Source organism: Gossypium raimondii, chromosome 9, assembly GCF_025698545.1.
Source record: "Gossypium raimondii isolate GPD5lz chromosome 9, ASM2569854v1, whole genome shotgun sequence".
In the NCBI taxonomy this organism is placed as follows: Eukaryota; Viridiplantae; Streptophyta; class Magnoliopsida; order Malvales; family Malvaceae; genus Gossypium; species Gossypium raimondii.
This window is the reverse complement of record NC_068573.1, coordinates 29,130,065-29,274,243: the sequence shown is the minus strand read 5'-3', so window position 1 is coordinate 29,274,243 and position 144,179 is coordinate 29,130,065. Positions and strand designations below refer to the sequence as shown.

Below are 144,179 nucleotides of genomic sequence, written 5' to 3'. Positions count from 1 at the left end.
TGTGTATGCTGGGTCTACACGATGTCTTCGTGACCACAAAGAAAATAATGTCAATGGATATGTAGGACCAGAAAAGGCTTGTGCTACTGTATCCCCGAGCACAGATATCCAAACTTGCAAGGAGGATATGAATGGTAAGGTGACAATACCGGAGAACCTTGGGAATGAAAGAGAAGTTTTGGATGATCCTGATAATGCTGAGGACCCCTCAAGTCCTAGTGAACATATAAAATATCCTGAATCACCAAAATCGGTCAACAGATCAGCTGAGGATATGCCTATCTCATCTTTTAATCAGAATGGACAGCCTTCTGAGGTAAAAGAGGGCAATATGCCTATTTCAACTAAGTTAAGGTTTTTCTCCAAAAGGACCACAATTGACGATGAAAGTCCTGGGCTGAAAATGAAAATTTCAAGAGGTCATATGAATGGTGGATATGATGCATTAAATGATAGCACCTCAGAGAGGGCAAAAGGCCTAGTTTCAGAGGTACCCTTAGTTGATGGATCCAATGATATCTGTTCAGATAACGAAGGTGATGGGTTGCGAGATTCGGATGCTCAAATTGATAGAATTCCCATGTCAACTCCTCTTGTCTCTGGGGGGTTACAACCAGATTCAAAAAAGATGTATGATGTTGTTTATCGAAGATCAAAGACACAGAGGGATAGGTCCAATTTAGAAAGCGGCTGTGCCATTGTAGAAAGCACTGCAAATGTATCTAACCATAATAGTAGTATGATAGGAGATCTCCATGAAGGTTCAACAAATGGGACTCATAACAAACTATCCAGCAGGTTGAAAGGGCATGTACTTCATTCAGAAGATGTACATAGAAGCACCCAGGATGGTTCTACAAATGGGTCTCAACTTCCTAGCAAGGAATGGGGATCAAGTTCAAGGATGGCAGTTGGATCGAGGTCTACTAGAAACAGGAGAAGTAATTACTATTTCCATGACACTAGTCCAATACGGAAACCCAATCAATCAACAAGAAGAGGATCATGGTTAATGTTGACAACACATGAGGAAGGGTCTCGCTATATTCCCCAACTAGGTGATGAAATTGTATACTTGAGACAGGTAAAGATAAAATACTAATTATTTTTATCCATTCCTGTTATCTAAGTTCTGTACTCCATTTTTGATGGTTGGTATTGGTATATGCAAAATTTTTCTGTTTAGTAGCTTCTATTCTTTCAGGGGCATCAAGAATATGCAGCTCATATTGGCTTGAAGGAAGCAGGACCATGGACTTCATCAAAAGGAGGGAGCATGTTAAGGGCAGTGGAATTTTGTAGAGTTGAAGGGCTTGAATATTCCACTTCTCCAGGGTCTGGGGAGAGTTGCTGCAAAATGACTCTTAAATTTACAGACCCTTCTTCCAGCATGTTCGATAGAGCATTTAACTTGACACTGCCTGATATGACTGGTTTCCCTGACTTCCTTGTAGAAAGAACTCGCTTTGATACTGCTATCGATAGAAATTGGAGCTGCAGGGATAAGTGCAAAGTCTGGTGGAAAGATGCGAGTGGGGACGATGGAAGTTGGTGGGATGGCCGGATTGTGGCTGTGAAGCCCAAATCTTATGAATTTCCCGATAGTCCATGGGAAAGGTACACTGTTCAGTACCGGAGTGAGCCCAAGGAACCACAACTTCACAGTCCATGGGAGCTCTTTGATGCGGATACTCAGTGGGAGCAGCCTCATATTGATAGTAATATCAGAGATAATCTACTTTCAGCCTTTGCCAAATTGGAGAAATCTTCTCACAAAGCTCAGGTATCTGGCAAAATATGAGTCTTAAAATCTTTTTCCTGAACTTTTAGTAATTAATGCGAAGTACGGGATTAGTTTCCAAGCTTGAACTTAATTAGATCTACCAAATTGCTTATCACTCAAGCTTAAGTTCGAGTGACACTGTTGCAGTAGGTTAAATTTATTGGAAGCTTTAGCATTAAATTCTTGTTAATTTTTGCTTTAAATTATTTCAGGATCAATACGCAGTAAATAAATTGAAGCAAGTTTCACAGAAGTCTAATTTTACAAACAGGTAAATAATTTTTAAAGAGTCATGTTTTACATGCTTATATGGATGTTCAATCTGAAGTTTTTAATACGTGTCAGCATTTATATACATCCTGCATTCCTGCTTCATAATTTTACACCATGTTTGGTAGGAAGGAAAATGAATGGAAGGGAAAAAGATGAGGAAAGGGGAAGTTATGTTTCCTTTGTTATGTTTGGTACAAAGGATGAAAAATAGAGAAATGTTAGTGCTAAAGTTGTTAAAAACATTGCTTGTTCAAGTGGAAATTTCCATCCACACACTTTCCTTCCTCATTTCCACCCGCCAAACTCGGTGTTAGTGAGTACTCTCTGGCTTTTGGTTTTAAAACGCGACTGAATGTTGGAAATGACTCTATTTTGGCAGGTACCCTGTGCCATTATCTTTCGATATTATCCAGTCTAGGTTGGAGAACAACTATTATCGAAGTTTAGAAGCAGTGCAGCACGATATCCAGGTAATGTTGTTGAATGCGGAGTCTTACTTCGGGAGAAATGCAGAGCTCTTATCTAAACTCAGACGCCTATCCGACTTTTTTATGCGGACATTGTCGTCTTTGCAGCCGCCGTAGATAGATCTTATAGTGAAGACCCATCTTTGTAGATAAATTAGAATTTTTGCTTTTTCATTTTCAATTTTCTTTTCCATTGTCTCTTAAATCCAGTTTTTGTTATTGATTTATACTTTGAGATTCTTTCGAGAGAGAAAGATATCAGGGAATGGTGGGTGTGTGGAAAATTATCCACCAAAAAGGTTCATTATTGTTTTAGACCATTTTATATTGAGAACAAAATTTGAAAAAGAATATATTCTCAAAATGAAAAACGTATTAGCTAGCTTCCTGTTGGAGAATCTTTTGAGCTCCCTATCTTCTTGATGTTTGCTATTTAAAATGTCAAGGTTTATCAACTTTATGATTCGGTATTTTGAGAAATTATAATAATTTAATGAGTATCAAAATATTAAGATGGTATGCTTAGGTTATAATAAGCCATAGAAAAATTTAGAATTTTTTATTTTTAAATGCTTTTAGATTTCATAATTTAAAGTCAATTGTTAGCATTATCAAATTTGTTTTGGTTCATCTTTTCTGAAATTTGATTGCTTTATCACTTTGTGTAGAAATTTATTTTTTATTAGTATAATAATAAATTTAATATTTTGTTATAACTACATCACAAATCCCAACAAATGTCCTCCAGCAGAGCCAATCCCTCAGCAAACCATGTGTCCCTAGCAAGCTTGACTAAGGGTCAGTTCTTTTGGGCGTTTGAAAAGTATTTTTACATATAAAAGTGTTTTTGGGTGAAAGTAATGAAGAACACACTTCATTTGGTAGTAAATTTCTAACTTTTTTGAAGTACTTTTGGCCAGATGAAAAAGCAGAAATTTTTAGCTTTTTTTGCCAAAAAGTACTTTTGGGCTGCTCTTTTACCTTTTTAGCCTCATCTCTTCTCCCATCGCTGGTTATTTGTTCCTCTGCTGGTGCTGGTTCTTTGTTCCTCTGTTGCTTCTTTGTTCCTCTTCTCCACCACCGGTGAGTTTATCTTTTTTTTCGTCTGGATAACTCCATTTTTTTTTCAGATTTCTTTTACTGTTGGTGATGTCTTGGAAAATTAGTACATCAAATTATCCATTGATTTGCTTCCTTGATCTCTAGGTTTAATTCATAGGATGAGTTTTGTTGCCTGAATTTTTAGCTACCTCTTGAGAAAAGGTAAAGAATGAAAACGTTCAACTAGTCAATTGCAAGACGAAATATTAATTAACCGATATTTTTACAAATTCACTGAAGACAAACATATTCACAAACTTAAAAGAAAAACATATAATGAAAAAGCTGGATTTGAGGGGAAGTTTTAAAAGTCAAATCCACTTCAAGGTCGGCTTATTATAGAGATAAGTTGATAAGTTGGCTTGCTAGGTGGAAAGTTATAAATGGTTTTAAATTGACAATGCATGGATAGAAACAATGTGGCAAGAATCTAAACAAGGTGGTAGTTTGCTGAAAGTATGGCAGTAAGGTTAAGCAAGTCGGTTTATATAGCCTATATACATACACGTTTAGATGTGTGGTGTGTGTAAGCGAGCAAAGAAAAAAGAAGTATAAGTGAGAAATAGATATTGAGTGTTGAGAAGCATAAGAAATATTAGGCGTGAGAGTGAAAACTAGCAGCAGCTAGGAATTGTGAAAATACAAAATATCAGTTTTGGATTAAATAGCGATGTGAAGAGCAACAAGAGATTTTACAACGCATGGAATGTTTTAACCGATTATTTGTTGTTGCATCTTCTTCCGTGCAATTATATTACAAGAAGTACATATTGAGGCAACCATGCATGGATTCAAAACAGTCAGGTGAGACATGGATCCGAAAGATCCTTGAGGGTCACGAATCACGTTGTATGATTAATTTTAGGATGTCTTAAATGGTATTCACAAGTTTGCTGAGAGTTTTGGAGACAAGATACAACTTGCAAACTTCAAGAAACATATCTTCTACTGAAATGTTGGGAATTTTTTTATACATATTGGGCACCGGTGCAAAAGTTTCCCAATGTCGAGAAAGATTTCAAAGGCCTGGATCAACAATAAGTCGATACTTTGCAGTTGTGCTTGAGAAAGTTTCAAAGATGGCCACTGATCTAATTGCACCCGAAGATCCTTTTTTTAGCTCAATACCTGAACAAATACGTAATGATTCTAGATATATGCGGCATTTTAAGGTTAAAATTTAATTTTATATTATTATATTATTATATTTTAATATATTTATCAATACTAAAAATATGCACGAGATTAATATGATTATTTGTTCAGGATTGCATAGGTGCAATTGATGGTACTCACATTGTGGCTATTTTTCCACCAAATGAACAAATTCCCTATATTGGAAGAAAAGGTATCTCGACTCAAAATGTTATGGCAGTATGTGATTTTAATATGTGTTTCACATTTGTCATGACTGGATGGGAAGGATCGGCACATGATACTAGAATATTTCTTGATGCAATTCGAGATCCAAAATACAAATTTCCGCACCCTCCAAATGGTTAGATATTTTATTTATATGTGATTTTTAAATAATAAAGTATAAGTTCTTTAATTGATTATTTTTATTAAAAAAATTCTTGAATTAATTGTTTGTTATATTATGACTTGTAGGAAAATATTATCTTGTTGATTCTGGATATCCTCAAATGAAAGGTTATCTTGGACCATATAGAGGTCAGCGATATCATTTACCTGACTTCCGTAGAGGTAGACCTATATTTGGTAAAGAAGAGATATTCAATCATTCACATTCATCATTACGTAGTGTGATTGAACAAACTTTTGGTGTTTTGAAAAAAAAATGGGCCATTTTAAGGGATATGCCAAGTTATAGTTTTGAAAAGCAAACGATGATCGTTGTTGCTACAATGACGATACACAATTTTATCCGAAAACATGTCATTCGAAATTATACAGATTTTATGGAATACGAAGATATTAACTCGGCATATGAGAATAATATTGATTCAGAAAATGCGCATGGTCGAGAAAGTGATGACGACGACGACGACGATGATAGTGATGATGACGGTGAATCAAACAATTTAAGTGGTTTTGAAATGGAATTAACAAGAGATGTTATAGCTTCTAGTTTAATGAATTCACTTTAAATTGTAAATGCTATTGTAAAATTTGTAGTATTTATATTTGATATATAAATATTATCCCTTTTTAAAACTTCAATCCAAATATATGTAATATTTTAATTTATTAGGTTTATGTTTTAAAATAAAATAATACAAATGTGTTAAAAGCATTAATTAAAAATAAAAATAATTTTATAATAATACAATTGTGTAAATATCTAAGTATAAATATTTAATTATTATATTTAAATATTTGAATATAATTTATATATTCTAATTAAATTTAATAAATAATTAATATTAATTACTTAGAAATATTTAAAATTAATATTATATATTAAAATATTAACAATAAGTTATAATAAATTATTTTTTATATTTTTGCTAAAATATCATAATATTAACTAATTTGAACATTATTTAAATACATATTTGTTACTTTATAATATCATGTCTAAAATGGACATTTTATTCTTCAAAAGCACTTTTTGACAGCAATATCAAACACTCAAAATTTTCAAAAGCACTCTTCAAAAGCAATGAAAAACTGGCCTAGTGTACCTTCCACTTTTAACAAGCAAACTTGAGCTTGACGAAGCTCACACAACATCATACCTTTGTTGAACATATGTGAGATGCATATGGGAAATTTAAAATCATTGATTACCCAATTATCTTAAGACATCATATCTAGAACGTCACAGTTAGGAAATCAGATTAAATCTCAATGTTAGTAATCTCTAAACACATGGATAATCTTGTCTCTCACTTAAAAAGATCCATACAACAGCTCACAAGGCATTACTTCGTACACAAACATCTTCTCCTTTCTTCTTCTTCCTCCTCTTTCTAACTCGACTCCCAGAAGCTACTAACCCACAGTGGCTCCCCGCCTTGCCTACAAGTGAATCACCGATTCAATCACCACTTTCTTTTCTTTATTAATCTGATTGATTAACATCCTTCAATATATACACATTCTATCAATTTGATCTTTGGACTCTAAAAACTTTAACAAATTTACTTTACAAAATGTCAATTTAGTCCTAATTTAAAAAATTTAAAAATAGATAGAATGAATCTTTTTTAAAAAGTCTCAAATTCTATAAAATCCTAAAACGTATAAAAATTTTAAAATAGAAAATTATTTAAAATATGTTTTTATTAAAATTCTAACATCCTTTACAAGTTTAAAAGAATGTAAAAATAAAAGTACAAAAATACTTTTAAAAAACCTTAAAAATAGTACCAAAATCCTAAAAATCTTATTTTAGTTTTGAAAATTTTAAATTTAAAATTAAATTGATAAATATTGTAAATAATGAGGATTATAAAAGAAATAAATTTATTTTTAGGCGGTTAAAAGATATGAAAGTAATTAGGTGGATTTGATTTAAATATAAAATAGGTAGGACATTTTAATTTACAAACAAATATTGAAGAAAAAAACCTCGAGCGTTTTTAATCTGAATTTACTCTTAAAAGAGAAAAGACCCCATCCGCTATTAAGGATTTCGATTTGGATCTTTCCCCAGCGCGAAGAAGTTCTGGTAAGCCTTAATTCTCCCCTCCCTTTCGATTTTAATTATTTTAAAACCCTATCCGCTATTAAGGATTTCGCCCATTATTACTTTCAATTTAGGGTTTATTTGGCCTTTGTATTTGGGAATTACTCTGTTTTTTTTCAATTTCTTTTACGTTTGTGTTTCGTTGTTTTGATGAAAATTTGCTCGTTTACTTATAATTTCTTAGTTTTAACGGGTAGATTTTGCAAATTGTCTTCAGTTTGCCGTCATTGCTTGTTCGTAGTTAAGTTCATAGGTAAACATTGATATTTTTTCTGTCTTTGTCCACTTTTCATTAGTTCTAAAAATCCTATTAGAGTAATGAACTGATCTGATTGAACATTTGATTGCAGCATATACACATACATACATATAAAATGTCAAGTAAGAAAGAAGAGAAAACTCAGGCTGCTGCTGAAAGAATAAAGGCAGCAGCATTGAGTGCTGCAAAAGGCCTAAGTCGAGCTCAGGCTGAAAGGGCAGCTGCGGCTGCTGCCCGAAATGTCAATGCTTATGGGCAAAAAGAAGAGGGGCCTAGCAGATGGCAAGAGAAAAGGGAAGCGAAGAGGCAAATGTATTTGATGAGTACTGAAAAGGCAGTTAGATTAGGCGAAAGGAAAGACAAGATGACCATGACGTCTACGATGGGTGCTTCTCAGTGCCAAAAGTGTTTCCAAGTGGGGCACTGGACATATGAATGTAAGAATGAACGGGTTTATATGTCGCGACCGTCGCGTACTCAGCAGCTTAAGAACCCGAAATTGAGGATGAAGCTTTCTGTCTCTTATGATTTGGATAACCCTGATGTGAAAGATGATGAGAAAGATGATAATAGTAGGTCTAACAAAAGCAAGAGGAAGCACCGGTCAGATTCGGGTTCTAGTAGTGATAGTGAGGCTTCTGTTTTCGAGACTGATAGCGGTGGTGCCTCATCTGTTACGGGATCAGGTTCTTCTTCAGCAGTGAGTAGTACAGATTACAGTTCGTCATCGGAGTCCGAGGAAGAGAGGAAGCGTAGGAGAAAGAAGAATAGGAAGAAGAAGCAGAAGAAGGTGAGACGCAGAAGGTACAGCTCATCTTCTGAGTCTTCCGATTCTGAATCAACATCAGGTTCCAATTCTGATGATAAGAGCAGCCGAAGGGAGAGCCGGAAGCATAACAGAAGGCGCTGAAAGGAACAGGGTTGTCATACACATTTCCTTTTCGATGACGGATTTACTGGTTTTGAGACCGGATAATTTTACCATCTGCTTGCGGTTCTTTATTAGGTTTCCCTTTGGCATATTATATTCCTACAAATGCTGGAAATCAAACACACTGTGATAGGTTGCTAGATGTTTTCATTGCTTTTCCTTCTAGCATCAGATGCTGTTGTTATTTGTTGAGTGTTATATGATTGGAGTTTGAAAAATCTATTTTTTGAGTTATTCACCTTGAATGTGCCATCTGAATTTGTGTTAATTACTGCTGCGTTCCCATTGCTCGGATTTGAGCAAGAGTTTTTATTTTGTTCACTCAATTAAAAAAGGTTTATGATTTGGTGGCCAATGTTTTCAAAGTTCTTTTTGACGAAGAGCCAATTGCTGGATGAGCCAAAGAGCGGTGGTAGCAGCAGTGATGCCCCCACAATGCGGTGGCCTGGATGTTAGCATTTTTGGACGGAGCTTAGGCTTGAGGAACTTGAACATGGCTCCACTATTTTTAGAACTGGATTGGTGGTTGAACCATCAGGTCATCGATTTATCGGTTTTGACTGATTTTATTAAAAACTCATTAAAATTTTAAAAATTAAAAAAAAAATCTGATTTAATCAGTTTTTAATCGATTCAATTAATTCATATAGATTTTTAAGTTAAGTTCTTGATCTGGTTTGATTTAAACATCATTGCATGACCCCTTATCCGGCCATTTACTTGATCCTTTCCACATCCGATTTTAGAATGAAATGGCGAAAGAAATCTCGTACTTTTAAGACATCAGTGGCGCTTACGCACTTTAGAAGATAGAAACACCAAGTTTTTCCGCCGTACTATTAAACACAGGAGCTATAAACAAAATTGATGGTATCAATGACCCCAACAACAATTGGGTGGATGACCTATGACTGTTAAATAGGTCTTTGTCAAATATTTTGAACTTCTTTTTTGCAGCCATGCTAATGTGAGCAAAAAAGCCATTTATAATTGCCTAAGGGCCACCTTTGTTAAGATGATATCTTCTATTTCAACCAGCACTTCACAATAAAAGCCTAGTTTAAGAATATTTCTCAAAAGAGCTTTTGGAAAAAAAAATACTTTTGGGGAAAAGTTAAAATTTTGAACTTTTGATAGAAGTGCTTTTGGGTTAATTTTTAACTTGGGAGAATCACTTTTTTTTTTTCTTTCTAAAAAAGCAACTTGTTTAAAAATATTTTTGTCCCAAAAGTGTTTCTTAGAAACAATATTAAACACACTCGAAGAAGTAAAGGATGTTGTTTTCCTCATTGACAGTCTTAAAGCATCGGGTATGGATAGTAAACTAGGCTTGTTTTACTAGAAATTCTAGGATAGTGTGGGTAATGATATTGTTTCCTCTTTGTCTTTTCTCCACTCGAGTGTCCTGCTAAAAGAACTCAATAAAACTACCATTGCCCTTATTCCCAAAGATGATTCTCAAACCAATTCAATTGACTTTAGACCCATCAACTTTAGTAATGTTGTCTATAAGATCATTTTAAAAATCTTGGTAAGCCACCTCCAAAAAGTTCTTCCCAATCTCATCTCCTATTACCAAGATGCTTTTTATTCCTAGTCGCCTCATCCCTGACAACATTATTCTTGCAAGCAAATTCTCCACACCACCAAAAGGAAAACAAAGGGTAAAGGTTTTCTCATTGCGTTCAAAATTGACATGAGTAAAGTCTTTGATAGTATCACTTGAGATTTTCTTCTTATAGCCTGTGAAGAAATGGGTTTTGACCAAAGATGGATTATATTAATCCACCAGTGTATTTCCATAATTTCTTACCAAGTCATTGTCAATGACTCTCTCGCTAAATGTTCTAACCCATTCAAAGGATCAAGTCAGGGGAATCCTCTCTTCCTATATCTCTTTGTTTTATGCATGAACATCCTCTCTCTTATACTCAAAAAAAGCTAAAACCAATGGATTCATTTGAAGCGTTAAAGTTTCCAAGAATACCCCCTATTAATTATCTTCTCTTTATTGATGACTTATATATATATATATATATTTATAATTCCTCTGTCCAGGTTTACAGACCTTTCAGCACTTTGCTAAAAAAAATTCTGTTATCTATCAGGTCTTCAAATTAATTTTGATAATTTGAACTCTTTTTCAATCCCTCTACTAAACTGCAGCCTAAAAGATGGTTCAGCAGCATCTTGAACGCAAAAGAAGTCGAACAACTTGGTAAATATCTTGGACTAGAACTGGGGAGATTGCACCCGAAAAAAAGATTTTTTTCAAAGTGTCTTTTGTTAGGAAGGAGTGTTGGAGTTTTTGGGAAAAACTTGCTGTGAAAAGAAAACAACGAAGGGAAGAGGAAAGTAGAAGGAATTTTTATTGAAAATGTACATTTAATTGAACTGAAAACTAGTGTTTATATAAGAAAAACAAAATTAACAATCATTGACTAAAAATAGACTATTAAGAATATTCATAATCTCTAAAAATCAGAAAAAAATTCAAAACTTACTAAAATTAACTAGATTATTTTGTTATAGAAACTGGAGCAAATCTTCAACACTCCTCATTGCTTCAGTTGCTACAAATTCCAAGATTCTCTCTAAGAAACTCAAACTTGCTTCTTACTAGCTCTTTTTGAAATAGTAGAGAATGCTTAGAATTCTCTTTGAGTAAGTTGAACTGCTAAAGCTTCCTCTACATCATCCTTTTAAAGATTCTAACGCATCTCTAAGCTTTTTCAAACAGACATGTTTCCCCAATGATGTTGCCTCTTTGATTCTAACCTCTTCAAACAATTTAGCAGTAGTATCTAACCCCTTCTTGTCACGAACAGAGAGACGATTCTGCTACTCCAAAAACAATGCAGTCTCACGTGCAGTAATCTCCTTCATGGACACAACTTTAGGATCTTCTTTGGCATTCGCAATATGATTATTTGCCCCAATTTTGTAATTGAGAAAACGACTCGAAGAAAATATTACATCAGCTGATACAGCTGGAAGTGCTTTCTTTTGTACAGTATTGCTAAAATTTTGACTTACCCTCGTCATTATTTTGAATCTACTTTCATTGAGAGATGGAGTGTTGTGAGGTCCAGCCACATCAGTGTGTATCAATTACAACTTTTCAATAACTCTCCAATTTGATTGCTTGAATGGAAGTCTCAATTGTTTTCATTATTGGCAAGCTCTACAAAATAGAATTTTAGATTCAAGGAAAGGAAGACCTTGAACCAATTCCTTTCTTAGCAAATTCACAATAGTTGCATGATTGAAATGTCCAAGCCTTTTGACCCAAACTTCAGCATGGACATTTTTTTGCAAAGAATGTGACTTGCTCCTCCTCCAATGGATCAAGTGCAAAGCTCTTTCCTTTCATATTTACTTTGAATACATCGTTGTCATTTGCATCTTTGGCTAAACATTGATTTGTTTCAAAGATAAATTTGAAACCTTTTTGAATTAACTGGCCAATACTCAACAAATCTTAACTAATGTTAGGTACAAATAACACATCTTTGATAAATTTTGCACCTGAAATGCTTTTAATTGCAACTGAGCCTTTTCCCTTAGCTGCAATGTACTCTCCATTGTCAATCTTTACTTGGAAAACTATTGAAGTATCCAATTCTTTGAAAAGATCACGATTAAAAGTCTTATGATTGGTGCAACCACTATCAATGAGCCACTTCTCACTTGAACGGTAGATTGTAAATCAAGTAGCCACAAAGAGTTGCTCCTTCTCTTCTTCTTCAGCAACTTGAGCAACATTCTTTTGCTACAAATTCACTTGTACGATCGTCTTTTGCTAAGTATTGTTTTTACAAATTCTTTGATGGTCTCGCTTTCTCCAGCATTTGAAAGGTGGATGACACTTTCTTCCACAGTGTTTACGAGGAGGGAAATTAGATTTAGTTCTTTTATTTGTAATGGAAGAATCAGAACCTAAATTTCCCTTCTTGTTCTTTTCATGTTTCTTTCCCTTTCCTTCTCGACTGTACTGAGCTTCTGCAGCTAATGCACCTTCAACAAATCCTTCAGATCTCATGAGCCTTCTCTGTTATTGTGCTTACAAAGCATTCATCAATTCTACCAAACTAACTTTTGACAGATCTTTAGTGTTTCCCAAAGAGGAAATGGTAGCTTCAAATATTTCAAGAGAAATTACAAGAATTTTTTAACTAATTTGGAATCAAGAAATTTAGATCGAAAAATCTTACTTTGTTTGCGATTCCAAGCAATTTGTCAAAGTACTCATTCACCATTTCGGTCCTTCATCTTTTGGAGTTCAAACTTTCTAATCAGGTTCAACATTTTCATGCCTTTAATCCATTCATCTCCTTCATACTCCTCCAAGAAATTCCAAACATCAAAAGCTAATGTAACAGCCTGATTTTAGGGTTAGTCAGAATAGTGGTTTTGGAACCACAATTCGAGATCAAAATAATTATTTTATTATTTTATTAATGTTTACAGTATGATATAATGTTCGTGTGAAAATTTCGTAAATAAATTTTACCGTTTGTATGGTTAATTCGATAAAAAGGACTAAATCGCGTAAAACGTAAAACTTGTGTTCTATTAGATAAAAGTGTCAAATAGCTATAGAACATTAAATTAAAGATTCTTATGTGATAATTAATCCAATTGTGAGTTAGTGGATGATATTTGGTTTGAAATTTGTGTAAATTTGATTAATTTTAAAGGTTAATTTAGTAAAAAGGTAAATAATGATAATAAATAAAATAAAACCAAATATCATCTTTCTATTCATCATCTTCCACCGAAAATGAGAAATATGAACAGCCATGGAAGCTTCAATGTGCGGCCAAGTTTTCTGCTTTATTTGGTGAGTCATTTTTGCTTGGTTTTTAATAATTTCTACGTTTTTGGTATCGTTGCTTCATAATCTAGCTAGCCCGTACCTCTAATTTTGAAACTGTTAAAGATTTTGATAGTTTCCATTGTTGAATACATGTGTTAATTGATGTTTTATGATGAAATATGAAATTTTGATGATAGTTTTACATGTTTGGTAAAGTGATTTTGAGTAAAAATGTCAATTTTGGACTAAATTGAGAAAATTGATAAATCGTGTGGTAAAAGTGTGAATGAATAAAAAATGTGGGATTTTATGACAATAATAAAAATCCGTCTAGCTTGGGTTTGTGTTTAATTTCATGAAATTGTGATTTTATGTGATAAGGACTAAATTGCAAAAATGTGAAAGTATAGGGGCAAAACTATAAAATTTCCCTAATGTGTAAATTGTGTTAAATTGAGTGAATTAGTGATTAAATAAGTAAATTTTGTTATTATATAGATTGAGAAAAACAAGATTTGGACTTAGAAATAGGAGAAAAACTACGTATTAGATTAGTCGACCTAATTCGTCTTTTCAACGAACGAGGTAAGTTTGAATGTTAAATAATGTTCTTAAATTGTGTTCTAAATGGTCATTTATCATTGAATTGATTTTAATGTTGATTGGTTGAGTACGAGCATGAATCGACAAAGTTACGACGTCTGAAAGTCCCGTACGAATATTAGGAATAGCTTAGGACACTGAGATGTGATTACGTGTAAGACCATGTCTGGGACATTGGCATCGATATGAGATTTGTGTAAGACCATATCTGGGACATTGGCATTGATATGAGATTCGTGTAAGACCATAACTGGCTATTAGCATCGATATATGATAGCATGTAAGACAATATTTGGGATATGACATTGTGCGAGTTATACAAGATTTTTGAGTATCCTTAGCGATTCAGAATGGTTTAACGGGAAAAGTCAAGATGAGAATAAAAGTGCAAACGAAATAAGTGGTACAGGTACATACGATACTCATACGTATATTGAATGAAAGAAGATTGATAAATAGATGTGAGTTCGTGTATATTACATGGAAAGGTTTGAGTTTATGTAAGTGTTGGATTTATATAAATACTTATTAAGGATATTGAATTTCACATGATGAGCAAGTGGATAATTATGAGAAATCCATATGGTTATATTGATTATGAATATGTAATGAATATTGGATTGAATGTGGGATATCTTAAATTGCTTATGCATATGTAAATGTGAATGAATTGGTGAGAATATATTAGATATATATGAACATGGAAATGAATAAGCTTGTGAGACCCTTGGTTAGCTATGTGTATGGATTCACGGTATAACGGTGAAAGTAAATGAGTAACATTGTAATTTGTAAATGCTTAATATGTGTTATTTGATAAGTTGAGTATATTATCATACGAGCTTACTAAGCTGTATAGCTTACTTTGTTTTCTTTCCTATGCTTATAGTGTTTCGAAGGCTCGCTCGGGTTGGAAGTTGTCGGAGATTTCATCACACTATTCAGTTATCGCTTCGGTAAATAAAAGCTTTGAGTTTTTGGTTATGTGACATGTATAGGCTAGTTTTGATACATTTGGTTTGAAATTTGTACGTGTATAGCCACGTGAAAATGGCTTGATCATGATGCTAATGTTGGTTATATAATTCGACAATGAGAAAGGGTAGTAAGATGTATATTCGGCTTATTAGTTAACTCATTTTGGAAGCATGAAAAAGTGGTATAATGTGGCTTGATAATGTGGTAAAATGATGATTATATTTTGGGTATGCTTGATGGTCATTTGAGTAACTATAAGTGATATATTATTTTGATATTAAGTTATGAGATAGCGTATTTAGCTTAAAAGATTGAGTGATGGTAATATGGTTAATGAATCGGTTAGATGATAAGGTTGGTACGTGTTTATTGCTATGTAATGACTATGCTATGCTATGTGAATTTGGCTATTTGGTGTGGCTTATTAATGATCTATGTTTTGAAGTATAAAATGCCTTGTAAATTGATTTGTGAATGATGGAAATTTCTTAGGTCATTTTGTGAGATAAATTATGATATATGATGTATATTTATATTCGACTAATGAGAGGTAAAATAAATTCATACGCCTATGACATGGTTGTTTTGTGGTTCAGTATTTAAAGGTCAAGTTGTTGGTTTAAGACTTGATTTCAAAATGTGTTATAAAAGCGGTTGTATATTCGGTTATAGTATTTGGCTCTTTTGATAAGGTTTTATGTTTGGATGAATATTAGGCCGTATAATATGCTTTGTTTTTTCTTAAAATGCGAATATGCTTAAGTTAATTAAATAGATGTATACAAATGGATATCTTGATATATGTTTAGTATTTGAAATGAAATATGATTGATTATACTTGAGATATTCGAATGCTATGTAATTGATTTGGTATGGTGAAATGCGCATAAGGCTATGATGCTGAAACAATGTTATACTTGACAATTTTGTGAAGTTGTTAATGTTACATATGCTAATGAAAAAAAAGCCATGTGATATGATTTATTTGGTTTAATATGCGCATATATAGAATTATGAAGAAAAATGTTCGATTTTTATTAGGTATTGAAATACCATTAAGGTGATGACCAAATGATTCGAGTTATGTATTTATAGAGCATATATTGAATGGCTTTAAGGCATGTTTATTGGTTGAAAATATGATTATGTGTATGATTTGGATAAGGTATGCATGAAATGGTACAAAATGATGTAGATTAGATATGCATGAGTAGGAGAAGAAATGTGGCTTAATCCAAGCCTAATTTTGTGTTACAAGGCTTGACCACGCAGGCATGTGACCTATGTAACTTCGAAAAATGTTAGATTTTGGTAAAATTTTATATGTGTTCGATTTAGTCCCGACCTCTTCCTAATGCATGTTTAAGGTCTTGTTGACCTAAAAAAGGGACTTTATGATGATGTTTGACTATGAGATGATGATGTATGACTTATGATTGTGAAGTGGTCACGAAATGTTCTGATATGTCCAGAAATACCTCGTAACCCTAGTCCGGCGTCGGATACGGGTTAGGGGTGTTACAGCTAACTTCATTGTCATGATTCTAAGAAAAATTTCAGATGAGACTGCAACAAATAACGTAACTATTGCCTTTGATTTTCTTGATTTCCTCTCCTTGTGATTCTTGATTTGCACCATAATAGGATTGGCAGGTAATGAAGGAACTTTGTAGTCCTCCTCCACAGCTTCCTAACCTAACATCACTTGTAGTAGTTATTTTAGGTCATTTTTGCACTTAACAAGCTTGTTTTCTAGGCATTTTAGTATTTTATATTACATTTTAAGTATTTAGGTCTTAGGATTAAAATTTAATAAAAATAATCATTTTACGCATTTTTTGCTATTTCGATGACTCGTAGGGCCAACTTGGGCCTCGTGAGTGACTAATGAGTTATTTAAGTGTGTAAGATATCCATTGAGGTCCAAGAATACAAGGATGATTAGGCCGTGAGACAATGAGCCCGATAAGCCAAAGAAGCTGCCACTCGACGTCGTGACGAGGAGCTTCCTCTTGTCACGACGACACGATGGAATTAGGAAGATTTTGCACGACATCGGGACGAGAAGAATTCTCATGTCTGACTATGCAACTTGGAGTGGAAGAAAAGAGTTGATTCCCTTGGACAACACTTTTGGGATATTTTCATATTTGAACCCTAGATTTTTGCAGAATATTTTATTTACTAGTATCTAAGTGTATTTTGGGTTGAGTGGTCACCAAATAGGTCGTTGCCTATATAATCAACGTTAGGGTCACAAGGATTGTAAGTAGACCTAGACAGACAGTTTTTCTATTCAGTTTTAGTTTTCTTTTCTTTTCATGTTCGTGTAGTCGGAACTTTTCTATTTTGATGTGAAGACAATCGTGAGGGGAGATTGCTTCAAATCTGTGCCTTAATATAATATCCATGAGTGTTCTCCTATCTCTTCTTTTCTATTATTTTATTTATATTTCGTTAATTTGACCAATCACACATCGTATGAATATTAGAACATATTATTGTGTTTATTTCATATCTTGTATGTTTCGATTAATAACTTAATTTATTTGTTAAATAATTATTTATCTCAAATTGATTATTTATTCAAGGGTATTTAGTATATTAAAGAGTGATGCTCTTGATAGAATATCGAGATAGGTGAGACTGGAAGGATATCCTATCGTGTATAACTTATGCCAAGCAGTGAGACTAGAAGGGTGTGCATAAGCCTAAGAAGAGACTGGAAAGGTTACTTAGGTGGTAATCCTTAGTGAAGATGACTCAGGAGGGTAGTCGTAGCTAAGGGTGATAAATAACTCAATCTAATATAATTAATTATTTAATTAGATGATTAGGATTTAATCGATCATAGGCTAGAGGCTTACATTGTTGACACTAGGAATAGGAAAGTCCGTTAGGTTAATTTAGGTTAGTTAATTTAATTAGTTTAATTAAAATATTAATTTGGATTCGCACTACTAATCCGTGACTCAATTAGATTAGAAATTATTTTCTTTAATTAATTTACAAACCGATTTCTCCATTCTACAATCCCTTGGGTACGATCCTTATAATACTTACCGGTGTTCCCTTGTAATATATACTATATTAAAATTTGACTCTTACGCTTGCTGACACCAACAAATTAATTTAATATATTTTTGGTGCAATATTTAACTATAAACGATAACACATTTATAGACGATCAAGCTATTGGCGTCGTTGCTGGGGATTGCAACGGTGAAATTTTTATTAGATTGATTATTGTAAAATAATATTAATCGAAAGACAAACAAGCTAGATAGTGTTCTAACTTTAATTTAATTTAATTTATTTTAATGTTCAAAAAAATAAAAAAACTATTTTGAATTTTTTAGTTAATTAAATATTTTTATTTTTTTACTTACCTTGTTGATTATCGGATTTAATCATGAATTTGGAATTTTATAAGTCGATGTATGAACAATCCAAATTGAGTTGGTTGTACGGAGCTTCGACAAATCCATGGAGTCTTGATTACAAAGACGAGTAACCCGAGTGTTCGAACAAACTCCCACCTAAACCAAACAAGTATACATCCAAGAGGTATGAAGATTTGACAAACCAATGGGATGACAACGAAGTATACAAGGGAGTATATGAACTATGGGAGATTATGGAAAACCAAAGGTCGCTTATGCTAGAACTTTACCAATGAAGAAACGAAACAATAACATAGTTGGAAGAGATAGATGAGCAACAATTAGGGACATCCGAATATTTATTCAAAATTCCTGATGATTCGTATGACTATATGTCCAAACAAGAAAATTGTGAGCAAGAATTCCAAGCTAAGTTAAAGTGAAATCAACAACAGTTGGATCAATTAGAGGAATTTTTTCGGCAAAAATCCCAAACGAGTGCTCCATTGGAAGAGTTCAGACATGATGTATCCAATTCCGATCCAAGGGACCAATGTATCACCAACAACCATCTAAAATAAATCGCAAAAGTCAACAAGTGTTTGGATCCGGAGATGGGAATGAATTGAATATAACTGAAGACATTTTCGATCCAATTAACATAGATGTAGATGTAGAAGTAAAGATAGAATTAAAAACTAACCTCGAGCTACAACCGTTTCTGAGTGAAAGTGTAGAAGAGCCAATACACTTTCTGGCCATAACTGAGAAGGTACCAAAGAAATCGACGATTTTATCTCATTCTTATTCGATGATGAAGATAAAGCTTGGAAAACCAAAGCTTCTCCCAACATGGAAAGGAGGAAGCTCGAGCCGATAATACCCTAGAAAATAATTTGGGGTTGGATCAAATTCGACACCAAGTGGCTTGTGATGTGGATGTCGCGCCGGTCAAAGATAAGGCAATATCTTTGGAATCGATCGAGTGTGTTGGTCCAAACTTATCGACAGTGGAACAAACAATAGATCAAAGTTTTGAGGACCAACTGAAAGTTCTTCTTCGGGGGTGATACAGATCGTCCCGACTCTGTAAAAGGACTTCTCTTTTAAATTTTCTTTAATTTTAAATTTTATTCATTGTTGTTTATTTTTTTATTGTATTTTAAGTATTTAATTATGTGTTTTAGTTGCTTCTCACAGTAGTTGCAGAGTTCGTGAGGTGGACTAAGGCGATTAAGCACAAACCAAGGAGTCTGACATGCTCCGAAAAGACGAAAAGACAAGTTGGGAGATGTCCAAGTTGTGTCACGCCACGCATCCCATATGGCACGGCACGACATGAAGAACCAACCCAACGAGGGTAGCAACAACTTCCGTTGTTGTGAAGAGGAAGGACGCGTCGTCCTGACGAGCTTCCACATCCCGAAGATCACCATATGCACATTTAGCCGAATAAAGTGTGGCTCTTTCCTCTATATTTTTTATTGCACATTAGGGACAATGTACCAAATAAAGTGTGGAGGGGTGACATAGGAAAATTTTTAAAATTTTCTGTTATTTTGTTTTGTTTTGAGTCATTTTTAAAATTTTTATTTTGTGTTATGTGTGTGCTTGAGCTTGTAGAAATACAAGTGATTGGTTAAAAGCATATACCTAGGTTGTTTGTTTAGATTGTAAATTTAACCTAAAATTAAATAATTTAGGTTGTTTATATTTAGACTAATTAGTTCAGCTTATTAAACTATAAATAGGAAAAAGAGATTAAATATACCAAGTGATAAAGGTAGATACGAATAAAAGTGTCTATGGGCCGGGACGAACCCAACCAAAAATTTAGACCCATTTGCTAGGCTCGACCCAAAAAATGGGCCTAAGATTTTACCCAAGTCCGACCCGGGTAAAAAGTCTAAAACCCAGGCCCGGCTCGCCCGTATTAATTTTTTATATTATTTATTATATAAAATTTTTAAAATATATATAATACATCAAAAATACTAAAAACATTAAAATAAATGTTTCCCAACAAATTGAAAATAAAAAAATATATATATATGTGTACTTAAATAACACTAAGATAGGTGCAATTTAACAAGCAAATGCCTCTAAAATAGTAACAAAATTAACAATAAAACAAGAGTTATACAATATCCAAATAATAACAACAAAATAGCACCAACATAATAGTGAAATGGTAGCAAAATAGTGAAAAAATAACAAGAAAATAGCAACAAAAAAAAAGCGCGAGTGAGAGAGAGTGAAAAACAGCAAGGAAAAGCACAATTTTTTTTGCATATTCAGGCCGAGCCAAAAAAGCCTTACCCGAAGAAATGGGCCTTATTTTTTTGCCCAAGCCCATTTTTCAGGACTATTTTTTACCCGAAGAATCGAAAGTTTTCTATAATTATTTTCAATAAAGAATGCCTACTCCCTTCTCTATCAGTTGGACTCAAATACCCCACCACCCCTTACTCCGCAAAATGCCTGAACTAATTTATAGTGACTTAAACTTCACTTGTAATAAGCCGAAAGTCAGTCGTGACAGAAATTGCGGTGTCAGATCCCTATTTTCGTAAACCATACCCGTAAATGTAATGCCCCAAAATTTTAATTTTGGGTATTGTGAATGTGTGACACAAACATCAGCCAACTTTAGTGGTTATGTGTTCTGGGAGTGTTTGGGAGGTCTCAAGTTCAAGCTAGGACTTGGGAAAATTTTCATATTTTTATGAATAAGCCCTATCTTTGGTCAGTAGGCTTTTAAGTAAAAGTTGGCAAATAATTAATAGAATGGGCCTGTTGGTTTGGTGGATAAGTGGAGTGTTGGTGTGAGGGAGGTCATGAGTTTGAATCTTTGGGACGGCAAAGGTTGTATTTTTGCTCCCAATTTCGGTAAGAGTTGTGCTGAACTGGGTTTCTGAGTGGTGGATGTGCAGTGGGAAGTGAGAGAGTGATTTTATGAGTGAATTAGGAGATTATAGGGGAGAATATCCAAAATCTGATCACTTTTTCTTTTTTCGAAAAAAATAGAGTCGTTTTTCTCTCCACCTTTCTGACGTTTTCTCTCTCCCATCTCTACCGAATTTTGTTCTTCCTCGATTCTTACTCGATTATTTTTTATGTTCTTTCCTCCACTACCAAAATTCCCTTGTTCCCCTAAAACCATTCTTTCCTCTTGATTTTGTAGCGTTAAGCAGCACTTGTGCAAATTCAGTAAGTTGTTGGGTATCATTTTAAGAGATTATTTAGTGTTCAATAGTCTAATTCTGGGGTGTTGGCAGCAGCATTTCACGAGGATTAAGGTTCTCCTCGTGATTTTCGTAAACGTACCGATTTGAAGTTTTTGGGGTAAGTGTTCATCGTTTTATGGGTAAGTATTTTGGTTTTGGGATTTTGGTTAATCATGAGGTAAGAATGATTATGGTGTTATTTGATAAATTATAGGCTTTGGAGTGCTCGTGAACTATTTTAGCATCAAACAAAACTAGGTGTGTACCCGAAACACAAAAAATAAGGGATTCGTTGAAAAGCCGAAATTGCTTGCTGTTTAGACAGCAGCAGTAGGATAACTTTGAAAAATCATCATAAATTGTGAAAATAAAATTAGAGGATGAAAAAAATATGGTAATAAATTTATTTTAGTCTAGTTTCTCATAGTAGAAACGAAGTAAGCAAAATAATTTTATATTATGAGATATTTGAATTTTAGTGAGATAGGGTCAGAATGATTTCAGACTCCTCTGTCTTGAATTTAGAAAATTATTAAAAATTTTATAAAAATAATTATGGGTTAGAATTTATATGTTTAAAATCTTGAATGGGTCTACTTTCAAGAGAAACAAATGGGAACATCATCCAAATTTTGTATGGGAAGATAATTAATTTTTAGTACAGAATGGTTAAAACTGTCAGACAGCAGAATAGGGGAAACTTGAAAGAATAAACTGTACTTATTGGATAAACCAATAATTTTGAAAATTTTATGGTAAGAAGATATGTGAGTCTGCTTTCAGGGAAAATTTACGGATCTTAATTCGGAATTTTGTACCTTAAGATACAATTAATTTAGTAACAGTGACCAAGTAGATAGTTTTGAAGAATCATATAAGTAAATAGTGGAAACACATATGAATAATTAACTAGCACGGGTTACATTAAAATAGATCATGAGGCCAAGGCCAATTTGGGTATTGTGGGCCATACGGGCGAACATCATGGGCTTGTAGGCCCATTTTCACTGTTTGACTGATAAGGTTGCATGGGTCGCCCAAGTCGACTGTGAACCTATTGTAAGGCCGGTAAGTTTACCTAGACCCCTAATTGACTGAAATGACTGTATGACTGATATGATTAAGCTTGAAGATGTCTCACTGATTTGATATCATATACCCTGTTTACATGCATGATATTATGTTATAGCATGTCATATCTGTATATTGCATTACATTGGGTTGGGGGATTATAATGTTTGGAGGAAGTGTACTGAAAGGCCTCGAGCCTAATTTACTGGCAGCTCAGCTACAAACTACTGTCTAGTGCAACATTCGGTACTACTTGGTGTGTAGGGATGAGTGGGTTGATTATATTCCCACATGGAGTGTAGGGTTGGACGGAGATGGTGTGAAGAGGCTGGATGGGTAGGATTTTTGTGACTGCATATATGTTACAGCTACTGGTACTGTGATGGGCTAAAGCCCTACTGCATGACTATTTTTGTATTGAGATGGGATAAAGCCCAAACTGGACTAATACTGATACTGAAAAGGGCTTAAGCCCAGATTGTGATTATTTGTTTACTGTCTGTTCATTTGTATGAGGATTACACAATGAGTTTACGTAAACTCACCCCTTCTATTTAATCTGTACAGGTAATCCCTAAATATAGGCGGATCGGTGCAGCAGAAGACTCAGTGGTGGCCACACAACTTCTTTTACACTGTTTACTACCTAATTATGATTTTACTTTTATTTGGGTGTATTTTGCTATAATTATGGCCTTTACGAATTTTGGTTTAAAAATTTGATTTTATACAGTTTTATGATATAAATCTGCTAGTGTTAGGTAAAACTCGGGTTTTCAATTGAAATTAATGTTTTATCAAAAATACCACGAATAAGTAAACTGTTTAAAAGCTTCTGCAAAATAAATAAATAAATAAATGTTTTGAAATTGAATTATGATTTGTAAATGAATAATATTTTGAAAATGAACGACACAATTTGAAGTTAACATAAGATAATAAAAAAATGGTTAAATAGAAAAGAGGATTTAGCGACGACATATTTTTCAAAAAGCACTACCATGTGACGTCGTCAGATTCGGCCATAATGTCTAGGTCAGGTTTGGGGTGTTACAGTAAAAGCGTAAGGACTAAATCGGTCAGGTAATTTTGTCAAAGTACTGGTTAATTAGGGTGTAGGGGCTAAATCATAAAAGTGTCAAAAGTTCAATTCTTAAGGAATCTTTAATTAGAATTCAAGGGGCTTATATATTAATTATACCCTTAGGTTATATATAATGGGTGGTTAAGGATGTAAAACATGTATGTCTTTATATTATAATACATTAATTAAATAAGATAATAAAAATACCATGAAAATAAATTTTGATTAAACAAAGTGGGTGCGAAAGAAAAATTTTATTCCATCTTTCTTCATGCAACCGAACCAAGGGAGGAATAAGAAGAACTCAATCATGTACTTAAAGTTTTCCACCTTCAAAGCTTCAATTTGTTAGTTCAATTTAGTCATTTTTCTTGTAATTTTTATGTTTTCAGAATCCTGGGAGCTTAAGGTAGCTGACCCAGGTAGTATTTTAGGTACTGGTAAATATTGAGAATGTTACCATTGATGAATAGTTGAAGTTTTAGGTGTTAATTTGATAGATTTTTGGTTTAGAGTTGAAAAAGGACTAAATTGTAATGTCCATTAATGATTTTTTTCAATAGGGACTAAAATGAATTCTTTTTGAAATTTATGATAAAATTGAGAAATAGAAGGTCCAACAAGGACTATAGTGAAAATTTCATTAAAAATTGAGGTTAGAATTTAAATTTATATTAGTCCCGATTTTAGGGACTAAATTGAATAAAATGTAAAAGTTGCATAAATTTTAATTGAATGTGAAATTGTTTGAATATTGATAAAGTATTGTGCTTGTTTTAATCTGTAGCTAGTGTCGACCTGAATTCCTCAAAAAAGAAAGGAAAAGACAAAGTTGTCAACGAATAGCTAAGAGTTTACAATTTGTGTTTCTATAATCCGAACTACTTCGTAATTGTTGCATATTGAATTGTTTATGATTGGCAATAACATAAGGTGAGACACTTTGTTATAATTATTTGTATTGGATTGATTTGAATTGAATAATGTTCATGAGGACTAAATTAAATATATGTGAAAATGTGTATGCTTATGTAAATGTGAAATTGAATACATATTGAGATATTGATTGATAATGAAATGAGTAATGAATACCTTATTAATTTTTCAAGCAAATTCGGATATAGTTGGCATGCCATATGATAGGAAGAGTTCAAGGTTACTTCGACTACTAGTCGATGAGTTATTGGGTGTCAAATTGCTTCGGTTATACCGATGAGACACAGGGTGTCAAACTTATTGATAAGCGTTGGGCGCAACCATTTACTACGAATTTATCTGATAAGGCACTGGGTGTCAAACTGGTGTATAGGTTAGATTCGTTTATCCATTCGAGTTCAAGTCAAGTTAATAGAGAGATAAATGGTAAAATGAAATATTCATAATTGAAATGATGATGATGAATAAGTTCTATTTTGTTCAATTCAGTCAAATTTCTCAATATTTAGTTTCATCAATCACGAATCAAGTAATGAGACAATTAATCATCTTACCTCAATAGCTAATATGCCACAATCATGCATGTATATATATCACTCGAATCATAAAAGTCCAATTTCTCAATATTTAGCCCCTATACTCGAGATATGCATATCTTTCGATATTTAGCATCGGATTAAAATCTAATTTCATATTTTTTTCATTAGGGACCCTATACTTTTTAAACCTAACATAACATTCATGAAAGGTTTTCAATTTAGTCAGTTTGGTCCCTAATTTTATAAAGTTAACTAACAAGTTTATTTAGCTTTACAATTTAGTCATTATCATAATCTAAGCTTAATATCTATCAAATTCAAGCCTAAATCAACAATTTCTCGACAATGAAAACATGTTAAAAACTTAACAATTGAAAAAATCGATATTTGAGCTAGCTAAATCAAGCTTCCATGATTACAAATCTATAAAAATTTGATGAAAAATAACTTAATTACCTAAGAATTTTGGTATGGCCAAATGGGTGAATACTTGAAGCTTTCTCTTCGCTTTTTTTCTTCTTTGGACTTGTAAGAAGATGAGAATTCTCATCTTTCTTCCCATTATATTCCTTTTATACATGGTTTATTATTATTTTAACTTATTTAATTAGTTAATTTAATGTTTTATTATACTTAATTAACCATTAGCTAAACAAAGTGCAAATCTACACCATCACCTACTAAGTCATGGTGGAAAATGATTAAATAACCATTTTGGTCTGTGTAATAATTGCAATTAAAGTCCTCAAGCCTTTTTTAACTAAAACTTAATAGCGATTTACACTTTTGCAATTTAGTCCCTAAGCTTTAATTGACTATTTTATCAGCTAAATTACTTAATCATTGTTTATTATATTCTCATATTAACTCTATAAATATTCCTATTTTGTATTTATGGACTCAGTTTATGAAAATAAGGTTTCAAAATCGTATTTTTTGATACCATTAAATTTCGAGTCATTACAGACTCTTTCGTATATATAAATTTGATGGCACACTTGACAGATATAAAGCAAGACTTGTGGCGAAGGGCTTCACTCAATGACCAGGTCTTAATTACCCTATTATGAAACCCACAACAATCAAATTAGTCTTGGCTATTGCGACTCAAGAGGGGTGGCTTATTCATCAACTTGATGTTAACAGTGTATTCCTTCAAGGCCATCTTATAGAGGATGTGTATATGAGACAACCATCGGGGTTTGAATCCACTCTCCTTTCTGTTGGAAAATCAGGTTTGGAAACAAAGGAAAAAATCAGAGTTTTAAAAAAAAATCAAAAACAAGAACTTGGTTGTGATATCTAAAGTAATAAACACTTAATCAAAATTGTACTTTTTTTATTCGTCTAAGATGAACGCTTCAACCGAGTAGTCTTCTCCGCTATCCTCAAGCTCATGCCTGCTGAGTGTGGGCTCGCTTCGAATCAAAAATTTTTCCACACAATTACGAGTGGGGTAATTTCGTAATTTCTCTAAATTTTGAGGTCAAGTTGTAAATAAAAAATATGTCTAGAAATACTCTAAAAAAATTTCTTCAGAGAATTTTCTCTCTACAACTTTCTCTTGAATTCAAGTCTGTAAAAAATAATGACCCATGGCTCTCTTTATATAGAGAGAGTTTAGAGAGTTCAACTATAATTAAACTTATTAAATTTAATTTAATATTAATATAATCACTTTAATATTAAATTAATAAAATACTATTAAGATAAGTATTAAACTAAATTTAATATTAAATATATAAAAATAATATTATTTTTGGAATAGTTAATTTGAAATCAAATTATCTAGTAATCCCAATAGGAGTGTGATTCCTCCACTGCTCAACCGTCAAAGGACAACCCGCCAGCCACTGTCACCGCCGTCGATACCGTCGTGTCTGATGGTATTATCATAGGTGCGACACCCTCACGGCACACCGAGCCGGTTCGGTCTAGCCACCGGTTGGACCATCGGCTCAGTTTTACTACCAAGCTCGGTTCAACTAGTTTTGGGTCTCGATCTCAATTTTTAGTTCTCGAACCTAATTTTTTTTTTATCTCAAGCCCAATTTTCAAGTTCAATTACCCATTGGGTTAATTGTCTGACTTGAAAATTAATTTCTAAAAAGCATTATATTAATTTTAATTAGTTTAATTTTAATTGATCAAAATTAATTTTCCCAAAAATCACTAAGATTTTCCAAACTAATTTTTCAATAAAATTCTTTAATCAAATTTTTTAGTTGAACAATTCTCAGGCCTAGCTAATTTAATTCCACATTGAATAAATCGACTCAATTAAATTATTTCCAAATTTGTAGAATTTCCTTCTGATTCAAATATAGTTCGATCGAGCTTTTGTTGAGTTAGCGGAGGGACCAATCAGACATATATAATTAGGCTCTGGTAATTACAATTATGTCTAGAAGCATCGTTCCAATAATCCGCAATTACTTAATCATAGAGTCAATCCACAAGAAGTACCATGATTGAAAACTCCTTATTGTATACTTTTTTACGGAAGCAATTCATCCAACTGCTTTGTCTAATGACCTCGCCATGTGTGTGTTACTCTCTCATGGTATCCTTGATGTAACACCCCTCACCCATTCCAGTCGTTAGAACCGAGTAATAGAATGTTACAAATCAATACGATTTAATACAAACAATTTAAAAAATTTATATTTAATTTTAAAATGCTATTAACATACAATTAATAAGTTTATACATAATTCACCAATTTACATAACATTAAAACATGGTAATTTGAAAACAATAAGAACCTATTTGAAATAAATTAGGCATGAAATGGATTTAAAGAGTAAAATTTCAAAGTTCAAAAGTTGGTATCGATAATTTATAGTTGGTATTGATATTGTATCGGTGCCTTTCAAAAATCGATACCAATTTATGATTCATTTACTATCTTAAAACTTAGGTATTGATAATTAATATATGGTATCGATCTTGTATGAAAAAGTATTAATATTCAAATAAAAATCGATACCAATTTAATATTTTGTTTGTTTTAAAATTGTTCATATGGTAAGGTATCGATACCAGACACAAAAATATCGATACCTAATTTAAAATGGTAAAATTTCAACTTTAAAAAGGTTCATTTCATGCCAAATTTACCTATCCAACAAAAGAAAAGAAAATAATCTATTCAAACACTCAATGTCTAACCAGTGTGCCCTCATTGACACCACAATTCAATTATCCTATCAATACCAAACAAAGACTATGCTATAATGACAAGCTAAGCCTATACTAATGTCATGTATTTAAACTCAAGAACAACCATTGACTCTTGTCAAAACTTATCATTCCTTTTCCTATCTAAAACATATTCATCCATACCATAATTCAATCACCACAAAACCATAATAGACTAAGAACTATAATATGATCACTTATAAGCTATCACAACATAAGCATCAATTCAACAATCCAACCAACACCACCTATATACACATAACCAACATATACTAATTTTAACTATTATATATCAAATGTGCCAAAACAAAACACTTCCAACTAGTCACAATTTGACCATTTCTGATACACTTACATATTTAAATACCACAAATGACCACAAGATACAAAATGACCAAAACCAACATTTATAACCTAGGTACATGCCAAAACCAAAAAAAAGACCATTCACCAGATTTTTTAGTACGGGATCATCACTAGATGCCAAGTTGATGATAGATCTACTAGACACCTAACCTGCACATGAGAAAACAAATGTACGCTGAGTATAACTCAATGGTACTTCTATAATTTGAGTAATTAAACAAGGTACAAGTTATTTAATTACACAACTAAAAAAGCAATTCAAGTAATGAAAGAAGGCATGTATTTATATTACTTCATTTCTCTTTTGAAACTTAATAATCAATTCAAACATAAGGAATTTCAAATATCATCACATTCCTATTTTATACATCTAATACAAGTTCTCTAAAATTCACATCCAACTTTATTTCCATTGCCATGTTCAATTTCATTACTTTTTTTTATTTCCCCTATTAACATGACTCAGACTTGGACTCGGATAGCGGATAGCGGATCCAACCAACACACCAAAGTTTGGCTCCTAGAGCCTAACGGAATAATCCTTAAAAATGAATTTCACCTAGCGCTGGCCGGTAAAATCAACAAATAGGGTGCCCAACATTCCCCGACATGTAGCCAAAAAACCCTGAACTCTTCCTATCACATGGCATGCCAATTATACCCAACCCTGCCTAAACAGTTAATAGGGTAACAATGTTCTCAATTAATTCATAATCAATTCATCAAATTTCTTGATGCAAATTCATCAAACCAATAATTCAATCATATGAATATATGCACATAGAAACATCTTTCTTCCCATCACATATTCAATTTCATTTTCATTAATAATATATATGCAATCCAAATATCAAGTAACCAATTCATTCAATTCAAACATATCAAATTAAATCAAGTTTGTAACTTACCTTAACTTACCATATTATGCAAATGCTCAATGCAAAAATTAAATTAGTTTAGATTATAGAAACACACATCGTAATTTTTGTGCTACTCGTCAACAACTTTTCTTTTTCCTTTCTTACTCGAGGATTCCAATTCGACGTTAGCTATGAATTAAATAGATATAATAAATTAACAATATACAACCCAATTCACTCTCAATTTCAATTTTTTCATACAACATTTGGAAAAAAAAACCTTAATTTAGTCCCCAAAACCAAAACAAATAAAATTTCACATAAAATCCCTAACTTCAAACAAATTTCCTAGAGTCCCTATAGAATTTCTTACTTCTCAATTAAACCCCTAATTTTAAATTTCTTTACACTAATTAGTCCTTATTGTACAAAATTGTAATCTAACTTTACAATTTAACCCTATTTCAATTTTATCCTTAAAATCTATCAAAATAACACCAAAAACTTCAATTTCTCAATAATAACAACTACTATTAACCTCAACAATTCTAAAAATTTTAGCATGGGTAAGCTAGCTCTTGATCTAAGGATTCCAAAAAACTAAATACCATGGCCGTAAGCTCCATCGTCTACCTTTCTTTTGTTTCGGTTTTTGCATGCAAGAAATGAGAGGAAATGTTTTGATTTTGTTCCACTTTCAATATTATATTATTAGATTACGTTTTATTTTATTTAATTTTATTTTATAAATATTTACCCACTAATTCTCTAAAGTTTTAACATATATAATAATAGTAATAATATCTATATTTTACAAAGTCGTGCATGACCATTACAAAAACCTAACTATAATGGCATAATTATTGTATAAGTCCCTAAAACAATTCCTATCTTATAATTTAATATCTTTTCGCACTTCTATCACTTAAGCAATTTAGTTCCTGTACCTTAATTAAAAGCTAATTCAGCAATAATTTCTAACTGAAATTTTAATTCACTTCTAAGATAACTCCATAAATATTTAATAAAAATATTTATGAGTCTGGTTTACGAAAACGGGGTCCCAAAACCGCACTTTTCGACAACACTGGTTTTCGAGTCGTTACATTTGATTCCTTGAGTTAAATTCATTAACTCAATACAATCCTATTTTATCTTATTGTCATTATTGTGTCTTCTTAATGATTAATATGATTATTGTCAATAAATGACTGTGATTAATTGCTCATTCAAGAATAAGCAACCCATGACCCGTTCCATATTTATCAATCTACACAATGTCAATGAGAGGATATCGTTAACTTTTTAATCAAGCTATGAATTCCATTGTTGCTAGTAAAGCCATGTCATACATAGGTCATGTACCCAATATATCAGCTATGGGTTCGATTGTCTTTAGAGCATAAGCCTCCACTTATATTAAAGCACATGAATTGCATACGCACGGTCAGTGACTAACTCAAGATTTAGGTAAATCACACCATGAACGTCACAAGTGAATTAATTCACAAACAGATTCAGAATTAATTCATCTTGAATCCAGTCCAATGTATAATTCTTCCAATGGATACATCTATGTCTCTACTTGTGGAGTTAACTGCTCCGACAGCCAAGACTAACCATTTCACCAATTGGAATTGTAAACAACATAACAATCCTTCTAAGTATTTGAATCAAATGCTCACTATGATTCTTTTACGAGATTACAGACTCATTTAGATTATCTACTGAAGTAAGTTGTTTTTCTCGTAATGTAAACATTCTTACATTGCCACTTATCATCAGTTTGAACTTAGACAATCAATGAGCTAATATTTGCTTGCCATAGTTTCGCTATGCATGCAAAACATGAAAAATAAAAACACAAAAGACATATTAGTGAAATGTGAAATGAACTTTATTTATTTATTCATTGTTCAAATACATAGAAAATAATTACATGTTTACTATAAAATGGGCACATTTCCGAACACTTTCTTATGTATGCAAGCAAAAGAAAGCAATTTGCGACCTTAAACAAGCTCCTTAAGTTTGATACATTGAACTTTAGAATTATCTAGTTACTATGGGCTTTTCGACTCCAAGTCTAAATCATCCTTATTTATCCTTCATAATCGTGGATTCATTGTCTATGTGTTAGTTTATGTTAACTATATTATTATCATTAGAAATATTGCAAATGGTGTCAAATCTATTATTGATAGTCTTGTTAGTTGATTCCCTCTCAAAGATCTTAGGTGTCTTTCATATTTTTTTCGAAGTTGACTTAATTTACTCTTCTATTGAGATTATTTTATCACAACAAAAATACATTCAAGATATGCTCATGTAATAGCCCGATTTTCTATAGTGTCAGAAATAGTGGTTTGGGGACCATAATTTCGATTATAGATTCTGTAAATATTATTTAGTAATATTTACGAGTTCATTATTTTGTTTTTATTATTTTTTGAATTGGTAAAATAGGTTAGCGGGTTAGAAATGAAAATGTATGAACTAAACCGTAAGACTTCGTGAATAGCTAGTCAAATAAGTTTAATAAAAATTGTTCAAGGTTCGAAATAGTAAATAACTACTCTTGCATGGTAGTGACAGTTGTGTCAATGCTTAGTAAAGAAACCCGTTAATTTTCATTTAAAGGTGAAATTAAGATGCTAAGTGTTATAGGCTGAAGTGGCTGGAAAGATTGTCTCATTCTCATCTTCCTCCACCAAAAAACATTATTCTCTGTAGAAGAAATTAAAGCTCTAAAGCGTTTAAAGGTAAAATTAAAATGTTGTCGCTAATGCTATAAGTCATAAGTCTTTATTCAGAAAATCCAGGAATTGTAAAAGATGATCCAGAATTGTTAGCTAAGCGAGAACAGATTCAGAATGGTCAGACCACTAGTTTCAATGTTGGTAGTGATGACAATTTGTATTTTTGAAATCAGATATGTGTATCGAATGATTTGAAAATAAAAGAGATATTTTACAGGAAGCTCATACTAGTGTTTATTCAATTCATCTATCTAGGTAGCAAAAAAATGTATAATGACTTGAAACAAAATTATTGGTGGCAAGGAATAAAGTGAGAAATCTCAGAGTTTGTCTCCTAATTTGTGGTATGTTAGCAAGTTAAGGCTGAACATCAAGTTCTGTCTGGTTTGTTTCAACCAATAATGATTTCTAAGTAGAAATAGGAAAGAGTATCAATGGATTTTGTGTCAGGGCTGACTGTGTTTTCGAGGAAGAAAGATGTTATCTTGGTTGTGGTTGATAGATTGACAAAGTCAGCTCATTTTATCTCGATAAGAATTGGTTATTCACTTGAAAAGTTAGTATAATTGTACGTGGATGAGATAGTTAGATTACATGGTGTACCAGCATCTATGATTTCATATCGTGATTTGTGATTTACTTCTAGATTTTGGGATAAGTTACATGAAGCTTTGGGTGCCAAATTGAATTTCAGTACAACATTTCATCCACGAATGGATGGTCAGTCAAAGCATGCAATTTAAAATTTAAAAGATATGTTACGATGTTGTGCTATGCGATTTGAAGGCAGTTGAAACAAATGTTGGATCTGGTGCCCTGAGTGTAGTATTTTCGTTAATATATGCTTGTAATTTTTTTGAACAGATTGGTTAATAAAATAAATTTGTTGATTAAATTAATATACTTTGTATTATTGTCCTCACATAATTTTTGCACGCAAAGAAAAATAGAATCAAATGTTGCTCATTGGTTGTCTAAATGTTTAACAAATACTAAGTGGTATTACATGGTCAGCTCGTAGTACAGAAAGACAACTTGTATTAGTAGACGAACCTAAATATGTCCTTAGACTATTCAGAAATGAGCAAACAAATTGAAAGACTAATATGTCATCTATCAAGTCCAATTAGGGAGATGCCTTGTCTTGGACATTAGAGCAGATGACTCCTAGAAGATAGAAACATAGATGTGGCTGACTGAACTGACAATACATCGGATAGGACCCAAGCAGATCCTGAATCCATTTATGGATTTATTCACTTGTGACGTTCATAGTGTAACATATCTAAATCCTGAGTGGATGACAGACTATGTATGCGTGACTCGTGCACTTTGATGTAAGTAAAAGTTTGAGTTCAAATAAATAAGGAACTGAAAGCTGATGTGTTGGGTGTACAACTTCTGCACTATGTAGCGTCATTCACAAAAATGGAATTCATAGCCCAAAACATAGGTAAATGATATTCTCTCATTGGCATTACATGGTTGATGAAAAGTAAACGTGATCACGGGTCATCCGTCTTTGTGATGGATGACTTGATCACTATTTGATAGTGATTATGACAATCTATTTCCAGTGGTGTCAGAAACAATGGTTTTGGGACCACAGTTTCGACTAGTGTGTTAGTTTTTTTATTAATTATTTATTATTCATAGGGTTATTACAAGTTCGTATTAATATTTGATTAAGAAATTTTAATGTTTAGCAAGTTAATTGAGTAAAAATGACTAAATCGTCAAAGTTGGAAAAGTTAGTTTCTATTAGTTAAATGTGTTAAATGGCTATGAAAATGTAAATTAATGGACTTAAATGTTAAATAAACCATATAGAAAGATAGTGGACAATTATGGACAAAACTTTGTTAATTATTAAGTTAAATTAAAAGAATAAAATGGTAAATAGGTAATTAAAAACAAAAACAAAAGAAAAATCAAGTATCATATTCTTCTTTCATTTTTTCCAACAATCGAATGCACCATTAAAAAGCTTTGAGAGCTTCGGTCAATCCTTGTTATTGCATGTAAGTGATTTTGATCCCATTTTTAATATTTTTATGTTTTTGAGGTCGTTTTAGCTTAATCTAGCTAACCCGGGGGATAATTCATAAAATTGCTAAACATTTTAGATTATTTCATTGATAAGTTAAAGGTGTTTATGAAATTTTATGATAAATTATTAAGTTTGGTTGAGAAATAGGATTATTTTGAAAAGTAGTTTTTAATAATTTTAATGTTTAGGGATTAAATTGTTAAAATGGTGAAATTATATGAAATTCTTGAGAAAAATTGATAATGGTGAGCTTCATAGGGACTATATAGAAATCGACTAGCTTGTATTTTGCTCAAATATGGATAATTCATAAGTTTCGGGTTTAGGGACTAAATTGCATAAAGAGTAAAATATTGGGGGTAATTTTGTAATTTTATATTGAAAAGGGTTATAAGCTTAAGTTAATTATTTGATATGTTTTAATTGAATAATTGAATGAAAATTATTATTTAGATCAAGAAACAAATCAATCAGACTTGAATTGCAGAAAAGCTAAAGTAGCGAAATAGTCGTCAGCATCGTGTTCGTGACTGTTTTTGTCTAGGTAAGTTCATATAATGATTACAATTTTTTTTTTGTTTTGATTGAAATGTTAATTAATGTTTATGTTAGGTATAGTTTTAAATGATTATTGTGTGATATTTGGTAATTGGGATTAAATTGCGATGTTGATCAAATTGATGGTTATGTTTGAAAAATGTGAATTACCTGTATGTGCTTGTGAAATTGTATAATGGAAATGAAGTTAAATGATTCAGATATGTAATGTGTCCCATTTGAACCTCGTGAATACTTAGGATACAAATGACATGTCATTAGGGGTTATTTACAGTTTCGGGTGTTGGTCTTGGATGTCCTATTGATGGCTAAGGTCCTGCATTTGTTACAGATTCTCCACAGCTCGTATGAGCAGCATCGTGTAGCCTAAAATCCTAACCCACAGCTCGTGTGAGAATGCCCATTTAATAACTCGTGTGAGCATATACAGTTATAGTCACAGCTTATGTGAGCATTTTTCCGAGTATCCGATGTTATTTCATATGGTTTAATAGGTAATAAAGGTTTAATCGAGTGAACTTAATTATATGATAAGTTATATGATTTTGATAGATGAAATGGAGAATGTTGGTATAAATTCTTTGAAATGGATGAATAATACATGTTGAAGATGTGTTGCATGAAATGTATATTGATATGTTCCTAATATATATTTCATGTTATGGAAAGATTAAATGTTTTATTGTTGAACTCGCTAACTTGTAGGACTTGTGATGTGTATAGTATTTGAATGAACTTTTGAGCATGTTAATGGAATTATGCATGAATCGTATAAATTGAGTCTATTTGGTAAGTTTTCATTTATGATTTTTACGAGCTAACTAAGCACTAGTTGTTTACGTTAGTTGTTTTCTCTTCTTGTAGATCATCGAAAATCTCGATCGATTGGAATCAAGTCAGAGCACACACACTATTTGTCCCTCATCTCGATAGAAGTTTTGGTCATTTTGGGTGTTGGTTATAAATGGCATGTACTAGGAGCTTTTAAGTTCTTTTGTTATAGTGGTGTTGTTTAAACTTGGTTAAAGCATACTTGTGTATATATCTTTGGTGCTGTCTTGAATATGTCCATTTATGTTTGTGCCTTTGGCTATTTGGTTGGTGTTTCTTGAAAGTGGTTGAATATGTTAGAATTGAATATGAATGGAATGGATAAGTTGATATATTTGGCATGTGTTTAAGGTAAGGACTTGTAACCTTTGAATGTGAATTAGATTGGTGTATGAAATATGGTGTCAATGAGGGCATATTGGTTAGACACTTAGGTTGAATGTTTTGATATGTTTTAAGCTTGTTTCAATGTGTTTTGAAATCATGTTAATTGTTTATTTTGGTTTGGCTTGGCACCTAAAGAATTGGTATTGTTTTATCTTATTTTGGAAGCTATTTTAAGTGCACACGGCCTAGGATACAGGTTGCCACACGGTCATGTGCCACACACGGTCACACCATAAGGCCGTGTGGACTATTTAATTTTGGTGCAGGTTTGTCCCACACAGTCTCAAGTTGTTACATGGCCTGGAGACACGACCATGTGACCTTAATTTTAAACAGTACACGGTTTGGCCTCAAGGCTATGTTCATGAGTCACAGGGCTTGGGCTATGTCACAAAGTTGTGTGACCCCTGCTTTTCAAGTTTTTCTACATTTTTTTGTTTTATTTCAAATAAGTCCCTAATTGTTCCAAAATTGATTTTTAGGTTTCTTAAGCTCGATATAAGGCTCGTAATTGTATATATGTTATGAATGATGATTGGTTTTAAAATTTTGGTATTTAATTTAACAATTGAATGGTTTTATGTTGTCATTTGATTCGATATGTCTCGTAATACTCTGTAACCTTAATCCGACAATGGAGATGGGTTAGGGGTGTTACATTTATTGGCATCAAAACTATGGTTTAGTTGGTTCTCAGACTGAACTTAGTATGTATAGAGTCTAGAAATACATGTCACTTTATAACATGTAATAATGTGATGTCTCTTTCCTCAAATTGATTCTAATTTGCATATAGATAAAAGATGTCGTCTGAATCCAACCAAGATAATTTCGATGAAGTTGAGAGCAATGCTCAAGCCTTAGTACATGGGTTTGTTCATAGTGAGCCAGTTTTTGAGGGCTGAGGAAGTGAGGCACGAGAAGCCTTCTTCCACATGATATCTGAGTGGTTCACTAATTTTGTAAGAACCAATCTGATGGCTCAAAAACCTTTGCCCCCTCCCGTACCCCAATTAATACCCTTTATTCCTTAGGGTTTGAAGCAAGCACGTGTTAATAGACCTCCTATTGATAAAATTCACAAATACGGGGTTGAAGAATTTCGCGGTAAAGTCGATGATGATCCAGAAAAGACTAAATTCTAGTTAGTAAATACTGTGAGATTTTTTGATGAATTGTCGTGTTCTCTCAATGATTGCTTGAAATGTGTAATTTTATTGTTGAAAGACAAAGCATACCAGTGGTGGAATACTCTGACAATGGTTGTACCGAAAGATTAGGTAAGTTGGATATTTTTCCAAACGGAATTCCAAAAGAAATATGTATGGCAACGGTACTTGGACAAAAAGAAAAAAAAAGTTTTTTAGTTGTAACTGGGACACAGAATAGTAGCTGCGATGAAAGAGAATTTGTTCGACTCAGTAAGTATGCCAGAGAGTTAATTCCAACAGAAACTGCTATGTGTACTCGTTTTGAGGAATGATTGAATGAAGAAATTCAGTTGCTCGTTGGCGCACTCAAGTTTAAAGAGTTTGTTGTGTTAGTTGACAAAGCATAAAAAATAGAGGACATTAGCAAAGGAAAGAAAAAGGTAGATTCTGAAGTTCAAGACTCAAGTAAAAGACATTTGGGAAAATCTTTCTCTTCTTCTTCAAAGAGAGTAAAAGAATCTCGCAGTCGTATGCAAGCTCCGTCTAGATTTTCTGGTAGAGATCGAAAGAAGCAAGTTAGCTCGAGACCTCAGGCTACCTCTATAACTAGTCTTGGCAACATTCATAATGTAAATAAGCCAGAGTGCCAACATTACAATAGAGGACATTTTGGTGAGTGACTGTTGAAGAAAGGATCGTGCTTTAAATGTGGTTCATTAGACCATTTTCTCCAAGACTTCCCAGATAAATTTGACAGGGATAAAGCTCAGAATGTGCAATCAGGGAATATGCCTTCTAAAGGTGGACCACCAAAGAATAGTGGAAATACGAGAGTCAGTAGAAGTGGAACAAAAGACACGGCAGTTCAACCTGAGGCTTGAGCACCAATTAGGGCTTATGCAATACGAGCTCATGAGATACTTCAACACCTGATGTGATTGCTAGTATATTCTCTCTCTTTGATGTTACTATTTATGCTTTGATTGACCCAGGGTCAAGCCACTCATATATATCCACTGCATTAGTAACAGATAAGAAAATATCAGTAGAGTCAACTGAATTTATGGTCAAAGTAACTAATCCGATAGGTCAGTATGTGTTAGTTGACAAAGTTTGTAAAATTTGTCCATTAAAAATTAAGGATTGTGACTTTCCGATTGATTTGATGATATTGTCATTTAATGAATTTGATGTTATTCTCGGCATAGATTGGTTGACCTTGCATGATACGGTTGTGAATTGTAGACGAAAACAAATTACTTTAAAATGTCAAAATAGTGAAATAGTCAGAGTTGAATCAGACAGATTAGACAGTGCCACCAATATTATTTCTACTTTGTCAACTCAGAAACTTGTACGACAATGGTATGAAGCGTATTTGGCATATATTTTTGATACCCGACCACAGTTCAAATAGTTTTACAGTCCAAAAACCAAATAAATTTAATTAAAACCCAAGCAAAATAATAAAGTCTGAAGTTCGTCGTATGTCTGCGTGCCATGTACGGTCCTAGTCTTTAGCATTGCCTGAGATTGTTGTAACTATTAGATAAGTTAACTAGCTCAGTGTGAATCAAATCAATAAGAAAATTCAATCATACATGCAAATATCATTTACCACTATTACATTTGTAACACAAAATTATCATAAGTATAATAATTCATAAATGACAGGGACATATCATAATGCATAATGAAATCCTACCTAAACCATCCGCTACACACCACGAGTCCCCCAGAACCCGTCTACCAAACTTCGATCATTGTGAGCAACGCTCGATATGGTTAAACCACCATAATACATAATGCAATTATATTTCCATTTAACATAAAATATGATATAATCATCGTTCTCTTCGTTACTCTCGGTGCAGTATACTGACAATATATATTCGGACTTAATATGTTGCCATTACTCCCTGGAACTTGTAACGCCCCAAAATTTCTAATTTCGTTATTGTGAAAATATGACACAAATATCTGTCAGCTTTAGTTATTATGAGTTCTGGGAGTGTTTGGGAGGTCCCAAGTTCTAGCCTTCGCTTGGGTAAATTTTAGTATTTTGAATGAATTAGGCCTTACTCTTGTTCAGTAGTTTTTATTTGATTGTCGGTAAAAATTTATTAGAATGGGCCTGCTAGTTTGGTGGTTAAGCGGAGTGGCAGTGTGTAAGAGGTACTGTGTTCGAGTCCCTACGCAAGCAGGGGAATTAATTTTTGTTTGAGGCGTGTGGCGTGGTGTAGTTCAAATTAAACTAGACTGCTGAGTAGTTGTGTTTTAGTGGGTTAATGTTTTTAGGAGACAAATGGGGAGAAGTTATCAAAATAAGATTTTCTCCTTATCAATTTTCAATTTTCTTTTTTCCTTTCCCAACAAATTTTCTGACGTTAGACTTTTCTTTCTTTGCCGTGTTTTCTCCCTTCTTGTTCACTTTTGGTTTTTGTTCCCCTTTAGCCGAATCTTATTTCTTCTCTTCCCCCTTTCTTTTCGTTTTTGTATTTTTTTTGCGAGCAATCTCTTTGGGTGCAACTTTCAACTTCATCTGTTTCAGCAAGTGGAAATTTTCCCCTTAGTTATCGTATTTCGATTAGGCAGTTAACAAAGGGTTCGTTTTACTCTCGTTTAGGTGTTGTTCAAAGATTTTAAGCGGATATTCCAGTGTGTGGAGATGACTGGTTATTAGATTCGTCATGGTAAGTTTTTAAATCATTGTTGGTTTAGTTTCTCGAGTTTTATATTAGGGATAGTTGGTTGATTGACGAATCAAGTGATTAATTAAGGGATATATTGGTCAAATATAGGTTTCTAAAGGCTCGGATTACTTTGCATAGTGAATCGATACCAGGTGTGTACCCGAAACGCAGAAAATGGGATTTGGCAAAAACCTGGAATTGCTTGCTGTCAAGAAATAAGAGAAAATTATGCGAAAAATTGTAGAGAAAGGAAATAAGGGTGTTATAAACTTGGAAATCAACATTTTGCACTAAAATAGTTTTGGACAGCAGTAGTAGTCTAAATTTGAAAATTCATCAAAAATAGTGGAAATTGAGTTAGAAGTTGAATAAAATATGAAATTAAGTTTTATTGAGTCTAGTTTTTCATGGAAGAAACGGTGTAAGCAATGAAATTGTAAGTTATGATATATAATGAATTTTGTGAGACAATGTCAGAATGGGTTTGGGTTCCCCTGTCCTGACTTTGAAAAAATCATCGAAAATTGTAAAAAAATAATTAGGCGCTTAAATTTTTATTTTTAAATCCTTAACGAGTATATTTTCAAGAGAAACAAATAGTAAAATCATCCAAATTTTGTACTAAGAGATAAATAATTTTTAGTAAGGAAAGGTTGAAGCTGTTAAATAACAGAATAGGGATAACTTTGAAGACTTCATTGTACTTATTTGATAAGTTATAAATTCTAAAAGTTTTATGGTAGAAAGGTATTTGAGTCTAGTTTCGAAAACATCAAGCGGATCTTAATTTGGAATTCTGTAGCTCAAGATATAAATAATTTAGTGAAAATGACTCAAGTAGACAGCTTTGGATGAACATATAAGTAAATAGTGAAAACATATATGAATATTTAGCTAGCATGGGTTACATTAAAAATGGATCACACGGCCAAGGCCAATTTGGGCCGAGTGGGTCACACGGGCACACACGAACGTGTGGGCCCATTTTTACCGGAATGTTTCTAAGGTTGCACGGGTCGCCCAAGTCAACTGTGAACCTACTATAAGGTCGATAAGTGCTACTTAAACCCCTAGATGTGTGAAATTGATTGAATGATATTTGTACTTAGCATGTTAATATCTAAACCGAATATATGTACTGAAATTTCATAATAGCATATCATCCATTGTATGTTGCATTGCATTGGGTTGGGGGTTGTTATTCGGAGGAAGTGTACTGAAAGGCTTTAAGCCTAATTTACTGGCATCTTAGCTGCAAACTACTATTTTGTGCCGCATTCGGTACTACTTGGAGTGTAGGGATGGGTGAGTTGATTATATCCCCACATGGAGTGTAGGGTTGGACGAAGATGGTGTGTAGAGGCTGGATGGGTAGGTTTTTGCTACTGCATAATTGTTACTGCTACTGATACTGTGATGGGCTAAGGCTCTACTGTATTTTTGACACTGTATTGAGATGGGCCTTAGCCCAAACTGTCACTGATACTAAAAAGGGTTTAAGCCCAAGACGGTTCAACTGTGCACTGTGAATACTGACTGTTCGTTCATTTCTGCGGGATTACACACTGAGTTTACGTAAACTCACCCTTTTTGTTTAGTGTGCACAGGTAATCCCCAAACTTAGACTGATCGGTGCAACGGAGGACTCAACAGTGACCACAGTAATTTTTGGACTTCATAGTTTTCAATTACGATTTATGAATTGATTATTATTGATTATTTGGGTTGTAATTTAAGGACCCTCTGGGACTTTGGTTTTAAATTTTGGGTTTTTATTTATTTATTTTACTTTATGGATTTATATCTACTGGTCGTAGGAAATTCGGTTTTCAAAAAGTTAAAGTAGCTTCTAAACGCATGATCACTTAGACTGTTTTATTAAAGCTTCCGCAACAAGGGATGTTTCAAAACAAATGTTTTAAATGAATAAAGACGACTTCCTAAGTTGTAACAAAGGTTTACTAAAGATAATAACATGGAATGTTTTCAACGTAACAACGAGGTTTCAAAAACACTATCGTGTGACATTTTCAGATACGACCATAACGTCTAGGTTGGGTTTGGGGTGTTACAGAACTCCTCCGTGAACCACAATATCCCACCCCATGTACATGTGATATGTCATACGAATTTCAATCAAATTCATGTTTCATACGTTTTCATTTCAATAGCATTATTTATATGCCCTCATTATAACGTTCACTTATCAAGCATTCAATTTCACCATCAACACGGTGACATCCAATCATACCATAATCCATTATCACTTTAGGAAATTTTCCAGTGCATGTATAGTAGTTTTTCATTCAGTACATTTCATGGCATTTCACCTAAAAAAGATTCCATGCATTTAATATTTATTTCCAATTTAATACACGTTATACATACAACCAATCATACATTACATTAACAAATCATTCATATTAGTATCAATCAAACAACCATTCAGTCAATCATGCAACTTTGCAAACATGCCATTTAGTTAGGGCTCGTAACGTACCTGATTCGGCCACTTTAAAATCATTTACTTAGCCATTTAACTAAGCCCGACCAACAAGCTTAATCAACGTTTATAACATTTTAAAAATTACTAAAGCATTCAAGTTAACAAATTAGGACCCATACCTTATTTTCTAACTACTGCAGCACTACTTGCAAAGCACACAATTTCTCTTTAAAACCTTAAATCGAACCTAAATTAAAAATAGAAATTCATTGAGTTAAGACGCTGTCAAAACCAACCTTAGAACATCCCCATAAGGATTTAACCGAATTGACTTTACCATAGAAATTTTCAGATTCAAAACGACTAGGTTACTTACACTGGTTTGACGCGAAACGTACGCGTGAATGTTTAATGGCTTCATTGTTGGTTCGGGGCATTTAAGTCAACATCTAACACGATAAAATACTAAAAAATCAGTAGCTATTCAACCATTAAAAACCTTAATCTAATCAATTAACAGCTTTGTTAGACAATTCACACGTTAGCGAACATATAACTAATTATAAATAAACACATATGAAATAAAATATAAAAAGAATTATTTATAATTAATTTATCAAATAAGAAAATAAAATAAAATCATAATAAAAAGTTGAAATAAAGAAGAATCGAGATTTTACGAAACATTGAGGCCTGTGAAACACAGTTTCCTTAAGACAGATTCGGCCACTCCTACGATACTTGGAGAAACATTGGTCGAATGTCTTCCAGGATACAACAACAACAACAACATTGATCAAAGTAGTAGCACTTCTACAACGATCAACGAACAAACTTTACCTTTTTCTATCACCAAAATGTTTGAAAAAATACGGAGAGGAAAAGGAAAATTTTTTAGAGTAAAAGAGTTTCAGTGTGAGAGAGTATGAGTTAGTAAATTTCTATAGAATACACGGACTTTTATAGGCATTTAGGATGGTGGAAAATTTGGAAATAACCACAAATTCTGTCATTAAGGAGCCAAAAAATCAATTTTATTGGAATCAGATATTGTCCATATATAAGCAGATTATGTCTGTTGAGGAAAAATAAATTCGTGTTAGGCTTAAAATATTTGTAGGCCCGACCAGTCCGGACATTTCGCGTCGCCCACATCATGCGGGTGCACCCTAAACCCTTCAGGTTTGGACCTGCACCCCTTGCACGCGAGGTAGGGTTACAAGCTTAGTCATTCAATTATCTTTCAAGATGGTTCACATATATAAACACATCTCACACTTTGGTATTTACCCAATGTGGGATCTAAGCATTTACTTTTCCTCAACAATATTTCCAAGCAGCTTACTTTGAGCATCAATTTCTCATTCATCACTCAACAATTTTGAGCATATGATATACCGTTGTAAAGGTATCATTGAGGAGAATATGAAACCATAATTTTATGATTCAACTCGCCACCTTTACCGATTGAGAATATGCTTCAAAGTTCCCATAAAAATGTAATTTTTCCAACAAACTTCCCTAACAGTTGAGTGAAAACTACGCATTAACCCACAACCAATTCCACTTACGCTTCCCGATTTGTCAGATCTGAGTTGTCGAACGATCAAGATCGAATTCTCTAAGTCATATATGATTAAAGGCTGATTAGAAAGGGTTTCAAGAGATCCAAAGCTTGCTGAAATAATAGTAAAAAATATTGAAAATAACAACCCCTTTTTGAGGGACCTAAGAGCGGTGTTCTCTCCAACATAGGCGGCCATTTGGGTGGTTTTAGGCTTCAATAAAATTGAGTTTTAAAAGCTGGAAATTCATCGTTTAAATCCTTAAAAATATTTAAAGTTTCATATATGGAAATATGGGTATTTTATTGAAAGATCCATTAAGAAAACAAAAGAAAAACGACACTTACTCTAACTAGAAAGAAAGGACGGCAATGGTGTCCTTTGGGCAAAAATGGAGACCGATTTTGGGTGTTAATAGTTATAGATTTAAGGTCAAAAAAATATAGAAAAATGTAAGCAAAGGAGAGGAGGGGGATGGTGCAAAAACCTATTGCAAATGGAAGAAAATATAGGTGATGGAGCTTGGTGATTTGGGCGATGACACACAAAGGAAAAGAAGAGAAAAAAAAAAGAGGAAGAGGGAGGGCGGCTAGGGTTGAAAGAATTGACTAAAAGCTGAAAAAAATTATAAGTGATATTTATACCTTGTTTTCCTAGGTATGGGCAGCACAAAAATAAGGAAAAATAAGGGATTCTTGCAAGATGGAATAGACTTGAACTTGAGACCTTGATCTAATTATCCTACTTCCTTATTTTTCTTTTAACCACTAGGCTATTCACTCATCTTTGAAATAATTTCACAAAATTTTAAGCTAAAATTTGGGATGTTACATGAAGTGTTGTCATTAATGAACTGAATGTATTAATGTATAGATCAAGAATCAAATCAACTATTAGATAACAGAGGAAAAGAAAAGATTATAGATTGATCATTGATGTTCAATTTTTGCTATTGTACTAGGTAAATTCATATGGTGTTGCTATGTTTAATTATGAAATATTTGAATAGGAATGTATAAAGAAAATGTTAGTAAACTAGTATGATAAAAGGAGAAAAAGTTTTAAATGGTAAAAGGAAAGTTTAGTTATATGTGTGTTGCCCAAATGAACAAATGATACAATTGGCATGCCAATAGGGGTATTTGTGCGTTGTACGAGATAAATGGATATGTGAAAAGGATGAAGAAAGTTTACTGAAGCTTTCTAGAATTCTACATTTGTTGCATATTTCCAATTTAATCTCTTCGGAGATTCTGGCATGTTATCGGGGGAGAATATTCAGCCTACAAGCTTTACACTATGTGCATCTAGCGTGTTATCGGTTGGAAAGCTCTTATGAGTAATATGAAGTGTTATTGGGGGAGAATAGTCAACCTATGGGCTTTGCACTACGTGTGTATGGCATGCTATCGGTTGGAAAGCTCTTATAAGCAATCTGGCGTGTTATTGGGGGAGAATATTCAGTCTACAAGCTTTGCACTATGTGCATCTGGCATGTTATTGGTTGGAAAGCTCTTATGAACAAACTGGCATGTTATTGAATAGTTACTCGCATATTCCTTTCTGTTCATATTGATTCATCGAGCTGAATGTTTCTGGAATAGAAATTTTGATGGTATGATTTATATGAATTGAAATAAGGTATGAATGAGTAATGAAATGGTTGGGATACATTATATATTGGAATCCGATATTCTCCCCCTGTATATGTGGAATGTGTTGGCAAGATAGAAAATGTAGTTAGGTTATACATATATGGACGAATGTTTTGCGAGGTGAGTTTAATGTTTTAAACCTGTGAACTTACTAAGCATATTTAGTGCTTACCCCGTTTAATTTTTCTCTTCCTATAGAGATTTGGGTAGAACTTGACAGGCGGATTGATCCACAACTCACACTATCCAGCTCTGTTTCGATAGAATTATTTTAACTCTACGCTAGGTCTAGTGGCATGTATATAAGGTCTACTCAGTGAAATTGAATGTGAATTGAATGATGTTGTATTAAATGTTTTGTGTATATATATGTACTCTTTCGTGATGCTTGTTCAATGTTGGCGTAGACAATTAGTACGCTTGAAATGGAAATACATGCATGTGCTAAATAGGTTAACTCATTTAGGCAATTGACGGACTTATAAATGCGGATTGTTTGGGCGGATAATAATAATAATGTAATAAGAGCGTGCGGCGAATAGTCATTTGGTGGATAGGCTTTGGGCGGACATCTTGTAACGGACCACCTTGACGCGTTTTATTTAAAAAAATTGTTTTTTTAGTAGAATTATAAAACACCTAAATCTAAGGATGTTTGTTTAAAACTTGAAGGAGCGTAATAGTACAGGAATTAGTAAAAAAAAATTAAATTTTGAAAAATATTTTGTTAGGATATTTTGTGATTTGATTATTATCTTTTATTATCTTATTTTGAATTCTTATTAGCTAAGTTATGCTAAGAAAAACATGTTTCATATTGTCTTATTTATAATTTCTTTATTCATTTTCATCCCTTAGCTAAAAAAAATTTATAATTTAATCATTAAACTCAACTATAAAAAAATTCCACAACATCGTTTACCCAAAACTAAATCAGCATAAGTTATAAATAATTTTTTGGATTTAAATTGGAGTAATGTAGGAGCAATCAGCAATAGGCTTGGATAACTCTGCTATCCCTCCCACTCCAACAGTCGTACTTATCAAAGCAAAACCACGCCCTTTCCCTTTCCCTTTCCCTCTCCCTGTCTTACTATATCTCTCATTCACACTGTCTCTCCCATTTTCTTGCTTGCCAAACAGAAGACAAGAAAAAAGCAATAAAGCATGCATTCCACTTTATCTTTCTCTCAAGCTACCACTGTTCCTACAACTAATTACGCCTTCCATTCTCAATCTCCCATCAATCTCCGCTTCTGTGGGCTCAGAAGGGAAGCTTTCGGGATTTCTATTTTGACTCGGTCGAGTTCTGGTCGAGTTCGACTCTCGACTCGTGGACGTTCCAAGAGAACCTCTGCTTCAACTGGAAACAATGGAACTCCTCCAAAATCGTTTGATTATGATTTGATTATCATCGGCGCCGGCGTCGGTGGCCATGGAGCTGCATTGCATGCTGTCGAGAAGGTCATTTTTATTTTATTATTTTTTCCACTCAATTTTGACGTTATTTATCTTTATCTTTATCTTTTAACTGAAACTGAAAATCTTTACGTCTTTTTCACTCAATTTTGATGCTATTTAGTTTATCTTTTATCTGAACTGAAAATCTTTATTTTTTTTCCACAAAATTTTGACGCTATTTAGCTTTATCTTTGAGCTGAAAGTCTGAAACTGTAAATCTTAATGTATTTTTAACTAAAATTTGACTCTATTTAGCTTTATCTTTTTAGCTGAAACTGAAAATCGTTTTGTTTTTTCACTTAATTTTTACGCTATTTAGCTTTGCCTTTTAGCTGAAACTGAAAATCATTATGTTTTTTTTCACTCATTTTTTACGCTATTTAGTTTATCTTTTATCTGAAACTGAAAATTTTTATGTTTTTAACTTGGTTTTGATGCTATTCAGCTCTATCTTTTAGCTGAAACTTAATTTCTTTATGTTTTTTCACTCAGTTTGACGCTATATCGCTTTATCTTTTAGCTGAAAGCCTGAAACTTACTTCCTTTCTCTCAGTGGCCTTTTTCCTGGTTGTTTAGCAGAACTTCTTTGGAACTGTAATTATTTATAGACAAACCTCTGTAATTTTTCAGTTGTTTATATTTGTTTTTCCTGCTTTAAGTGAAGATCAATGGTGCATTGATAGTTGATTGCTGTTTTTCCTATTTTTCATGCAATTAATACGTATAATTTGTTTCCTGCTTTAATTTTTCTTGTTATGCTCTGGTAATTGCAGGGTTTGAAAACTGCTATTATTGAAGGCGATGTAGTGGGAGGAACGTGTGTTAACCGAGGTTGTGTTCCTTCGAAAGCTCTCTTGGCTGTTAGTGGTAGGATGCGTGAACTTCAGAGTGAGCATCACATGAAAGCTTTGGGCTTGCAGGTAATAATAAGATTGAATTGTTATGATTGCTTGTTTGAGACTTAAGCTGAGGCACACGACTTCTATGTTAGTGAGTGTTGGACAATGGTATGTGCCCAACAAGGATATGGTCAGATTTTTTCTAAATTTTGTCATGTATTTGGAGGATCCTTGGAGGTGATTTCCCCATATTGTTGTGTTGAGCTCGTGTCAGAAATGAGCACTTCAAGAAAATTGGAGAGTTGGAGCAAGATAGCATGTCATTATTTCAAAATATATCAGTATTTGCATTTAAACTGATATGCATTTATGCTCCTAACTGAAAAAAAATGTTGATACTCTCCTAATTTTAATTTGAGCTTCAATCTATGAGCCAAGTTCAGCATCTGTCATCCTCTGATTATTTCCTTCTGTGCTGTTCGTCATGTTACATATGGTAGGTTTCTGCTGCTGGATATGACAGACAGGGAGTTGCTGACCATGCAAATAATCTTGCTTCAAAAATTCGAAGCAATTTGACTAACTCAATGAAGGCGCTTGGGGTAGACATTTTAACTGGTTTTGGTACTATTGTGGTAAGCCTAACATACTTTATGTAATAAAATCCATATTCTATGGGTTTTATCATCCCAAGTATCCTTAATTTTCTGTATGTGTATTTAGGGTCCCCAAAAAGTGAAATATGGGAAGGTTGGTTTCACTGACAACGTAGTAACTGCGAAAGATATCATCATTGCTACTGGTTCCGTCCCTTTTGTTCCCAAGGGCATTGAAGTTGATGGTATAGTTTTTGTCTTTGAGATCTTGGTTTTCCATTAAATTTGAAGGCAGCATAGGCATTTGATACTATTACCACACTACCCATTATACATCAGATATTGTCTATCTTCGTCCTCTTTTACATTTTAATCACTATCTGGGAAAACATGCATGAGATTTTTGAGTGTTCATATGTTATGTAGCAAGAACACATGCATCAGTTAAACCGAGTGAAATGTGGGAACAAAAGTTTGGATAACAATTTCCTAGTTATTCAAGTGCTGCCGAATCAATGGATATTCTGCATCTGCTACATATAGACGATATGGTCTGAAAACTGGAACTCTAATCCAAGTCTTCCATAGATTTTATGGGAACTGATCACAGGGTTAAATTTTATTAACAAATAATTTATATCTGTCAACTAGCAACCTGGCAGAAATTTGCTTCAGGAGAAACTTGTGGACTTTAACTTTTATGAAGGATGCATGAGTTGCATGGATGTAATATTCTTTGTTGTTATTGTTGTAGTGTTCTTTCCCTTTTTTTCTGTCTCTCTCTCTCATTCTCTAATTATTAATCATAACCTGCAGGGAAGACTGTTATTACTAGTGACCATGCCCTGAAATTGGAGTTTGTTCCTGATTGGATTGCGATCGTAGGAAGTGGTTATATTGGTCTTGAATTTAGTGATGTATACACTGCACTTGGCAGTGAGGTGACACCTCATTCTTTTTTCTTTTTACCTTTGTACATTTTTTATGAAATGAATATAGGAATCTCTTTGAGGATTGAAGGACTGTTACATTTACGTTATGCTTCAGATTTTATGTGTCTTTCACCTGAAATCTATAAGTACTCAAGATGAAGATTGCATTGAAGTTATGCTTCTCTACTCTAGGATTAATCTATGCTGTCATTGAAACTCCAAGCTGGGAGGATCTCTACTCTTTGCTGACTGCTATTGTGTACAAAATGACTGCGAGCTAACTTAGACCGCATAAAGCATTTCCATATATCTATATTGATATATTCTCTTTGATCCAATTCATACATGGAAAAATAACCATTTACCACGGGATTTAGTCACTGAAATCTCTATTTGCCTTTTGTTATTGTTTATCCCTATTAAAAAGTTATAGCATAATTTAAATGCCCCCCAGTCTTATTTTAACACAACAAAGCTTATATAAATGGTGTGTGCAGGTTACTTTTATTGAAGCTCTAGATCAACTTATGCCCGGGTTTGATCCTGAGATTAGTAAGTTGGCCCAAAGGGTGCTGATCAACCCAAGGAAAATTGACTACCATACCGGAGTGTTTGCAACCAAGGCATTCTACTGTTTAAATCTGTGTGCATTCTGGCTGGCTGTTCAATAAATGGTTATTGATTACTTTCTTGCTATTTATAGATCACTCCTGCAAGGGATGGAAAGCCTGTTATTGTTGAGCTTACTGACGCCAAGACCAAGGAACACAAAGACACCTTGGAGGTATGTGCATATGTTCTTTTGTGTGGAATTCTTGGAATATGCCCATTCTGTTTGGTAGTTATGGCAGCATATTTTCTTTCTAGACAATGTTATCATGTACTGAATTTTCTGCCATATGATGCTTTTCCTGATGTCAAATCTATATCCCTGTTATCTTCTATTTGCTTTTCCCATTTGTAAGTTGTGGCTCTGCTTGATTGAGGTCAATGGTATCTGTTTGAGTGACCCTTTTTCTGTCATTTGCTACAGGTAGATGCAGCCTTGATTGCTACTGGAAGGGCTCCATTCACTTATGGTCTCGGCTTGGAGAATGTATGTCTTCATGAATATCATAGGATTATATGAGATTGTTCATTAAAAGGAAATGGATTTAAATTTATGTATTCCTTTTGATCAGATTAACGTAGTGACACAAAGGGGTTTCGTTCCTGTTGATGAGAGAATGCGAGTAATTGATGCAAATGGCAATCTGGTATGTTTGAAAAATATTTCTGACTGTATATTTTCCCTTGTTGACTTTCAACAAACATTAATTTAGAGTTGGAATGCTAGGTTCCTCACCTGTACTGCATTGGTGATGCAAATGGTAAAATGATGCTTGCTCATGCAGCAAGTGCACAAGGAATTTCGGGTAAGTGCCTGCTAACTTATACTTTGCTAATTCGTAGCTGATATTTTCTTTTGGATCCATTTCATCTTTTGCTTAAATATCTTGATGCAGTCGTCGAACAAGTCACTGGAAGAGATCACGTGCTTAATCACCTCAGTGTCCCAGCAGCTTGCTTCACTCACCCTGAAATAAGTATGGTTGGTTTGACAGAGGTGAATACCGACTTGCAAACACCCTCAATTTCTGATTTATTATTAAGTTAAATTGGTTCAGTTTTTCCATTTTAGCATAATATTATTGCCATTGATTAGACCTGACAATGTTGATCATGACATCAACATAGAAAAAATAACTAAAACGGTACATGAAACACATCACAAAAAGGTATACGAACATAACACAAATATATGAACATGTCAAATTCTATATAACAAAAATTATTAACTTGTCAAAATAAAATATCTTAAACAAGATTATGACACGAGAAATTACACACACACTAGATGTTACAAAAGTTGCCAAAGTCGACCATTTATGTTTTTTTCACCATTTCAGTGCTTTGTACTCTTATGCTGTAAAATATCTGAAAATTTGACAATGCTATAACTTCACAGCCTCAAGCAAGAGAGAAAGCTGAGAAGGAAGGGTTTGAAATAAGCGTTGCCAAAACAAGTTTCAAGGCTAATACAAAGGCACTGGCAGAAAACGAAGGCGAGGGACTTGCAAAGGTTATTTCTTGAGACCTTACTTGAACAGTAACTAAATCAATGAACATTTCTAAAGATATTAACAGATGATCAATGGGTTGATTTCATTTCTTTCACATGGTTCTCCATTGTAGAAAATGTTGTTTCCTAATTTTCACAAAATGCCGGAAACAAAAATTTATCAGTTCTAAAAAATAACTAATTGAAACTTATAAGATATATAGGGCTGAATTCTTAAAATAAAAGTATTGAGGAAAGAAGTTTGATTTCTTTGATAGAGCTAGAATCAACAATGGACTATGGTCTCTTTTCATCCTTTTGTTTGCTTTTGTTTTTCTCTTTTGAACTTCATCTCAATCTGTTGGTATAGTTGCTAAATTTTACGTATGTTATTTCCATGCAGTTGATTTACAGACCTGACAATGGAGAGATTCTTGGAGTTCATATTTTTGGCTTGCATGCAGCGGACCTTATCCATGAGGCATCAAATGCCGTAGCTTTAGGAACACGAATCCAGGTGGGTCTTGTGTGTGAAAACCAAAATATTTTGGCTTCACACTTTTCTTTCCTGGAAGCTCGGTTAAGCTTTTAAATTGTAAATACTTATGAGTGTTTGTTTTCACCATTCAGGACATCAGGTTCGCAGTTCACGCACATCCAACATTGTCGGAAGTTCTTGATGAACTATTCAAATCAGCAAAGGTGAGTTTTGGATCCTTCTTACACTGCTCTCAAGAGTTACTGAACTTTTACCTCTTAAGATTTTGTGATTATGTATTGATAAGGCATAAACTGTTACCTGGACTTGAGTCCTGAGTGTTGGATAAGGATGTGTCCAATATGGGTATGTTCAAATATTTTGAAGTTTTTCCATATATTGGAGGATCCTTGGATTATCAAATGCATTGGATACAGGTGTTGGACATGAAAACTTTGAGAAAAATGAAGAGTTAGAGCAGCATAGGGCATAGATATTTGCATTACTCCAAATCAGATGCACAACAAACCTCTCAACATGCAATTTGATTTTATTGGTTGACCAGGTTAACGCCCCTGAATCAACTAGTAGCCCAATAAGTGAACCAGTTGCCGCGTAAGCTTCTCGACGCCTCCGTATATAATTTTTTGAACAACTTTGTATTAGGGAGTATCAAGGAACCTCATTTCCCTCGTTGGCGATAGACATCGACTCAGCAGCCAAAGTGGGAGAGGAAATTTTTCATGTTAATCATGGTTGTGCTTATAGTGTTTTAGCAGCTGTGTCTTTGTTTGTGAAGCTGTTGTGTTGTGATGATGAATTATATGTTGTAAGTTGCTATTCCTTGTCCCTTGTAGGTAGAGAGAGAGGCTTTGGAGGCGTTAAAAGTAGGATAAGGAACATCCTTGTTGTCCTTTTGGAACTAGATAATCACATTGGCATTATAAAAATATTGTATAAAGGATAAGAAAGTCTGTTGGAGAACAATGGATCTATTTCTGTCTTAAAACATTTAAGTAGGAACTGTCATTGGCCGTTATGGTTAACCTATTCTTTCTATGCTGAATTAATACAATTATAGAAAAATTATAAAATTCAAAATATTAAACACTGTAACCATTCAAAATATTATTCAAATGTTAAAAAGAAGAAAGTATTAAATATATATATTATAAAACTATAAAAAATAATGAAATTTTAAAAAAAAAAAGAAAAAAAAAGGTGAATCTCATTTTTCCATCTGTGCTAGACAATGCTGTAATGAAGTATTTTTTTTAAATCTTGATTTTTTTTAATTTTTTTTAAAAATATTTTTTATGGTAAATGTAAACTGTTTGATTTTTCTGGGGAAGAAAATAAAAATGGACAGGCAAGTCGCTGAATAAAAAAGGCCAAATGCCAAATCTGGGTTCAGTGAATCCAAACCAAACTAGAACCGTTAAATTCTTATTTAGATTAAATAATAATGTTATAAAATTTTTTTAAAAAAAACAAATTACGTGGATTTAAAATATAAAAATTAAAGTACAACAATTAAATTTTGATGAGATTAAATTTGCCTAAATTGTTCGACGTGTAAGTGATACTTTGACAAAAAGATCAATCGTGTCTAATATTCTTTTATTTATTTAAATACCTCAATTATGTCACTTTCTTTTCAATTGATTAAATTAAATTTGATTTAAAGTTTGTTTGGTAATTAAATTAAATTGTAATTCTCTAGGTCATGTTTAATGGTACAAATTATAATTATACATTTACATATTTTATATTTTTAAAAATAAAATTATTAATATGATAAAAATAATTCTTAAATAAGTAATAAAATTAAAATCAAAGTATCATATGTATTATGCCGGTCTAAAAGGTTCTAATATGATTACTAATAAAATAACAAGAAAAATAAACATCATATGCAATTTTATCTCATCGTTCTAGTGCATATTTATTAGGTTATTCCTTTTAATATTTAACTTATGATCCTTATCATCATCTGTTAGTCTTTGACTGAATTCATCATCATCTGAATTTAAATCCACCATCATTAATATTATCAAAATCTTCTTCTTCAAAGTATGAAACTCTCAATCCCATCTATGATTGAAGTTATGAAATATGCAACATGTTAGTATGATCTAACCTTGTTACTAAGGTAATGTTAATATGAAAATATTTTTTTAAAGCAACAAATGTCTTCTCAACCATTCTCTTAAATATCTCCAATTAAAGAGTTTGCAAGCTATCTATAATGCTTTTGTTTGACATCATTCTCTTAAATGGCATCACATCTCATGATATTGTGAAAAAACCGTTTCTATTTGCATAATTAGCATCGACCTTATAATATTTGAGTTTACAATGTAAAATAGTTTATAGTTTTAATTATAAAAATTTATATAAACTTAATTTAGAGAAAGACCTATACTTAGATTACGTAAAAAGAAATGTTGTAAATTTTTATCATAATTTTAGAAAATTACATTTATAAACAATGTAACATATTTTTTATTAAATACGTAGATGAAGGAGGTAAGGAGTTGTTGTTTGTACTGATTCTAGTAGTATTCTGGTGGTTTATCGATATATTGTGGTTGGTGGTTTCAGAAATGTATGGGTTATGCTTTCGGATTCAATTAAGGTTGAAATTCATCTCATCAGCCACCTTGGCTTTTGATTCCCTATTTTTTGGATTTTTTAAATATATTTTATTATCCACCATATCAAAAGCCACGTCGAGAAAACATTTTCCATTAAAACTAAACTGACTCAAAAGTGAAACGTGGAGAGAGAAAGCGCTCTCTCCAAAAAAAAAAAACGCAAACATTGAGGACCTTTTTGGTTTATAAATAATACTTCGACAAACAACCCTAATCTAAGGCCTAGGCCTATTGGGCTGAATGAATAACCCAATCCCACTATATCCTGATCAAAATCCATCTATTTCACTCATAATGATATACATGCAACCCTGCACTTAGGTCAACATCTTAGTGGGTATAACCATCACAAAATCCAATACCCTAAAACCAAGGTTTCACCTAGGTCCTACGCTACTTCAACTATTAACTTGTGTGTCCACACCATAACCCCAAGGAGAACAATTCCAGATCCGCAATCACTTACCTCACACTTCAAACTCTTTGAAACAGTTAGAAGGTTACTGGTATACGTCGGTTGCATTTACAAACACATCCTCAATGTCCATGTGATAAATCCTGAATGTCTATGTCTTCATGCATCCATTCAGGAAGTAGGGTCCCGGAGGCTTTGATATTCCAACTGCAAAAACAGAATTTTGTAGGTAAATTGATGAACAAAATAGAATCGACCTCTTTCGGGTTTCAGACGATTCACTTACCATTGCTTGATCATAAGCCAACTTCATTCTCCGATAGTCTTCTTGCGCTTTCTTTGAGCGGAACATAGCTTGAACTCGAACAACAGCTTTCTCGACGCGTTGCTCAGCTTGTCTTCTGCTGGTTCTGTAGAAGTCCTCTTCAGTGTCACTTTCCGGCCTTTGCTCTGTGACCGTGTCAACTGTGTTAATTTGTAGCCCACGCAAACCTTTTCTCTTTAATCGCCACCGCAGAATTGCTTTCTCAAGCACACCAACTGACCAGGTAATCTTGCGGTACTGCCTCCTTACTAGGAGGCCCCGGAAAGCTGCCTGCATTAGTTTTCATGCAATGTCAATGGTCAAATAATCGTTTCTATTCCAAGCAGTCACGTGTGCGCACACACATACATATCTATACATATACTCATGAATACAATAGTAAGAAGAAAAGGGAGAATAATTACTTGGATTTTGGTAGCCTGGTGGCGCAAATTAAGGAACTCTTTACGAATTTTCCAAGTTCGGAACCTATATTGAATCCGGGCAGCAGCAGCCATCTTTCTTTTGGTCTCAAAGTTGCGAAAGGCATGTTGAATCTTCATAGCTGCAACTATACTTCGTGCTTCATCCTCTGGAGTGGAAGACTCAATTGCTTTAGTTCGTATTTTCAAGGAGTGCGCCCTGAATGCATTCTGAATGCGTGCAGCCGCATCAGCAGCGGTCCTATAAGCTGCTAAAGTATCCTTCAAATATAACTCATCTTCGTTAAGGGTATCAGTGTGTGTTACTTCTGTTCTACTGGTTTTTAGAGAGCCACTAGCATTTCCAGCTACAGCCATTTCATTGAATTGTGCCACAAGAGCCTCTTCGGAAAGATAAGCAGCTAGCCCATCATAACCCTTCAAAGATGCAAGGTCAGCAGCAGTGCAACCATTTGGATTTTGGGTGGTGGGGTCTGTCACCAAATATGACTTTGCCCCTGCAGATAAAAGAGCAGCAACCATTTTTTCCCTGGATGGGGATTTTTCGCAATCAGATATACAATTCGAAGCTGTTTCAAGATCGACAAAGGTAAAAGAAAATGAAAAAAAAAACATAAGTTCAATTTCTGGACAAGAGAATACACCAGCAAACAAATTACAAACAAAAATAGGCTTATGTGGAGACAAAACACTGATTCAACACCTTTAAATTTCATCATACTCCAAAGGAAAGGAACAAAGAAATGCATTATCAACTAAGATGTGAACTTAAGAATCGCTGACACAGAAGCCTTAGGCAGCCTCATTATTAAAGCTTAGAACAATAAGAATTACTTAAAGCATTCCAGTTCTCAGAAAATTTGTGACTTAAAATATACGGCAAGCATATAAATGTTAAGAATGATGTAAAATGAACTTGCCTCCCATAATATGCTGCCCAATGAAGAGCTGTCCATCCACGTTTATCACGAAAATCCAGTGACAAGCCAGACCATGAAAATAGATGAATAGCCCAAGTATACCCAAGGATGGCACATAAATGAAGCACTCCTAGACCTTCAGTATCAAAGTCGGTTATTTTAGAGCCTTCAATTATTCTTTCCAACAGCCAGTCCTTGAGTCTGTTCTTTAAAGCAATTTCAAATAAACCATCTTTTGCTTGCGTAAAAGAAGCTCGATTTTCTTCAATTGACTTGAGCAAATATGTCCAACTATTGGATATGCTAGAAGTCTTTTGAGCAAAATTCTTAGCCTCCTTCAAGGTATTTGGTGAAACTTTACCCGATAAAATGTTGAGGTTCTTGGAAGTAGAGAAGAGCAAATAAGCAAGCCTCATCTGCAATTGGAACTCCTTCCACCTTGACTCATCTTCCACAGGAACTAACGGGTCATGTGATAAAGGAACACGATACTCAAAACTAAGAACTTGGCTGATGGGTTTATGGCCGTCAAGACTCATATACAGGTTCACTAGTCCAGGGGAATGTTGTGGTAACACACAACGATAAACCCCAACTTGAATAACTTCTGCTGGATTACATACATCACCGCATACACAAACCAAATTGGACTTAACAAGATGTTGATAAGCTTGATGAAAGAATCCAGTGACTAAAATCTGCAAATTAATAGATAAACAGTTGTTATTCAAATCAATATTTTCTAGCATCAATTCCGTGATCATGAATAATAATTGCAGCAAAAGTGGGGATATTTCTAACAACCCACAAAGATAGAAAAGAATTTTTTTAAGAAAAAACCTTTGTCTTTTCAGTTGAATAGGCCCACTCATGTGAGACTTCAGTTATGGTAAATATGTACTCAGGAGAGGTGAAGGAATCTTGAACCGATGAAACTGATGATTCTTGCATAGAGTCACCTGAAACTGGGGATTCAGTGATAGTGTAGTTCACCCACTTTCCAAAACTGCCCTGACTATTTAAACCATCATTGATCAAAAGGTCCAATGGATCACCGGCCCCTGTGGCAATAGAGTCTTTCTGCTGCACATTAGGATTTATTTGGCTACTAGATATCGTATTACAGACAGTCGTTGGGGTGTTGAAGTAAGTATTATTACTCTGAGCAACTGGCTCAACTAAATTAACAAGCATAGAAATTTCCGTTGATAAATTATCAGCTGAGATAGGGCCACCCTGCAAAAGAAAAGCAGCTTGGGTGGTTATCAACCATTTGAGCAACCAAATATTAAAAAGGAAAATATTTAAGTGATCTTCACAATAAAAAGAAATCGCTAACATGTGAATCTAAATAAGAGGATAAACACACAAAGAAAAGATATGAATACTAAAAGAAGCCGAAGCAAATGCTTCTACACATACAAAACCTATATATGTAGGGAAGAAAGTACATATAAGATTAGATGACAAACAATAAAGTATATTTGCCTACAATGACAAGTCAAACAAGTTGTCATTAGGATAAAGAAAGAACCAATTTTTTTTTTTTAAGAAAAAATTATTTTCTTAAGAAAGATACAGAAATTTAGGAACTTAAAAGAGCTATGAAAGTGTTCTGCTCACATAATTTAAGAAGCCATTTCCTGTTGTTTGGTTCAGTTGCTGAAAGCAAGAATTATTGTCTGCCATCAAAATAAAGTGAGTTAACAATTTAGCAAATGAACAAGGGGTATTGCTTAAAATAGAAACCAATTTGTTACCTCTTCTAGATATAGTTGAGTCATTACTATCATTTGTCACCAGAAGCTCATCCCATTCAAGTGTATTAATCTCATGAAGCCTCATCTCATGATTTCTGACATCAACACTATTACCGGGTTCTGTTCACTTTCCAGGATTGCAATCAATAAGAACATGAAGTATTTATGTATAGCAAAAAAACATCATAAACAATGTTATGCTGACAACTTGTTGGCATAACTCAATGTCAATGTCAATATCACCTAGAGGTCCTTTCTCACCTTCATAATATGCATTACCAGCTCCAGAATCAAATTCTTCCATAACATTTAAAGGAGTAGACTGATCAGTTATTGAACTAGAATTTGAATTCCCAGGTGTCGCTGGAGAACCCTGCGACTGTACCACAATCAACAAAGGTCAACCAATAACTGCCTCTAAGGTGTACAAAAATATAAAAGAATGCTTTGCGAGGAGAAAGTGCCTCCAAAATTTCAGTTTTTATTATCTTAACACCAACCTCCTGTGTTTCACGATAGTGAACAAGCACTATGTGTTCCAGAGACCTGAAGCAAAATAAATAATAATAGATGGTCAGGCTAATCATTATCAGTCTATTAAGATAGACTGAAATTTGAGATAGAGGAGTGAATTTCATGATTTAATTTTCAAATCAAAATAGGTGGGAAAAAATAGGCAATGTAAAGTTATAGATCTAAGCAACATACTTGTCAAGTAGCCAATAACACCTCCGAACAAAGGTAGGGTTATCTTGGCCATGTGCATAATATACATGAATCCTTTCTTCATTACCAACCTGAAATGTTGAATGAAATAAAATTCCAACGAATTATGTTTTCTCAAAGTAATTATATTTTAGCCAGTCAAAATAACAAATAACATAAATTCCCAAGTCATTGGAGATAAAGTAACATCATTCATTTACTGCTAGGAGATTAAATTTAAAAAGAAAAAGAAGATGCAAGCCAACACATAGAGTGCCCACCAGAAGGTTCTACAAAAGTAAAACTAATCTTGCAAGCCATGAAGGAAAAACTAGCAATAGAATAGTGTAAACCATAGGATAATCTTTAATGCACAAAGAGAACACAGCATGCAGGTTTTCAGTGTATGAAAATAGCAGAATCTTACAATATTTCCCACATTATGTAGTGCATATTTATAAACAATGATAGAAGTAAAAGAAGAGAAAGGACAATTACAAAACCAAAATTTGAATCTCAAAATTCCAGAGAAATGCAGTTATTCAACTAGCTATAACGACTAAAAAATTGCATCAATAACAGGTTGTGCCATTTGCAGGGCTTATAGTACAAGAAAATCTCACTTTTAAGTGTTCATGAGCTTCTTTAACAGTCTTCCCATCCTTTTTCTTTTTCCAGTTATGACCATCTTTTCGGAAGTTTCGGAGCATCTTTCGGTCAAAAAATACAATAGTACCACCTGCAACATCAAGAATACAATTAGTTATTCTATAAGTACACTTGTTTAGTACTTTAAGTATGGAAGTTACACAGGAAGCATACTGTTCATTGAAAGCAAAGTCATAATTTCCTAAGGTCTATAGCCAAATATAACAATAATAATAATTTCCTAAAGCCATAAGTAATACAACAGGACATTCTCTTACAAAATGCTGACTTGTGGCAATCCATTAATACTGCATCAGATTAAACAAATATGCCCATGCTTAGTTGATGCATTTGGTTTTTGCTAATAATGAATAGGAAGCAAAAGACAAATAGCAATAATACCAAGCCTAACTTAACTCACAAAAAAAAGAAGTTTATTATTAACTATTGACATAAACTTGGCAGAAATTAACATAACTCACGGTATGAACTTAAAGAACAGTAAAGCTAAGTCATTTATTTCTTTAAGCACACCTTTCAGCAATTAAACATAGATTAGCTTGTTGCTTCACGGAAATCAAGAAAAAAAAAAGAAAATGGGAAGGGGGAACTGATTATCATCAGAAGTTACTTTTGGGCAGGTTCACCGGCTTCATGTAGATGGGGAAATACTTGTGGTTGCAAAGTATTGCATGAATTTCATTTGGACGTAGCCATCTAGACTTGGCTTCTTCCATCATAGTTTGAACATCCAAATCTGTCCTCCAAACAGAAAGACGATAAAAACTAAAATTAGCAAAAGAGAAACATAAGCTTAACTATGGTATAAAACATGACATTAACAAATTATTAGAAAAAATTTAACAGCACATGAAGCTCAAAGTAACTTAATGCAATAGTTTATAAAATTTTTGTTTATCTGAATTTGTTTTCAAAGCAAATAACCACTTCTCCAGCTTTCAAAGATCAAAAACTCATAAAGAACTTCAATTATTCAAGATATTAAGCCAAAAGTTAAGAAATTACTTCCAAAAACTAATAAGCCATACCTCCTTACAATTTACTGAGTGATCAAGCAAGTTAGTACATACTTCACAGAACAATTCCTAGGTTTGTTTGGTAAATTGAAAAATTAAGTATTTATTTAAACAGAATATAATTATATTTTTTTGTAACTGTAAATGATGGATTTTGAAAATTATTATAATTTATATCTATTTTTGACCCATCACTTAATTCAAATGTAATATTTTTAAAAACAAAATTGTTCTGCTTATAAATAATACTGCTAAGTAACACTACAATAATCAAAGACACCTTGACCAATTTAACTATACAAAAGTGAAATTAACAAAAAAAAAGTCCGTACAACACCTGCCAAGGTACGGAAACCGTGAATCTCAGAGCCGACGAGCGGGCTCGAACCGCCAACGTCCATAGCCGGAATCAGAGAGAAATTTCAATATAGCAGCTTTTTCCAACACTGAAACAAAAATGAAAAAAAAAAAAGAAAGAAAAACTGAAGTGGAATTCAAGAAAATTCAACGCATATAAAAACAAGATTGTTGAAAGAAAACACAACAATAACGATCAATACGATCAATAAACTAAATAATAATAATAATAATAAACTTAATCCAAAACCTAACCCTGTTTAAATCGAGACTGTTTTTGAGCTTTGAAAAATGGAAGCCTGACGAAAATGGAGACGAAGAGAGTGAGCTGATCAGAGTTTTAGACTGATTAGGTTGTATTTGTTTTTTATTCTCTTTATTTTTATATATTTGTTTTTGTTCTATTTTTGATATGTTGAAAGTAAATATTAAAATTAATTTCAATCATATAATAATTTAATATACAAATAATATTTTTAATTTTAATTTCTCAAAGATTAGTCAAATTTAATTTTAGTCCAACAATTTGATTACAAATTTGACTTTCTTTAGTAGAAGATAAAATTCTTAATTTTTTAAATCTAATAATTAGAATATTATACCAAACATATTTATGAAATAAGGAAAGATGGAGAGAATAAAGAATAAAAAAATATGAAAGCAATAGAGAAAGTATTTTATTAATCAAATGGATGATTAAAATGCTTCATCTATTTATAGACATAAGAAATATAATGAAGTAGAGATATAATTCTAATACCTATTAGAACTTAAAATACACTAAAATTTTATTTTGATCATGATAGACATTCACTTAATAAGATATTCATAACAGAATTACTTTTTTTTTTTGAGAATATCAAGTATGAGTCTTGAGAAAATTACTAAAATAATTTATTATTAAAGTAATATAGATTCAAAATTAATTATTGAAATAATATGTTTACTACAGTAAACCAAAAATGATTGATGGAGGCCCAGATCATATTATTTTAATAATTAATTTTGAACTAATATTATTTTAATAATAAATTAATTTATTCATATTATTTTAATCATTTTCACATGGATCTTGGATGTATTAATAAAATATTTAGTTAATTTTGTTTTCTTGGCGAATATAGAGATCCTAAATCAATGTGAGAGGCCAACCATTTTCAATACATTTATTTAAAAACAAAATAATTATAATTATAAATTTTCTGTGTTGTTATACTACAAATCTTAAATAGACTCCAAGTCAATATGTAAATCACTCTTCTTTTATTGAAATCGGGTTATGGATTGTTATTAATGATGACTAATTTCCTTCCACATTGTTAATTTTTGAAGAGATAAACGGTTGGTTATAGGATAAAAATCGAATCGTCGACTTCATAGTTAAAAGATGAGATGAACAACTATCATACCATATTTCATTATTTGCCAACCACTCTTTAAATATAATATTACAAATAGGAAAAACTAAAATAATTAATTTAATTAATTAATTTTTTTCTAAGCTATATACGATAGATACAAAATTAATCTGTAAGTTGCACATTGACCCTTTAAATACATATTTAAGAATAAAAACGACTGATAACATAATTTTTAATAAATATAAATATTAAACCAACTCATGTTAACTCATGCAAACCAACCTTTTAAGGTACAACATTTAAAAGCTTTTAATATTCTAGTATAAATATAAAAAATAATGACTTAGAAGACAAAGTTTAATATATATCTATACCATATATAAAATAATAATAATAATAATAATAATAATAATGCATTTTTGAAATTTTAAAATAATTACAAAATTTAATAAAATAAATTTTACTGTTTATTTTATTTTTATGATAATAAATAATTATTTATAACAAATAAAACAATATAACAAAAAATTTACAATTATAAAATTGATAGGTTTAAACTCTTACGAGAAGTAAATTTTAATTTGTAAAACAAAATCAATTATATTATTTTTATTTTTTATGTATTTATGATTGAATTTAACAAATATAAAATTTATAAATTTTATTATTATTTAAAATTTATTTAATTACGAACTTTTTAAGCTTGTTAAATATGTTGTCTATAAATTTATATTTGAACCACTTCATAAGGATGTCGTCTTTAAGTCTTGGTGGTTTAAATTTTCGCATGCATGTTACCTAATTAATATTAGGCACAGTATTAACATATCTCCTGAGTCTTGCAAGTCATATCTCTACCAATTGAGGCTGTAACACCCCTTACCTGAGACCGTTGCCGGAATCGAGCACAAAGCATTACCTAACTTACCTTACTAAATCGGAGCATAAAAATTTTCTTTTAAAAATTAATTCACTCACGTTCAATCAATATGTCCCTAAAAAGGATCATTGAGACCCTAAAACATGCAATGAAAACGGTTCGGGTCCAAACCAGGAACATTAAAAATTTTCCAAATACTTAAACAAATTAAAAATAATTTATTTCACTGTTCACAATAAAACTGTCCGACTGCGCAGCAGTCACTAAATTAATTATAAATCAAGTTACGAAACTCAAAATTTAAATCCGTAATTTTTTCCTAAAACTAGACTCATATATCTTATTATCATAAAATTTTCAGAATTTTTGGTTGGCCAATTAGTACATTTTATTAGTTAAAGTCTCCCCTGTTTCACTATTCGATATTTCTGACCTCTCGTCACTAAAAATTAATTATCTCATTGTACAGATTTCATATGATGCTTCTGCTTGTTTCTACTGAAAATAGACTCACCAAGGAATCAAGACATATAAATTATAACTCATAATTCTTTCTGTACAATTTTTAATAATTTTCCAAAATCAAGACAGGGGATTCCAAAATCATTCTGACCCTATCTCACTAAAATTCAAATATCTCATAATATAAAATTCATTTTCCTATACCGTTTATTTCATACGAAAATAGACTCGATAAGCTTTAATTCTATACCTTATTCACTCTCTAATTCCGTTTCTAATATCCTCGGTGAATTTTACATTTTTAACTCGGCTATTATTGCACCATCATCTGACATAGCCATATACGCATTCATTGCACACAAAGCAAACAACGATTTTTGACTTAGAGCATTAGCAACAATATTAGCCTTTCCCGGATGATAATCGATCACAAGCTCGTAATCTTTTAACAACTCTAACCATCGGCGCCGTCTCAAATTCAGATCTTTCTGAGTCATCAAATATTTAAGACTTTTGTGATCAGAATAAATGTGACATTTCTCACCGAACAGATAGTGGCGCCATATTTTTAATGCAAACACAATAGCTGCCAATTCCAGATCGTGTGCCGGATAGTTCTTTTTATGCGGCTTTAACTGTCTCGAGGTATAAGCTACAACTTTGCCTTCCTGCATCAAAACACAGCCCAACCCACTCAAAGATGTATCACTATAGATAACGAACTCTTTACCCAATTCTGGCTAAACTAGCACTGAAGCTTCGGTCAACATGACTGTCAACTGATCAAAACTTTTCTGGCACTTTTCTGACCACTCGAACTTAACATCTTTCTGTAATAGCTTCGTCATCGGAGTCGCAATCATAGAGAATCCTTTCACAAAACGTTCTTTATTTGCATACCCAACTGAATCATTTGAACGACTGGGTGCATCTCTAAATCTTTTTGACGAAGACTGATACGGTTTACTCATTGATCTTTTTCTCTCATCTCTAGCTTCAGAATCTACTTTCTTCTTTTCTTTACTGAGTTCTTCAGCTTTACAAGCTCTTTCAACTAAAACCACAAACTCGGTCAAATCAAGAATTCCAACCAGAAGTTTTATGTCTTCATTTAAGCCATCGACGAATCGTTTACACATTATAGCTTCCGTTGAAACACACTCTCAAGCATATCAGCTGAGTCTCACGAACTCCCGCTCATATTCTGTTACAGTCATACGGCCCTGTTTAAGCTCGAGAAATTCCTTGTGTTTCTGATCTATAAATCTCTGGCTAATGTATTTCTTGCGAAACTCTGTCTGAAAGAATTCCCAGGTGACCCGTTCTTTCGGAATGACCGAAACCAGTGTATTCTACCAGTGATATACAGTGTCCCGAAGTAATGATATAGCACATTTCAAGCATTCATCGGGTGTACACGATAATTCATCGAACACAAGAATAGTATTGTTGAGCCAAAATTTAGCCCGCTCAGTATCGTCATCAACTGTGGCCTTGAACTCTTCAGCCTCGTATTTTCTAATTTTATCGACAAGGGGCCTATGGAATCTCATCGGATCAAATACTTGAGGCACCACAGGTATCAGAGATGGATTAGTTCGGATATATTGAGTAAACCAATCATTCATCATTTGGTGAAAGGCTTGCTTAGCCTCACCCTCTTGGGTACTCGAAGTCGGTTGAGAATCAACCGGTACTGTCCCTTGCACGGGAGCAAGCACTATACTCTCGACATCATCCGCTATGGCTCGACCGGGATCAGGATCCATACACTATATAAAAACACATTTTCAAAGTCAGGAATCATCACACTATCACAGTATAAATTATGGCATGTATAGCTAGACTCATACACGCTACGTTAGTCTGAGAATTAACTAAACCGTAGCTCTGATACCAACAAATGTAACACCCCTTACCCGAGACCGTTGCCGGAATCGAGCACGAAGCGTTACCTAACTTACCTTACTAAATCGGAGCATAAAAATTTTCTTTTAAAAATTAATTTACTGATATTCAATCAATATGTCCCTAAAAAGGATCATCGAGACCCTAAAACATGCAATGAAAACGGTTCGGGTCCAAACCAGGAACATTAAAAATTTTCCAAATACTTAAACAAATTAAAAATAATTTATTTCACTGTTCACAATAAAACTGTCCGACTGTGCAGTAGTCACTAAATTAATTATAAATCGAGTTACGAAACTAGAAATTTAAATCTGTAAGTTTTCCCTAAAACTAGACTCATATATCTTATTATCATAAAATTTTCAGAATTTTTGGGTTGGCCAATTAGTACAGTTTATTAGTTAAAGTATCCCATGTTTCACTATTCGACAGTTCTGACCTCTCGTCACTAAAAATTAATTATCTCATTGTAAAATTATTCTAACTCTATCTCGCTAAAATTCAAATATCTCATAATATAAAATTCATTTGCCTATACCGTTTCTTTCATATGAAAATAGACTTGAAAAGCTTTAATTCTATACCTTATTCACTCTCTAATTCCATTTCTAATATCCTCGGTGAATTTTTCAAAATCACATCACTGCTGCTGTCCAAGAAAAAAAAACTATTCCATTGCAAATTTTTTTACTCTTTCATAATTTCTTTGTATTAACTAGTATTTAGGCATACATAACACTGAACATATTCTTAATTAGTCATCTCAATAGCTAATCATTATCAAATAACTTTAGTACCCTATTTCAACATTTTTCGAAACACAATCCAAACAATTAACCATGTTATTTAATCAAGCATGAAACCATACATATCAAAATAAACAAGCCATTTTCGCATGGCTTATTTTATATATATATATATATACATCATTCAAAATATATTCCAAAAGTAGTACAGACTATACATGCCATAAGTTTAAGTTTAACTTTTATAGATACCGATAACAGACGATAGTGTGATTGATTTCGTTGACGATCCCCGATCCCGCAACTAACTTCCAAAATCTATAAAACCGAGGCAGACACATATGCACGGTAAGCCATCAAAGCTTAGTAAGTCATAAGCAAATAAACAATTCAATGTTATTAATAGTTCAATATCACATAACTGAATTATTCAATTCATATTCATATATATATAAGCATAAAAAAAACATAATTGTGATATCACATACCCTTATCATTTGGCCAAATATAGTCTTTAATACACACACACATACTTTCATTTGCATCATCTAATTTGTATCACAAATGAAATAACCAACTTACCTTGATATCATATATTATTTAACTATTACATACTTGTAATATCATGTACTTATATGTCACATTCATCATTCATTGGATCCGCACAATTTGTGCTAAATAATTTGTCGAAGCTATAATGACGTTGCACAATTAGTGCTCTCTTATATTTAACCAAATTGATCTTAGTATCGCACACTTAGTGCCTGTTATTCGACATCGTCATTTTTGTTTCGCACACTTAGTGCCCGTTATTCAACATCGTCATTTTAATTTCGCACACTTAGTGCCACTCGTATAGCCATAGCTATTCCATACTCGCACACTCAATGCTAAATATCGGTCAATCACATCCACGTCTATTTCTGTTACCCGAACTTAAACACATTCGGCTACATATATATATTTGCATGTTTTCATTTCAGCATATATATAACTAATATTTGTTTAGAATTTATATCATCTATTTGCTTATAAACTTACCTCGGACAACGATAAACCGAAACGGAATGATTAATCGACGACTTTTGTTTTCCCCCGATCCAAGTCCGATTTATTTAATTCTTGATCTAAACATATTCAAATTAAACTCATTCAAACATAATTTCATTCAATTCAGTCAAAAACGCATAAATAAGTAAATTTCACTTTTTCCCCTGACATTTCACATTTTTCACAATTTAGTCCCTATTTCACAAAATACAAAATATTCCAAATTTGACCACACTATAACTTGGCCGAATATTCCCTAGACTCATATAAGTCCATACATGTCATTTATTTCACATATTTAACACCTATTTTATAACCTTTACAAAAAGGTCCTTTTAGGTGTTTTCACGGTAACACCTTTCACAAAAGTTGTTTATTTAACAACTAAAACTCATTTTCTTCCATAAAAATGCAGCACCCAACATAAAGGCTCACATGGAAAAACCCTAGACTTCCAACCATTTTGCAAAATAGTCCCCTCATTAGCTAGCTCAAGCTATAAGGGTTCCAAAAGTACAAAAATTATCAAAGAATGGTCATCAAAACACTTACTTGTAAGGAGAAAAGCTTGCTGAAATTTTTAAGCTCTCAAACCCCTATTTTGCTGCTAATTTTCGGTGGTGAAGGTGGAGAAGAAAAGATGATATCACTCTTTTCTTTATTTTATGATAAAAATCAATTTAGTCACCAAATTTTTACCTAACCAATTGACCAAATCTTTTCTTTGTCCCTATGGCCGGCCACCACCCTAAACAAGGCCTAATTGCACATTAGGGACCTCCAATTAATATTCTATAGCTTTTAGACACCTTTAGCTTGTAAAATAGAACTTTCACACTTTATGCGATTTAGTCCTTTTTATCAAATTAAGCATACAAACAATAAAATTAAATCACGAAATTTTCACACATATTAATTCACAAATTATTAACACAGAAAATAATATTTAAAATTTTTTTTGACTCGAATTTGTGGTTTCGAAACCACTATTCCGATTAGGATCGAAATCGGGTTGTTACAGAGGCGCCCCCTTCATGAATCATACACAGCTCTTCATGGGGGCTGGGGGCAAAACCTAACACAGGGACAGTACTACCTTCAATTGTTAAGGGATCGGTCGATTGTTTGGCGAACAACATTTCAAAGACTTCTATAGAAGTAATCGATCCCCCACAACAATAAAGGCACCTTTTAACACTATTTTTCAATGATGAGTTGTAAACACTCCACCATTAATACACTTCTTCCAAAATATTTGGTGCACCCCCTCCCCTTGAGACCTCATTATCACGCGCGAACAATGAAACTCTTCACCTAATGATGCTTTCATGACGCAAATCACCCTTGTAACCTTTGCATTGGAAAGTTGTTTGGAAAGTCTCGATGCAGGCCACTAACCTACCTCTCAAGCACGAGGGAGGGGGAGCAATTATTATACCCCACTAGAGCATGACACATGACAAGCTGTTAGGCAGTTTGTAAATGATCTTTTGCAAGAAGCAATTTGTAAGGAACGGCCAGCAAGTGACCCTTCGTAAGCCTTGTCTAAGTCGGCAACAACTAACCTATAATAGCACTATCACCTAACCAACCCGCACAACCATGCAGGACACTATATTGTCTGCTATGTGCCACTACAGAAAAAGGGGGTGACCCCTCTTATATAAGCTTAAGTTCCTTAGCAACCCTTATATATCAACCCTAGAGTATCTTCCTTTACATTGACTCTCCACCCATTATAGGTGAACTGACACTCCTTTTCAAAATCAGTCTATATAAACCCATGGGACAACCAAGTCATTTTGCAAACTTGGCATTTCCAAGGTTGAAAGATTCAATTTTGTTCTTTCCTATCATTTTCCTGTTGCATTTTCATTAATATTTTTAGGGTTTGATAAAAGAGCTTGGCCTGTTATTAACATTTTTAATAATAAGATTATTTGGAGTTTAATAAGACAATTTCTGTTTTCCCTTTTATTTAATTATCTTAATTAATTAATTAAATTCCAATCAACAATCAAATCTTGAAGAAGATCCAAGATGGAACCCAGATTCCAATTTCATATTCTTCCTTCTTTTCAGTTGATGCATGGTAACAACATACAATGTTAAACAGTATTGTACTTATTCTACTCACCAGTTCCCTCTCTCTTTCTCTTCAATTAAACCCTTACAACTAAATTCAACTTACAAAATTAAATAAGCCAATTCCGAACTCCTTTCTTTGCTCTCCTCTTTTTCCTTGAAATTAATATTTTAAAAATGTAAAATTCAACATAATTTTACTATATTACCCCTCATTAAGTCTAGAAATAACAGTGTGACGTGGCGACTTGCAAATTCAACACTTATTTTTGGTCAGAAAATAATGGATCTGACTCCACATTTGAAGAAAATCAGGCATATAGTAACAAAAAGACATCACTAAACTACACAATTGTCATTCATTGTCGGCTTCAATCATCTATGCATATATTCCCTATATTGTGGATTCATATTTTTTATATTATTTATTTATTAGCGGTTAAGGTATTACCACATCTTACGTTATGTATCAAAAGATATAATCTATTAGCATCACCATAAACCTTTATTCTTTCATTTCTCTTATAAATATTCTTTCAGAGTTTAATTTTTGTAACCACATACTTTGTAGAGGTCTCTTTGTTTACTCTCTTTCATTGATTTCAGTCGAGTTACAAAAACTAAAAAGGGTTCTAGTTAAACCATAAAAGCTAAGGGGAAGATTCCATCTTAGCCTTGTGAAAAAGATACTATGTTCTTGAAATGTATCGATTTAAATATAGTGAATTGAGAAATCCTTAATTGAGGTATATCAAGAGAGAGCGGAGGTAGACAATTGGGGCTGAATCACTAGAAATCAATTTGTCCAAGCTTTTATTTCATTCTCTTATCATTTAGAAAAATTTATAGAGATTTGTAAAATACCAATTCACTCCCCCTCTTGGTTCCTCTTGTATTTTTGGGTTTAGCACACACGATACAAATTCAATGGCTAAAAGAGGTGAAAAATTAAATAACTTTTTCTTTTTGTAAAGTTGAATAGTTAAAAAATCATTATGCCTAATATATTATGTATATAACTTTCGTCAAACACCTGTTTAACATAAAATCAAATTTGGTTACCCAATCTCTTATCCCTAATATTATATAAAACAAAAAAACCTTCTTCCCCACACACGTCTTTGCCCACTCCACTATTTTAAAAAGTTTAGCTGACATATACAATGCAGTTCAACGTTCTTCATTTTGCCACGTAAAATAAATTTGAATTAAGTCAATCCTTATCAAAATTAAAATCAATTTGAATATCAAATATTCAAAGGTACTTATTCAAATTCATTAAAAAATAGTTATTTTAATATTTTAATTTAAAATATTATTAATTTTATTTATTACTAAATTTCATTACACCCAAAAGTATTTATAAATAAACTTTCTTTACGCTTTATTATATTTTTATTTATTTTATTTAAGCCTGCATATAAAAATAGTTAATGATGGAAATACAATTATATTAATATTCAATTATTTATTAAATAGGACTTTTAAGTAATTCTTTTTGTTAAGTTGATGTCTAATTATACGTACTAAAAATTCCATCACATATGTATATGTGGAACTCACATATTTAGAACACGATGTGGGTGCCAAAAAATAATATACAATAAATAATGAAATCTATATCTTGAAACTAATTAACAATAACTCACGAAATATCTACGATATTAAAATAAAAATAAGATTAGATTGCAAGTAAAACGAAATTTAAACACATAAATACATTAGAATAAGAATACTAAATGAATATATCAATTCTAAGTTGGAATCGAGTTAATTTATGATACCAGCTCAATCAACAACATCATTAATATCTACAATGATGGACGGAATAAAGTATAGATAATCAAATTAAAATGTATAAAAAGCCAAAATAAAATTTTGGTCGAACGGGAAATTTAATGTTTTACCAATGGAATTGGCATAAGTACTATCAAATAAGTTGTGCAGATACTTTTGAAAGAGATAAATAATTGACCATGAGTAACCATATAAACTATTATTGAGCCCAAGAAGAATGTTGGGCCAAGACAGTCGAGTAACCCTTGAAGCCTTCTAAAAATTGAGAAGTTATCATGTCTTCATTTTTTTAAAAGAAATTATCATATTGAATTGGTATTATGTATTTATGTTTGTGCTTTATAATTTTCGAATTTTCAAGATTCAAGCATCTTCCTTCTTGCATTCTATTATCATGTGTTTATGCCTTCATTTAAAAAAATTCGTATTTTACGTTCGTAACATGTGTTTTTATTCATTTTTAAAAAATAAAAGTATTTTCGTGTTTTATCATATTTTTGTATTGCTTTTCACACTTCATAGTCTTCCGATCTTCAAAATTCAAGCATTTTCGTAGGGTACGGAACTTTGAAAACATAAAAGGAACGGCCCTAAGTAGCTTATAAGCCACCTTATTAACCTTCCTTCTCGCCTAATGAAATGACAAATCGAAGGCTATGTAGCCTCTAAATGCAAAGCCATGATAATGTTTCTGGGATATCCATCTATATATTTGTATCCGTATTTCATAGGGTTCCAACTTTCAAAATCCAAGCCTTTTACCTTCTTTGCATTCTAAGAAGTAAATAATTATCATGTAATTGGCGTCTACACTTCTTCATTTTCTAAAAACAAACATATATCGGTGTCCACATAAGCTTTGAAGCTTCGAGATTGAAGACTTTCCCTTTGCTTACATTGTAAGAAGGAAGATAGCATAAAATGCAAGCAAAATCTAGTATTAGTAGCCATCATTCATCAACCCATGAAAACCATCTCTCTCCTAATAAGTTAGAAATTCACTTTCTATGCCTTTCACTCCAACTAAACCATCCCCTTCTTCTACACCAAGATTCCCCCTATTTCTTTTTTATAAACCCCACCAAATGTTTGTTTTTTTACCCCAAAGAAAACCAACAACAAGAAGAAAAAACCCAGTATTCTGTCATCACTATGGAGGCCAAATGGCTGCTATTTTTTACAATGGCAGCACTAATGGCAGTGGCAAACGGCCAGGAATCAGTGAAGCCATTGGTGAAGATAGTTAAAGGCAAGAAACTTTGTGATAAAGGGTGGGAATGTAAAGGGTGGTCACAGTTTTGTTGTAACCAAACCATTTCTGATTACTTCCAAACTTATCAATTTGAGAACCTTTTCGCTAAACGTAATACACCGGTGGCACATGCGGTTGGGTTCTGGGATTACCATTCTTTCATTACGGCGGCGGCTCAGTATCAGCCTCATGGTTTTGGTACCACCGGCGGTAAGCTGCAGAGCATGAAGGAAGTGGCAGCTTTTCTTGGACATGTCGGCAGCAAAACTTCATGTAAGTAAGCCACAAAACTAAACTTGGGAAAAAATAATGGCGTCGCCCAGACTCGAACTGGAGACCTTCAGTGTGTTAGACTGACGTGATAACCAACTACACCACGACACCATTTTTGTGCAGATTTACCATACAAAATTACTTAAAAATAGAAATAAAAAGCAAGGCAAAATATAGCTTCTAGATTTTCTTTTTTGGGTTTCAAAGCTTCTAGATGAAGTCATACATGTTCCATTGGAGTAGTGTATGAATTATATGTAGAATGGAACTTAGTTTTGAATAATTGCAGGTGGTTATGGAGTGGCAACTGGGGGACCATTGGCTTGGGGTCTATGCTACAACAAGGAAATGAGTCCTAGCAAATTGTATTGTGATGATTACTACAAATACACCTACCCTTGCACTCCTGGAGTTTCTTACCATGGCCGTGGTGCCTTGCCTATCTATTGGTATGTGCCCTATTTCCTAACTTATGTTATTCAGACTTGTTTGCTGGAACCAAATACGGGGATTTATATATGCATCAGATATGATTACTTTAAGAAAATTGAAGAGTCGAACCAACATAACGTGTTGCTTTCCTATACTAGGAGCATGTATATTCAATATCTATCCAAGATTTTCATAAAATACAATGGTATAGGTAATGGTTGAAAAGACCACATCAGTTGGATTGATCCCATTTTGGTTGATTCCCTAATCTTTTGGTTCAACTTACATGATTGAATCACCGATTTGATTGGTAAAGGATCGCTCAAATAATCCTTTTATCAAACTCATAATGCCAACGAAGCTTTCGGTTGGACTAATAATCACCAACTTGAATTCATTTTAAACATGGACTTCTTATCTTGTTGATTTTTTGTTACTGCAGGAACTACAACTATGGAGAAACAGGCGACGCATTGAAGGTGGACTTATTGAACCACCCTGAATACATAGAAAACAATGCAACCTTAGCTTTCCAGGCAGCACTCTGGAGATGGATGACACCGGTGAAGAAACACCAACCGTCGGCCCACGACGTGTTTGTCGGCAGCTGGAAACCGACCAAGAACGACACGTTGGCCAAGCGGGTCCCGGGGTTCGGAGCCACCATGAATGTGCTCTATGGAGATCAAGTTTGTGGGCGAGGTGATGTTGACACTATGAACAACATCATCTCACATTACCTTTATTACCTTGATCTAATGGGAGTTGGGAGAGAAGAGGCAGGACCCCATGAAGTGCTCACATGTGAAGAACAAAAGCCTTTCACTGTATCTCCTTCTTCTGCATCATCATCATCATCTTGATCTGGTTTTGGATTTGATATTGGGTGATTCATTTCTTAATTAGCCTCGTATATCTCCATTGCCAATGGAAGGGCCACTATAATATATATATATATATATACACACACACATATAGATATTTGAGAAATTCAGTGTGTGAATCCATATTACCCTTAAAAATTATGGATGCTGTGTAAATTTTGAGACACATTGTCTTCACTTCAATTGTAATTGATTAATAAGTGTTATTGAATGAGTCACATATAACCATTGCCAAAACTTGGAATATATGATTTATGCAGTCATTTTTCTTTTATTTTTTTCATGCAAAGCTTGATCCTAATTCACAACAAAGAATAGAATTTGTTTTTTTTTTCAAACAAATTTATAGTGTGATTGGACAGAGGAAAATTTTAAAATGTCTATACAAAATGTTAGCACTTGTGTAAATTAAAAGGTAAAATTAATGGTTTTTTTTTAAAAATAGTATAAAAATAATCAATATGGATACTGTAAGGCCCAATTTTGGCCCCGGCCCTCATAAATAAAAATTAAAACCAAAAACCAATAATAAAAGTCCAATTACATCAGCCCGAATTTGCCCAGCCCATATAAACCAAGCCCAATTACTGTATGACCCAACAGAAAAAATAAAAAATGAAAACCCTAGCTAGCCTATCGCGTCGCACAGCCTCTAGCGCCTCCTTGGCTCTCCTCTGCACGCGCCGCAGCAACCTCACCCACGCACAGCAGCCCCGTACACGTCCCACTTGCTCCTCCAGCTGGCCGAACCTGCAACAAACGACAAACCAAAGCAGCAAAAAAAGAAGAAACGGACTAACAACAAAAGTAATAACATACTTACAGTGAAAAAATTGTAACAGGAGATAAAAAAGAAAAGCAAAAATAGGAAGATAGGGATTTTTACTTTTCTTTTTGGCTATATAAAAGCCAAACACGGATTTGCAAGAAAAAATACACAGAGATTGAATATGAAGTGAAATACAAAAAAACGGGTGTAAAAAAACACCGAAGAGGAATCAATAGAAATAAATCAAAAAATTTCTGAAAGAAGGTGTTCTTTTTTAGTTCTTTTTCTCTTTGCGTTTCTTTTTTTCTTTTCTATTTTTTTATTATTAATCGTGCATAAAAAAGAAAAAGGAAGAGTTAAGGACGAGGAAGGCTTACCTGGTGGTTGGATCTTCGCTTGCTCCGCCGCAATCAGAGTCCGGCGAAGGTCAGAGGGCTGGAGAGTGGTCAGGTTTCTGCATAACCGAGCGGCTAAGGGTTTTGTTGGTCTGATTTAGCAGCTAAGGGCGTGTTTAGGGTTTATTTTTTAGTTTTATACAAATTATTAAAACGGTGCCGTTTAACCTTGTTTCAATGGTTATAAAACAGTGCCACATCGGCACTAACCCGCGCGGTGACCCGACCCGGGGAAGGATCCGCGCATCCAGCCTTGATGGTCTATTTCGCTTCAAGTCCTCCCTTTTTTGTGTTGGATTTCAATCTAGTTTATGTTTCTTCTTTAAATTGGGTTGCATAATTTCCTGCAAATTTCATTTCGGTCCCTATGTAACGCTGCGTTTTGGGAGGATTGGGATTATTCCCTTTTTGGTCCCTCATGTTATTCGCGCACTCGATTCGGCCCCTTTTCATTTTTATTTATTGCAGATTTCCCCCAGAATTTCTGTTTTCATTCCAATTTAGTCCTGATTGATATTTTCGCTATTAATTAAATTTTTTATTACTATTTATTATTGTTATTGATATTATTATATTTGATTATATTCCTATTTACCTATTTATATATATACATATATATTACTTTATTATTTACTATTATTTTTAAATTGTTTTTATTATACATATATGTACATACGTAATATATATTATTTAATTTTAAATATATATATTTTTTATACATATTGCTATATAGATACTTTACTTCTTTTAAATATCCGCATATATTTAGCTTATTTCACTTTTGCATATTATTGTATATTATTATTTACATGAAGTTTTTCAATCCCTATGTATTATTTATCTTAAATTAATATATGTATATTATTTTATATATTTCAATTTTATTTTTGTATAATATTCGCTTCAAAATTCATCTAAATACTATTATTTATGTAGTGTTTATTTTATTAACTTTATTTTGAATCTATCACAAACTCATATATATTATTTATTTTAAATTTTTGTACATATATTTTATTGATTTACAATTTCCATTTCCTTCACGCCATTTGTTTTCTTAGTTATTTCAAAACTCGTACCTTTGGATTGCATTTGCATTAATGGCCTCATTTTTTAACTTTTGAATGTTGATATTGATATTGGCATAATGTACAATTGAGATTATTGTTGATATATTTGTTTGTACTTATTTACTGATTATTGATTGTTCATTAAAGTATATTTTATCTTGAATTATTCTTTTATGTAATATGTTACCGTTCAATCCCACTACATTTGTTTTAAAATTATGTTTCATTAAAGCATTAAAATCATCTTATTTCATAAATTTCTAAAATACTCGGTATTCACAATTCTCGAGAAGATTGTGCCCTAACTTACTGGGCTTCAATTTTTTTTTGATGAATTTAGATAGCCAATTATTTCTTTTGCAATAAAACCATACAAATTTTAAATAAAAGTTTTTCGGGATTTCAAAATGTTGGATCCTAACTTACTGGATATGAATTTTGCTACCTCGAATTAAGGATTTTAAAAATAAAGGCAATACTAGGTATTTAGGAATTTTGGGAAATTCAACCCTAACTTACTGGGTTTTGATTTTTCATTTGACCCAAATAACAAAATATCCTTCTCAAAATGCATGGGTTTTAAAAGTCAAAAGAGAAACTTAATTTTGAAGATTAAAAATGTTGCGCCCTAACTCACTGGGTGTGACATTTTATTTCTTTGAAATAAGAGTGTTTTATTATTCAATTTATTCAAGTTAAAAGGATCGTATTTTAAAATCTTTTCAAAATTTCGACACTAAGACATTAAACAATCAATTCGGTACCAATTTTGGGCGTTATGAGGGTGCAAACCCTTCCTCGTGCGTAACCGACTCCAGAACCTGTTTTCTCAAATTTCGCAGACCAAAATTGTTTTTAAGGTGAACCGATCGCACCTCAATAAAAGATCGGTGGCGACTCCCATTTTCATTTTCAAAGTCGATTCCTGTTTTTTTTAAATATAAAAATAGTTTCGACAGCTTGGCGACTCCGCTGGGGACTTAGAGAGTCAAGCCGTAAAATTGATTGTTTTTTGTCTTATTGTTGAAAATTAGAAATTTGATTTGAAAAATACGATTCTTTCACTGCATTTATTTGTGGTATGATTACTGTAAATTGAGTTTTATAACTTGGCACCATATTGCATAAAGACTGTGTAGTCTTACCATTTTTAAGTGGGAGTGAGAAGCTACTCTTTCGTGAGGTTGCGATGTCACGTTGTTTTCTCGAGATGAGGATTTTTTCTAAAAAATAATAAAGGCAATATTCGATGTTTAGGATTTTGAGAAATTGTGCCCTAACGTATTGGGTTGCGATCTTTTCATTTGACTAAACAATTGAATATCCTTTTAAACTTTATTGCACGAGTTTTTAGACAAGCTTATTTTCGAGGAGGTGAAATATCATGCCCTAACTCATAAGATATGACGTTTTCTCTCTCCAAAATGATGGCTAATTTGATTTATCCAAGCTCTTTAATACAAGGATCGTATTTTAAAATCTTTCAACCTTCGACATTAAGACGTTTATTAATCAACTAGGTACCAATTTTTAGGCGTTACGAGGGTGCTAATCCTTCCTCGTACTAACCGACTCCCGAACCTATTTTTCTGAATTTTGCAGACTAAAAACATTGTTTTAATAAATCTAAACCGTTTATTGAAAATAACCGTTTTACGAGGTGACCCGATCACACCTCGTCAAAAGGATCGGTGGCGACTCCCGTGTTTGTTTTCGTTTTCAAAACCCAAGCCGACCGCGTTTTATCAAAAAAATAGTGTCAACATCCTAACTCCACTCATTTGAAGAGATAATATTTAATTGGCGTGGAGTGTCCAATATCTACCGTTTATGGTTTATAATACAAGGAAATGCAACCTTAAAGCTCAATGAATTTAGAACAAGAAAAGAATTTTTTTTCAAAAATAATCTAAATAATTTAATTATTTATGAAAATAATCTATTTATAAAATTATGTACGAAAACGATTCATTTTGAAGAGTGAACTTCGGTGCCGCTATTGTCATTAGTGGCACCACCCTTCATAATGGTTCAATCATTGGTTGTTGTTTTTTTTTAAATTGGATGCCACCATTGCCGTTTGCGACATCGACTGAAGTGTGATTATATAAAACGTTCAGGGACCTAATGAAGCAATTACCTTTTTTATATTGGATGAAAAAAGGGTGTCCATGATTGTTGGTGCAACCGATTTTAAACTTTTGGTCTATTTACATGTTAGGTGTGCCACTTTTAAAATTAAAATTAAATAACCCCTAAAAAATGAGCCTTTTCATTTTTTTTTTTTTAAAACAATAAACTTCAAAAATTATATTAAATTTTATTTAAATTACCCAAATATATCCCTCAAGAATTTTTCCTCAAGTCAAAAATTCTTATTTAAAACTTGAGAAAAATTATTGAAGGATATATTTGAGTAATTTAAATAAGAATTTATATAATTTTTTTATTTTAAAAATATAATAAAATTAAAAACGTTTATTTTTATTATTCTTATATTTTTAAGGACTATTTAAATTTAATATAGACCTAACATGTAAATAGACCAAAAGTTTAAGATAGGTGCCACAAAAGTCATGGGCACCCTTTTCTCCATCCAATATAGAAAGGGGAATTGTTTCATTAGGTCCCTGAATGTTTTATATAATTACACTTCAGTCCGATGTCGCATGGCAACGACGATACCCAAAAAAATTATTTTTTTAAAACCAGCCAATGATTGGCCCATTATGAATGGTGGTGGTGCCAATGGCAATGACAACATCGAGGTTCACTATTAAAAATGAAATATTTTTTATAAATAATTAATTTATTTGAATTTATTTTGAAAAAAAAGCCCAACAACAAAGGAAAAAAAAAGGGGAAATTAAAAAAGAAAAAAGGAAAAGAAGAAGAGGATAATGTTTGCAATTGTAGCCTTAGGAGTTGGTGGTGGTGTAAATTTAGATGAGAGTTGAAGACTTCCAATCCTTTGGAATTTTCAAAATATGAAGAAAAAATTATCATATTTGTCCTTTTCCCTCTAGAGATAATGCCTTCTAATATTCAATATTTACTCTCTCTTTTTTAATCACTAACTAATATATAAAATATTTCATTTTCTTTTAGTTATGTTCATTTGTTTGGATGAATCCAAAATTGACACACAATTCTAAAAAGTATAAGTATTTTGAGAAGTTTTTTTTTTTTATATAAGTTGGGATAGATAATGTGTTCATAAGTTACGTTATTCATTCAAGTTTGAAAGCTTGTTTAAAATATGTACGGTTAAAAGTAGGAGGCCCAAAAAATGAGTTTAGGCAATAAAATTAGGCTCGTTTAAAATATGAACTAAGCTTCTACGTTTAAAACTTGAGTTTAATGCAATAGTTTTATATTTTTATTTTTATTTTATTTTTATACATTTTAGATTTGATATCACATAAAATTAAATATATAATAATTCAATACTATTTAAACATTAAAAAATTATCTTAAGTTGTTTAAATTTAAAATTTTAATAAAAGATAAATCATCTTAAATATTAAATATTGAATTAAAAATAATATATTTTCAAAAATTAATATGGATGGATCTAAAGTAGAGGTGCTCCGCCCGGCCCGACGGTCCGCCCGAAATATGGGAGGGTTCGGATAAAAATATAGGCCCGAAATATGGGTTTGGGCAAAAAAATGAGGCCCGTTTAGAAAACGGGCCGGGCCTTGGGCACCACTTTTTTAGCTCGGGCCCAGCCCGAATATATAATAAATATATTTTTTATTTTTTAATTTTAAAATATTTTTAAAATACTTTTTTATTTTTAAAATAAAATTTTGGTGTTTATTAAAAAAATGGACTGGGCCGAGCCGGACTCAGCCTTAGGAATTTTTTCCTGGGCCGGGCCCGAGCCTAGGACGCAGGCCGAAATTTCTTCTAAGCTCGGCCCGGCCCATGAGCACCTCTAATCTAAAGCTAGGATTAAGGTTAGTTCTCAATTGTTGTTTGCGTATAAAAAGAAAATTGCTTGTCAAAAGTGTTTTTGAAAGTTGTGATAGAAAGATGCCATGAAAAAAAAGGTAGTTTATTAATTTTTAGTGTTTTGTATTAATACCAAAAATTGTGGTTAAAGATTACAATGTCATTTTAGACATGATAATGAAAAGTAAAAAAAATAGTTAAATTATATTATATTTAAATAATTTAATATAACGGTACATGAAATATAAATTTTAAATATTTTAAGTAATTAATATAAGTTATTTATAAAATTAATTATACATCAAATATTTAAAGATATTTAAATATAATAAATTATACTTAAAGATACTCTCAAGCACAAAAATTGTTTGTAATGAACTTTTGATTTTAGCATTTCCAATGGAATTATCAAAATACTCTTATATATTTATTAACTATTTAAAACCATTTATATATTTAAATTAATTCATATTCTATATATCTGTATATTAAATTATTTAAATATTATGTATCTTTATATGAAATTATTTAAATATCATTTATCATGATATTTAATTTTTATAATATTTTATTTATCAATAGTTTTATAAATAATTTATATTAATTTCTTTAAAAAATTAAAATTTATGTTTCATGTATCATAATATGAAATTATTAAGATATCATTTAAATTAAATTATTTTTATTTTTAATATCATGTCTAAAATAGACAATTTAATTTCCACACTAAAAATTTGTACAATGATAGAAAATAATTGAAATTAACACATCACACTCTTCCACATCACTTTTTCTATAGGCACTTTTTCGACTGCAACAATAATGGAGAACTAGCTATTGGTCATTTGCAATTGGCAAAGTTATTAGACTCATATTTTAGGTTAGGCTGAGCCTGGACAAGCATAAAATGCATTAATGTCATACATAACTCTAACTTAAACTTGATCTGATCTAGTGCATGAACATATCTAACTGGGATTAAACTTAGTGACTAAAATGTTTTCTTTGCAAAAAAGCTAAGAAAATTGGAAACAAATGAAGATAATTTAAAGGTTGAGAAATTAATCATTTTCCGCATCCAAAAAACTCGAGTTGATTAATCCAAACTTTAACACGATTGAATTCAATTTAAATAAAATATTTAAAGAAAAATAAAGAATAAATGAAGATAATTTAAGGGTATACCTATTAATTCTTTTCCAAAATCAAAATCTAATCTAATCTGATTAACCCTAATAGGCAACAAAAAACCAACAACTCAAACTCATAAAATTTAAACTTAAATTGAGCTAAACCTAAAATGTGCTAACTCGAAACAATCTAAACCCATCCCACCCAACCTTAAAGTGATCTAAACCCAATCTAACTCTAATAAAAAATAATTTAAAATTAAAATAACAACTTGAACCTAATATGAGTTAAACAAGTAACCTAATAAAAAAAAATCCAAACTTGTAATTGAATTACACAAAAGTAAATCCAAAATAATCTTAAAATATCAACCAATCAAATTCAAATATTCCTTGAAAAACATAAAATGGATAGGTTTATATGAAAAATAGGTATCTAAAGTATGCAACTTTTTCATTTTGGTATTTTTTGGGTGAATGGACCAATTAAATTATGACACATGATAAATTTAAATAAAATATCCCTTCCATCATCTTCTCTACAAATTTTGTTTTTACAATTTTTTAAAATACTCTACTTCAAATTTACTCCATTACAATACTCCTCCATTTTGAATATTAAAATAAACTCACATCTTATTTGCTATTAAGAATGAAAAGGAAACCCCATTTTTCTCTACACTTTTGATTTCACACATGATTAAAAAGACGATGATGGAAAAGATGAAAAAGGAAGGGGAAGGAGAGGGAATTTTTATTTTTATTTTTATGTTAATTAAAAATAGCATGCCTCATACCTAAATTGATAACGGAATAAAACTTTTGGTACTTAAATAGAAAATATTTCATTGTTTGGTACTTATTTTTCATATAAGCCAAATAGATAGTGTCTCCACCTGGCGCCCTCCACACGTTTCTCACTATAAATACTCCCCTGCCTCGCCATATAAGAAAGAGAAGGAAGTGAAGAAGGTTCATCGTCGACGGTGGCGATGGAAATGCGAGACATCGACAATCTGCCGAAGAACGCCGCCAACTACACGGCGTTGACGCCTTTGTGGTTCTTGGAACGAGCCGCCACCGTTCATCCTGCTAGGAAAGCGGTGGTCCATGGGTCTCGTACTTTTACTTGGCTGCAAACTTACCAGCGCTGCCGTCGCTTGGCTTCTGCTCTCTCTAACCTCTCCGTCGGCTTCGGTAGCACGGTAATTCGAATCGCCATCTTTCTATTTTTATTTGCACTGAAATTATCGGGAGAAATGAAAGCTTTCAGTTCCTACTTCTGGTTTACTTTGATGCATGCTTGGTCAGTGAACTAAATGTTACTTATAATATTTGTTAAAGAAAGTAATTATTAATAACTTTAATGAATAAAGAAAAAAGTCGGATTGAAACTTAAAAAGAGTTAATTCCACAAAATATCCCTAAACTATGACCCTCATTTTAAATTAGTCCTAAACTTCAAATCATTCTAATTACATCTCGAAACTATTGAGGTTATTCTTACTAAAATCGTTAATTTAAATGACACGTTAAATCTTATGTCACATAATTTAAAATGAAAATTTTAAGAAAAATGAATGTTGTAAAGACGGATATTAGGTTTCTGAATATTTTTATAGAAACTTTATGGGGTTTTTTTTCTTCAGATTTGCTTTACTTCTAGTTTTTATTTTTAAAATTATACAGCAAAGTTTTATTTCTTTTAATTTTATTTTAAATTTAGTAACATAAGATTTGATGTGTTATTAAATTGTTAAATTAATGATTTTAATAAGGAAAAGACTTGATTGGTAGAACATTGATAATTTGAGATGTAAATAGAATGATTTGAAATTTGAAGACTAATTTAAAATGAGGGTCATAGTTTGGAGATATAGGTGCAATTAACAACAAAGTTAAATAGAGGAGACATTCCGTCACCGGTTTAGTTCTTTGCTTCTAAAGGATCAATTAAAAAGAAACTAAATATTAAATATATTGTTTTGATATTAAATAAGTATTAAATAGTAAAAACAGAGTTAAATTAAGTGGTATTAAAATTAAAAAAAATCATAAAGTTTAACATAAATTCGGGATGTTACCAGTTCAAAAAATCATTTCACCGGTGGAATAGGCAGTTGTATTATCTATCAGAAAACCTTGTTAAGATTTTAAGGATGAGATTACAAATTCTGATGATTTTGCAAACTTCTTGACTTATTATTAATTTGTTTTGAAATTTGCGTATCATAAATTATTGGATGTTTTTGGCTGTCTGTCAGACATTCTTCAATTCATATTTTTAAGATGGAATTAGGATATGCTTCCGATGATTTTGCATGAATGGTTTACAACTTTACATAATGGACTGTTGTATGCAACTTGAATGGTTATTTACTGTTTTTCTTTTCTTTCTACTACCGGCAGGTAGCAGTAATCGCGCCAAACGTCCCTGCTGCATACGAAGCTCACTTCGGAATTCCAATGTCTGGTGCTGTTATAAACCCTGTCAATATTAGGCTAAATGCATCAACCGTTGCATTCCTTTTGGGTCACTCTCAATCAGCCGTCGTCATTGTCGACCAAGAGTTTTTCACTTTGGCAGAGGATTCTTTGAAAATCATGAAGGAGAAAAGCCAAGGCAATTTCAAGCCCCCACTTTTGGTTGTTGTTGCCGATGAAAGCTGTGATCCGAAAACACTCAGGTATGCTTTGGGACAAGGAGCTATTGAGTATGAGAAGTTCTTAGAAAGCGGTGACCCTGAGTTTTCTTGGAAGCCTCCACAGGATGAGTGGCAAAGCATTGCTTTGAATTACACTTCTGGCACGACAGCCAGCCCTAAAGGGGTCGTGTTACATCACCGTGGTGCATATCTCATGTCTTTGAGTAATCCTCTTATATGGGGCATGAATGAAGGAGTCATATACTTGTGGACACTACCCATGTTCCACTGTAATGGATGGTGTTTTACTTGGGCACTTGCAGCTCTTTGCGGAACAAACCTATGCCTTAGACAGGTAATTAGTAGGCAAAATAATTTTGTCGCTTTCACTTTGGTTTATGAAACAGATTGGCTTATTTGTTCTCGAATCATCTATCGATCTAGCTCAAGGTATAATTATGTCAAAATCTGGAAGGTGTATATTCGGTATAATCCTACCGTGCTACAAGGCCTTCCGATTTTCTACTCTCATTCATGTCATCATTTGAGACTCAGAGTTATTACATCCCTTGTACTTCGATGTTCGATGCTAATGTGCATAACTATGTTGAAACCTGGAAGCTGTGTATTCAGTATAGTCATATTGTGCTATGAGGCCTTCCGATGTTCTGCTTTCATTCATGTCATGATTTGAGACTCTGAGCGTTCTTTCATCCCTTATAAATTCAGTCTTGATGCTAATGTTTTCACTCTTAAATCTCCATTAGCTATGGTCATAGCGTCTTACTTGCTTATGTCCGAGTTTGTTTCTTTTGCATTTGCAGGTAACAGCAAAGGGCGTCTACTCAGCCATAGCGAAGTATGGCGTGACTCACTTCTGTGCTGCACCTGTGGTGCTCAATTCCATAGTTAACGCCCCATCCGAGGACACAATTCTGCCCCTTCCTCATGTGGTTCACGTAATGACAGCCGGTGCTGCCCCACCCTCTGCTGTTCTCTTCGCAATGTCTCAAAAAGGTTTCCGTGTCACCCACACATATGGTCTCTCAGAAACCTATGGTCCTTCAACGGTGTGTGCATGGAAGCCTGAATGGGACTCGTTGCCACCTGAAACCCAAGCTCGCTTAAATGCACGTCAAGGTGTCCGATACATTGGCTTAGAGGGCCTAGATGTCATCAGTAGCCAAACTGGTGAGCCCGTCGCCACTGATGGAAAAACGATCGGAGAAATAGTGATGCGCGGTAATCTCGTGATGAAAGGTTACTTAAAGAACCCAAAAGCTAACGAGGAAACATTTGCTAACGGATGGTTTCACTCTGGGGATCTGGGTGTGAAGCATCCAGATGGCTATATCGAAATAAAAGATAGGTCAAAAGACATAATCATCTCCGGAGGCGAAAATATCAGCAGCGTGGAGGTAGAAAATAGCCTCTACTTACACCCTGCAGTTTTGGAGGCATCGGTGGTGGCGAGGGCAGACGAGCGGTGGGGAGAGTCTCCTTGTGCTTTCGTGACATTGAAGCCGGGAGTAGCGGATAAATCTAAGGAACAAGAGTTAAGTGAGGGGATAATGCAGTTTTGCAGGTCAAAGATGCCTGCTTATTGGGTTCCAAAATCAGTGGTATTTGGTCCATTGCCAAAGACAGCCACAGGGAAGATTCAAAAACATATATTAAGAGGCAAGGCAAAAGAGTTGGGACCTGTGAAGTTGAGCAAGTTATAACATATAAGATAAGGTCTCAACTACTTCAAAGTAATACAACATTGATTGTCTCTATTCACATCCGAAACTGTAAACTACTATATTTTATGTCAATTATTTTAAATTTGCTACTCATAATTATTAGTGTTGACACCATTTTTTGGATAAAACGGGGTCGACTTGGGTTTTGAAAACAAAAACGAAAATGGGAGTCGCCACCAATCCTTTTTGGTGAGGTGTGGTCGGATCACCTCGTAAAGTGGTTGTTTTTAAAAAAAATTAATTTTATTAAAACAACGGTTTTGGTCTACGAAATTTAGAAAAATAGGTTTGGGAGTCGGTTACGTACGAGGAAGGATTAGAACCCTCGTAACGCCCAAAAATTGGTACCTAGTTGATTAATTAAAGTCTTAGTGTCGAAAGATTGAAAACTTTGAAGAAATTTAAAATACGATTCTTTGTTTTAAAAACTTATATGAGACGAGATACTCGTTAAGATCCTCTCATTAGGGCACGATATTTTACCTTTTCAAAAATGAGCTGGTCTAAAGACTTGCACAATAAAATTTAAAAGAGTGTTCAATTGTTTAAGTCAGATGAAAATATTGCAACCCAATATGTTAGGCACAATTTCTCAAAATATTAAACATTAAATATTGCCTTTATTATTTTTTAGAAAAATTCTCATCTCGAGAAAACGTGTCATGTCCAATGCGTTAGGACACAACGTATTGAATTCCCGATAATGAGCTTTTTATTATTTTTTTTAAAAGAGTAATCTCGATTATTTAGATTCAACGAAGAAGATCGGAACCCAATACATTAGGGCTCGATTCTCTCGAAAATCTCAAATACCGAGTATTACTTATATTTTAAAATTTCTTTTTGAATCTAGGTAAAATTGATGTAATGGAGTAACGATTGTGATAATATAAAATATAAATAGCATGAGCAAGAACAAAAATAATAAAACGATAAATAAAAACAAATCAACTGTGTATACACAATATCAAGTAAATAAACAAATAAAACCGAAACATTTAAAGAATATAATAATAATAATAATGAACATGTAAATAAATATAATAATGAACATCAAGTAGAACAATAATAATAACAAAAAAAGATAAAATTTATGAAATATAAACATATGTATATGTACATATAAGAAAAATGTAGATGTATGTGAATTATAATAAAATAATATATATAAATATATACATATTTTAATATGAGAAATTATAAATATATAAGTATGTACATATAAATATATACTTATAAAAATTTAGAAAGTATGTATATAGATATAAGTATGTGTATGTATTCATGAAAATAAAAGATATGTATACGTATATTTAAAAAAATTATACAATATAAAAAATATGCACATATACATATGTATGTATGTAAATTTAGATACGTATATGTATATAGATATATATAAGAATTATGAAATATATGTAAGTATATATATATATATATATATATATATATATATATATATATATAGGTTTATAAAATTAGAAATATAAGCGTATATAGATATATAGGTTATAAAATATGAAGTGTACATATAAGTATATACATGTATATAGATATGTGTAAAAAATATAAAATATAAATATACATAGAAACGTGCATGTATATATAAAATAAATTATGGAACATACACATGTACATATATATATATAATAAAGCTTAGAATTAAAAGATATGCATAATAATAATAACAACAACAATAATAATATTAATAGCAGTAAATAATTGATTTTAATAGAAGAATAACCTAAAGCAGATTGAGGATTAAATTAAAAAAATAAACAAAGTTTAGGGTCGTAATTAGAAAAACAAAAGCACATAAAGAATCAAATCACAACACGCGTGAAACGAAAAGGACTGAAAAGGGAAAAATTCCCTCGCTGATCAAACGGCGTCGTTCCAGTGAGGCGTGTGTACATGGTCTGGGGACCCAATTAAAACAAAAGAAAATTTTGTGGCCAAAATTGCAAATATAATAAAGAAATCGCATTGAATACACTGCAAAGATGGAGGGGCTTCTCGCGCAAATATCCCCTGAATACTAAACACGCGGATCCCCAGCGGTCGGGTCACCGCGCGGGTCAGGGCCAAAACGACGTCGTTTTGGCACCTGACCCCCAACTACAAAACGACGCCGCTTTCCCTTATTATTTAAACCCAACTACAAAACGTCGTTTCTCTTTTTCCCTTTTTATTTCTTTTTAGTTTTTTTAAATAGATTTAAAAAAGAGAAAAATGATAAAAAAATAATCGATTGAAAAAAAAACGAAGAACAGTAACCTCTTTTATTTTTGATGTTCGTAAAAAAATGAAAAAAAAGGTCGTTACAAAGATGATATTCGGCCTCTTTATAGCCGATTTTGCTTCTACTTTTCTATGCTATTGCTGCTTGCATGTTTGCTTCTTTGTTGCAGGTAATTGATGGCACAAGTGGGGTGATGGGACGGCGTGGAGAGTAGTTGAGCGGCGATGGGACTAGGCAGAGGCAGGAGGCGTAGCAGAGGAGTGGGTACGGTGCCAAAAACCCTAGGGTTTTTGGCCTTATGCAGTATTTGGGCCGTTTGGCATATTGGGTCTATTTTTTTTGGGCTGTGAAATTTTTGGTGTTTTGGGCTTGGTCATTGGGTCAATTGTTTTGGACTTATGGATTGTTTTATTGATTGGACTGTTGGGCCTCGGGTCAAAAATTGGGCCCTACAGCTGCTCCTCTTTACTCATTGTCGTGTAACGAGAATAGAGCAAAGATATTAAGAGGGACTAATTCTTGCTCTGTGTCGCTGAATATTGACTTCTTAGCGCTTCTCCTCTTCAAGTAGCTTTATCCCAGTCCACTGTGTCTCGTTGCTTCGATCCACTTCACTGCACTTTAGAAAGATCTGACTTGTAGCTTCAATCTTCTTTGCAGTAACTTCAGGGGGACGAGTTTTGTGGTTTTAGTCTACTCCACTGCAACGTCAGGGAGATAAGACTTGTATCTCAACCTGTTCCACCGCAACTTCAGGGAGATAAGGTTTGATATGATAAGATCTAATTCGACCTACTGCAACTTCAGAGGTATATGATTCATCATTTTAATCTGCTCCACTACAACTTCAGGGAGATAGGATTAGTAGCTTCAGTCTGTTCCACTGCAACTTTAGGGAGATAAGACTCGCTATCTTCAGTCTACTCTACTGCAACCTCAGTGAGATAAGACTTGTATCTTCAACCTGCCCCACTGCAACTTCGGGGAGATAAGGTTTGAAATGATAAAATCTAAGTCGACCTACTGCAACTTCAGAGGTATATGATTTATTATTATGGTCCGATCCACTGTAACTTCAGGGAGATAAGACTCATCGTGATCTGCTCTACTGTAACTTCAAAGAGGTAATATCTGCTATCTTCAGTCTATTCTACTGCAACCTCAGTGGGATAAGACTTGTAGCTTCAATTTGTTTTCCTGCATGTTTAAGAAAATAAAGTCTGATGCGATCTGCTCTACTGCAACTTTAAGGGATGAGGTTTGTGGTTCTAGTATACTCCACTGCAACATCAGAGAGATAAGACTCATGATTTTGACTTGCCCCACTTCAACTTCAGGGAGATAAGACTCGTATCTTTAACTTGCCCCACTGCAACTTCAAGGGGATAAGAATTGTAATTTCAACTTGTTCTACTGCAACTTCAGAGAGACAAAGTTTGATATGATCTGCTCTACTGGAACTTTAGAGAGACGAGATCTGTTATGATAGATTTAATCTGTTCCATTGCAACTTCAGGGAAATACGATTTGCTATCTTTAATATGCTCTACTGCAACTTCAGGGAGATAGGATCTATCATTTTAATCCGCTCCACTGCAACTTCAGGAAGATTGGACTAGTAACTTCAATCTGCTCGACTGCAACTTCAGGGAGATAAGACTTGTATCTTCAACTTGCCCCACTGCAACTTCATGGGGATAAGGTTTGCTATTTCAACCTGCTCTACTGCAACTTCAGAGAGACAAAGTTTGATATGATCTGCTTTACTGCAACTTCAGAGAGACGAGATCTGTTATGATAGATTTAATCTGTTCCACTGCAACTTCAGGGAAATACGATTTGCTATCTTTAATATGCTCCACTACAACTTCAGGGAGATAAGATTGGTGGCTTAAATCTGCTTCCTACTACCTTAGGAAGATAAGATTCGTCATCTTTGATTTGCTCCACTACTGCTCAGGGAGACAGAATCTGCAATCTTCAGCCTACTCTGCTACTGTTCAGGGAGATAAGGCTAGTGCTTTCTATCTGCTTCACTGCCAATACAGAAAGACCAGATCTACTGCTTTTAGTCTACTCCTCTGCAAACACAGGGAGATCAGGCGTGTGTCTTTGATCTACTTCGCTATCGGTGTAGGAAGACAAGATCTGCCATATTCAGTTTGCTCCGCTGCAAACTCAGGGAGGTCAGGCTTGTGTCTTTGATCTACTTCGCTATCGGTGTAGGAAGACAAGATCTTCCATATTCAGTCTGCTCCGCTGCAAACTCAGAGAGGCGAGGCTGGTGTCTTCGATCTGCTTTGCTGCCGTACAGGAAGACAAGATCTGCTGCTTCTAGTCTACTTCTCTGTAATTTCTGAAAGATAGGACTTGATATGACGACTTCAGTTTATCCCACTGCAACTTCAGGGGTATGGGTAACTTCATTGATCTGTTCTCTGGGGAACATGACCTGTAAAGTCCATTTTATGAACCTATTTATGCCTAATGATTAGTATGTTATGATTAGAACGAATCAAATGCTCCTAACTAGGTGTGTATGATATTTGCATGAATGCAGAATGTCACTTTTCGAGAATGATCCCCTTTTAATGTTTAGGTTGTCATTACTCGTTATTTAATAAGGTTTTATTGCCAACACGTCAAAATGTTATCTTGCTCGGCTGGTAACACTCATCTCTTACTTAGCCGGATTGCCCCCACTGTAATCTTCAAAGTTCAATCCGCTGTGATCTTTAAGGTTAAGTCCGCTGTAATTTTAGGACATAAAATTCGGGCCATCTTCTTCCCACTGAGTATAAGATCTGGCTCTTTCTTAGTCCTCTCCCACTATAATTCAGGCATATAGAATCTGAATCTTTTTGGCTTTACCCTTCCCAAGGTGTCGTACCAAATGTTTAGGCACAATTTTGGAACTTTCTCTTCCAAAAACCTCTTCTTATCACCCGGTGATCATTGCTTGTTTGTTTTTTGAAGCTTTGTCACCAACAAGACATTTCATCGTTTTGTTCAATCTATGCTTGGACAACAAAATCCGCCGTTAGAGAGGTAATAGAGCCAAACGGTAGAGCGACCACTTCGTAACAAAACGATAACGTAAGTGACTAAAACGTAACATTTCAAACATAAGTGACTAAAATGTAATCCGAGGCAAACAAAAGTGACTATTTTTGTAGTTTACCCATATATGTAATATAAATTAAGTTTTAATTAGAAATTATTTATTATTAAATTTATATATAATAGAATAAATTTTGATGGTTAAAAAGAAATGTTATAATATGTTATAATATATATATATATATATGTTGTGTTTGTTGTATTAAAAACAACTTTTAAAAAATTAATTCAGGAAAGTTTGTCAAATAATAAAAAATATTTTACGTAAAATCGTTGATTTCACCAAAAAAGAATACCACTTTAAAAAAAATCTAACTCGTTTTCTAAAAACCATTAATTCAACAAGCAACACCACCAATAATGCATTATATATAGTTGCCTGCTTCTTACGACCTATCATTATTGTTCCTGTCTCACATCCCTTTCTAGCTCTTCTTCTTTCCCTTCCCTTGTGTAAGGTAATGCCATAAATCCATCCTCATGATATGAATATAATATTCTTCATCGTTATTAATAAGTTAAGAATCAATGGCGTTTCTCTTGTTTTAACAGGTTTTAAAATGGCGGACTTCAAACATGCTGAAGACGACCACGAGGTACGATTCACTACCACACACTGTTTTCTTCTTCCAAAGACCCCCCCTGCCGGAACGCCGCTTGCAGTGAAGGCGGGCAGGGACTAAGTATTATTTTTATTACTACGTTTTCAAATAAGAAATATTTAAATTCCATGTTTTCACGAACAGAGCTGAGTCCCATACTGTTTTTTTTTAATAAGATTGATGAATGGATCAACGGTTCTGATGTTCCACGTGTGAGTGTATCCTAAGATAAACTCTCTTTTATTAGGTAATAAATTATTTAATTATATAAAAACCCTTAATTAATATTTTTACTATCGCTAAATCGATTCACTTTAATTAGAATTCATATTTATCAATTAATAAATTATATTGCAATTTTTTTTATAAAATATTTTCAAACAAAATTATAACTATAGCCACCTATTATTATGAAAGAAAACTGTAACAGCTACCTTAAAATTTCCCTTCTAAAGAAACCACTTCAACAAAAAAAAAAAACCTTTAAATTTATTTAAATTAAAATAAAATCCGAAATTGGGAAAACTCTGAAAACGGCTATTTGTGATTTTGTTTGGTATGATTTATGGTCGCAAAGCAATTCAATTTGCAATCATATCTACTACATTTAGGGCCAGCCAAATCAACGGCTATAATCATGACACGACAGTTCGAAGGGATGACGTGTATTATGAGACATTATTTTCTGGAAATGGTGGCAGTGATTATACGTACTACAACAACCGCACGTTTATATGGTGCTAGTTAACCTGTCACCCAATCTCACGCCATCCTTTCCTATTTTTTACCCTTTTTTTTTAATTATAATTGATAAATAGTGTTTTAAATAGCTATAATCATAAATTTAATCTGTTTAATTTTTTTGGTCAATTTTACTCTTATTCTTTTGTTGAACTTAGTTAATCCTCAACCTTATAAAAGAAGTTTAATTTGACCATAAACCTTTTAAAAAGAGTTAATTTATTTTTTAACGAAAATATTGATTAAAATATTAAATTCTTAAACATAAGAATCTACTTATACTTGATGCTTTTATGAACTTTTTAATTGTTTTATTTTAAATTATTTGTTGGCATGACATATAAGACAAATAATATCATATTAGTATATAATACACATGAATTGTCATGTAGGTTGCCACGCCAATATCATTAAAAAATTAATGCTTTAGTCAACATTTTCATTGAAAGTGTTGTGTGATTCTTTTGAAAAGTTAGTGGTCAAATTTAACTAAAAAAATAAGAACCAAATTAATATAAACCTTAAAAGCTAAATATATTCATAGCTATTTAAATATCTAATAAAAGTAAAATTTTGAGTTTTATCATATTAATAAAATAATATCTTTTGATATATATATATATATCCAAATACTTTATTTCTTTTGTTACTAACAACTTGATATAGTCGACAAAGACTGAGGTTTTAGATTTTAAAATTTTGAGTTTAATGGCCGTCATTTGTATCTCTCTCATCTTGTGGATTAATCCAGCTTTGGTCTAATTCTTCATCCGTATGTCTCAATTAAGGTCGGTCCATTTTGTCACACATTATTATTTAATCATACAAATAAATAAGTGTTAATATGTAATTTTAATTTTGAATAATATAGAAAATAAATAAAAAGTTGAAACCCCACAGTCAAGTTTGGCCAAAATAAAGAAGCTACAGTTTGAAAGTTGATCGTGACATTTGTTTTTTAGAATTCAAAAAAATAGTTGAATGCTGATTTATATTACAGGGAAAAGCAACGGCCAAGAAATATGGAGGCCTGGTGCCAAAGAAGCCGCCTTTAAATAAATAAATAATATTTGTTTTTGAAGGTTTAAATTAAAATAAATATATGTAGGGCCATGAACGTGCTTTCTTTGATTCCGCAGACTGGGCTCTGTGTAAGGTATTTGTCACATTTCAGATTTATATCTTCTCCAATTTATTTACAATAATTATCGTTTAATATTTAAATGATATATCATCTTCCTCATGCAATGCAATGATCAAAAATATAAGCGGGAAATTTTTATTGAGTTTGTGTCATGAGTTAATTGGACACTAGTTTAATTAAAAAAATATTAAAATATTTATTTTTTATAAAGTAATAAATATATCTATGAGGTTTTTGTTTTTTTCCCAAAATAAATTTAGAAGTTAATCACATAGTAGGATTTGAACCTAAGTGATTTGGATATCTCAAAATTTTGGTTTTACCCATTTCAACTAAACTTATCTATGGGTCGGGTCACCCGGCTCGGCCCGAAGGCCCACACGAAATGTGAGAGGATTTGGGTAAAAATATAGACCTAAAAAATAAACTTAGACAAAAAAAAGAGAGAGGCATGTTTAGAAAACGGGCCAGGCTTCAAGTAATATTTTTTTGGACCCGAGTTCAGCCTGACCCAAATTTGCTAAAAAAAATTGTCCTTTTTGTTGTTTTGCTGTTTTTTTGTTGTTTTCTCACTACTTTTGTTACTATTTCACTATTATGTTGTTCCCATGTGTACCGGCTACCTGGATATCGAAACGGTAAACCCTCGTATCGACATATCAATGCGTACACTGCTAATGTAAGTAGCGCGTTGTACACGCTTCTCGACGACGCGCCTATTATGATCGACGAGCGGTGCACAGAGTAGGTCAATGATGGCGCGTATGACTCCAAAAGATCTTCTAGCGCGTAGTAAAAGTTGGGGTAAGGCAAGCGGGGCAAATCCTCCCTAAACGGTGGTTCATGGGGTTCGAGACCCTGGCCCGATTCCGTCGGATTATGGATCGGACCCATGTAGTGTTGGGTACCTGTCTGAACCGTGACATGGCTGAGCCTTGAACCGGTTCCGTTGCCGCCCGGGCCGCTCTTCAAAACATCGAGAACGTTGGATAACATAGTTGCGTTAACTGTAACATTTACTTGTTCACTTTCACGAACTTGGATTGCCACCCAGAAAACATGGGTGACTTCGCCGGAGATTGGAGCGAGCGTATCAGCGGTGTTTCCGGCGTCGGTGGCATCAAAAGCGATGTATTTATCGAGGAGCGAGGAAGGGAACCAAGTTGGTATGGGACGTGAAGCAGAGCCATAAACTTTCCAAGGACCGCCGAGGGCACTGGGGCTCTTCAAGGCTTCAGCTAGGCTCAACCCCGCCATGCCGGTGACGCCGACGATGAGTGCAACAAACGGTTGGTGGGAATTGGCCATATTGGGAGGTTAGAGAGATAGAGTTGGAACAGTGAAAACAAAGTGTGGATCAAGAGACAACACATATATGAGATAACAATAATTGCTAATAGACAAATTAGTGCTAATGGGTTAGGTCGGTACGGTCAGTTCTTTCTTACTTAAATATATATATATATATATATATATATATATTTTTTTTTTTTTGACTTCAAAAGTACTTTTAAAAAAAAATGATGAAGAATGAACTGTTATTGGCTGAAATTTTTAGATTTTCAAAAGTACTTCTGAAAAGGAGCTAAAAAGGAGAAGCTAAATATTTTAGCTTTTCCTCTCCCAAAAACACTTTTGGTGTTTAATTACTTTTTCACCCCTCCAATAACATAGTATTTTTCTTTTTTTCTTAGTGTTTAATTACAACTGTGTTAAAATCATTAATTAAAAATAAAAAAATATTTTTAAAATATTAATTACAAATATTTAATGATTATATTTAAATATTTAAAATATAGTTTATATATTATAATTAAATTTTATAAATAATTAATATTTATTAATTAAAATATTTACAATTTATATTTTATATATTAAAATATTAACAACAAGTTATAATAATTTTTTATATTATTACTAAAATATAATAATATTAACTAATTTAAATATTATTTAAATACATATTTGTTACTTGATAATAACATGTCTAAAATGGACATTTTATTTCTCAAAAGCACTTTTTGACAGTAATGCTTAACACTCAAATTTTAAACCAAACTTTTCAAAAGCACTTCTCAAAATCACTTTTCCACGGCATTTTTCAAAAGCACTTTTCAAAAGCAATGAAGAACTGGCCCTTAGTGCTAATGAGCTAGGTCGGCGGGGCTAGATTCAGGTTAAATTAGTGCTAATCGGTTAGGTCGGGTGGGGTTAGATTCAGGTCAAGTATGATATTAACATAATTTATGTATATTTAAATTCAGTCTGGTCTGAAATATGAGTCTAAAAGTTTATCCAAATTCACTCGTAATTGTAAAAGATTAACTCAAACCCATTTTAGGCCCGCTTATATTATTTTTTAAATTTAAAAAATATATATATTATTTTATTTTAATATTTATTAAAAGTGTATATTTTTTTATTTATTGAAAGTTTTTATATAATCATCTTAACATTATTTTAATGTTTATATTAAAATAGTATTATATATTTAGTATATGTTTATTTTTAATGTGTTCTAAATTACATAATATTTTAAAATAACATAATATAAAATATTATAAACTTAAAAACGGATCGGGTCAAGCTTGAGCCTTGAATGTTCAAGCCCGAGGTTGACTCATATTTTAAACGGATCTAATTTTTTTACATAAGCCTAATTTGTGGATTTAACATTTTTACCAAAACTCTTTCAAATTTCAGATGAACCTTCATACCTGAACATATCAACCTACCTATGTAATATATACCACACATTAATATCCCTTGTCACGGTTAAACAATGACAGTAGGTAAGAAGAAATCAAAGAAAACAAATATATACTATTATTTATATTTGATTGAATTGTCGAAATGACTTTTATAAAGTAAGTAATTTGTATTATGAATATATTTTTGTTTTTTTATAATTGATACCAACGCTGGCAGGTGAGTATGGAGACGGGATATTTGAAATTAATATATCATAACAGCATGTATGCTATGCCAAAACAAATGCCTTCTGCTCTTTTCCTCTTTTGCTCTGTAGTACTTTAATTCCAGCTGTTCAATTCTTTGTTCTAGGTCATCAGGTGGTGTCATTTCATGAACATCTTTCCATCTTGATGTGTCTTCATGTATGTTTCTCCATGCTGGCGTGTCTTGAACTGCTTGGCTGCAATACATTGGATACTCTTGTGACCACTCCTTTGGATCTGGTATGTTGGAGTGATATTCTCTCAAAGTTTCTTTTAACTGTTCTTGGTAAGGTGTCTGTGGATTTCTTTGGACATCCCATGGTGCTAGCGAGTTTCCTGAGGGCCCTATTTTTGAGGGAATAATTTTGTTAATCTGGCATAAGTATTTTTGCAAATCCTTAAGATCATAAGGATTTTCATATACTTCTGAGAAATACATCTTGTGGATCCATGCACTAGGGAAGGCTCCTAGTTGTGTAGCTAGTCCATTTTGCATGAAATATTAAAGATAATCACTATCCATTGGACCCTTGTGTTCTTGAGGAATTCGAACATGATCATGTCAGCCCATTGTTCCAAAGGATAGAGCCATTCGAAAAAGTTTTCCAGATTTTTCATTTCAGGACTAATCTCATCTTGTATTGCCATCGTCAAGAAATGTTGGAGATCTGGAATAAAGAACTCAATTCCTATGTGGAATAGATGAGTTAAATACCAGAACATCCATTTCAATTCTTCAGGAAATTCACCAAATTGGAACTTTAGTGGATTAATGAATGGATAATCAGGGTGAAGTCTTAAAGGTTTTAAGAATAATCCTCCAAAATCTCGACAAACACTTAACTGGTATGAAAGCATCATGTTCATGGCTTCTTTGTGAAAACGTTTTTCTAAGATTAAACTTAGAACTTCTGGAGGATAATCAGGATGAGAATTTGGTTGACAAGGAATGGATAATGGTGAGGGTTGGTTTTGAGGATTTTTCTTTTTTCCTTTTCCTTTGGAGGATGAATGTTGGAACATAAAAACTTCAATTGGTTTGGAAATGGTGATTTCAGGTGGTCTGGTAAGAATGTCAGCAAGAACATTGGTTTTTCCTTTTATGTGAATGACATTAAAGGAAAACTTGGAAAACCATTCATCCCATCTGAGAAGTTGGGGGTGCGGTACTTCTTTCTGTTTGAATTTCAGCATTTTGAGGAAGGAAGACATGTCCATTTCAACAAGGAAATGATATCCAAGTAAATGGAATTCAAATTTGGAAATACCTTTTCTGACTGCAAGGATTTCTTTTAAAGTGGAGTGATAATGAATTTCAGCATCAGTGAATCTTCCAAAGCAATGTACGTTTCTTGCTGGATTTCTCCCATGGTCAAGTTGAGAATATTTTTGTTTTGCCTGTAAAGGTTTTGATTTATGGCTACCTGGAGAGGATCTGGAATAGATGCAACAACCGCTTGCTTCAAACTGTGATCCAATCCAAGGGCACAAAAAAGCTTTGTCATCACATAAAAATGCTTGGACAAATTTTTTTTCTTATAAGAGAAACATCTTCTTTTAAAGAACTCTTTTCTTTTTAGGGTTAACAGATCATTAGGATTTCCAATAAAATGATTATGGATAATCCTAATTGCTTGAGATAAATCCGTTAACAGTAAGAAGTGCATCTGGTTTGTTTGATCAATGGAATTCCACCAGTCTTTTAACATTTTTGTGAACAGTGAAACAAATTCAACCATGACGTTATAATAGCTTTCTTCATTCAACTTTCTGGTTTCAAGCCATGCATGGAATTCCTGTAGCCTTTCTGGCCATCTGTTTGTTGGAATGTCATCAAGAGTAAAGATCATCTTCCTTGTCGAAACATGGGATGCAGATATTACATTTGAAGGTTCTCCGGCTTCAGTGGTTTCTTCTTCTGACATTTCATCAATTTTGACATCTGGATGTGTTGTGGCCATTATTTTCGGGGTTTTTGAGTCTGTTTCTGCTTCAGAACAACTTGCTAATGTCTCTGAATCTTCTGAAACGGATTCTGAAGATTCTGATACCTCAACTGGGGATTCTAGAGATATTCCAGTTTCACTTAGAACAGATATCTTTGGGAGTATTTCTCTACCATAATCCCTTAAAAAGTTTGTCAAGGGATTTTTAGTAGACTGTTTCTCTTTCTGGATCATCAATGACTTTGATACCTGTTTAGGTGGAGATGGAAGAGGACTTTCCTGTTCATCTTCTTATTTTTCTACTGGTCTTTTCCCCAGAGCTTTTTCTTTTTGTTTCTTTTCTTCTATAAATTTCCTTTTTTCTTCCTCCTTTTGAGCCTTGATTTGTAAAAACAAATCATAAGTGCTTGGTTTTTTTTCTCTTCTGGTGGAGGAAAATCTATCTTCACGTTTCTGGATGATCTTGGTTTATCTAACTGACTTATCAAGGAAAATAATTCAATACCATTTTTTGGTGGTTGAGGAGATGGTATTTTCCCCGCTTCTAGAGCTTTGATATGTTCATTGAGTCTCTGAATTTCTTTTTCTCGTTGGGCCATATGAGAAAAGAAATCTTGTCCTGGAGCAGCTAGTTCAGTTGCAACCTCTTTAAGCCTTTTTTGAAAAAGCTTAATAAGATTCTTGATCACCTCGAAGTTTGCATCACTTGTCTATTCTATTTTTGAGACTTTAGTATCTATCTGACTGACTTTCTGGTCTATCTTTTTTAATGCAGAATTTTGGGCCAATGCATTTTCTGTCTGCCAATTCAAGGTGGCTTCCGCTGCTGCTATCTTCACTTGCTGGCCATCTGCATCTACTTGCAATTTTTAAGGAATCTTCGGAGCATGAAGATATTCCTTTCTTGAGAATTCTTCTAATGGTGGAAATTTTTGTTCACAAGAGGAAGTTGCCTCATACATTTGGACTTTTGGAATTTTTTGTGTAGGGGCGCAATTTTCTCTTCTTCTTGAGTGCACGACTGCAATTGGTTGTGCTTTTGGACCCATCAATTAATTCTTTTATAACATGGCTGTTTTAAAGGCTTAGCCAACCATCTTTGATTTGGGTCTTTCTTTGGTGGCGACGGTGGAGGTATATGGGGTTGATCCTGGATCTTAAGAGGCTGTGGTTTTGGTTTCCTTGTAGAATAATCTACAAGGTAAACATATTTACCATTGTCTTCTCCTAAGGGACCAATGTCTGGATCTCCGTTCATCCATCGCTCATAAAACTCTGTCTGAGTTGATTTTTTACGGTTTTTCTTCCTGCGATTCTTCTGGATTTCTTCATCTATATCCTCAAAGGCTGCGTTTTGACATCCACCACAAGAACAATTTATATCCTAAGGACAGTGTCCTGAGGGATCTTTGAAAATATACGAAGGCTTCCCATCGGGCTGGAAACTCTGTATGATTGGTGCTTCTGGGCCAGGTTCTGGACTATCAGAGGGTATTGGTTGTAACATTATCTGAGTAGAAAAAATTGGAGGAGTCGGGAGTTACTTCAAATGGCTATGATCAAACTTGATCTCACTGGTTCCATCAGCCCTAGTGATAATCTGACTTTTTGTAGAACGGATCGGCTGGTCATGTTGGTGGACCTGTTCATAGTTAGTTACCCATTTTTTTGGCAAAAGCTTTAGCAGCTCCTGCTTGGGTATCTGTTTTGGGACATGAACACAGTGTGGCTCTTCTCTTGTGTTTACAGAGATGAGAAGATAATCTTCAGATCATTGGTTTGATAATTTGAACGCATGATCTTGGACTTTGTACGCTATCTGATAGTGAAGAGTCGCTGTAATTGCCGATTCAACCATCTCAGCTTCAATAATTTGGATCTGGACCTTAAGGGCATCCATCAGGTTGGGATCTTGTAAGGACATGGTAAAATTAGAAAACAGAGTTACCATGGCCATTCTTGAGCTTAGAATGGCGTCAACTATTCCGATGCAGGTAACTTGATAACGCTTGTATCTGGAGTCTAAAAGAGCAATTCTGGATACAACAGGTTTCCCTAAAATTGCATGATAGTTTAGAGCCAATCGAACTGTGCCAAAATGGATATGAAAGTATCCATGTTGACTCCATTCCTGAGGAAAATTTGGAGGAATTTCGAGAGTGACAAATTGTTCTTCTTGACCGCCATAAATAAGATTCTTATCAAACTTAGATGACTGTACATGCTCACGAACATTTTTTCTGCTGGTAGTAATCAAAGATTTTATGCTTTTAATGGGAGAGAAAACAGGCTTTTGGTATGTAGAATATGGATTTACAAGAGGCAAATCTGTGGCTTGAACTTTTTCTTCTTCAGTGAAGTACTCAACTTCATATAAAGAAGAAATTTTTCTAGCCGAGTGGGATTTTAAAGGAAAACTAGGTAAAGACAAATGCACTTTAGTGGTAGAAGTTTTAGGAGAATTCATTTCTGAAAAACACTCTCTTCCTTTCTGAATCTGGGTTTCTCATATGAAAGAAAATCTTGGAGTCGAGGCTTTGATACCAACGCTGGCAGGTGAGTATGGAGACGGGATATCTGAAATTAATAGATCATAACAGCAGGTATGCTATGCCAAAACAAACGCCTTCTCCTCTTTGGCCACTTAAAAAGGCACTGCCTTTTAGCTGTTAATACCGTTAATTTAGACTACTTCTCCAAACTCATCTGAGCTTAGTATTCCTGGTCTAAGCTTAATTTCTAATGTGCAGGATCCATTGTATGACAAGCACAGAGCATACTCTTAAATTCACGGGAGATTTTCTTTCACAGATATGCCATACTCAGGCAGGAAGAGATCAGAGAGATTTAGCAAGACATAATTTTTTAAAAACACTCTGAATATTTTATTTCTCAAACTATTTATATCTTACAACTAAGCTTCCCCGTTCCTTACATAGAGAAGGAAAGCTAGGTGAGCAGATAAGAAGGAATATGCTTTTCCTTTTAGTACAATGACTCATCACACCTTTTCTAAAAGGAAAGTAAAATAATTTACATAAGGACAAAGCAGATAAAAAGGAATCTGCTTTTAGTACAGTGACTCACCCTTAACTTTAAATAAAGACATATATCAGGACAAAACTCTTAGTCTTTAGTCATTATCATAGTCTGTACTTATGTCGGAGGTGATATTCAAATTTTCTACTTTTGTATCCACATAATCGTCTTTTACCATTCTCTTCTTCAAATAAGATAGCTCCCCAATACTTGTCACTGGCATCTGTTTGCAAAATTCATTTTCCTTTTGAAGGAATCTGCAAAGTTGGTAGATGAGCTAGCTTTTCTTTAAGGTTCTTGACTTCCAAGGTCTGCTTGTTTTTCCAACGAGGAGGATTCTTTTTTAACATTTTTCTTAAGGGATTTATAAATTTTGAGATCTTTGGGACAAGGTCTCTGAGATAGTTTACAATCCCTAAGAATTGCTAGACTTGTTTTTGGAAAAGTTTTTGGCTGGAAACTTTTTTAATTCTTCTGCAATGCTTGGCCCCTTTTTTGTTATTTTTGCTATTTATTTATTAAATTCATTAATTTAATATTACTATACTATCATTATTTTCCTTTTTCTATTTATATACTTGTCATTATTACCATATTATTAAATTAATTAGTTTTGCATTATTATTTCTATTATATTTTTATTTATTTACCTAAATATTTTAATTACATTTATTTTATTATATCATGTCATTTATTTATATCCTTTTATATAATTTAAAACTTTAGATTATTATATTATTTTTAATATCATCATCATTATTATTAATATTATTATTCTTAAATTGTTTTATACAATATTTATTTAATATTAGGTCTTTAGCTTAAAATTTTTAGTTTGTTATCCTTATTATTTGTCTTTTTTTTTGGCTCGTTTATTTTATTTTATTTTTGTTCTTTATATTATCGTTCACATTAATGCATTTATTGTTATTCTGCTATGCATATCAACACCGTACTTTATTTCTACCAATTTGTGTTACATTAATCATTACTAGACTAGTCCATGGGCCGGGCCCGAAAAAAATTTTGGCCCGCCTTTTAGGCCCGGGCCCGACCCGGCCTGAAATATGGGCCTAAAATTTTGCCCAGGCCCGGCCCGAGAAAAAAATAATAAGCCTGAGCCCGGCCCGATTTTTCATAAACACAAAAAAAAAATTTAAAAATTTAAAAATAAAAATAAAATATATATATATTTATTATATTCAGGCCGGGTCGGGCCGGGCTCGGGCCAAAAAAGTTGAGCCCGAGCCCGGCTCATTTTTTAAACGGGCCTCGTTTTTTTTGCCCAAGCCCATATTTCGGGCCTATATTTTTACCCGAACCCTTCCATATTTCGGGCTGGCCGTAGGGCCGGGCCGCCCGGCCCATGGACAGTTCTAATCATTACCCAATACATAAATTTTTTAAATAAGCGATATGTTGTATTTTGAGATTCGAAAAGTCATTCCCTGACTTACGGGGTTTCAATTTTCTCGATAAATCTGAATACACGAACCTTTTAAAACATAAGTTTTTTTAAATAATCTCAGAAATTAAAAAAGATTGTGTTTTAACTTACGGAATATGATTTTTTTTCTAAAACGAGATAATCAAATATCTTTTAAAATTAAAAAAAATTGTGTTTATTCTCGTTTCGGGGATTTAAGACATTGTGTCCTAATTCACGGGATATAATTCTTTTTTTCGATTGACGTGAAATACGCCCTTTTTCAAAAAAAATTCAATTAAGTGATATATTAACAAAGGATCGTATTTTAAATATTTTCAAAGTTTTCAATTTTCGACACTAAGACATTAATTGATCAATTAGGTACCAATTTTGGGCGTAACGAGGGTGCTAATCCTTCCTCGTATGTAACCGACTCCCGAACCCATTTCCTGGATTTTTGTAGACCGAAAATTGTTGTTTTAGTAAATCAAATCTTTTATTAAAACGATTAAATCACAAGGTGATCCGATCACACCTAATAAAAAGGATTGGTGGCGACTCCTATTTTTGTTTTCAAAATAAAAGTCAACCCCTTTAAAAAAAATGGTTTCGATAGGAGTTTTTCTTGAAAAAATCTCTAGATAAAATTTATAGGGCTTTAAAAGATTGACTATTTATAAAACTCTTTTTCCCTAATTGAAATAGGTTTTAGGAATTCATGTAGAATTAGGATTGGTTTAAATTAAGGACTAAATTAGGAAAAAACAATTTTTGGGTTGGGATAGTTGGAAAAATTCGGCACTTTTACGGGATAAAAATAAGAAAATAAAATATTTTGGTTGAAAGGTGTACAAAGGGTTTCAAACTTGGGACCTATGATTGACAACAAGCTTATTCTTGTTTTATCCTTAACAAAAAATAATTTTTAAGACATACTAAGTTCTTTACCCTATGCTTGAAAAAATAAAATCTAAATTTTATCATTATTTCTTCTAACACTATTTTTGGGATATGACAAATCTCTCTCCCTTAAAAAAATTCGTGCTCGAATTTTAACTTACCTTATCAAAACAAGTGAGGATATTGTTGACGAATCAACTCCTCAGGTTCCCATATTGTTTCTTTGGTTCCATGGTTTTTCCATAAAACTTAACTAAAGGAATTTGTTTATTTCTAAGAGTTTTATCCTCCCTATCTATTATTTTAATTAGTTATTTTTCAAAAGATAAGTCTGGTCAAAGCTCAATCTCTTCAATGGGAATGATATGGGAAGGATCAGTACGATAGAGTCGTAACATGGACACATGGAACACATTGTGGATTCGATCTAACTCAGGAGGTAGTTCAAGTTGGTAAGCCACTGAGCCAATTCACTTCTGTACTCGATAAGGACCATTAACTCAAGAGGAATAAAATTTGGTTGTCAGCATCTGAAGCTTGGTTGTATTGGTCCTTTCATGAGCCATCTCTAGCATTTCCAAGGCTTCATTGGCCTCAGTAAACTTTGAAATCCTTTTGAACTCTTGTGCATTTACCCCATGGGAAATAACATAAAGTGTTTTGGAGTTGATATTAACAACCCTTTCTTCTTCAGTAGTCCAGGTTACCTCAACATTAAGAGTTTCTACTCCTTCAATTTCAAGAAAGAGATGGGTCTATCCAATTAAAACAATCCTCTAGTTTCGATCATCTATTGATTTAATGAACGCGTTCTTCTTGGCTTTCCAATATGCATAATTTACTCTATCGAGCATAAGGGGTGTGAAACTGAAGATCTTTCCATTGCAAGCAAGTATATCAGCCAAGAAAATCAATATTTATGTTAAGTGAAAGGCTCTAATACCAATTGTAGAAATGATTTGGTACTTGTTTAGCAAACAAAAATTGTGGCTAAATTAGTGCCCATAGTTTCAACCACCAAACCAAAAGTACGAAAAAAATAAAGAAGGCCAAGATTGTTTACGCAATTCAACCTCAGTCTACTTCTACGGGGCCTTGCCCAGAGCAATGATCCAATATCTTTCTCACAGTATAACAAATTTATTTAAGTCCTAACACCAGTCTAACTTTCACCAATTTAGCGACCTCACCATTGTACAAAGACTAGATCACTCTCGCATTAAGATTCCTCGTCAAAGGCTTAGTCTTACAATCCAATAGATTCTCTTACTTATAAAAACAATGCAACATACATGTTCCTAACTTGAACAAATTTGTGCTCTCTTAAACTCTCGTTCTCTCTCGATTCACTTTAATCTAGACAAAACTTAACTTTATATACTACTTAAGTTTTGCTTACATAAGATTTATAGTCTAATCACTTTTCTATTAAATAAAGCTAAAAATAGAATAGGATAATAATTCCATAAGAGTCCCGATGTAATCCAATATCTTCAACTATAGAATGTGACTTTATTGATCTATAAGACCCAATCTTAAAGTCTTCGATTTCAGCTCAATTAGTCTTCATGTTTTGAGGTTTAACACATTCAAATACCTTCAAAAAGAGATAGCCCAATGTTTTTCTCCTAAAATTTGTCAACTCTGAAAATAGGTGAGGCTGACAATGAAACAATGTATGAAGTTGTGGCCTCTGTTTCAGCCACAGAAACAATCACATAAACTTTCATTGCCTTCAAATGTGTCAATAATATATAAAGTCGCGAGAATGGAAAAACTTTTGAACTGGCGAGGATATAATTTATTTTCCATCATATTACTAAATTCACATTTAAAAATAATTATAATATTTAATTTAGATTTATTAGATAAAAATTGAGATAAAATAAAAGTTGTGATAATTATACATTTAAAAATAAATAGAATTTAAATTACAATTATTATTTTAAAAATTGTGCTAATTTTAAAATGGAGTTATTACTTCAATATAACTCTAAGTAGAAAAGGTTATGATAATTATTATTGACAATTATTAGTTAAAAAAACTTTACGTAAAGAAAAGTTGTGCTCATTTTATTATTGTAAATAAAAGTTATTGCTTGAATAGAATTCTAAACATCTTAATTATCCTTTTATTACTATTAGATTTAATTATGTTAATTAGTTATTATTTTGAATAATGTTACTTTACATTAATTACACAAAGTAAAATTATATTGTATGTTGGATATGTTAAAAATGTTTTAATTATTTGTTGAAAGATTGTAGTTATAATATGAAAATTAATAAGTTATATATTTTAATTATACTAAAAATCAAATAATAAAATTATTTTTCGTTAATTATGGTAATTAAAAATAAAATATTTAAAAACTAATTAAATATTAAATGCATAAAATCACATGCAATAGATGTAACATTAGAACCTAGTAAATATTAAAGAAAATATTACATATATTAAAATTTAAAACATCACTTTTCGACCACATGAACGAATATTTGTAATAAGAACTAAGAAAATTTAATAATTAAACCTTTGTTTACCATTAATTTTCAAAATTGTTTTTCAAGTCAAGAACTTTTTAATCCAAAAGCATTAGTAGCTTTCCAAGTCAACTCAAAACGCTAAAAATTGTAGCTTTTGACTTTTCAAAATGTAACACCCCTAACCCATATCCGTCACCAGAACAAGGTTATGGAGCATTACTGGAGTTTACAGATTTAAAAATAGTTTACACATATCATTTACTATTCATAACCGAAATCAAACATATTCAATCATAATGTCTCTTGAATGGGCCCTCGAGACCTAATTTATGCTTTAGAAAAAAGTCGGGACTAAATCGGGAACTTAGAGAATTTTTTCGCAAAATCTCAAAATTTTTCTTAGGTACAGGGGACACACGCCCGTGTGGCTAGGTCGTGTGGCTCACACGGCCAGGTGACACGCCCATGTCCCAGGCCATGTGAGCATTCGATGTGAGGCACACAGCCGTGTCCCAGCCCATGTAACTCTCTGACTTAGGTCACACGGCCAGCCATACACCCGTGTGCCAGACCGAGTGGACAATTTAATTTTTGAAAATTAGGTGCAGGGGTCACACGGCCAAGTCACACGCCTATGTGCTAGGCCGTGTGACACACACGGTTGAGACACACGCCCGTGTCTCTACCCGTATAAGCAATTTGAAGTATTCTGTTTCTTAAATTTTAAGATGCAGGGGACACACGGCCAAACCACACGCCCATGCGCATGGCTGTGTGTCACACACGGCTGAGACACACACCCGTATGGACAAAATAAGACCATTTTCAAGCCTTATTTCTCACAAATTGCCTTCCACCTATAAAAACACTTAAACATGTTCACCAACCAATTCAAACAATTCAAATCAAGCCAAATTCATGTATTAAGTATGACATAATATCACCTATATGCATATTGGACTTAATGTGCTAACTCAATTTAACCATCAATATAACGATATGCTTTGCATCACTTAACCATTTCAAACACATACCAAGTATGATAAAGTTACACACAAATATATATACTTTTACTTCAAAATATAACTATTACAAGTCATTCCAATGGCTAGTTCCAACCAAAATATTTCCTCTTTATGCTTAACTTAGCTTATACATGCCATTATACCAAAATTTAGTTTGCTTTATATACTGAGAAGTCCAAGGGATAGTGTGATGTGTCTCCGACCAAGTTCCAACCTTCACGAGCTCTCGAGTACTATAAAACACAGGAAGTAAAACAGAGTAAGCATATTATTCTTAGTAAGTTCGTATAACAGAAAATTAACTTACCACTCATTTACATTTAAGATAAGCATACAAATTTCATCCAAAGAAATTTAGCAATTTTCCTAAACACATATAATCTCAAAAAACTTGTCAGTCATGTATTACATGTAAACATCAAGAATCAATGATGAGCTCATCATGTAATAACTTTCATATACATATGCTTTTCATATCATATTTTCATTTAACATGTGCATTTCCATAATAAATCATCTTACGTTCAGTTCAACCATGTTAGAACTTTATCCGTTAAATTTATTTGAAATATCGATGGATACACATGTAGTACACTCGAAGTGTACAAAATTGTAATCTGCCAACTAATATTCAGAGGTACCCATTAGGACACATAATTAGGAAGCACTCTCTCGAGCCATATAATAGGATGCTCATGTGAGCCATGTAACGGGAAGATTATCCGGGCTATAACAGGAAACTCATAAGAGTTTAAAACAGGAAGCTCGTTGAGCTTAACAAGTAACTCTGAAGAGTTATTATCAGGGAGCTCCAGATAGCTATATAATAGGAATTTCAAGCGAACCATATCATGAAGCACACAAAGAGCCTATATCAGGACGCTCATAAAGAGCTGCGGTATGTCCACATTATTTGCAGGATCCATACTGATCATATAACAGGACGCTCACAAAGAGCTGCAGTATGACTGCAACACATGTATGATCAATACCGACCGGGATGCTTACAGGAACCATGTAACGGAAAGCTCGAGAGGGCTTATAAGTGGATGCTCGTAAGAGCTATCATTTTTCTGCAACATGTGCAGGACCACAACCAATATGGGAAATCTTGTATCTATCGAATTTCATTTATTCAAATGGGGCTTAACTTTTATCGGGTATTATCGGATATGTAACTGATTTTCATACATAAGACATTTATACAATTCACACATATACAACATTCAATTCAAGCATATTAATATACATAATTTAGTTACATGAGCTTACATCGATAATTTTTCGTGTTCTTAGGCTACTACTCTAATATTTTTTGTTTTCCTCGATATAATTCTGAACTAGGTTTATCCGGATCTATATGAGTAAATTTCACTCATTTTAATAAAATTCACATTCAATTTTATCCAATTCACATCCTAGGTAAAATTATCATTTTGTCCCTACAATTTTAATAAATGACAATTTCGTCCCTAGGCTCGGAAAATGAAATTTATGCAATTTAATCCTTATTCCAAGTCTAACTAGATTTTTCATATAACATTTACAGCCAATATAATTCATAAAATTCAAAAAATTTTCATGAATTTTACATCTTTACAATTTAGTCCCTAAATCACAATTTCATCAAAATTTACTTTACAAAAGTTGTTTATCTATCAACTAGACCTGTCCATGGGCCGGGCGGCCCGCCCGAAATATAAGAGGGTTTGGGTAAAAATATAGGTCCGAAATATGGGCTTTGGCAAAAAAATGAGGCCCGTCGGGCTTCGAGCACCACTTTTTTGGTCCAGGCCCGGCCCGGCCCGAATATAATAAATATATATTTTATTTTTTAATTTTAAAATACTTTTTAAAATATTTTTATTTTTAAATTTTTAAAATAATTTTTTAATGTTTATTAAAAAAATGGGCCGGGCCGGGCTCGGGCTTATGATATTTTTCCCGAGCCGGGCCTGGGCAAAATTTCAGGCCCATATTTTGGGCTAGGTCGGGCCGGGCCCGGGCCTAGGAGGCGGGCCGAAAATTTTTTCCGGGCCCGGCCCATGGACAGGTTTTGTAACACCCCTAACCCGTATCCGTTGCCGAATTAGGGTTATGAGGCATTATCAAACATAGCACAGATCAAAACAGACATTTATTTAAATTCAAGCACTAAGCAAACTCGTATATATATATGGATCACATAATTAATTTAACGATGTGCAATAAAACATATTACAAGTGCTTAAGGCATAAAGATGTTCGAACCACTTGATTTAACATTAATGGCATCTATATACTTAAAACGCATCCCAACATATAACATTATATAGTATATATATATATATAAAACATAAATCAAAACATATATACATATATATATCATAAATTGAATATCAATTATTTTACTTCAATACTTAGCATATTAACCAACCGAACCATCTTATACCATTAAATAATTCAATGTAAATTCAAGCATAGTAATATTTCATCATAGCCAACCTATATAGTCAACATACAATCTAATACATCATAAACCCATTGTTTACCATTCATTAATCAAGTATATAAGCAACTTTGGTGCAACTCATAAGACCAAATAAACATATTTTATTTCAGAACGAATAATCAAACTAAACTATCATTCCATCTATAGTATAATTAACATTTCACCTAAATTTATTAACATATAAGTAAATCTAATTATCATGCCAACATGTATTTATTCGACCAACTCATTACAATTGCCATTATGACATATGCGTATATGAAAATACAAATATAATTTCAATTAACCTATCATGACCAACATTTATGTATTTCATCTATTCTTTCCACACCAATTCTTAATACAAAACATACATATCCATCAATTCAATATCATAGCACAACTGAAACTCATCCCTTAACCAATTTACAAAGATAAACACCACTTCAAATTAAGGTTAGATCATGATCAAATATACATTATGTTCTTTCATACTCTTTAGCGAATTGTTTAGTAAAAACTTACAAGCATTTTTACTATGTTTTAAACTTACTAATACAAACTAATTCAGAATTATTCATGATGTAACCAATCAAGACATAAAATCAAGTTACCAATCATACTAATTATCATTTATACAAATAGACTTATACCATGGTCGAATCACTGAAACCAAACACATTGAACATTCAACCTAGAATATATAAAACTAAGTTTAAACATAATGATCAAGCCATTTTTAATTAAACCGAATTTAAGCATGGGAATTAGACCATTAAAGCATATTCATTAATACCAAATTCAAAACAAAAAGAGATAAGCCATTTTCGCATGGCTTTTAATTACACATACACATTGATTTCAAAATCACCATTTTTAACTAAGTTATACATGCCATATATTTGAAAACAATTTAGCAAAATACCAAAAGGAGACACCGATAGTGTGATGAGCTTAGCTGACGATACCCGAACACGTAGCGATCTCCAAAATCTATACATCGAAACAATAATCCAACACATTGTAAGCTAATTTAGCTTAGTAAGTTACAAACAAATAACTCTACAATTTAACTTGATATCTAGAATAATATTTAACCAATTCATACTTCTAAATCATCTTACCTTTAACTTCCCATAGCATAATATAATTATTCACTTCATACTATGATTTAACAAAATCAATATAAATACTCAACTATAAGCATTTCTTCAAATTTAAGTACAAGGCCAAGTACCTTATACATTTTATTATCATAAAGTATAATGAATCATCTTAAATAAATATAACTCTAATTATAATCACCACCTAGGTTTGATACATATAAAAATTAATCTTGAATACCATCAAAATAATTATTACTCACTTTGTTACTCATGATTTCTCGATAAGTCAAATACTCGATATTAATAATCTTTCGAAAATATTTAATAAGTACGCACACTTAGTGCTTAATAATCACACTCGCACACTTAGTGCTTTACCATTATACTCGCACACTTAGTGCATTTCAATTAAACTCACACACTTAGTGCTAATCTCATTATCGTTTATTTTTATACTCGCACACTTAGTGTTGGGGGTCAACAACTCAATACGTCATATTTCAAAAATCGTATCACTACATATATATCAATTCAATTCAGCATAATTACATAGATGTTAAGATAATTTAAAACGACACAAATATGCATGCTTAATAACTTACCTCGGATGTTGTCGACAAATAGATCGGCTACTCAACTACCTTTGATTTCCCCCGATCTAAATCCGATTTCTTGGTTTCTTGATCTAAACATATTCAAATAAATCTCATTTAAACATATTTTCATTCAATTTAGTCTAAGAACACATAAATGGGAAAATTACATTTTTACCCCTAATATTTCACATTTTCACAATTTAGTCCTTTTTGCTCAAAACACAAAATACACAAAATTTGACTACACTCCTTAAGGGCCGAATATTCCTAGTATCCATACAAACCCACACATTTCATTTATTTCACATTTTAGCCCCTAAAAAAATTTATTTTTACAACTTAACCCTAATTACTCAAATTCATCAACAATTCAAAGACAAAACATGCTAATCTAACACATATATTTCATATTTCCTCAACTAACATCATAAAACTCAAACATTCATCAATGGCACATTTCAAAATCATCATCAATTCATAAAATTTAAACATGGGTTTTAAAGAACACAAAGCAACGATCTCAAAAACGTAAAAATTATCAAAAACCGAACAAAAGACTAACCTCAATCTAGTTCAACAATGGCTGAACCTTAGCCAAGCTTTTATCTTTTATTCTTTCTCTAGTTTTAAAGTGAAGAAAGATGATATGATAATGGCTTTGTTATTATCACTATTATTATTATAACATATATTATAATATTATCATTTTTTATTTTTAATGTATAAAAACCATATATTAAAACAATATGCCGTCCACTACTTATAGTATTGGATAAATTTCAACATAAGGCCTCCAAATTATAAAGACAACAATAATTAGGCACTTTCTTATTTAACCATCAAATTTTCATTTTACGCGATTAAGCCCCTTTTTATTAAATCGACACCCAAACAACAAAATTAATTTACGAAACTTTCACACATTTAAATTCACACATCATAAACACACAAAATAATGTTAAAATATTTTGCAAACTCGGATTTGTGGTCCCGAAACTACTATTCCGGTTAGGGTCAAAATTGGGCTGTTATAGGTTTACTATCAACAACCTTTAATTTTCTACCATAAATTTCAAAATTTCAGCACACTCATCCATGACAAAGTTTTAATACTTTGATAAATTTACAAATTAATCCCCAAAATAGGTAGATTAGGTTACTACGATCTCAAAAATATAAAAATTACTAAAAATTGGACAATAATGCTTACCCAATTAAGCCAATTTTGCTTCCTTGAACTATTTTCTTTTAGGTAGGGTTTCAATGAAAATAATTTGGGGAAGATGATGAAAAGATGATATTTTTTATTTAATTTAATTAACATATTTTAGTTTTCCATTTTTCAATTTAGTCCTTTTCTTTTCTTAAGTTTCTTAAGTTTCTATAGATGAATCATCATAATTATCTTCTAACTTCTCTTAATGGTCTATTTGCCTTATAAGGACCTCAAATTTTGAATTCCATAGCTATTTAATCCTTCTACCTACTAGAATTCAACTTTTGCTTTTTATGTAATTTGGTCCTTTCTATAATTAAACATGAAATCGGTAAAATTTTCTTATTGAAATTTTCATACGTCTTTCCTATAATAATGTAGACCATGCAATATTATTAAAATAAATTTTATTTCTGACTTGAATTTGTGGTCCCGAAACTACTGTTTTGATTTCACTAAAAACGGGCTGTTACAACTCTCCCGTTAAAGAATTTTCGTCCTCGAAAATCTTACCAGTAAAGAGGTTCGGATATTGTTTTCTCATTGTTTCCTCCGGTTCCCAAGTAGCTTTTTCTATTCCATGTCGTTCCCAAAGAACTTTCACTAAAGCTACCTTTTTATTTCTTAACTATTTCATTTCCCGTACAAGAATTTTGATCAGTTCTTCACTATAAGTCATGTCAGGCTGAATCTCAACTTCTGTCGGAGAAATAATATGTGAAGGATCTGACTAATACTATTGCAACATAGACACGTGGAAAACATTATGAATTTTATCAAGCTCTGGTGGTAATGGTAATCGGTATACAATAGGTCTGATTCTTTCGATAATCTCATATGGCCCAATGAACCGTGAGCTTACTTTTCTTTTACGACCAAACCGAAGAACTTTCTTCCAATATGAAACTTTCAGAAATACTTTGTCACCAACTTGGAATATATTTTTCCTAGTTACCTTCGAATTCCAGCACACAACACCGAAGCATATCTTCTAAAATCTGTATCACACGTTTGGATTGTCCATCAATCTGAGGATAGAATGCGATGCTAAAATGTAACTGTGTACCCAGAGCTTCTTGCAACTTATTCCAGAAGCGAGATGTAAACCAAGGATCATTGTCTGAAATAATAGGGACCGACACTCCATGCAGTCTGACAATCTCAGAAACATATAACTCTACTAATATATCTAGGGAGAAACCCATACGTACCGAAATAAAGTGTGCAAACTTCGTTAAACGATCAACTATTGCCCAAATAGCATATTTCTTTTTGGGGATAGGGGTAATCTCGATACAAAGTTAATGATAACTTTTTCCTATTTCCATTTCGGTATTGTTACTGGCTATAATAATCTCAAAGGTACTTGATGTTCAACTTTAACTTGTTGACATATCAAACATTTAGATACAAATTTAGAAATATCCCGTTTCATTCCCAGCCACCAATACATCTTTTTCAAATCATGATACATTTTGTTACTCCCGGATGAACATATATAATACCATGAAGAGCTTCGTTCAAAATTTTCTGTACAAATTTTGAATTCTTCGGTACACATATTTTGCCTCTGAATAACAGACAATCGTCAGACCTAATCTAAAATTCTGAATCGGAAATTGACTCACATTGTACCCGTTTAGCTTGTAATTCATCATCATTTTTCTAAGCTTCACAAATTTATTGTAGAAATGTCGGTTTAGCTTTTAACTTAGCTATGATTGAACCATCATCAGATAACAACAACCGGGTATTCATTGCTCGTAAATCAAGCAAGACTTCCTACTCAAAGTATCTGCAATTACATTGGATTTTCTCGGATGATAGTCGATAACCAAGTTATAATCTTTTAATAATTCAAGCCACCTACGCTGTCTCAAATTTAAGTCCTTCTACGACATCAAATATTTTAAACACTTGTGATTAGTGAATATATGACACTTTTCACCAAATAGATAGTGTCACCAAATTTTCAATGCAAACTCAATGGCTGCCAACTCTAAATCATGTATCGGGTAATTCTTTTCATGTGGTTTAAGCTGCCTAGAAGTATAGGCTATTACTTTACCTTCTTATATCAAAACACTACCCAAACCATTCAATGATGCATCACTGTAAATTACAAATTCCTTACCTAATTCAGGCTGAACTAGAACTGGTGCTTCAGTCAACAAAGCTTTCAATCTGTCAAAACTTTGCTGACATTTATTAGACCATTCAAACTTTACATATTTCTGTAACAACCGTGTCATTGGGGAAACTATCATAGAAAATCCTTTTACAAATCTTCGATAGTAACTAGCTAATCCCAGAAAACTTCTGACTTTAGATACATTTTTTTTATTGTTTCCAATTAACAATTGCTGAAATTTTATTCGGATCCACTCTGATGCCTTCAGCAGATACTATATGCCCAAGAAAACCAACTTCCCGAAGCCAAAATTCACATTTACTAAATTTGGCATACAATTGTTTCTCACACAGTGTTTGCAAAACAATTCTCAAATGATCAGCATGTTCATTTTCATCTCGGGAGTATACTAGAATGTCATCAATAAATACCACCACAAATCCAAATATGGTTCAAAAATTCTGTTCATCAAATCCATAAGTACCGCAGGTGCATTGGTAAAGCCAAAAGGCATCACAAGAAACTCATAGTGCTTGTACCTGATTCTGAAGGCTGTCTTTGGCACATCTGAATCTTTCACCCGTAGCTGATAGTAACCGAAAAGAAGATCAATCTTTGAAAACACAGTAGCACCTTTCAACTGATCGAACAAGTCATCAATACGAGGCTATTGATACTTATTACTAATAGTGACTTTGTTGAGCTGCCAGTAATCAATGCATAATCTCAACGACCCATCTTTCTTTTTAACAAATAAAATTGGCGCACCCCAAGGTGAAGAACTAGGTCGAGTAAAACTTCTGTCCGGTAGTTCTTGCTACTGAGCTTTCAACTCCTTTAATTCAGTAAGAGCCATTTTGTAAGGTGCTATAGATATAGGTGTTGTTCCAGGAACAAGATATATGGAAAATTCTACTTCTCTGGCCGGCGATAATCCAGGTAATTCCTCCGGAGACACGTTAGGAAATGCACAAACAACCAGCACAGACTTAATCTTCGATTTGGATACTTTAGTGTCCAACACATATGCAATATAAGCATTGTAATAGCCCAATTTTACCTGGGCCCAGTTCCAAAACCAAAAGAAAACCAAAACTAAAAATTGAGTCCAAAATATAAAGAGTCCATTTACAATAAAAGTCCAAATACATTAAATCCAGCAGACCCAAATAACACAAACCCTAATGGCCCAAAATCTAAACACCTAACGAAACCCTAATGCCCCATGTACGCCACACCCCTTCCAAGGGAGCACTGCCCGTGCCTCGTCCTGGGGCCTGCCTAACCCCCTCTGCTACCTTACACCAAAACGAGAAAAGGCTAGAGCCTTCGCCTCCGTCGACCTTGCCAAGCCCTACAAAACAGATTTAAAAGAGAAGACAGAGTAGGCAGAAACGAAAGTAGAACAATAGAAATAATATACAGTGTTGTAAATGGCTATAAAAGCCAAACATATCAATGTAATGGTTTTTTTACAGGCAATCGAATACAAAAAAACGCAAATATCAATCAAAAACAGAATTCAAAAGGTGATTTTTTTATATTTCATTTTCGAAAGCATATACATAAAAAGAAAACAAAAAAACCTTACCTTTATCGCCGTTGCCTCTCCCTCTATTTTGGAAGACCGACGGACCCTCGGGGGTTTGCCGAAGGGTCGCGATGGAGAAGGGCAGAACCAAAAGGTTATTTTATTTCTTTTTGGATTTTTAGGGCTTTTCTAGGCATTTCAACCCTAAATCGGGGTTCTACTCGAAAAAAGAAAAAATGGGGTTTTTGGTGTTTCCTGGCCACCGTGGACGGTGGCATCATCACCGGCAATCGGCGACCGTAACGGTGGTCCAACGATCGAAGCTAGGTCGGAGTGGGAGGGCTGAGAGAGAGTTGAGAGAGTTTTAATTTTTTTTTTGAAACAAGGGGTTTAAATGATTTTTTTTTCCAAAAAACTGTTTTGGGCAGGCCTCTCAGGCACCAAAACGATGTTGTTTTGAAGGTAGACCCACACACTTACCCGACCCGCCTGAAAGGATTCACGTGTTTTCGATTGATGGGCTGTTTGCGCTTTTAGCCCTTCCGCTTTTTTATTATTTATAATCAAGTTTCTCTCAGTTTTTTTTAATTTTTCCCTATAATTTATTTCGGCTTTCAATTTGGTCCACCTTGAAGTTGTGCGTTTTGGGGGGTGGGGATTATTTCCCATTTGGTCCCTCCTTGTTATTCGCGCATTCAATTTGGTTCTTTCCTTTTTTATTTATTTCTGATTTACCCCAAATTTATGTTTTAAGTTCGATTTGGCCCCTTTTTGTTATTTTTCTATTTTATTATTAAAATTAATTAATTTAAATATTATTATTACTATTATTATTTTCCCTTTTTACTTATTATTATATCATTAAATTAATTAGTTTTGCATTATTATTTCTATTATATTTATTTTTATAGTTATTTACCTAAATATTTTAAACACATTTATTTTATTTTATTTATTTATATCTTTTATATATTTTCGAACTCTAGATTATTTATAATTAGTATTATCATTAATATTATCATTATCACTATTATCTTTTAGTTTTCATAATATTTATTTATTCATTCATTCCATTAGTTTTTTTATATTTTAGTTTTTTTACTTTTTATTTTTACTTTTTATTAGCGTGTTTTTCTATTTATTTTATTCAATTTTCGTCTTTCCTATTGTCATCCGTATTAACGCATCTATTATTCTGTTATGCATATTAACATCGTACTTTTTATACCAATTCGTGTTACATTAATCATTACTCAATACATTTTTTAAAATAAGCGATGTCGTATTTTGAGATTCGAAAAGTCGTTCCCTAACTTACGGGGTTTCGATTTTCTCGATAAATCCAAATACACGAACCTTTTTAAGCATAAGTTTTTTCAAATAATCTCAGGAATTAAAAAGATAGTGTTCTAATGTGATTTCTTTTCTAAAACCGAGATAATCAAATATCTTTCAAAATAAATAAAACTTTTGGTGTTCATTCTCGTTTCGGGGATTTAAGACATTGTGTCCTAACTCACGGGATATAAATTTTTTTCTCCATTGACGTGAAATACGCCCTTTTCTGAAAATTTTTTAATTAAGCGATATTTTAACAAAGGATCGTATTTTATACCTCTTCAAAGTTTTCAATTCTCGACACTAAGACACTAATTAATCAACTAGGTACTAATTTTGGGCGTAACGAGGGTGCTTATCCTTCCTCATACCTAACCGACTCCCAAGCTCGTTTTCTTAAATTTCGTAGACCAAAATCGTTGTTTTAGTAAATCAAAACATTTTATTAAAAAAATCAATTATGAGGTGATCCGATCATACCTCAATAAAAAATATTGGTGGCAACTCTCGTCTCTTTCGTTTTCATTCTTAAAATAAAAAGTCGACCCCTTTTATAAAAAAATGGTTTCGATAAGCATCATACCTTTTCCTGATATATTTTTGTGCTGACATAGTTGAGATCACATTAAGCAACCCTTCTAGTTTATTAAATTCAACACAGAGAAATTCACCAATCTGACATTTTAATACAATATATTTTTGTTTACAATTTACCAGTGCATCATGCTGAGTTAACCAATCCATACCCAGGATTACATCAAATTCATCAAACGGTAATAACATCAAATTAGCCGAAAAATAGAAACCGCGTATCATTAGTGGACATTTCTTGAAAATTTTATCCATCATCAAATACTGGCCTAGGGGGTTTGATACTTTGACCACAAATTAGTGGATTTAACAGATAAATTTTTAATAAATGCTAAATTCGTGCAAATATATGAATGTGTTAAACCAAAGTCAATCAAAGTAGTAATATCAGTATCAAGAAGAGAAAAAGTACTAGTAATGACGTCTGGTGCAGAGGCATTCTCTCTTGCATGAGTAACATATGTCCTTACTGGTGCTCGTGCTTCAGATTTAGCAGTTGACTCATTCGTTGTACCTCAGCTACCATTGACATTGCCGGGGTTATGAGGTGGTCTACCTCTTGAGGCAAGATTGCTCGACCTTGAAGTCTGAACAATATCTTTTTCAATCCTTTCCGGGCAATCTTTGATATAATGGTCAAGAGAACCACAACTAAAACAAGCTCCACTTCTCATGCGACACTCACTAAATTGAAATTTATTACAATGCTTGCATTTAGGTTTGATATTTTCGACACTTCCGACACTTGCTACTAATGGGGCTAGAGATATCGGATTAGAGCGTTGAGAGCTTCGGTCTTTCCTAGAATACCTCAAAGATGTGGTAGAACGATGATGATATTTTTTTGATTTCTTTGAAGCTGACAGTTGTGACTTTCCCATAAATCTTTTACTCAAGATTCAGGATTCCATCTCTGTCTGTCTATTTTATTTACTTAATTCTTCGGCTTTATGTGCTCGATCAACCAGTACAACAAATTCTTTTAATTCCAAAATCTCAATTAATAGATTAATGTCTTTATTTAATCCCTCTTCAAACCGTTTACACATGATAACTTTAGTCGGGATACATTTTCTAGCATATTTGTTTAATCTGACGAATTCCCGCTTGTACTCAGATACAGCCATATTCCCCTGTTTGAGTTCTAAAAATTATTTCCTTTTTTGATCAAGAAATCTCTAGCGTATATATTTCTTTTTGAATTCTGTTTGGAAAAATTCCCATGTAACACTCTCCCTCAGTACAACAGAAACCAAAGTATTCCACCACTGATAAGCCGGATCTTTTAGCAAAGATACATCATATTTCAAACATTCGACAGGTGTGCAAGATAATTCATCCAAAACCCTGATGGTGTTTTTTAACCAAAATTCAGCCTTTTCCGGATCATCTTTAGCAGTGGCCCTAAATTCTTTTGCCCCATATTTCTAAATTTTATCTACCGCAGGCTTACTAGTTCTAAGAAGTTTAGTACCTTGTGGTATATTAGGCACCAGTTGAGAAACATGAGGGGGAGATTGTTGTACAACAGGATTTGTTCTTAGAAATTTCGTAAACTATTCATCCATCATTTGAAAGAAGACTTCTTTAGCCTCCTTACGTTGGCCCTCAGATACGGGCCTTTTACTACTAGATGCTGCTCTTTGTACTGAAGCTTGAGCATTGCTCTCAGCTTCCTCGGATTTAGCTCTGTTAGATGACATTACTATATGAAAAACATGTTTAAAATGGTTAAGAGATATCACACTATCACAAATTATATAATGGCATGTATAGCTAAACTCGTACTTGCTACATTAGTCTGAGAATCGGCTAAACCATAGCTCTGATATCAATAAATGTAACACCGCTAACCCATATCCGTCACCAAAATAGGGTTACAGAGCATTACCAAAGCTTATAGATTTAAAAACAGTTTACACATATCATAATGTCCCTTGAATGGGCCATCAAACCCAATTTATACTTTAGAAACAAGTCGGGCCTAAATCGGGAACTTAGAGAATTTTTTCGTAAAATCTCAAAATTTTTCTTAGGTGCAGGGGACACACACTCGTGTGGCTAGGTCATGTCTGTGGCTCACACGGCCAAGTGACACGCCCGTGCCCCAGGCCATGTGGGCATTTGATGTGAGGCACACAGTCGTGTCCCAGCCCGTGTAACTCTTTTAAACGGGTCAAGGTGGCCCGGGGCAAAAAATGTCTTACCCAGGGCCTGGCCCGTTTTTTAAACGGGTCTCTTTTTTTTCTCCAAGCCCATTTTTCGAGCCTATATTTTTACCCAAACCTCCTACTTTTCAGGCGGACCTTCGAGTCAAGGACCAGGTCTAGATAAGAGATAATATAATCTTAAATGAAATAGAATTAAATAAAAGAATTGAATTTATTATTTATTAAGTAATAAATAAGCCCTTAAAAAATAGTATATAATAATTTTGACGAGGATTGGATATTTTTTCACAATTTGAGGAAGGGGCTTACTTCACTAATAAATAGAAAAATTGTTGGCATATATTAGCACAGTGTTCATGTGCTCAGCATTTTAGCTTAGTTGTCAACAATTGTTCTTTTATTTCTTTATGGGCGAGGTGGCGGTAGAAAGATTAAAGAATAGAAAGAAATGAAAATAAAAAGTTGTGTGTGATGATTTTTTTATATAAATGTTCATCTTGTTACGTAATTACAAAATTATTGTAAAAATTAATAAAATAATTTAAAATAATAAAAAATTTATTGATTAAATGACGTTTAAATTATAATAAAAGTGTAATTAAAGATAAGTATTACTTCAACTTTTATTGCGAGTATGGATAAATGTAAAATGATTCTGTCTTGAAAATGTATCTACATATCTTATCAAAAAATAGAATGGTTTTTGAGAAGTAGAGTTTGATTTAGTTTGCACCCGCACACTAATAATAGATAAAATTTATTATAATTTATATATTAAAATTATCCAATTAACTACTAATTTTTAAAATTAATGTTTCATTTTATAAAATTTTATTTGTAAAATTATTTTATCATTTTAAATTTTATTTTTCTAATTTAAAACCAAATAATAATGTTATTCATTAAAAGTAAATTCAAATATAATCAAATTAAATTTTATGAACTATAATATAATTTTCAATTTTTAATAGCTTATTTTATTAAGTAAAACAATTATTGAAATTAAATAATCTAATTGTATTATTAGAAAAACAATTGAATAAATTAAAGATAAATTAAAAATTCAACTCCCTCAAAAGTTAAAATAAAATTTAAATTTGTTATTTTAATCTTCTACTTCAATCTATCATTCTCGTCATCATCTTCCATCTTGATCTTTTTCTTCGATCTATCATCATCTAAACTTACCCATTTTTTACCCAGCCCAGCCCATGAATAGGTATAACTATCTTTAATAAATATTAGGCTTTTGATGCAATTAATTACTTTGCTGTTGCAAATTACTTAAACAACAATAACAAATTGAAGATTTGTATAACATTATAATACTAAATAGAAAAATAGTATAAAGTAAAACTAAAATTAATAACAACGTACAATTACAAAGTGAAGCATTCATATTAGACAATGATAAGGTGAAGCGAATAAAGGTGAGTTTAAAACAAATTTAGTAAAACATGTGTTGATATCGAGTGCAACAAGGGAGGAAGAAAGTGAGGAGATCAATGTGGGGGTAATAGAGGTCGGTTCACCTAAAGAGGTCGAGAGTCAAAACAAGGATAAGAGGACAGGTTGATCAAGGAGACAATTGCTCAGAGTTACCTTAAAATGCTAAAAAAATCGATCCTTTCTTCATCTTTTTTTTCAGGGTATTTATAGGAGAGGTCCCATTGTCCGTTAGGATGATGTGGCAGGATACATAATTAGTCTCGCTAAATGTGTAAATGATAATCTTGAGCATATATCATGGGTCTTATCAGTTCGAGGTTTTTATGCCTAAATAGACTCTTTATTGTATTGGATCTGCATTCACACTAGGAGAGTGTTCATACTTAAATACGGGTTAATGCCTCTTTTTAGGTCGAGCGAGAGGTTTTTCCCAAAGGTTTTGAGGACGGGTGGCTTGTCGAGGCACTGCTTTAGGAGGAGCCAATGCATAGGTCAACAAAGTGTCTAGTGTTGACACGTGTCCAAGTAGTGGAGGGGTATAACTATAACACCTCAGTGGCGGATTTAATGTTTTGGGCGTATAGCAATAAACAATCTGTCTGGCATGGTGTTATTCGCCCAAATGATCGTTTTGATGCATACGTGTGGGCGTATAGTAACCGCCACTTGAGTTAGTAAGAATTTGATTTCATGATATTTTGCTATATTAAAGATACGTTCATGTTAAAGGATAAAAGGGAAAAATGGGATGAGTATTCGCCAAAGGTATAGTACGTCTGGTTTGTATGGAATACTATGCTAGTTAGACTTTAATTAATCTGGCTAGAAACCAATTGTATAGTTTAGCCTGATAAGTTTGATAAAGGGACTTATTTATATTTTTCTTGAAAATTGTAGGCCAATAAGAAGGCAAGTTCTGATACGTATGACACTTGTTAAATTCCATTAAGTAACATGAGTCATATTTATATGTGAAAGTGTGTTATGAAAACGGTTCCTCTTCCTTCTTCTTCCTCTTCTTTAAGTGAAATTTACAGATACCTTCCTTAAGTTTGGATGTATCTCTTTATCTATAATCTAGAAGCTAAGGTTATGTCATGACCAGTGGTTATTCCATTCTTAAGTAAGTGTTACTATTCTGTATGTTAAATTCTGAAAGAGTAAGTTTGTAAGAGGGCATGAACAGTAAGATGTAAGTATAAGGCTTTGCATGGGAGTTGTCAGTGCTCAAATTGATGATAAATTGTATACGAATGAGTCTTAATGATGTTCTTATGTTTTGAAAGTAGTGGTTGCTGCTGGTTCAATATGGATATCCAGATCTAGAGTTTTGATCTGTCGTTAGTGAGAATTAGGTGAGTTCTATGTTGACTCCTACATGAATACTGTTCATATTGAGAGATATCTGTACGAAATTGATTGAACTATGAATCTGAAACTATGAAAAGTATAATATGTATATGGATAGTGAATTTGATAATTTTATGTGAAGATAAGTGTACGAGTATTGAAACAGTGAAGTTTGGTTGAATATGTATATATATGAAATGCATGCTATGAGATGAGTGTTCTAATTGGGTGTATGTTAGTGAAGTAAAATGTTGAATTTATATTATGTCAATGCATAAAGAGTTTATCAAGAGAGTTTGTGTCTGTTCACCGCAATGGTGTCTAATGGAGTCCGTAGAGACTAAAAACACGAACTCTGAAGGAAAAGTCCATGACCATGGCACTCTCTAAATAAAAACTAAGGAATAGTGATTACCCAATAAGGTTCTCTATGTGTCCTAGGATGATGATAGACAATCCTTACGTAATGTGAGTTTAGGAAAATCCATATCATAAACACGACAACTATGAATAGCCTTTGGTGGCGCACTCTATACGATTGCTATGTAGCGTAAATTGTCAAGAATATCTGGTAAGTTATGGATCTGAATGTCTGTCTCTATGGTAAGATATGAGTAAATTCTAATAGTTTTGTAATAAGTTTGACCAAGATAAAGTATTGATATGCTCCGGAATAAGAGTTGAATAAAGTCGTATAGGTTTTGTGAAAAAGAAATGTGTATCTGTATGTTGAGAAGGGTATTTTCACAATGAAAAGTAAATATTAAAAGTAAGTGGTATTCCATATTCTTCTAAAATTATTTTGAATATGAGTTAATGTCATTTTGAATTATGAGATTCTGATATAGCATGATGTGGAGTTCATCTGGATGTTATAAGCAATGAATTATCAGTAGGGATATGTGTACAGAACTGGATCAGAGTATGTTTGAGTGTGAACCAATAATATGAAATTCTGTGTAACTATCTACTAAATATATGTTTCCAGCCAAGATAATGCTAGTGAACAATTGTTTGAAATAAGAGTATGGGTTAAGGTCTGGATTGTTGGAAGTGGTTTCTAAGGGTATGTTTTGTTAAGTAAGTATTATGTGACAAGAGATTTATGAAATGATTGGAAGGATTCATCAGTTAACAAGATATGACAGATTAAGTATGACAAGGGCATGATAACTGGCGTATAAAGGAATGATAACACTGTATTGGTATCAGTCAAAGTAAATGATGCAGAAGATGGTTGACTCATAACAATTTATACAAGATTGCAAAGTACCCATAAAGGTAATGGTCATAGTGAGTTCACTAAGTACTTTTGTACTTACAAGGTTTGTTATTACTTTTCAGGTATGTTAAGAAGAGGCTTCACCTGGAGAGACAAAGTCAGGAGTACGCTAAGTTGGTGGCGGAGTGGGATATTAAGCATAAAGTGGATTTCAGTACAGTCTTGAATATGCTTTTTAATTTTATCTTAAAATAATTTCTAACTTGATAAGATCTATATCAAATCTAATGTAATAAGTTATTTATCATATATTTTATTTTAAATTTCCAAATGTTAAGTTTTTCTTTTGGAACTTAAAATAACATGTTCTAAATAAATGAGAAATTGCAAATTATTTTTGTTAAATGTTTTGTATCATTTAGTAACATCTGATATCCGAATCCAGTGAATCAGGTTGGGTTTAGGGTGTTACAAGTTTAGTATGAGAGCCTGATTCAGTCGATTCTTGGACAGATTATGTGGAAGGAGCCCTGTATGCATAGTACGCTGAGTCTGGCTTAGTCTCTCAAGTATGTGAAATTTAGTGTTTTGTGAAAGACATTTAGTAAACTGCTTTTGAGATAAGTAAGACAAATAGAAATAAAGGAAGTAAATTCATTGATAAAGATGAAATACATTGTTAATTAACGAAAACTGAAGCATAGGAATAAACATAGAACATTTCAAATTTCTCCCTCGTTAGGTTAGATAGTGGGTTCAGTTAATGCCTCATTATTTGGGGGAGAATCATCAGAATTTTGATCCTCATTGGCTGAACCCTCTTTATTGCTTATAGCATTAGGCGTAGTGGGGATGAGGAAGCCATCAGACTGTTTCCATTCTCTTTGAAAGGCTACCCAGTCTTCACTCTCAAGATGGTATACATCAAAGTTAAGTGAATCTGTAGAAATGTCTTTTAGGTAATTGAAATCTACTTGACTAAGATCTATAAGACCTGCAGCCACTTTGGCATGTAGAATCAAATTTGATCTCCATTCTAGTAAGGCATTAATAAGATTCTGTTGGGTATCCTCTTGAAACTTTCTGAAAGTTTCTTTATGGGATTGGCGAAAACTTTCTAATTCTACCTTGTGACTTTCCTCTCAGGCTTTGAGTTTTTCATTCAAAATAGACTTTTCATCTTTCAGTTGATTGATGTCCTCTTTTAATTCTTCATTCTCCAATTGTGCATCTTTGAATTTACCCTTCAGATTTACAACTCGGGTATCCAATCTTCCAATTAAATTGGTAGATTCTTGATGTTTTTAGCGGAGTTTAGATAAGAAATCTTCGCCAGTCTTCACCGCCTTCTCTAAATTTGTCATCTTGATGTTATAACGCTTATTAACGTCCTTAAGATTCCCACTCCAAAGATTATGCTCTGTAGATAAGGCTTGTGAAACTTGGGACATGAGAGATAAGAGGCACATAGAAGAACTGGACAAAAGGTAGGAAGAAAATCCTCCTTTAACCACTGAGGAATTAAACCTTATTGTTGTTGAAAAATAGAGCCAAGTGAAATAGACATTGGGATCGACTCTAAAAGATCTTGCCAAGGAAAGATCCTTTTTGTTTCATTGGAAGGAGTACTATGAGGTGGAATATGAGGAGGATCAGTGCACTGAACTAAAGGTAATGGCTCAATAGGATTCTCTGAAAGAGGAGGATCAAACATTTGTATTGGAGATCCTGATTGATGGGTGGATTCTTTTGGTAATAATGAAATGTCAGCTAGGGGCAATAACTGATGAGGGATTTATAACTGTAGTGGCAAGCTCCTGCTTGGTTTATATTGTTTTAAATAAGGATATTCACTACTCCCAGTTTCTTGAGAAACTTCCTCCACTCTGGCCCTTTTCATGGTTTTTTTTTTTTTACTAAATTTTTTCTCAATGGACCAATAGTAGTATTCTCCTTAGTTTGGGCCTCATTAAGTATGGAAGTGATGTCCATGTCTTGAGTTGAATTAGGCAAGGTATGTGAATGAGAGGAAGACCCTACACCAACAATAGGAGGACTAACTTATTTTGGAGAAGAGGTAGAAGTTGTAATAGGATTAGTAATAAGATTCCAATTTCATGGAGAAAGGCCACATATGCTATAAAAATAGAAAAGTGGTTCTCTTTTGTGCCCTAATAAAATGTGTGCTAAGTCACCATCTGAATTGAATGGCCAAGCTTCAAAAGCAGATGGCACCGTGAAACCATCCAACCACTTGATGGAATCATTTGATCAATAACCATTTGGACTTGAATGTCCAAAATGTAAACTTACTAATAGTTTAGCCACCTTTGGTGTAGGTTACCCATAAAAAAAAACAAGTCTTGAAAACTTAAGTACAATCTGCCCTCTTTATAACAATCACTCGCTATAACAGTCAAGTTCCTAGTAGAATTGATATCTTATGTTTTATTTTAACCATCTATAATAACTTTCACTTATAAAAACAACAACCATAATTATGAAGTACATTTTTTATTAAATTAATTATCTATAACAACATATTGTGTAAAATTTTAAGTAAAATTATAGCTATTTCATTTAATGAACAATCTCATTATAGGTTTTAATCATATCTACTCTTTTTGAGACAATGCCTAAAACTATCCATAACCCCTCCCCAATCCATAAATAGGAGGATAATACACTTTAGCGCACTCAAACTCACATGCCCTTGCATTGACAATAATGCCCATGCCAGTCGAGCTAAGACTCGACCGGCATAATTCTCTAATTAAATATTCTATTATGAATTTATAATATCATAAAATTATAAATTGATTACTTGAATTTAATAACTCATGATTAAATAATTAATTTAATTTGATATCTCAAATTGATTAATTGAATATGTTAGATTTATGAACTTTATAGTTTATCATGTGAAAGAATGTAAAATAAAATACATGTACAATTGCTATATATATTTTAAATTTTTTTTATTTAATACCAATTTTTTTAACCATAATTGTTATATTTATTTTTATAAATATTCGCGATGGGAAATTTATGGTAAATAGAATTGACTGTATTGGAAATTTAAATACTGATTCAAGCCCATCTCGGATTGGGTAGCCCACCCGATCCAATTCTTTAGCCACCCCTGTTTTATTGTGTATAACTAAAACGGCTTCGTTTGGTAAACCTTTTTCCTTCCATAACAAAAACCTGGGCTTCATTTGGTCGCTAGCCAGTTTATTGCAGAGGGGACACATGAGAAGGCTTTCCTCTTTAGCTTCGAGGTCAAAACCTTCACTCCAAAACCTCACAAAACCTCCCAAAAACACTCCAGTTTCGCCTCAAATCCCACTCAAATTCACCAATCCTGCTTCTCCCTCACCTTCAAGAGGTAACTCTCCGATTAATTATCATTGCATTTCCCAGTTTCTTTCTAGAAACGATTGGTTTTTGTTGCTTAACCACGAGTTAAAAGCCAAGAGACTCATTTTGAATCCTCAGTTCGTCATCAGTTTTTTTCAAAATCAAGAAAACCCATTGTTCCCTTTGAGATTTTATATCTGGGTTTCCAATATCGACCCTCTATTTGCAAATAATCCATCGGTTAAGGCTGCTTTAGCTAATGCCCTTTATCAAAAAGGTCCGGTTTTGTTATCTGTTGAACTGGTTAATGATATTAGGAATTCAGGCCTTAGTTTCACTGAAGATTTGATTTGTGTTTTGATTGGTAGTTGGGGAAGATTAGGATTAGCTAAGTACTGTGCTGAGATATTTGGGCAGATTTCATTTTTGGGTATTAATCCTAGCACTAGATTGTATAATGCTGTGATTGATGCGTTAATAAAATCCAATTCACTTGATTTAGCTTATTTGAAGTTCCAACAAATGTCAGCTGATAACTGTAAACCAGATAGGTTTACATACAATATTCTCATTCATGGTGTTTGTAAAGCCGGTGTCATCGATGAGGCAGTTCGGTTAGTTAAGCAGATGGAAAGTTTCGGATACTCACCGAATGTGTATACTTATACCATCTTAATTGATGGGTACTGTAATGCCAGGAAGGTCGACGATGCGTTTAGACTCATTGAGATGATGAAGAAGAGGAATGTGTTTCCTAATGAAGCCACCGTGAGAACGTTGATTCATGGGGTTTTCCGTTGTGTGGCTCCACGAAAGGCATTCGAGTTGTTGATAATGTTCTTGGAGAAGGAGCCTATGATGCAGAGATTGGCTTGTGATACTCTACTGTTTTGTCTTTCGAATCACCATATGGCTATGGAAGCAGCATTGTTTATGAATAAACTTTTGGGGAGAGGCTACATGCCTGATAATTCAACATTTAACCTTACGATGACATGTTTGATAAAGGGATTCAATCTCGATGAAACATGTCAAATTTTGGATAGCTATATAGAGCGAGGTTTGAAACCAGGGTTTAATACATATCTTGCACTTATGCAAGCCTTGTATAGTGTAGGGAAATGTGCTGAGGGTGATCGATATTTTGACCAGATGACTAAGGGTGGGTTGTTATCCACTGTTATTTCGTATAACATGGTGATCGATTGCTTTTGCAAAGCTAGTATGACGGGCAAGGCAAGGGCGACTTTTAACGAGATGTGCTTTCGAGGTATAGCTCCGACTCTTGTTACTTTCAATACCCTTATTGGTGGGCATTGTAAGATTGGGCAAGTACATGATGCTAGGAAATTTCTGGTATTGCTTCTAGAATCTGGTTTTGATCCTGATATTTTCACATTTAGTTCACTAATTGATGGACTTTGTCGAGCACACATGATCGATGATGCTTTTGATTGTTTTACCGAAATGTATCGGTGGAATGTCACCCCTAACGATGTTACATACAATATATTGATTCGTTCTTTATGCGTAGTCGGGGATATTGCTAGAGCAATGAAACTTGTAAGAAAAATGCAGGCAGCTGGGATAAGTGGTGATGTTTTCTCTTTCAATGCTCTCATTCAAAGTTTTTGTAGAATGAAGAAGATCGAGAAAGCAAAAAAGCTTTTAGTCACCATGTTGACGTTGGGGTTGGATCCCGACAAATATACCTATGGCACTTTTATTAAGGCGTTTTGTGAATCTGAAAGATTTGATGAAGCCATTGGGATGTTTCACTTGATGGAAGCTAAAGGTTGTTTCCCCGATCCCTATACATGTAGTTTAGTTTTGGAGTCTTTAGTCTGGAAGGGTCGCTTGGAAGATGCTCGGAATATTGTAAAACGATGCAACCAAAGGGGTACTAAGTTAAACTTGATTCCCGGGCTTTAGGATTTGGTTATTTAAATGAAATCGTTGGGGTTTAGGCTGAGAAGTGCAGACAGATTAACCTGTGGTTCTCAAGCTACCTCAATACTGTTGTTGAGATTTTTAACTTTGCAATGCAACGGAACATCAGGTGGTCTACCTGTTCATTTATGCCATACTATCTGCTCAAGATGTTGCACTTATTATCTGGCTGGATACGCGGGTTCAGTTGCTAGAAAAATCAAGCAATGAACTTCAATTGGCACCCTCTGCTCCCAGATTATTTTCAAAGATTAAGAGCTATACTGCTATAGTGGAAAACAAAATTGAAATTTTGCCACATATTAGCTGAAATTCCGGACCGGAATAAGGGAGGCTTTGGGGTTGAAGGTACATGGTTTATGCTTACAAGTGCTAACAGAAATGAATTGTTCTGCATTTTAAGCTTTCTTATATTTAAAGCCTATTATTGTACTACGAGTAGTGTAATAAAAGGTCATCTCAAGAAGCTATTCAAACGAAATATGGTTTATTTGAAGAGAAGGATTCACTGTGTTTATCAAGTTTGTTAATAATAGAACTCACATTTAAACCCCATTGACCATCGCTGTTCTTTCTCATACGCTCGTTGGGGGGGATTAAATTTCAGAAATTGCCTGTTGGTGATGTGTATCAAAAGTTGTGCGAGTTGTACTTGAATTCTGTAATTTCCTTCACAAATTTGGATTTTATTTACAATTGTCATGGTATTACTACTTTATTTTAATCCTCTCTTCCGTCTAACCAGGAACATTGTGCACCAATAATATTAAAAATAGATGAAATTATTATTTTATCTACTTTATTAACCAATTTTAAAAGGATAATTAATAAATAATTTAAGAAAAATAAAAGACAATTTTAAAAGCTTCACCAACACAACTTTACTTGTATGTTTTATTAAACTTTCATTTTATATATTTAGTACGGGTTTATAGATTTTTAAAATAATTTTGTGGTTTAATGTGTGTTTTTTTCCTTGTTTACTTTAAATTTTGTTAAATGATAAAATTTTATTTGTAAAGTTTATTGATGAGTATTTTATATAATCAATTAATATTTTTATATTTAAAATTATTTAATCTAATTTATTTAATATATTAAATATTTTCAAAAACATTGGTAAATCCAAAACGGTACACCGAAACAAACTGATACCGATATGTATCAGTTCCAATGGAAAAACGATGCACCAGCCTGTGCAGTATTGACTACCTTAAGTATTACTCATTAATAATATTATAAAATTATTTTATACTAATATTTTTATATTTTATAATTTAAGTTGAATAAAAATATTTAATTTTTTTATCAAATATAAATTCTAATAGACTTGATTTATATCTAAGATTTGATTTATATGAGTTGAGTTTAATTCTTTAATATATTTAAAATCTAATGGAGTAAGACGGGATGGTTGTTTGCTCACTCTAACTTTAGATTTTATGTATATGTATTTGAACTCATTTTATCTCCAACTTTATTTAAACTTTAGCTTTTCATTCTATTTTTAAATTCGAAGGGATTTCTTTAATCTCATCTTGACTCGTCTTACTTAAATGTAACTTCTACTATCATTTATTTTACAATTTATGTCATGGGTTCAAGTTGTAGTGACTGTTTGTGGTATGTGGGTGTATTAACAGTTATTTGCTCCTACTATCAGTTAAGGGAGAACATTTTTTCGGTTTTAACTGAAAAATTTGACCCATTCGGTTTTTCGATTTTGTTTTAGTCGGGTGAGACGGGTTGGTCGTTTTTTACTTCCCAACACAATGGCTAAGGCTGATTAATCGAAAAACTGACTAATTAAACCAATTGCTCTCCTAATGTTATGTGAGTTGTACAAAAAAAGGTATTTTTTTAAGGTTAAAAAATGTTGTTAGTCCCCGAAACTTTTATAAAATTTAAGATATAATTCATATACTTTAAAGTTAAAAATTCAATTCTCTACTTTTTCAACTTTAAAAACATTAGTCAAGTCATTATCTTTGTTGATAGTTTTTGTCCAAATTTATCAACCTAGCATGTTTATTTTTGTCAATTATATGTCACGTTATATAATGCAACTTAATCAAACATGCCAAATTGATAGATTTTAACAAGATTTTTTTGATACAATATTGAGGTGGGGATGGTCACACGGTTAAACCAAGGTAGTCAGTACCACACTAGTGGGTGCATCATTTTTCTATTGAAATTGACACGTACTGGTATAATTCTATTTCGATATATCATTTCGAATTTATCGATGTTTTTTTTTAAATATTTAATATATAAAATAATTGAATATATTAAATGAATTAGATTAAATAATTTTAAATATAAAAATATTAATTAATTATATAAAATACTCATTATTTTAAAATTTAAAGTAAACAAGGAAAAAAAATCACATACATGAAACAACAAAATTATCCACAACATTATTTTAAAAAAATTATAATAAAATCTATAACAAAATTATCCACAACAAAATTATCCATTTTTTAACATTATTCATACACCGGCGGATGCACAATGTTTCAACCGATGCAACCGAAATTAGTCGGAACAAACCGATATAGATTGGAATTTATACCGTACAGAAAAGAGAAGTAATTGTTTCAGTTTATTACTAGAACGATGCACACCAGCTGGTGCAATCAAAACTGGTGAAGAATTGACTATATTAGTTTGAACCAGTGTCAAATGGATGTGACAAGAGTTTTAACCATCGCCCCATACAAGTCAAGATTTGATGAGATGTTAATGATTGAACTGAAAATTTTAAATTAGAAAAGTAGGAGTTAATTTTTAACTTTTTAAGTACAATGATAAAATCTCAAATTATATCAAAGTACAAGGATTGATAGCAAATTTTAATCTTTTTTTTTTAATATTTAACTCAAATTTTATATAAAAATTGTTTGGCTTTTTTTTTCAAACTAACCCAAATAAGTTGATTATTTATGAAAATGACCTAGTTGCAAAATCTTGTATGAAAATAACTTTTTTACTACAGTGCACGTTGGTGTCGGCCATCTCACCATCAACTCTACCCTCCATAATCCCGTAATCATTGCCCATGATTGCTCGGTCCCTTAAAAAATATTTATTTGGTGCTGGCACTGTTTTCGCCAGCACTGCTATATATTTTTTGAAATACACCTTAGAAATATTGGTATTCCGAGATTTAAAAAAAAGAAAAAAAATAATATTTTAATAGACGCTGGCAAACGGAAGGCCGACAAAAAGAAAATAATTTCTAACACCAGTGCTGGCAACGGGAACACCAACACCAAAAAGATTGAAATACTTTTTTTTAAAAATTTGAATCTGTACCAGCAACGTAAATACCGAAGTCTATTAAAATATTTTTTATTTTTATTTTAAAATCTCAGAATACCAATATTTTTAATATCTATTCGAAAAAAATACATACCGATGTCGGCAAACACAGTGCCAACACAAAAAAAAAAATTTATGAACCAGGTAATCATGGGGTAATGGTTGCGGGATGATAGAGGGTGGTGCCGGCAGTAAGATGACCGACACCAATATACAATATAGAAAATAGGTCATTTTCGTACAAAAGTTTTGCACTTGAATCATTTTTGTAAATAATTATTTTATTTGGGTCAGTTTTGAAAAAAAAAGCGAAACTGTTCTGCTATAACCACCCCGTGTCGACATAAATCAAAGAAAGCCTCTCCCATTTTTATTTTCAAAACGACAGAGTTTTCTGCGATTTCAATTCCTTAGCTAACACGTTCAAAGTTCAAAACAATTCATCTTCGATCAGAATCGGAACACTACGGCATTTAATCGGCGAACGAGAAAACAAAAGTTAAAGGAAATAGAGGAAGAAAATGAAGATCGACGTTAATGCGATGGCTCGTAGAGTCGAAGTCGATAATCGAATTCCTCTCCATTATTATTACCGAATCGCCGATAATCTCCTCAAACAGGTTCCCCATCGAAATTTTGTCCCTAATCCTACTTTTTTTCTTAATAATTACGAATTTATTATCGCTTAATGTTTAGTTTTAGCTTAATCTTGGTTTTAATCATACCTTTTTTTTCCCTGAAAAGTAGTTTTAATTTCTACCGAGTTTATAGTTTTAATGCTTTGATTAGTTTATTTATCATAACAAGTTAAGTTAAAATTTGAAAATGCTGGTAAGTTAAGTGCATATTAGCTTCAATTTGTGACATTGCCCTGCTAATACTTCGTTTTTTATGTTTGCTTGAAATTTTAGGTATATGTATAGTTTTTCTTTTAAAGTTTTAATTGATACTGAATTTATAGTTTAATGCTTTGATTAGCTCATTTTTCGTAATTAATTATCTTAATATTTGAAAATGCTGGTAATTTAAGTGCTTATTAGCTTCATTTTGTAACAGGGAATACTTAGTTCATTTATTTTATTGAAATGTTTGGGAGATTACAAGTTTTTAAACTAATTTTTAAATTTTCAGGCAAGCATTTACCGAGACGAAAAGAATATAGTAGATTTGTATATAATACTACTAAGATATTCAAGGTGAGTGAAGCGAAGCTCTGATTGAATAAAAAAATATGAGATTAATTTGTGTTAAGCTTATTTGGGAATTTTTTTTTATCAGTTTGGTATCAGAAACTATACCATTTCATCGGGATTACCATGTTTCACTTCAGAAAGAAAAGGCTATGTATAGAAAGGTGAGGCTTAATTGTTTCTTGTTGTTCTTGTTGCTGTATGACGCGAGTCCGCTCAAATGGAATTTAATGATGTTTTTGTTGTAATGCTTCTTATTTGTAGAGGCTTTTAGCTGTACTTGATGAGCTTGAATCTTTGAAACCAAAGGTTCACCGGAGAATTGAAGAACTAAATAAAGCTCGTGCAGGGGCTAAATTGCTTGAACCTGATGGCTATAAAACCTCTTCCTATGGCTCCGAGAAGACATCACCTTTGGAGTGGCCCCATGTAAATAAAGGATCTAGTATGAACTTGGCTATTAAGCAGGTACTAATCTGTTTATAAGTGGATGGTGCAATGTGGCAATTATTTATATCTTGTTTCCTTGTTTATGTGTTTATGGTTGTTCGTTTTTTATTTCTTTTTTATGCTTTTGTGCTTTTTAATAGAGTGTCTAATATTATAGCTCTGTTTTCCATTTTATTTGGATGCAGCCTGCCAACATGGCTGTTCAATCTTCATGGAAGTATAACAATGATTGTAATCAATTTGACAAGCAGCTCCAGAAGTTGTAAGTTCTGTCTTCCCCCTTGTTACTGATGATTTGAATTATGAAACCTCAAAGTTGTACCTTTGCAATCCAAAAATCAGCAGTTGTATGGTTGGATCAATTAAAATTAAATTCTGTGCTTTAGCTGGTACCTATTGGAAAAGGGATTAATTGATGTAAAATTCATGGCCATGCAATAGATTCTATATTGTGTTACTTCTGCATTACAACATCATCTTGATTTTTTGGCCTTTGCACTTTGCCATATTTGTTTGTGTCTATGAATCTAACTCGTCGCCATGAAGATCCAAAGTCGTAGTAAAAAAGAATTATTGAAGAACTTTTCCTAAGGCTGACATGTTCTACTTATTCCTGGATCTGTTCAGGTCTCTCAATATACCACTTCCAAATAAAGAAACATTGTCTAGACACTCGTTTCTTGGTCCTAATGGTCTTCGAGGCCAGTGGCTTGGACCTAGTGCTGAGATAAAGGTAAACCTCTGTCTGCTATCTCTCTCTCTTCTTTCCTTATCGATTGTATAATGTCTTTTTCATGCTTAACTGCAAAACCTGCATCAAATAATTGGTTCTGCTATATAATGCAGGTTCAATATCCAAGCAATATGGACTTGGTTCCTGCGGAAAATTCCGGGTAGGGCTTTCCAGAAATTCTAACCATTTGTCTTTAAGCTGATAGTCATTTCTATTTATCCATCATCATGTGATCTTTTCCTTTAGATATTCTGGAAAATTAAGATAGAATATATGTTGAGCTTTAGTTTTGTTCCTACAATGTGGCTGCTTTAACATTTGTCTATTTGCTGTTACAATTTATCATAGGCCAAATCAGGCTGGACAATACGGTCCTTTGGCTGTAAAAGATGGTGATCCAGGACAGGTTGGTTCTGCAATGGAGTCAGTGCTCTCCTTAGATGATGGTCAATGGTTACAGCCTGCTGAGGGTTCGTGTCACCCTTTGATTACCGAAGCAAAGGAGGACCCTTTCCAGTTTGTCAGTATCAAACAACCTTTGCCTCCTCCTGTTCTTGCTCAAGTGCAGCAAGACTTTACTCCAATACCTCCATCAAGAGTGGCTGATCCAAGACCTGGTCCAGCAAAGCCATCTGAAGATGGAATGCCAAACACTAATTCATATCAGCATTTACATGTTGTATGTCTGCTGTATCAAATTCTTGTTCTTCCTATTACTTGCTGGAATTTAATAATCATCAGATTTTGGTCTTCTTGTTGATTTATATTTGAATTCTTGGCATATTCTGCAGCCAGTACGCATGATGGAGGATTTCTTACGACTAGCTCGGGCAAATACAGAAAAAAATTTGGAAACATGTGGTGTTCTAGCGGGATCATTGGTGAGAAACTATGTTCTTATAGTTCATAGCATTTTTGTTTGAGAGAGTTGGGAAATAGGGGCTTCAAAGTTTCTGCTGGAGGTTATTTATACTATTGATTTTGTGACTAGAAAAACAGGGTTTTCCATATCACCACACTTATAATCCCAAAGCAGGAGTCCACTTCAGATTCGGTATGACTTTTTGTTCTTTCTAGTATATTTTCTTACAATCCTGTGAACTAATAGTATTTTTACAGAAAAGTGTTAAACCATTATTGTATCCATATGCTTTAGTACTGTTTGCAATAAATTTTTTATTTATTTTACTTTTCAGTGTTCAACATTAAATGAAGAAGAAATTTTTGAAGTTCAAGATAAATTGTCTCTGTTTCCACTGGGTTGGATTCATGTAAGTTAACAAGCCTTGAGTTTACTGTGGATATTTGTGTAATTAAGTTTTCTTTTCCTCTATGCACTCTTTTTGAATGAATACATTTGACAATGGGTATGCAAAAAGCTCACTTATCAAGCATTCTATTTCATTTAATGCTATTATCATTTCTGGTTTACTCCACTGTTGCAATCTTGCAAACATAAATATGTTATTTTAAAGTTAACCCATGATATTCTGGTTTACAAAGCTTATGTTGGTTGCTTGAGCTTGACTTAATTGTAATGGGTAACATACTATTCTAGATATATGAAAGCCAGGTTACTTTAGCATGTTATCAGTTTACTACCTGTATTTGATTTTCTTTCTGGGCTTTTTGACTGATGTAGTTCAGTATTTTCTACATGTAGCTTGGTGAAGTTTGTGCTTCTTTGGAGTCTGTATTTTGCTTTTTAATCTCCATTAATCCATTGATTAGCATTATATGGTGTTCTGATATTCTGTGCATCACTTAATCTCCTTCATGAAGCTGGATTCATGCTGGAGAAATAAGAATGCATCTGAACATCTAAGTGCACTTTTGCAGACAAATGGTTTCGCGCATCTAAAAAGTTTCAATGCTTTGCAATTTTCTTTTTCTTTTAATTTTCAGACACACCCAACTCAGACTTGTTTCATGTCATCGGTTGATCTTCACACTCATTACTCATATCAGGTAAATCCAGTCTTACTGTGCAAATCATTCTTTTATGATTACATATTATACAATTCTTTGACAAAATTCTTTCTTATTATTATTTTTAGATTATGTTACCAGAAGCAATTGCAATTGTTATGGCCCCTACCGATACATCCAGGTAGATTCTCATTTTCTCCTAATGATAAAGTCATTGAATTCAATGAAATATGACAGTATTATACTTGCAAATGCAAATATGTCATGATTAGACAAGTGTTTTCTATTGCGGTCATGTTTTGAGATGCCGATATATTTTGCTGCATGGAAATAAGGAGAAACTTATTTTTTCTTTCTGTTTTTAGTATGTAGGCAGTACCTATACTATTGTTAAAAGGTGCAACTAAGTCTTGTACTATAGGACCAAGTAATTTAATTATTGTTTGTCGGATTTCAACAGTCCACATCAGCATTTAGACAGTTTTCCATTAACATTATTATCGGTTCTGCTTGTTTGCCCTAGTATCTAACGTAAAAGAATTGAATTTCTCAGTTCTATAGTACAGAGATTATTTTGACTATTGTACATGGATTGTCGAGATTCTATTAACAATTCTTTTCGCTGAATTGCTCGTTATGCAGAAGCATATTCTATCTTTAATATTTCATTTCTACTAGCCGATGAAAGTAGTAAAGGCTGGGATATATTCGTGTTTCTAAGCGAACAATTTTTTCTCTGCTAAGCTAATGATGTTGAGAATGATTAGATTAGGTTTAATCTTATGAACAATTCCTGTTATATACGAGGTTTTTGCATACTTTTACTTGCTAACGAAGCTTTTGCATCTGGTTACAGCCCACATGGTATCTTTCATCTGTCCGATCCAGGCGGTGTGTCCATCATTCGGAACTGTCAACAACGAGGATTTCATCCGCATGAGGAGCCTTTAGATGGAGCACCAATCTATGAGCATTGCTCTCATGTATTTATGAACCCAAAGATAAAGTTCGACGTTGTTGATCTCCGGTGAGGTAAAATTGTATTGAATCAAACTGAAGAGAATCAGAGTGCAAATACAGCGTATACTCACTCAAAATTTTCATGAATTATATTGTAAGAATTATAAACCTACCTTGCTTTACAATGTATATTAGTACTTTCTTTAAAAGAACCGGTCATTTTGAGACTACGTCGTTTAAGATGGCATGGAAATGAGATTAAATAAGAACCAAATTTGGGACATGTTTTTACTGCATTTAGTTTTACACATTTTTCTTTATAAATTATGCACTTACAATTTCAAATCCATCATAGTTTTAATTCACTAAAAATATGAAAAGATGAAAGATATCTTTGGTTTCACTACTAATTCAATCACGAGTTTAATTTTTAGAATAGAAAAGATAATAGTATTTTTGTAATAATATACTTTATTTAAAATATAAGGATATTTTAGTAATTTTATCGATTGATTTAATGATGAGTTGATTCATAACACCAATTTAGTTTTGTCATATTAACTCGTCACACACAAATAATAGTATAGATCTATCCTACTTTCAAATCTTTGAAAAAGATATATCGAACACGATCGCATAAGCTCATCATTCGAGTATTCATTGATGAATTCAGCAGCCAAAGCCTTTCAAATATTCCTCATCCTCCCCACAATACATTTGCACCATCAGTGTTTAAAGCCAAGCCTAGACCTAGCAAATATCGAACACGATGCATACCGCTCGAGATCATCGACCGCACATCTCGAGTGACAAAGCTGAAAGGGCGATTACAATAATAACATTTCAGCAACCATTTCATCAACCAAATCATTCATGATTTGTCCTTCAATGTCTACTCCAAGTTCAAAGCCATCAACTTCAAAGTCCAGCCATTTTCCGTATCGACTGCTCATGTCGTCATCGACGAGCTCATCGACCATACAGTCCCCCATGGCTCTCCACCTTGAGATCTCCTTGTAAACTTCTTCGGCTAACCGTTCGTTTCTTCTCATTATCGCCATCCCTTTGGACCATATTCGACATCCCCCACTTGCATACTGCCTGCATCTCGAGTCTAGACATTCACTGACTGAATCGAATAATACCTTACGTTCAAGCCTAGACTCCTCTTCAACTCCTCTTCGGCTTTCCAACTGATCGAAAAGATGAGGGTTTATAATTTTACGAGCTCGACCTACGGCAAAGTCCTTGAACATTAATTCCACATTACTAACTATAAGCTTCACATATTCTAGTTCCCAGTTGCTCGATAGCATAGGATCCGACATAACAACGATATTATGATTACTTCTAGCTGCATATGATATTGAAGAAGCTGAATCCGATAACTCCGTGTCAGCTTCAAGTGTGCGTAACTTCTTTAAAGGACTCAGCCGAAGAACTTCCAGAGTTTGAACCGATGAACACCGCTTGCTTCCTGAAAATTGCATCATAGATACAGATTAGTATAGCTAAGAAAAACTCAAAGCATGGATTTAGTAACAAACTTATAGGACAAGTCGGTAGCTTTACCGTCTATACTGTAACTGTCCATGCTATCCGAAGAGTTACAGCTTTCAGTTGAAAAAGAAGTTTCGAGGATAGAAACCGGACTGGGTTGCCGAGCATCGAGATGACTACTACTGCATTCTTCCATTTCATCAAATCCCTGAATGTTCTATATGAGCATTAATTATCATTTTTGGGAATAGTTTTGCTCCATACGAGCAGTGTTACAAGACAAAGAATGAAAACTCGAGTTAGCGATTGAAAAATGTCCTTTACCTGAAACTTGTGTTTCGGAGTGTGCCCTGGATGTTGCGAAAATGATGTTGAAATCGAAGTTGATACGGAGTTGAGAGATTTCTTGCAGGAAGATTCGACTGCATTGCTTAATTCGCGAAGCTTTTGTTCCAAAAGCACACTTAAAGCATCTCCTCCTATCACATTATATCCTAATGAAGACAACTTCATACTCTCAGTATCAAGCAACAATCGCTTGCCCCGATTAGCCATGCGACTGCTGTTATTTTCCTCTGCAATCTGCATAGATGTCTCCATTGATCGAGTAAGTGGGGCGGTGAATGTGAACGAGACAACATCCATGCCTTTCTTCTTACTATCTTCGACCCAGTTGAGGCTTCTTTCAGTAACATCATGGTCTTCCTTCTGGGGTTTTTCCACCAACATGCGATCAACAACCTGATTTTTCTGAAAACTGGAATCTCTATCCATCGATCTTTTCTTCCTTAGGTTCTTTGTACTAGAATATGGACCTTGCTCACTATCCGTTGCACCTATATTGAACTTCCTTGATCCAGTTTTGGAATTCCCAACAGTTTTACCTGACATTTTGTGTCGCCCCGAAGCAGAATCCGTAGGCAGCACTTTTCGACTATGCAAGTTGGAACCTATTGGCTTTGAAGGTAATTTTCCTTTATCAGTTATACAGTTTTGCTTCTGATTGTTCGGCCTGAGTGCACCTGGCACATTGTGCAACGAAGATTTCTTATGCAAACTCTTCCGAGAACTCAGTTGGCTCTTTAAGTGTTGGTTTGACTTAACCTCACTCTCATCTTTCGTTCCTAACAAACTCCGGCGGTTGCTTGAATTCAGTCCTTCTCGTTTCTGCACATTGAACTTTGCTTGTATTGCAAGCGAAATAGATTTCCCCTCACTCTTTAGAACCGAAGAAATTTCCTCTGTATCAGAAGTCCGCAATGTTGGTGTGTCTATTGATCCGTTCCAGCTCTTGTTCATGGATTGTCCTTTAAGATACTTGACAGCATTCGACTCGACTGGCTTCCGAGTTATTTCAGTGAGTCGGGATGTTTTATGTGCGGTTTCAGATTTCTCTTTTAAGTCTCTAACTTTCACAGGCACAGAAGAAGAACGAGCCGGAGGCTTTCTTTGTGCAGCCTCCATTTTCTCTTTGAAATCACGAACTTTCACGGGCACTGAGGACGATCCGACCTGCGGCATTTTGGATCTAGTAATGACTTGGGGACCAGGCTCGATAATTCTCGCAGCTGCTTCCATTATATGAGCAGCATCCATGGTAGGAAAAAAACCCGGACTCTTGATCGGAGACAAAAGTTTATGGTGTGTAATTGGAATTGTTTTAGCAGCCTTTGGAGGCAAACTTTCGGTTCGGAATTTCTCTATAGGTTTGCTGACTATCTTCTGAGGTTTCAGTTCTGCAATGATCCTTGCAGGGCCGCCCTCCATCTTATTGAACCGATCATCTGGATAAACTATTTGCTCATTATGATGATAATTAAGGTTTCTCCTTCGAAGATGAGCATCTCGAAGAGATTGAGTGTCGAAAAATGGGGTGGAGTATGGCTCGGAAGATGTAGGTAACGAATCTAGTCCCATAAGCCGAGCAACTACATTTGGGGCCTTAGCTCCATACATATCATCATCCGTAACTGAAGATGCACAACTATAATCACTACTTCCTTTGAAGCTTGCCCCAGCTCCGATTTCATCCTCGTCCATCTGAAATAATCACAAACAACAATTGTAAGAGCAGTTTCAGATTACGATCAACCCTGAATTCATATCCTGTTGCCATGTTCTCACCAAATGGATTCGTGTCATCGGTATGTTCCCATCACTTCTCTTTCCCTGTTTGGAACGCTCTAAAAATTTGAAGACATAAAAACCGATCAGCAACGACAAAAGGACATAACTATTATGATGCAAGAACATAATTTTCCCTTGCATTCGCCGGGAAGGTGGTTATACCTGGAAAATCCGACTTGCTTGAGAATAGCTTCTTCCGAGATTTCGCAGTCCAGTCGAATAGCTGAAAGAATCCACCTACATAACCTCCTCCATTCGTTGAACCTTCTTTTTCGACCCCCATTGTATGAAACCAAACAGATCAACTTATACTGAGAAATACAAACTCGATTCAACCGATCAAATCCGTCTGTTGATGTTGTTAAACACAACGAACCATTCAGTTACCAATTATAGAATTTCTTACACAATCACACACTATATCATAGACTCCTACAAGATGAACAAAACCTAGAGAAATATATTAAACTAGACGAACAAAAGGCTCGATGCTCATCGTTAACTCGAGTTCAAGATGTCCGAAAATGCATCAAGTTAAACATGGTGAAATGCAGTATCTCAATCATCATTTCACATCATACTAGCAATACACATTGCAAAACTTCAAATAACTAAAAGCCATTGAACAAACTTGAAACCGAAGAACATTAAACAAGTAAATAAACAATCTCTAAATCCTTGATTCCATAGTCACCATTCTTATATATCTATATAACAATGCACTCAATTTTTAACATTTGAACTAAATTATTCTCACAAATTCCAGGTACAATGTCGGAACTATGCTACATTGATATCTTGAAATTCGCCTCTAAATCTTCACATATGCTTTACTATAATAGCATTGCTGTTTAAAATTTAAATAGCTAAGATCCCACAATATTGCATTTATCTATAGTACTAATGGGGGATTAAAGAACTTAGACACTAACTGCATTGACTCATTTTAATATAATAAACGCCTTAGATCCCAATTTTAACCCAATCAGTAAATCAAATGATAGATTGCTTCTACAACGTACCAAGCAATTCAATTTCATTGAAGCTGCAAGACGAACACTGTACTCAAAATTTTAAGTCATATATCCCTTTTCCCTGATTTTCCCAGCTACCAAACAGATCCATGTGAACAATTCAAAATAGGAAAAAGAAAACATAAAATCAACAAATACACCCCCAAAACAAAAAGCTAAATCTTTACACGAAGGAAAAAAAAGAACTTACATTGAAACCAATGAAGAAGATCAACTTGAATGTCACTAAAAAATTTTCTGGGTTGAGCTTGAATATAAAGAAAAGACTAAAGCTTTGATATGCGATTATTAAGCTTAAACTTGGGGGGGGGGGTTTGAGACAAACAAAAATGAAAGGCTCCTCCTTTGAATGTGAGAAAGGGACAGAGAGATACAACAGAGAGTTTTTTGTAGCATGGGATTTTGATTTTTGAAAAAAATAAGGAATAATAAAATCGTTTTTTTAATTTAATAATAAAAAGAGGTAAATTTAAAAAAAGCTTGTAACGTCTCTTTGGAGATTCAAAATTCCAAACGGGAGGCTTTTGAGTGGTCCTTGGGTTTTTCATAATGTTACAGCCCCGTTTTGATTATTTTGTGTACCACCTGATGTGCTGGTGTACACGCGTCAAGTGAAAACCTATTTTTCAAAGTTATTAGGCGACATGGTATGAAACATCAAATTAGAGTTCACAAAATTAGATATAAT

General features: G+C 33.2%; 10 protein-coding genes, 2 long non-coding RNA genes and 1 other non-coding gene across 19 annotated transcripts in view; 8 read left to right on the top strand and 5 right to left on the bottom strand.

The window, feature by feature from the left end:
- Nucleotides 1-2,905, top strand: part of LOC105798891 (uncharacterized) — a 12,547-nt gene extending 9,642 nt beyond the window's left edge. For 2 of the 3 annotated variants that reach the window (XM_052621361.1, XM_052621360.1), the window contains exons 22-25: nt 1-1,084; nt 1,190-1,783; nt 1,996-2,054; nt 2,436-2,905. The exon at nt 1-1,084 is cut by the window's left edge and continues 749 nt beyond it. In XM_052621361.1, the coding sequence (XP_052477321.1) occupies nt 1-1,084; nt 1,190-1,783; nt 1,996-2,054; nt 2,436-2,640 (1,942 nt within the window). In that variant the 3' untranslated portion in view covers nt 2,641-2,905. The remainder of the gene's footprint in view (nt 1,085-1,189; nt 1,784-1,995; nt 2,055-2,435) is intronic. The other variant, XM_012629128.2, reaches the window with a different exon arrangement.
- Nucleotides 2,906-7,133: 4,228 nt separating this feature from the next.
- LOC105798890 (uncharacterized) lies at nt 7,134-8,737 on the top strand. Of its 2 annotated transcripts, XM_012629125.2 has the most exons (3): nt 7,140-7,261; nt 7,497-7,532; nt 7,630-8,737. In XM_012629125.2, the coding sequence occupies exon 3, from the start codon at nt 7,654-7,656 to the stop codon at nt 8,446-8,448; it is 795 nt and encodes a 264-aa protein (XP_012484579.1). In that variant the 5' UTR covers nt 7,140-7,261; nt 7,497-7,532; nt 7,630-7,653; the 3' UTR covers nt 8,449-8,737. The 2 variants fall into 2 exon arrangements, with proteins under 2 accessions (XP_012484578.1, XP_012484579.1); XM_012629124.2 differs by lacking the exon at nt 7,497-7,532 and having other exon boundaries at nt 7,134-7,261.
- Nucleotides 8,738-46,603: 37,866 nt separating this feature from the next.
- Nucleotides 46,604-53,084, top strand: LOC105798889 (dihydrolipoyl dehydrogenase 2, chloroplastic). 3 transcript variants are annotated; one of them, XM_012629119.2, is made up of 16 exons: nt 46,605-47,095; nt 47,866-48,012; nt 48,432-48,566; nt 48,655-48,772; nt 49,344-49,468; nt 49,957-50,082; nt 50,163-50,243; nt 50,493-50,555; nt 50,641-50,715; nt 50,796-50,874; nt 50,965-51,065; nt 51,468-51,581; nt 51,964-52,077; nt 52,191-52,262; nt 52,604-52,653; nt 52,896-53,084. In XM_012629119.2, the coding sequence occupies exons 1-16, from the start codon at nt 46,799-46,801 to the stop codon at nt 52,897-52,899; spliced, it is 1,701 nt and encodes a 566-aa protein (XP_012484573.1). In that variant the 5' UTR covers nt 46,605-46,798; the 3' UTR covers nt 52,900-53,084. The 3 variants fall into 3 exon arrangements, with proteins under 3 accessions (XP_012484576.1, XP_012484575.1, XP_012484573.1); XM_012629122.2 differs by lacking the exon at nt 52,604-52,653 and having other exon boundaries at nt 46,604-47,095; XM_012629121.2 differs by lacking the exon at nt 52,896-53,084 and having other exon boundaries at nt 46,604-47,095; nt 52,476-52,607.
- A 1,686-nt stretch (nt 53,085-54,770) lies between these two features.
- On the bottom strand, nt 54,771-61,654 carry LOC105798888 (calmodulin-binding transcription activator 5). The gene is made up of 14 exons (XM_012629118.1): nt 61,540-61,654; nt 61,265-61,373; nt 60,522-60,647; nt 59,866-59,981; nt 59,246-59,334; nt 59,038-59,083; nt 58,799-58,916; nt 58,538-58,657; nt 58,401-58,459; nt 57,618-58,013; nt 56,778-57,475; nt 55,840-56,386; nt 55,397-55,705; nt 54,771-55,317 (listed from the first exon to the last, which is right to left on the bottom strand). Exons 2-14 carry the CDS (start codon nt 61,326-61,328, stop codon nt 55,282-55,284), a joined length of 2,724 nt encoding a protein of 907 aa, XP_012484572.1. The 5' UTR covers nt 61,329-61,373; nt 61,540-61,654; the 3' UTR covers nt 54,771-55,281.
- A 2,389-nt stretch (nt 61,655-64,043) lies between these two features.
- LOC105798887 (uncharacterized) lies at nt 64,044-68,318 on the bottom strand. Its single transcript, XR_001135399.2, has 4 exons — nt 68,247-68,318; nt 67,686-67,771; nt 66,897-66,962; nt 64,044-65,759 (listed from the first exon to the last, which is right to left on the bottom strand). It is a non-coding gene; the product is annotated as an uncharacterized LOC105798887 (long non-coding RNA).
- Nucleotides 68,319-72,664: 4,346 nt separating this feature from the next.
- Nucleotides 72,665-74,654, top strand: LOC105798884 (chitinase-like protein 2). Its single transcript, XM_012629117.2, has 3 exons — nt 72,665-73,101; nt 73,391-73,550; nt 73,976-74,654. The coding sequence occupies exons 1-3, from the start codon at nt 72,729-72,731 to the stop codon at nt 74,394-74,396; spliced, it is 954 nt and encodes a 317-aa protein (XP_012484571.1). The 5' UTR covers nt 72,665-72,728; the 3' UTR covers nt 74,397-74,654.
- Nucleotides 73,139-73,212, bottom strand: TRNAV-AAC (transfer RNA valine (anticodon AAC)). Its single transcript has one exon. It is a non-coding gene; the product is annotated as a tRNA-Val (tRNA).
- An 8,023-nt stretch (nt 74,655-82,677) lies between the features above and the next one.
- LOC105798883 (acetate--CoA ligase CCL3) lies at nt 82,678-86,224 on the top strand. Its single transcript, XM_012629116.2, has 3 exons — nt 82,678-82,943; nt 84,148-84,738; nt 85,208-86,224. The coding sequence occupies exons 1-3, from the start codon at nt 82,731-82,733 to the stop codon at nt 86,105-86,107; spliced, it is 1,704 nt and encodes a 567-aa protein (XP_012484570.1). The 5' UTR covers nt 82,678-82,730; the 3' UTR covers nt 86,108-86,224.
- A 5,512-nt stretch (nt 86,225-91,736) lies between these two features.
- LOC128032658 (uncharacterized) lies at nt 91,737-92,299 on the top strand. Its single transcript, XR_008188907.1, has 2 exons — nt 91,737-91,948; nt 92,043-92,299. It is a non-coding gene; the product is annotated as an uncharacterized LOC128032658 (long non-coding RNA).
- Nucleotides 92,300-93,642: 1,343 nt separating this feature from the next.
- Nucleotides 93,643-95,390, bottom strand: LOC105798882 (3-oxo-Delta(4,5)-steroid 5-beta-reductase). Its single transcript, XM_012629115.2, has one exon. The coding sequence runs from the start codon at nt 95,283-95,285 to the stop codon at nt 94,479-94,481; it is 807 nt and encodes a 268-aa protein (XP_012484569.1). The 5' UTR covers nt 95,286-95,390; the 3' UTR covers nt 93,643-94,478.
- Nucleotides 95,391-128,160: 32,770 nt separating this feature from the next.
- On the top strand, nt 128,161-130,965 carry LOC105798881 (putative pentatricopeptide repeat-containing protein At3g16890, mitochondrial). Its single transcript, XM_012629114.2, has one exon. It carries the CDS (start codon nt 128,184-128,186, stop codon nt 130,221-130,223), a length of 2,040 nt encoding a protein of 679 aa, XP_012484568.1. The 5' UTR covers nt 128,161-128,183; the 3' UTR covers nt 130,224-130,965.
- A 2,947-nt stretch (nt 130,966-133,912) lies between these two features.
- Nucleotides 133,913-139,126, top strand: LOC105798880 (AMSH-like ubiquitin thioesterase 3). The gene is made up of 14 exons (XM_012629113.2): nt 133,913-134,188; nt 134,700-134,764; nt 134,847-134,922; nt 135,023-135,226; nt 135,394-135,470; nt 135,836-135,941; nt 136,055-136,101; nt 136,290-136,620; nt 136,733-136,822; nt 136,933-136,995; nt 137,138-137,212; nt 137,847-137,909; nt 137,999-138,051; nt 138,727-139,126. The coding sequence occupies exons 1-14, from the start codon at nt 134,090-134,092 to the stop codon at nt 138,899-138,901; spliced, it is 1,524 nt and encodes a 507-aa protein (XP_012484567.1). The 5' UTR covers nt 133,913-134,089; the 3' UTR covers nt 138,902-139,126.
- A 341-nt stretch (nt 139,127-139,467) lies between these two features.
- LOC105798879 (uncharacterized) lies at nt 139,468-143,901 on the bottom strand. Of its 2 annotated transcripts, none has more exons than XM_012629109.2 (6): nt 143,682-143,901; nt 142,620-142,806; nt 142,455-142,513; nt 140,655-142,370; nt 140,403-140,547; nt 139,468-140,307 (listed from the first exon to the last, which is right to left on the bottom strand). In XM_012629109.2, the coding sequence occupies exons 2-6, from the start codon at nt 142,738-142,740 to the stop codon at nt 139,658-139,660; spliced, it is 2,691 nt and encodes an 896-aa protein (XP_012484563.1). In that variant the 5' UTR covers nt 142,741-142,806; nt 143,682-143,901; the 3' UTR covers nt 139,468-139,657. The 2 variants fall into 2 exon arrangements, with proteins under 2 accessions (XP_012484563.1, XP_012484566.1); XM_012629112.2 differs by having other exon boundaries at nt 140,403-140,538; nt 143,682-143,900.
- Nucleotides 143,902-144,179: the final 278 nt, after the last annotated feature.

Bases quoted from the DNA above. Each gene is read 5' to 3' on its own strand.
- LOC105798890 (XM_012629124.2), top strand. From the start codon at position 7,654: ATGTCAAGTAAGAAAGAAGAGAAAACTCAGGCTGCTGCTGAAAGAATA.
- LOC105798889 (XM_012629119.2), top strand. From the start codon at position 46,799: ATGCATTCCACTTTATCTTTCTCTCAAGCTACCACTGTTCCTACAACT. The intron at 50,716-50,795 runs GTATGTTTGAAA...TTGGAATGCTAG, and splicing joins TTGATGCAAATGGCAATCTG to GTTCCTCACCTGTACTGCAT. The intron at 52,263-52,603 runs GTGAGTTTTGGA...TTGGTTGACCAG, and splicing joins AACTATTCAAATCAGCAAAG to GTTAACGCCCCTGAATCAAC.
- LOC105798888 (XM_012629118.1), bottom strand. From the start codon at position 61,328: ATGGACGTTGGCGGTTCGAGCCCGCTCGTCGGCTCTGAGATTCACGGT. The intron at 58,917-59,037 runs GTTGGTGTTAAG...ATTGTGGTACAG, and splicing joins ACTATCGTGAAACACAGGAG to TCGCAGGGTTCTCCAGCGAC. The intron at 58,014-58,400 runs GTGAGCAGAACA...TTTCTTTTGCAG, and splicing joins GAAATGGCTTCTTAAATTAT to GGTGGCCCTATCTCAGCTGA.
- LOC105798884 (XM_012629117.2), top strand. From the start codon at position 72,729: ATGGAGGCCAAATGGCTGCTATTTTTTACAATGGCAGCACTAATGGCA. The intron at 73,102-73,390 runs GTAAGTAAGCCA...GAATAATTGCAG, and splicing joins TGTCGGCAGCAAAACTTCAT to GTGGTTATGGAGTGGCAACT. The intron at 73,551-73,975 runs GTATGTGCCCTA...TTGTTACTGCAG, and splicing joins GGTGCCTTGCCTATCTATTG to GAACTACAACTATGGAGAAA.
- LOC105798883 (XM_012629116.2), top strand. From the start codon at position 82,731: ATGGAAATGCGAGACATCGACAATCTGCCGAAGAACGCCGCCAACTAC. The intron at 82,944-84,147 runs GTAATTCGAATC...TACTACCGGCAG, and splicing joins CCGTCGGCTTCGGTAGCACG to GTAGCAGTAATCGCGCCAAA. The intron at 84,739-85,207 runs GTAATTAGTAGG...TTGCATTTGCAG, and splicing joins CAAACCTATGCCTTAGACAG to GTAACAGCAAAGGGCGTCTA.
- LOC105798882 (XM_012629115.2), bottom strand. From the start codon at position 95,285: ATGGCCAATTCCCACCAACCGTTTGTTGCACTCATCGTCGGCGTCACC.
- LOC105798881 (XM_012629114.2), top strand. From the start codon at position 128,184: ATGAGAAGGCTTTCCTCTTTAGCTTCGAGGTCAAAACCTTCACTCCAA.
- LOC105798880 (XM_012629113.2), top strand. From the start codon at position 134,090: ATGAAGATCGACGTTAATGCGATGGCTCGTAGAGTCGAAGTCGATAAT. The intron at 136,996-137,137 runs GTATGACTTTTT...TTTACTTTTCAG, and splicing joins AGGAGTCCACTTCAGATTCG to TGTTCAACATTAAATGAAGA. The intron at 138,052-138,726 runs GTAGATTCTCAT...ATCTGGTTACAG, and splicing joins GCCCCTACCGATACATCCAG to CCCACATGGTATCTTTCATC.
- LOC105798879 (XM_012629109.2), bottom strand. From the start codon at position 142,740: ATGGGGGTCGAAAAAGAAGGTTCAACGAATGGAGGAGGTTATGTAGGT. The intron at 140,548-140,654 runs GTAAAGGACATT...ATGCTCATATAG, and splicing joins CTCCGAAACACAAGTTTCAG to AACATTCAGGGATTTGATGA. The intron at 140,308-140,402 runs GTAAAGCTACCG...TGCAATTTTCAG, and splicing joins GGACAGTTACAGTATAGACG to GAAGCAAGCGGTGTTCATCG.